This window comes from Phasianus colchicus, chromosome 3 (genome assembly GCF_987193195.1).
Source record: "Phasianus colchicus chromosome 3, bPhaCol1.hap1.1, whole genome shotgun sequence".
Lineage (NCBI taxonomy): Eukaryota > Metazoa > Chordata > Aves > Galliformes > Phasianidae > Phasianus > Phasianus colchicus.
The window spans coordinates 86523204-86645099 of record NC_143438.1 but is presented as its reverse complement, the minus strand read 5'-3'; the positions used below and the strand labels follow the sequence as shown (position 1 = coordinate 86645099).

At 37.0% G+C, this 121896-nt stretch overlaps 2 protein-coding genes across 9 annotated transcripts; one reads left to right on the top strand and one right to left on the bottom strand.

Annotated features, from left to right (window-relative positions):
• The first annotated feature begins 202 nt into the window (after positions 1 to 202).
• OC90 (otoconin 90) lies at positions 203 to 20349 on the top strand. Its single transcript, XM_031590887.2, has 14 exons — positions 203 to 248; positions 4223 to 4291; positions 4504 to 4563; positions 4798 to 4972; positions 8937 to 9049; positions 10284 to 10412; positions 12104 to 12145; positions 12943 to 12999; positions 14430 to 14480; positions 16629 to 16778; positions 17157 to 17255; positions 18095 to 18269; positions 19315 to 19421; positions 19886 to 20349. Exons 1-14 carry the CDS (start codon positions 203 to 205, stop codon positions 20185 to 20187), a joined length of 1575 nt encoding a protein of 524 aa, XP_031446747.2. The 3' UTR covers positions 20188 to 20349.
• Positions 20350 to 23302: 2953 nt separating this feature from the next.
• EFR3A (EFR3 homolog A) lies at positions 23303 to 93600 on the bottom strand. 8 transcript variants are annotated; one of them, XM_090138004.1, is made up of 25 exons: positions 93276 to 93600; positions 87990 to 88039; positions 82285 to 82374; positions 72460 to 72536; positions 71066 to 71193; positions 70312 to 70462; positions 62647 to 62768; positions 59462 to 59611; positions 54867 to 55001; positions 52422 to 52500; positions 50985 to 51120; positions 49442 to 49606; positions 47675 to 47789; positions 45859 to 45910; positions 43032 to 43204; positions 42506 to 42581; positions 39497 to 39658; positions 38209 to 38340; positions 37647 to 37714; positions 36130 to 36257; positions 30856 to 30944; positions 29469 to 29517; positions 28344 to 28447; positions 27691 to 27740; positions 23303 to 24499 (listed from the first exon to the last, which is right to left on the bottom strand). In XM_090138004.1, the coding sequence occupies exons 3-25, from the start codon at positions 82295 to 82297 to the stop codon at positions 24304 to 24306; spliced, it is 2550 nt and encodes an 849-aa protein (XP_089994130.1). In that variant the 5' UTR covers positions 82298 to 82374; positions 87990 to 88039; positions 93276 to 93600; the 3' UTR covers positions 23303 to 24303. The 8 variants fall into 8 exon arrangements, with proteins under 8 accessions (XP_089994130.1, XP_089994132.1, XP_089994131.1 ...); XM_090138006.1 differs by lacking the exon at positions 82285 to 82374 and adding an exon at positions 90182 to 90229 and having other exon boundaries at positions 87990 to 88041; positions 93276 to 93361; XM_031591236.2 differs by having other exon boundaries at positions 24404 to 26312; positions 93276 to 93406.
• Positions 93601 to 121896: the final 28296 nt, after the last annotated feature.

Here is a 121896-nt window from a genome sequence, read left to right as displayed (position 1 = left end):
TTTTTGATGCATTGTGTGCACTTACAAGAGAAGAAACTGTGTTGCATTAAGCACATATATGGTCAGGCTAGAAAAGGATTTTCTAACTTAATGGCGTCCTACACTCAGATTAAAGAAATAACATTCTGCCTAATATTTTACCCAACTCACCAGGCACACCAGTCTGCTCTGTGAATTTTTCTTGCATTTGGTCAAATAAAAAATGATTGGAATTCTTCTGATGTCTATGTTCATGGTGTTGCACAGTGGTAAGTCACCATTAATTTTTATGATTATTTTGCATTTCTGACAAATACTGTTTTAAGTAGATGCGTTTGGAAATATAACTCTAGAAAAGCACACTTACCCCTTCCAACTTTGTTGTTCAGCACTCAAATGTACCAAAATAATTAATTATGGAGCAGTTATAGAACATTTTTTTTTTTCCTCAGGACATATAGTGAAGGAAGAAACATTTAGTGGGGCTAATAAATATAAACAAAAAAAAAGCATCTTAAATTGTGCTTAGATTTGGTCATCACCTGAGCCCTTTAGATTCCCAAAAATTGCAAAAATATATATTCTACTCATGAAAGAAGTGTATTATATAAATTCTCCACACCATTAAGTGGGTTCTTGTGTTCAGCAAAAGTTTTCTTTGAATTTTTAGTTAGATTTTTTTTTTTTTTCCTGCATGTAACTATTTACATTTAGTTGTCCTATGATGAATGAGCTTTCAATGATCCAGTGACAGGGACAGGCAACATTTCAGATTTCCCTACACTGTGTGTAGAAGTCATAATGAGTAACGATGTGCCATTGAAGAGAAGTATTTTTAGAGCATTCTTGGTTGTTCCATGAGGTTATTTTTGAAGTGAAAAGAAAGTCGAACACCTTGGCACACACAGAATTCTGCACTGACCTACTCCATACCATTTCATCTCTTATAAAGAATCACATGCATTGCAAGTCAGTAAATAGTCTAATACAAGATACATTTGAAAATTATATTAATGAAACTGAGCATTAAATCTCCTAGCATATGGACAGAAATCAGTAGGGATATCAGAATATTCCCACTTCATTGAGAGGGAATGCCAAAGCAACAATATATATTGATAAATAACCAGTATACTCAGAAATATCTGTACACTCAGAGATTTTTTTTGACATAGCAAAGACATTTTCTCCCAAAGCCTTTTGGCTATGCCACAGTTTATTATTATTTTTCTCCATCTGAGCACAGTCAAAGTATAAAGGTTTGAAATGCTGCCCTAGGCCAGCTGGGGCTTCGGGAAGCATTACTGATTTAGACTTATGTGGGATCCACTTTGCTCATCTCTACTTTGAGACTGAAACAAACACTAGAGCACAAACAACTATCTACATGAGGAGTGAAAGGGATTTCCCTTGAAGATATCAAATAGGTTGGATTTGCTCTGACATTTCCTAAGACAATCAATGTTTGTGCTCCCCAGATATTATGACTGCATTCATGCCCTATATAATGGCATTTTAATTAGACATGACTGCAAAAACAATCAGAGACATGGTGATTTTTTTTGTGAGCCTTGTTGGGATAACACTTCTGAAAAGCATTCTCAGCATAGCAACATCATAGACACAGCCCTTGCATCTAAATAATGAAAAAATTCTGTGGGTAAGGCATACAGCTGGAAATCCCAAGGGCTGATGTACCAACAAGTCTCCTCAGGACACATGCCAAGGAATTTAGCAGGTTGTAGAGAAAGGTGAGTGAAGCCAACTCTCTCTGGGTGTTCTGCAATTTAAAAGGCTGATTTTTGTAGCACAGTCTTTCACTGACTATGCAGGGAATGAGGCAGGAACATTAGCCCCAGAAGGTGTGATAGAAAAATAATAAGAAAGAATGATTGATTCAGAAAGTATTTTCTTACTGTCTCTACATCAAAATTTAAATAAATTAAGCAATCTTGTTAGTAAATATTGGTTCGTTGATGTTGACTCTCTGACAACTAGAAATACCATTTTTAGCAATGAAAGGGTTAGAAAAAGCTAAATGTTTTTCGAACAGCTGACCCTATGGTAGAGATGTTTCTTAAGAGGGGCTTCAGATATTTGTGTGTAATTGGGTTTGTGCAAATTAAGTTTGCAAAGAATTACATGCAAATGAAGGGTACTAGAAGAATCACATCTCCCAGCATCTCTGTAACATGACTTTATAAACTCTTTTCTCTGTTTCATTCAAGTTGATAGAATTTTCATGCTTTCCAAAGCTTTGTTAAAAGGCCTAATGATCAATAGATAGACACTCTGAGGCATGGAAGTGTGCAGCATTTCAAAATCTAGCTCTACACACACTCAGTGGAACATGGCTTAAGGATAAGATGTTTGACACAGTAGAGGAAATACAGCTTTTAAGTCAAAAAACAAGGGGAAGCTTTTCTTTATTAAGCATGACTTAATGCATATATAAATATACAGTATTAAATGCTATTCATTTGCTCAGCACAACATTATTCTTCTTGAGTTTGAACTCCTTTTGGCTGTCAAGCTTTCAATAGACTTGTTTGAGTTCTGTGATGCCAGGAGACCTTTTCTATTCTGAGGAAAACAGTGTCTTCCTCTCTGTCTCTTCCATTTTGTTGGAACGAGGGACATTTTTTGCTGGTTTGCTTTTCATCTGAAAGATTTTAATTGGGGCAAAGACATTCAGGGAGACCATAACAGTAAGGGGAAGAACCTTTTCCTACCTCCAACAATCCCATTCTTACATTCTGCCACCAAACTTGATAAATGTATTGCTGGAGGCATAGTGACTATGTCCAAGGATACTTTGCTCATTCCAAAATAGTTGTGATAAACTCCTGAGAAGGTCCTGTAATAAAATCTGAGAAAAATCTTCCCAAATTCTTTGCTAAGTATCACATTAAGTGTTACATCTAAAATATTCAGTACTCATCTTCCCTCTCCTACTGCTCTGTTTATTGCAGAAAAGTCAACAGATTAGCAAGATAACTGTCAACTCTTCCCCAGAGTCTTTTGCAGAAAATGCCTGTTATTCTGAGAGATAAGCTGTGCCATGATTTCAAATTTACTTGTTTTCTTCAATCTTTCGATCCTTGAGGCAGCAAAAACCCTTGACAATATCTGTAATAAAAAGTCTAGTTGAAATAAATTGAAAATAACATATTTTCCCCTAAAAATGTGTAGAAGATACGAAGAAAGAAAATATGCAGGGTGGACAAGAACAAGTACTAAATCAAGATATGACAAACAGAAAAAAAAAAAAAAGTGTGGAAATGGTGAAGTGGCACCGTCGAAGGGGAAAAAAAAATGCTAACTTCAGGACAAAAATAGGCATAGGAAGAGAGCATAGGCAATGAGGACTCAGCTAAACAAAACTGAGGCTTCAGCTCTTACGATCATGGCTGACTTTTCTATGTTTAGCAAACATCATTTTGGGAGGATAGATTATCAGCCCAACCTGTTGACTAACTCAAAAGCAAAGGTTTGAAAAAGGTGGAAGTGAAACTAAGCTGTAAATCCTGATGTGTCATGTTGGAACAGCAAAGGGAAACGTATCTAATACAGAAACTATCTCACTATCTATAGAGTAACATTCTGGGAGATGCATTTAATGCTACAGAGAAGAGAAATCAGCTGCTGACCTCTCCATAACGGAGTTGTGAATCAAACTGACCCCTATTCACCAAACCTCGAGGGCTTCCCCTGAATTTGAATGCTGTGGTCACAGCTGGAAGGAGTTGTGTATGGATGTGTACAGAGAAAATGACAGAGGAACTGAAGAGGTTGGCTTTCAGGGGGACAGCAAGCAGTTGCAGAGAGGTTTGCACAAATGTCTTGTCTTCCAACAACTGAAAAGCAAAGGGCTACAGAGTAGAAAAGAACATCTAGGGTGGTGCAAGTTATTTTTGACAGCAGTTTTACATGATTCTAATAATTTATCCCACTGTATGGTTTAATTCAGAAGAGCAAAGGAATATGAGGATTAATATATCCTCACTAGCAGTTAAACAGAGACTCATTATTAAGTTGAAGTCAATAAGACTTATCAGAATATTTCTGGATGTAAATTTCTGGGTGTGGATGGAACTAAGTAAGTGTTTCATTGCTTTGCTAAATCAGCTTGCTAATGTAGGAAGGTATTCAATATGCATGCAGTGTATGCATTGTAATGAAGTATATGTTATTTTGTTTTCAATTTTAAAATCTCTTTTCTTCTCAAATCTGTTTGCTGAAGTAGGTGGCCAAGAATTGGAGCCACCAGCATTTCTGCCAGAGCTTCTTAACACACCTGAAAGAATCTTGAGTAAGAACGCTTTAAGCTTTACTTTCTATGATATAGCAATGCAGTGTTGAATGACTCACACTCCAAAACATTGCAAGGAAGCATGCAGTTAGTAAATATCGTGTAATTCTCATCACCAAGCATTTTGACAACAGAAGCAAGACAAGCAACAGTCTGGGAGCCATTCTTGTCACATACTTCTTAAAAAAAATATTTTTGTTCTGTTCATCTAGACAATGCCACGTTCCTCAATGGAGTCTTTCAAAATGTGGAAAGCGTTGCATTATTTTTTGGTAAGTATGTGCTTCACTTGTATTTCAGCCACGGAATGTGCTTTTATACAGACTGAAATGGAACAGGAATTGTTGAGACTGCTCTCAAAGACTGCTATAATCCTAAATACTGTTTAGGGCTGAGTTCAGTGCCTTTGTGTTACTGTGCTGCCTGGTTTAGGCTTTGCTTTCACACTCGCATCACCCACGTGTGACCCATGCTTGGCTGACCTTTGCTCACTGTTCTCTTTGCAGACTGTCTGGGTTCTCACTTCACCTGGCTACAGTCCATCTTCACAAACTTCCCTGCATTGCTCAACTTTGTGAACAAAATGAAGTGTGTCAGTGGCTTTTGTCCCAGAGATTTTGAAGACTATGGCTGCTCTTGTAGGTTTGAAATGGAAGGACTCCCTGTGGATGAAGCTGATGAGTAAGTCTTTTCCATGTGATTATCCATGACATGGTTTAGTGGGCATAGTGGTGATGAGCTGATGGTTGGACTAGATGATCTTAGTGATCTTCTCCAACATTTATGATTCTACTCTATGATCTCCTGTCTGCCTCAGCAGGCTGGCAGTGCCTTAATGCTCTGATGACCTGAAGCATAACACTTGCCTGTATGATTTAAGGGCAATTCTACAACTATAGAAGATTCATTTAGAGGGCAAGTCCCTCATCAGTCAGCTCTGTCTAATCATCACTCACTTGCAACCCAAATGTCTGATATGGCCTACAAAATATCTCCATCTATAGTTTGTTCACCTTACCCTATGTTGAGCTAATGAGTGTAGTCTTTTTGTTGGGCTGCTACCCAGCACCAGTCATCACCCTTACAGCAAGTACTGGAAAGAGATGAAGTTGAAATGGTTATAACCTACAGTGTGTGATCATCTAGTGGTTTGTTTTTTTCCCATGACTTAGAGTCTCCCACACCTGCATGTGATTCCAACAGTGCAACCCTGGTAGCACAGCTTAACCTGGTTGTGAAGAATGATCAGTAATGCAATAGAGTAAGTAAATGCCATTCTCATCTCCTTGGCATTGCTTACCAGAGGTCTCTAAATTCTAAATGGAATTCATGAACAAAACCTCATTCGTTTTTATTTGTTCTGGGAAACTATCTCAGCCCAAAATTTTACTCCTGTGCTAAAAGTTTGAGGGTCTGTTAGTAAGATAGACAGGAGAATGTCAATCCGAGCTTCTCCATGGATTTACAGCCTTATCAAATGCTAGTACTGGGAATCTGAGTAATACACCAGCAAGATAGGCACATAGTGGATGCTAATGGAAATGATGGCTGATTTAGGCATCAAAAGAATCAGGCTACATCTAAGTATGACTTCTAGTGGTGGTTATAGAGTTAAGTAAATCTTACCCTGAATATCTACATACATGCTGGAGATGATACACTGGAGCATCTGGGTACAGAGGAGAGCAGTATAGGTCAATGGCTCTTCCCAATACCATGCACTGGGAACAGAACTATCTAACCTGGGTTTCAGAGAGATACTGCTCCAGATTCTGACTGGGCTAGTAAAAAAAAAAAAGAATTAGCAGCAAGACAGGGCAAGCAAATGGCTATTCATGCTATTCACATTTGCCAGTAAGAGATGGGAAAAGAAGTTCAAAGGCAATCAAGACATACCACATGTCAAAATTAGGTAAAAAAAAATACTTTCCAACAAAGCAATGAGAGAATTCTTTGAATGAAGGCAGAAATGGCTCAAAAGGGGCTGATGCCTAAAGCTAGATAGAAGTTAATCCATCCACTTTCCAGTATAGAATGCCTAAGAAAATAGAGATCTACTGCTGGAAAAAAGCCATGGAACTTCTCATGAGAGGTTTTCTGAATAAACATAATGACATTCTGAAATGAGAGCTCTAGGCAGTTGAGTACACTGATACTCAAAGAGCTGAGCATCTGGGCTTTTGCTTCACTCATCTTCATTTTAATGCAGGGCAGCACAAACACAGAAAGACCACAGAGTCCCATAGTGAGGCTTCCCTACGAGAATGGCAACATCACTGGAATTTTCAGTAAATGTTGACTGATTGCTTTGCCAGCGACACAGATATCCTCTTCGTTAAACAGAACATCCAAAAAGGAGGCTACTACACGCCTTTCTGAGAGATGGTTCCCACAGTGTCGCATTTTTTTCCCCACTAAATTCCATTCTTAGAAACTAGTTTTGCAAATCTTGGATTTGATACTGCAATTGCCATTCAATGAAAAGGGATTAACATCTCATTATAGGTATTTCTTTAGGAGATTAGATTTTGCCCACAAATCAATCTTTTCTTGATTTCCCAAAGTATCTAACTTGCATATCCACATTAAGAGTCTGTTCTGCCTTCTTGATCCATTGGGAGAGAGAAACATATTTAGTGTACAATTCATGTCTTACAATGCCCTGACTGCAAAGGGGGCATTATTTTCTGATTAAGTTGCCGTAAGAGTTGAGTGACAATGATGCTCTAATAAAAAAAAGGAACTTTACATCACTTGTATCAGATTAATTTTCCAACTGGAAGAGTTTCCAGGTGCTCGGAGTGAAATAAACCTCAGGCATTATTGAAATGGGACTTGACATCTTTCATCAGTAACACATTTAAAATTGTTTTCTGATAGTTACAAACTTCAGCCTCACCTTTGGGAGAAGCACTGGTGGCACTGAGAAACCATCAAGGCCTGTCTCTTGGATGCTTTTTTTTCCCACCTTTGTTTGGTACCCTTTTGCAGTCACCTCAACCAAGTTACAACAGGGAGCAAGACCACAAACAGATACTGAAATACAAGAAAATAGGCTTTGAGATATCATCAGAATATGAATTTCTTGGATTTTTATTTTTTTTTTTCCAATGTTTCCTGGGAAATCAAACACACAAAGAGAAACTTAAAAGGAAAGCCACCTTTGCCTCTCTATCTAAAAAGAAGGAGGCCCAGCTATCAGTTGTCCACCTCCTGTAGCATCTTCCCACACTCAAACACTGCCTGTGGGGATGATGCTATTTATGAGCTCTTATCTGCTGCTTGCAGCCTGAGCAAACCTCATCACTGATGTCTTTCGCTGAGTCAGAAGTTCAATCGTGGTTAGACCTTGGACTTCTTCCTTAATTGTTAGGAAAATTAAATATTTCAGCAATCAACTACTAACGCATTAAGTGATTAAATATTAAATACTTGCTAAATTTAGGAAGTGAGAAAGTGACCGCATAGCCTAGGAGTGAGCCTGCAGTGCATATGCAGGACTGTGGCTGATGTATAAAATATTTTTATTACATCCTTAACAAAAAATCCTCCAGCCAGCTCCTCACATCATGAGTCACAAGTTAACCCGTTCTGGCAGCACACTGTTTGTCGGATGGTAATGTTTTCTTTGCATTTGACAGAGACAAGACTGCTATCAGTGCAATAACAGACCCATGTTGTGAGTCCATTTTACCGACATGACAATGTTTCAATCTAAATCTAACAGCAAACTCTTGCTTAATTTATGTGACAGTTTTACACAAGGTAAATGGTGATTGAATGTCCCACTGGTGTTTCATTTACACCTGCCAATGCACAGAGATGCCGCTACAATACAGAAACAGACAACTTGCTCAAAAGAAGAGACAATTGATGAATATGTTACTTCATTTGAATTTTCATTGCTGCTGACATCTGAAGCAGCCATGCAGATGTTTGGGGTTTGCACGACAACAGGACAATGCAAGGTTTCTAACTGCCTCAGTAGTGTTGCGGTACAAGATAACTACTTTACTCAGGCTTGAGAAACATGTTATGTCTCCTTTCCATGGCTAAAAGGTTTATTTTAATTCTGATTACTGCACTGAGGAGAAAGAACAAGTATCATTTACTATGATTCTGTGATTCTATGGTAACACCGCTTATATTTATAGAGTCCCAGTGAGACACAGTGGTTCACAAGATACTGCAGAAATGTTTACCCTCCAAGAGTGCTGGGTGCAGCACAGTTCAACAGAGTTGTATTGAGACAGTTTATATCAGAGCCGAATCTAAGAACTGATCTGTGGGGCTTTGTTTGGCAGTGATGTCTGGGTGATGTTCAGGCACTGGCAGTGCATTTCTTATTGAAATTGCCTGTAAGGTCCTTGTCCCTCAGGTTCTGCAACAGGGGTGGAATGCGAACATGATCTCCCATGACTTTGAAGACCTGCTCCCACTGAGCTTTGCATCCAGGTGTAATTATTCCATCAGACTGATTCAGAGAAAAGCATACTCAGCCTTTCTTTTGTCTGTGGACTACACAAGGACCCTTTTTCTCCTTTGGCACCTTTTGCATTCTTATATAGGAATGAGCATTGCAGTCTGATCTTGAATGGAAAGGAAGACATATTGTCTGAACTTTGTGCTATTTCATGCTTTAAAGATGCTGTTTTCAGCACCGCAAATGCTACGAGGAAGCAATGGAAATGGAATGCACATGGGACCCATCAAAAATTTCTACAGATGTCACCTGCTCTGCGGAAAACCTGACCTGTGGTAAGATTAACCTGTCACAAGAACAGAATTCTGGAATTCTTAGTGGCCTACCTACCAAAAGTCATATATAAGTTAAGGAGAAACCACCTTCACATGTGGATTCTTGAGGAATTAAGTATAGTTAGAAACTTGTCTGGGCTCCTCTAACAGGCAGCCTCCTGATGAGGTTTCCAGACTTCTGTGACTTTGGAGGAGTCAGGACTCAGGACCACTGAGTAGTGCTTGAGATATCTCCATGTATTGGGAATGGAGATAGTGCTGGGCAATTACTTGAAAAGTAATGTACTTTCTGAAGCTTCAAGGCTTAATTTTCACATAATTTGAGGTATTCCATTCTGTGTTCGCAGGATCCCGTACATTCAGATAGAACTGCATCATTAGCAGGCAGAGACCTTGCTGTTGTAACAGGAGTTTGGCGAGTGTGGACTGCCCTCAATCAATTTTAATGTCACTTTTCACCCAGTGTTGGCTCCCAGGAAATACTGTTTTCGAGAACATAACTTGGGGTTGCCAGCAAAGAAGAGCAGCATCTCCAAACCCTCCAAACCAAGAACTTCATAGCTTGATTTAGTACAGGACTGACGCAATTTCCACTTCTTGTTTCAAATAGAAACCAGTTTTGCTTTCCGAGTCAGTCTATAAAGATTCAAGCACATCTGAACACAAATAGTGTTTCTTTAGCTCTTTCCATACTTAATCAGAAAATGTCTTGTTCAAACCAAAATGAGGAAAACAAAACGGATATTGAATGTTGAAAATGGAAAAACCGTGTAAGAGCTCTGAAAGATCAATATTTTTGAAATCTCTGAAAGGTAAAAGGATTTGAAGTGGGAAAACAGTATTTTTGTAGAGAAACGCATTCCCTTTATAAAATGCAAAACACATCCTCTGTGAAAGACTTGGCTTGTGGACTGTGACTTCCTGGGGATAGGTGGAATATTTTACACTCAGTATCAGATGGAGTAAGTTTTCCATGGAAAAATCAGATGCAGCAAAGCTCTACTCTGAGCTTCTCACTGCTCTGTAGAAAGAACCATGCTCTAGCAGCCCACTGCCAGCTCTGTCAAATTACAAACTCTGTGGGACTACAAAACTGGAATGAATTTAACCTGAAGAATCACAGTTTAAGCATGCATGCACTAATGAAGACATAAACCTTACAGGGAGGAAAAGTGAAGGAGGGGAAAAAAGATATTTCAATAGCATCTTGTTTGGATTTTTGTTTAATTTGCAGAAAATGGGGATCCGTGTGAACAGTTCCTCTGCACCTGCGACAAAGATGCCATTGAGTGTTTTCGGAATGCTCATATTAACTCTTCCCTGAATGGTCTGGATGTCTCCTCCTGTCCATCTCTGGTTACAGGTAACAATCCAGATCAGACTGACTGCCCCTCCTGCCAGGTTTTCTTTTGGCATTGAGTCTGACCTAAGGTGAATGGAGCAGTAGCTGAGTAGTTTCCTGCACTAAACCTGGCAGTATGTCCTATTCTCCACTTACTCCTATTCAAATGAAAACCAAGAGAGAAGAAGGCAGGCTAATTGCTGTCCTGGAGCATGGCCAGGAGAAGTTACCAAGCTGGTGAGGAGCTGGAGCACCTGCTGAAAGAGCTGTGTCACTGTTCTCCTCTACTTTGTGGAGTTGTGCAGATGTGAAGGAGCCAGCCTCCGCTTGGAGGGGCATGGGGACAGGACAAAGGGCAAGAGATGTAGATGCAACAGGGAAAGTCCAGTTAGACATGGGGATTTATTTGTTTGTTTGTTTTTCAGGAGGCATCTGAATGACTGGGTGCTGCTTAGGGTAATTAGCGACCTACTGAGGTCACTCACAGTGTGCTCTGGTGGCCAAGAAGGCCAATGGTGTCTTGGAGTGTATTAAAAAGTGTGTGGCCAGCAGGTTGAGGGAGGTGATCCTCCCCCTCTACTCTGCCTTGGTGAGGCCACATCTGGTGTACTGTGTCCATTTCTGGGCTCCTCAGTTTAAAACTGGCGGAGAACAGAGAAAGACCTCAGAGATGATAAGGGGTCTGGAGCATTAATCTTATGAGTCTGGCTGAGAGACCTGGGTCTGTTCATCCTGGAGAAGAGGAGGCTGAAAGGGGATCTTATCAACACTCGTATATATCTAAAAGATAAAATGGATGAGGCCTTTTCAGTGGTGCCCATTGACAGGACAAGGGGCAATGGGCACAGAGCATTGGCACAGGCTGCCCAGAGAGGTGCTGGAATCTCCTTCTCTGGGGATATTCAGAAGCTGCCTGGACACTTTCCTGTGCAGCATGCCCTAGGGAACATCCTGTAGTAGAGGGTTGGACTAAATGACTTTAAGAGGTCCTTTCCAGCCTCTAAAATTCTCTTGTTTCTATTACTCAAACTCCAAAGCTGGGTCAGATGTGAAAAAGCACTGCTAGTTTTTCTGATCCCTTCACTTATATCGGCACACCTCAGTGCTAAGAACAGATACATGAATTCAGGGCTCTGCATGTGTATATCCTTCCATAAAGAGGCCAAGGGAGAAGAAATTGCCTCAGCAAAATTTGTGTCAGTGCCAGCAAAATGTTTTGTGTAAGCCAGTAATCTTTCACTGGGATCAGGTGGTTCTAATATAGAGTATGGCAGCTCTACACATTACAAATAAAAGGAAAATTGTTATGTGCTACCAGGAAAATCACGCTGTTTTTACCTCAGCTGATAAAGAGAGACTCACTGAATACCTCCACCAAATTAGGCTCCTGGTCATATTTATTACAGGAAAATTTAAATCCTTTGAATGAATCATTTTTATTTGTCATTTGCTCATGTAGTTACATTTCTGTGTAGCTGTTCTGTCCAGTTCGGGCTTTAGAAAAAAAAAAGCAAAAAACATAACAAGGATGTCAGATAAATTTCTAGGAAAAGTAATTTGGCAGATGCTTTATTACAGAGAAAATTTGAATATTTTCCTAAATGTTCCTTGATAGGAATAAATGGAATGAACTCCTGATTTGCTGTACTATTGTTTAAATGTTGACTTCAGTCTACAGACTTCACTGTGTAAGAGAGTTTTCTCCTTTTCAGAAACAACCAGCAAGAGAGAGCTGACAACACTCCACACAGGGGGTATGTCCTTACCTCTGTGATTTTTTGACTGAAATATATTGAATCAAGAAGAATGTCTGCATTGAGAAAAATAATATGAGCATTTTGGAAGATATGAATTCCTTTTTTTTTTTTTTTTTTTTAGAAGCAAAGGCAATTTTTAGCAAGATATCAAAATATGAAAGGAAGAGAAAGAACTAATAAACCAAAGCACTGCTTTTGTGATCAGCCATTACTGAGAAGCTCAGGATAATTTCAGCCAAATGACTCATTTTTCAAAGAAGGAATTCAACAGAGAACCTGAATCTCATTTAGAAATAATGCCAGAAGAAACATACTGAAAGAATTTAAAAAATATTTTCTGATCAGTCCATTGCTATTTGCATGGACATTTTGAGCTCAGCTTCAGCAAAGTGCCTAGACTGAAACATCTGAGTTTTACCTCTCAACGTTAATTCTTATCCTTAAGGGATACTTACAGAACGCTTATTGTTGATCAGTTTTCTAGTTTAGATTGAAACAGTGATAGAGACTGAGGGATTTTTATTAATTACAGTGTACATTGCTGAGTAGGATTTGGTATTTGTGGTAAATAAGAGCTAAGGAAGTATTCTAATACTTAAGTTAACTACCTATAATTAGGTTAATATTTACTACATTTTATTATATTTATATAAAAACCCAATGAAAAGTACAATAGTGATAATATTTGGAGATAAGTTTTGTTCTTCTGGTCTGGCCATGTTATACCAAGCTCCTGTCTACGAGCATCCTAAGCCATGACTCTCTTTGGAGCAAAAATGCTTTTCTTTTTGCAGAGTTCTTTCATCGTGGGATTGAGAAAACAGAGGCTGTGACAGCATCTGTGGAAGAAGGTTTGTAACTCGCAGTGTAAGAAGCGCTGTTTTCAGCTCCCAAAAGCTGGAAGAATAAAGTACAAGAACAAGCTGTTTGCTTACAGCCCTTCTAAGAAAACTGCTGTAAGAGTAGATATATTTTGGTGACACAATTCAAGACCAAATGAGAATGTGCTTCAACCTGTGTGCTCCACGTGCTTAACCACTGTTTACTCAAAATTTCCCAAGGGCTGAGACTGAGAACTCTAGAACAAAACCTGTTTTCACCAAAATAGACCTTTTGGGAAATAGAAGTGGTGGCTGGGGGGTCTGGCAGAGACCACACCCTCAGCCCATTGAACATTTGTTGCTTTCAAAGAGACATTTAATTATTTGAGATGAAGCTGTAGTTATGTGCAGTATTTACATACCTGTATTAATCTTTTACATCCCCCAAAACAATCACTCATGCCTTCTGAACAGGAACAGTTTATTATAATGCTCAAAATATTGCCTGTGGATAAAAGTCAGTATATGAAATTTTAGAAAGATGAAATTGCAACATGGATAACATATCTATATAAACTGTAAAGGTGGTGGAGTTATCGTCCCTGAAGAAGTTCAAGAAATGTGTAGATGTGGCACTGAGGGATGTGGTTTAGTGGGCGTGGTGGTGATGGGTCGATGGTTGGACCAGATGATCCTTGTGGTCTTTTCCAACCTTAATGATTCCATGACTGTGATTCCATAAAATATTTGGAGAACCACTTCAATTGAATTATTTGTCTCCCCATTTATACCCCAAGAGCTTCACCACTGGCTGCTGTGAGAACATATTAAGCCAAATCATGACACTACTACGATATTCATTTGACAGCAAAAAAAATTCTTTCTTATATCACACCATCCTAATGCACAAAAAGATGCAGAGATGAATTTTGAGATCATCTGATTGCTCTGTTAATGAAAATGCTTCTGATAAATGAACATCAGTGCATGAAGTAAAGCAATAAATTAGAGATTAAGGAAGGATTCAGTTGGTAGCTGCCCATTCATTTTTTACTTTCAAACACAATGTGTTTGTAAGGAATATGGCATCTGTTCTGTGTGCAATAGTGAGATTTTACACCTAGTTCTCTTCACTGTAGTCTGTCAAATGGACAGACTATTTATGTTGCTTCTTTATAGCACCTCATCTGAATGTAGTAATGAGGTTATTTTTTGAGCATCACTGTCTGTAACTATTAATGTTGTGCACAGAAAATCAGGAAAATCTCCATACATGGGTCTTTCCTCCTCTGCTAAGAAGCTATTCTCTTGGCTTTGAGTTAAATGACTGAGAGGATTTGGAGTTGGTCTTGATGATCCTTATGGGTCCCTTCCAACTTGGGGTATTCTACGAGTCTGTAACTTCTCATGAGAGTCTGTGCTGCCAACTTGTCTGAGTTTACATTTTCTGTCTTCAACAGTGATTTCCTCTGAGCCTGGTGAGATGGCCCTGGGGACTTCTAGTGCTAGAGGTAAGAGCCCAGATGTACTTTTGCTGGTGAATCAGACTCTCCTGACTCTGGGTGATAGCAGATTTTAGCTTATTAAGCTTTATTGCTGGGATTTCTGGGTAATACCTGCAGTTCTGCTGACCTGCACATCTTTGAGCAACCACTTTGTTTCTCCTAATTACTGTCTATATAAAGCAAGGCTAATAGCGATGTTTGGTGAAGCCTTATAATGCTCTCCATAAAAGCCACTCCAGACATGCACTGCAGAAATGCAGAAAATACTTCACTACCACGATGCTCTGCTTTCTGTCCAGCTGTCACAAGGGACCACCGAGGTATGACTTGGTCTTCTCCCATTCCGTCGGTGAAAGGTCAGTGGTTCTGGGCTTTTCCTAAAAGCATCCTTTTCTAAAAGCATCACAGTTAAGAATCTGTGCACGGTGAGGACTGGGCTGCTGTGGAATTGGAGCTAGATAGGAGTCAGATCACAGATATTATTTGAGGATGATTTGCTATCCATTGCCTTCAGCCACTTATTTTGCACGCCTCATGCAAGTATGTGAGAAAACCTCTTCCCATCAGATTTTCTGATATGATGGTTGATCCTTTAAATTACATTCATAGGATTTGCTGCCAGAAGGGCAGCAATTTTTATTTTACCTCCTTCTTTAATATACAGAATTTCATGGAACTCTTTCCCAGACTAAAAGTTATTTCACAGTTTTACCATTACCATTTCTATGAGAACATTCACATCAGTAGCTACAGCTAAAAGCAGGTGGAGTGCCATAGCAGACTTGAAATTACCAATGACTCCTTTATGTGAAAATGATCATTCATGAAGAATTAAATGCACAAAAAAATGTCAAGTGACTCTGAATACGGAGAGAAGGAAGGAGCCATTTTTTTACTCAGATCACACTGTCTGGGTAACATCCATGTCTCCCACCTCAATCCAGAAATAAGGCATTGCTATAACGAGCCCTGCTCAGAAATCTTGTCCTCCACTAACTTGAATGTATCAGAAAATGTGTGTGTTGTGTTGTGTTGGAGGTCCATGGCTGCTAGAAGATTATCTGTGATATCTGTTCTTAGCAAACTGCAGAATATTCCAAACTCCAGTTATATTATCTGCACCTGGTAGGAATCACTTTCATTTCAATACATCACTGCCAAACAAAGTGACATAAAACATGCACCTTGCTGAGCTGTGAGACTGGCGTGCTGCTATTCATCCCTTCCTGCAGCCTTTCATGATCCTCCTTCTGTTTTTAGCAATGCTTTCATTCTTTTTATCCATTCTCTTATGCTAAGACAGATTATTTCCAATGTATGCCAAAAACAGAACTTCAGAGGGTTGAACTTAATGAATTTGAGTGGAATCCAGTTAATTAGTTCAGACCAGAAATTTGAAAGGATAGGCTCTCAAAACATGGAAAGTATGCTCACAGTCCCTTTGAAAATGAAGTATTTTATTCCTTAAATGCAATATCCTTTGCACTGATATTTAGAAAAAAAATGAAGCCATTTGAAAATACTGTTTTCATTTTCAAGTTAGCTTATATGAAAAGAGAAAGGTAAAAAAAAAAAAAAAAAAAAAGATAAGCAATATGCAAATTCCTCAAACATTCCCAGCCAATGTTCAATGTTGTGGCTGTAAAGAAGTAAATCCTGCAGTTGCCCAGCTCTGCATCATTCAAGCAATATCCCTACTGTTGCTGTTATTTTTGGAACCCTTTTGTAAACTGACACTGCGTTTTTTAGCAGTTTACTCAGATGATGACATCTCATCTTATCCTTCTTATTCTTCCTTTCTCGGTATGGCCAACTAATCAGCACCCAGCCTTATTTTTAGTACCTGACACAGCTTTGTACCTCGGTATGTGACATATAAATTTAAGGACAAACAAACAAAACGAGCAAAACACCTACCAGTTACATTGGTTGTATTTAACTAGCTCCATTTTCTTCTAAAAGACAAGAGATGTGAACAAATGACCAGTGCGGATGCTTTTTGGCTTTCCTAATCCTCATCTTGAATGGCTTTTCTCTATGACCATCGATTCACAGCAGTTCTGCCCCCGGATATTACTCTGACCTACTATCTGAAATGAAAATCTTGATGCTTACTGCTCCATATCTTCCGCTTTCCTCTTTCTGCTGATTCAGAGGAGGACAGATTTAGAGGAGCTGAGGTCCCAGCAGGAGAGATATCCACCTCTCCAGGCTCCTTCCAGGCAGATATTAACTCGGCGGAAGTCAGAATTATCCCCACTGAGTTTATTCCTGCGGACACATCTGCAAAGACAAAAGAGAAAGGCAAGTACAGCCTGCACTAACTCCACTGTATTTTGTAGTGCTCCCTCTTGCTGTTCGTGGCTGTTGGGATCCAGTGTTTCTCACCAACATGCAGAACAGCACCATTTCCTCCCTAAATCTGGTTAGATTGTGCAGGATGCAGAGTGTTCAGTACCAGCAGTGGCAGTTCATTTTCAAACATTGCCTAGGGAAGTTTAATTTACTACTAATGAACCTAATGAACAGTCTTCCAATCGTTACTTAAACAGATGTTGGAAGACTGCAAGAAGATTGGTTTGGGTTCAGAGTATGCCCTTTGGGACACATTACTGATAGAGTTTATCCTATGTTTGCAAGTCTAATCTTTACAAGTCTGATATGTGCATGTGTAATATCCAGAGGCAATTCCTACAAGAGGTGGCCTAGGCAAGCCTTCTCCCAGACCAGCTCTGGAGCTGTCACTGTCTGCTAGAGGACCCAATGGACCTGCAGAAAAAGGTAATTTTTAAAAAATTTTCTAGTGATATGTAATTAGTGAAGTACTGGAACAGGTTGCCCATGGAGGTGGTAGATATCCCCATCCCTGGAGACACTCAAGGTCAGGCTGGAAAGGGCTCTGAGCAACCTGCTCTAGCTGCAGGCGTCCCTGCTCAGTGCAGCGGGGTTGGACTAGAGGACTTCTAAAGGTCTCTTCCAAGTCAAACATTCTATGCTTTTATGATTTCATGAAAACTTCAACTTTCGAGTCTGAGGGAGTGACAGACAGGACTCCAGAATATTTCCTCTGAGGAAAGCAGAACTGTTACTGATTGGTCTGTCAAAGCGGCCAAGCTTTATTAGAACTATTTTGTGAATAAACCATGAATAAATCATGTAGAGGCCTTAGTCTGAGCACAATTTACTGCTAGGTGGAAGATATATCAAATTAAACATTTGAAAGTTTGTAAAAAACTTTTTGTTGTTTCACAATTAATCATTGTCCAGTGTGGAAGAACAAGAGGTTAGGGCAGTATTTTCTGAGTTAGCTAAGAGAGAAGCTACTGACTTCCTTTTTCTTATCTCAGTTGGGTTTGAATATTCTTGAAAAAAATATTTAAATATGAAAGATTACAGGGCGTTGCAAAGTACTGTCTGCAATCCTATTTGACTTGCAGTTTAGATCTTTGTAGGGATTTCTCTCTTTATTCAGTATCTTCTCCCACTTCTCTTGCTGTCTTCCTTAGTGCTGTTATAAAAGTCATAGATCAGTGACTGGGGCAACAACTTAGAAATAATGAGTGTCTTCAACCGTTGAGAACATGGTATGTCAAACAGTTGTGGTTCTTTTTACTTTACAGTATGCGAACGATTAACATTTTTACAAGAGAGAGGAAATGGAAGAGAGAAGAGAGAGCTGCCTCAGCTGGGAGAAATGTTGTTCTGTTTAACTGAGAGATGTCCAGAGGAGTTTGAATCTTACGGTTGCTACTGTGGCCAGGAAGGAAGAGGGCATCCTGCTGATGCTCTGGACAGGTATGGACTCTTCTATAATCTGCCATTAGTTGTAGGCATTAAGGAGTGCCCATGGACCAGCCAAGATCGGAGTTTGCTTCTTGGTTGTACTTAATGATTTTAAGGGTCTTTTCCAACCAAAAGTATTTCATGATTCTATGGAATTTGTAGTCAGACCATGCTCAGTATAATCCAATTAATTATATTAAATGTGAAATACTCAAATGTCACTAAACACGGTCTGTTCTTGCAAGAGTGTTTTGGAGAGGACTTTTAAAATAAGAAAGAAGCCAGTAGAGTAGAAAAAAATGCATATCAAAAGGGATGAGGATTAGGGTTGCAGTGAATCTTGGCCAAGAGGTGGTTTGGAAGGTGGTTTATAAAAAGAAGAGTACTAACTTTTGTGTCAAACTGTCATTCAGAAGGAGTCCATATAGTGTTGCATAGAGTGCAACTGAGACCTGCAACTGTGGGCCATCAGGGCACGGCTGGTAAAGAGGTGGCGGGGCATGCTTACCCAGAGCGAGCAGAGAATTCACCCAAACCAAGGAAATCTTCCCTAAAAGCATTTCGTTTTCAAACAAAATCGTTCATTGAGTGGAAAACGTTACAGCTGGAGCCATATCAAGTCCAAGCACGGCTCTGAGTGCACAGCACACAGAATTTTCCTGCACTTTTACACAAGTAAGACTGCCCGTGCATGATAAAAATAGACATTGAAGCTAGTCAGTGCACTCGGTAATGATGTGTGGTTTTCAGATTCTCAGCCAACAATATCTGAACACCTCAAAATACTGCTAAAGGAGGGTTTGTTCACAGATCTTAAACGAACAAGACTGCATCTTTAAGCAGACAGTACCAAAGGAATTAGGAAGGGGACTGCGAAAGTAAATACAGGTGTTTTTTTTGCTGTTTTTAACTTTATGGAAAAGATTTTTCCATGAAATAAAAACAATATTTTCAGTTGTAATAGATACTGAAAAAAAAAATGGATAAAATAAATTGTGAATACTGTGTGATGTAGGAAAATGAAACACTTTTCAGTTACCCCTGTTCTTTATTTTAGGTGCTGCTTCTCTCATCACTGCTGTGTGGAACAAGTTAAGAAACTTGGATGTCCTGCAGAAAGAAGTTCACAGTCTGAAGTTGTATGCTTTGATCATACTCCAAAATGTAGGTTTGAGTTAGAGACTCATCTTTTGACAACAGCGTATGAAATTATTACAAGCTGAATACAACCATGCCTATAGCAGGCTACAGAATGGAGACAGAATTTGATTACAAAATGCCATCAATGGCTACTCCAAAACTGGGTTTTTGTCCTAGCTGAGATCAAGGTTATTACATCACTGCACTTGATGTGATCAGGTCAGGATAAGAATTGCATTCTGACATTTTTGACAGGAGACAAAGAACAGCTGTTGTTTTTATTTGCACAAATCCACCTAACACCAGCCACAGCTCCAGGGACTCAACACCTTGGCAGCAGGCGTATTTAAGTGATTAAAGGTGAATTTGGAAGCTAAAATTCAAGGAAAAATTGGTAATTTTAGTCAAGATCTCATGTACCGCTAACAAATTACACACTGACTAGCTGTAACTGCTTTTAAATATTCATTTTAAAATTTCTCTTTAAGGTATTGGTTGGAGCTTGTGTGAAAAACTCCTATGTGCTTGTGACCAGACAGCAGCCGAGTGCATGGCCTCTGCTTTCTTCAACGAAAGCCTTAAGTTTCCACATGCTCAAGTGTGCCAAGAGGAGAAAGCCTCGTGCCGAGGTGGCCCTTATGAAAGGCCTTCAGTCAGCACAGAACCAGGGGCCGGGACCTCCAGCTCTGAGGAGAGCAGCGAGGAGGAAGGTTCCCCACGGAGAAGAGCGCGGAGAGAGACGCGCCGTCCTCCTGGGAAGCCCAGGAGCTGGCAGCACGGAGGCAGATAAGTCAGCCATGGCCACCTGTGTGAGAAATGGCACCGGGAATTTCACAGCCAGCCTCGTGTACCTTACTCCTTTTTGTCACTCTGCCTTACTTTTCCCAGCGATAGACTAGATATTGAATGTTAAGATGCATAACTTCCTTTCATAGAGGAGTTGTCACTGCAGACCGCCTATGTAGGCCAGCTATTACTTGAAATAACTGACAGCATTCTGCACAACTTCATTTGATTTCTGATCAAAATTCTGATTTTTGTTCTGATCAAAGATTGATTTTTGTTAATCGTGTAATTGGTTCAGACCAGATCTTGCTGATGGTGACTGCATATTACAGCTTTTTAATTAAATCAATCTGCAATTACTCCAACTCCTTTTGCACATTCTTTCTTTATAGAGCAAAGCAGGAAACACCCAGAAGAAAAGCTACAGTTGTTACATGGAAATGTGTTCCTTCTTCCCTAACTGAAAGTTTCAGCACACAGTTTCTGCTGGTCAGACAGGTCAGGGCAGAAAAAAAGAGTATTTCGTGTCCCAGAGCTGTGTATTATGCAGTTATCTCCAGCTCTCAGAGATTTAAGGATTATAGAATCATAGAATTGTTTGAGCTGGAAAGGATCCTTAAAGGTCACCTGGTCCAACTCCCCTGCACTGAACAGGGACGCCTACAGCTAGAGCAGGTTGCTTAGCGCCCTGTCCAGCCTCACCTTGAAAATCTCCGGGGATGTGGCATCCATCACCTTTCTGGGATCAACTAAAATTAATGCACAGTACCTAATACAGAGCTACAATAACGTTGGGATATTTTTCTTCCCCTTATTCCTGCTTTCAACTACAAGTTTTGCTTCAAGGACTTTCTTGGCCAAATTCACCCCTCAAAATATTCACCAGTTATCAGACAACAGCAGTATAAAGGGACACATGCATTTTTTTTTACTTCGTAGTAAAAAGTAGGTGTTAATTTAGACACTGCTTTGATCATAACATTGCCACAAGGACTAAAATAGTTAAAATTTAACCATATCAACAAAGTTAGGAAACCACTGAATAAAAACAACCAGGTTCAAAATCATAGCAGCCTTATTACTTGGATATGAAAGACTTACACAATGGTATTATCAAGGTTTCCCACTGGATTTCAGCTGCATAACACGACAGTGCTGAGAGTTGCACAACTCTGTGTCTGCAACGTACACTTAAGATGAAATTGAACAAAAAAAAATTAACTCCAGTGTCAAAGTTGACAAAATTTACAAAACGTTCTTAAGAAATTCAAGCGAGGGGAGTTTTAGATTAGATATGAAGAGGATTTTTCACTGAGAGGGCAGTGAAGCTGGGCACAGGCTGCTGAGAGAGGTTGTGGATGCCCCATCGCTGGAAGCATTCAAGACCAGTTTGGATGGGGCCCTCTGCAGTCTGATCTGGTGGGAGGCAGCCCGGACAGGGGGTTGGGGCTGGCTGGGCTCTGAGGTCCCTTCCAACCCAAGCCATTTTATGATTCTATGAAATCATGTTTGATTGTTTGATCCCACGCACCCAGAAACAAATCAATTATTTATTTGAGAACCAAATTGAACTTGCATCACTTTGTCCTGGAATTAGGGAGGCTTCTGAAAGTTCTTACACTTAATGCTTCAGTCTTCTCAACATAAACAGACTTTATTAATGGAAAATACATGCAAGAGCAAAGAGAAAATTCTATAAAACATTTCTATGGAGATTAAAAGCTTCCCAAATTTCCTCCCTTTACAACCTCCCCATTGAACAAAAAATGTCCACTAACATTTCTTTGAACAAAAAGCATTGCTATAAACTGTCCTACTGATTTGGCTGTTCCTAGAAGTCTAAATTTCTTGTTTATAATCCTGCTTTAAAGATTTTAACTTTGTCATAAAAGTATTCATTACAGATTCATGACTGCAACCTAATGCTGGATAGAGAAGTGCTACCTATGACCTCCATTTCATGAAGTACTTAACTGGATCATTTAACTTGGATGCAATGCAAGCTGACACAATGGCAACAGCAAATTAAAACATAAAGGAATGTTCTTTGACATTAACACAATTAGAAGTAATCAGCACATTAAACCTGTGGTTTGTGATATTCCCCCCTCAGGACATTTCAGGGCAAAATGTACAAAGGATGAAAGCAGTGCTCATCCATTGCCCAGTGCTGAGGATGTAATTTGAGTTAAGCTGATACTGTTACTCATTCCACAGCTGGAACTGTTCAGGTATCAACCTGTTATTATAGTGATAGGAGACTACTCTGTACTTTACAGCAGTTAGAAATAAAAATGATAATGAAAAAGATCAGATAGCTAATTAGTTGAAGAAAATACGGCCTTTAAACAAGTGAATGAAGTGCACCACTGCTTAATAAAAGCACAGCTCATCTCTCTGATTAATGAAAGCAGTGCTGCTGCTTTGAAGCTTGCATTTAAAATACACTCTTAAAAGAAAAAAACACAAAAATTGTTTCTGCTAATTATTAGAAGATAGTACTACAATCACGGTAATGCATCAACACAAGCATATATTTGCTCAGAAAAGCCTATATTCATTCACATACTCTAATTTCAGATATAAAAATGGATCATTTGAGTCACAGAATGGCTTTGGCAGGAAGGGACTTTAAAGATCATTGAGCTCCAATCCCCCTGTTGTGGGCATGGTTACCAGCTACTAGATCAGGCTGCTCAGGGTCCCATTCAACCTGCCCACTAAGCTGCATTCATTCTCAGATATGAGCAATAAAATAAATAATAAAAAAAGGATTAACAGAACAAAATGAGGGAGAAATCTATTGCAGCTTTTTTTTTTTTTCTCCTTCCTTCTAATTGCTAGTCTAGGAGTATTTCCTACTTCATTAGATACTGATCTATTTATTTCAATTTTCTAGCTTTTTTTCTTTTAATTTTATTGTTACTTCCTCAAATTTTGGTGGACTTCACCACAGTAGTTGTTCAACAGTAACTAAAAGTATTGGTTTAATAATGCTGCAATGCTTTATGTTTGCAAGAAAAAGGTGCATAAAATAAGGTTTAACTTAAATGTCAAAAAGTCACTAACATTTTAATTGAAAACACTAAAAATCACATGACACCTTAGAGAAGGTTTATTTTAAATTCTGATTTTATTGCTTAAATATAGATTGCACAGTGTGTTCTTACATTTATTGAACTGGTTCATTACATACAGTACAGAATACATGACCATCAGAACAAAAGACAAAATAGCCATACTCTGATTTTGGACAACAGGCTATTTCTGTCTTTTGAAACATACAGGGATTGTATTTACTTCAAAAGTGACCTGCTACCAAAAAATCCTAAAAATGACATAATGGGAAAGGAAACACAAAGCAAAAGCTGGAATACGTTTAAACAGCTGGATACAAGTGTATAAACATTGTGACAGCACTGGATGTATTGCAGATAACAGAGCCAGTATGCATATGGAGCTTTAAAGTTCTGCAGCTTGTCTTAAGAACTTAAAGACATGAAACAAGCAATTTTAAACTGTAAAACAGTATCCTTAATTCACTTGGTTTCATTCATTATCTTCATATTACAACAATTACAAAACAATACATTTTACAGTGACTCATATTCCAGCTGTCAAAAATGGCCAATGTGAACCAACTACCAACTCAGAGACTTGCTGCATTTCCAGATAGTAAGAAACTGAATATCGTGTGAACACAGTGTTAAAAGCTCTTCAAACCCTTCACAACACCTGCACAACACTTGCATTTCCCACAGAAAGCTAGTTGGAACTTCAAAAACATGGAAACCTACAGGATCCCATAAATGAAAAATACCATAAACAGAATAGAAAATGAACTGCTGAATTTACTTTTCACATGCAGCATTCATGCAACAGAATTCAGTCACTGAAACAATCCTGTATTTACAGCACAGTCTGCATACTGCAAGAGTGCAAACAGAAGTACATTCTTTATTTCATATTCTTTAGACTCCTTATTTTCTTTTTTGTACAAAAGTGCACAGTGTTATCCTTAAAAAAATGACAGAGTGGATAAGTGTTTTACATTTTATCCATAGGTTAGATTTACTCTTTAAAAAATTACACTCTTTATATAGGCCAAAAAACTACTGACTTACATTTTAAAAAAACCCAACAAAACAAACAAGGAAAACCAAAAAGTGAAACTATAAGCTATAGTGGTAACGAAGTCTATTATGTAGACTGTGGTCTGATCAGGCTGATAAGCTGCAGCAGTAAAAATCACAACGGAATGCTGTAGATAAGGGGCTGTTTCGTCATCCACTAACAGCTGTGATTTCACTGTTAAACTGAAAAGAAGGTCTCAATTACCTTTTGAGTTTTGTGAATGCTTTCTGAAATTCTCAGCATGTTATCTCATAGGTTTAAGTAGCTGAAATTTCTCTCATGTTGTGTGCCATCGGGTTTTTAAAAGTAGCCTAGTGGAATACATGCTGTAGTTCAGTTCAAATAACTAACAGTCTGTTTTACAGTGGGTTTGTAAATGTCCCAAAGTTAGCAATTTAGTACCCTGCCCATCAGAGAGCAACCATTTGGCTCTTAGAATTATGCAATCACAGATTAATTCTGATTGGGACTTTTGAATGTCATCTCCACATGCCCCTACTCAAAGCAGGGTAACTGAAGTTAATCACTTTGTTCATGGCCTGTGTTCACTGTTTATATATACTGCAGGCTACCTTAAGTGTCTTGCATTTAATACAGACATTTTTGTGCTGGTTCAGATTCAGATAGACCAAGGGACTTCAACTTTACAATTCATGGCAACAACTATAGTTGTTTTGTTTTGCCTGCAGAATTTAGTGAGTCAAAAACAGCCTTGACAGTTATCAACAAAAGCTGAGGGATCTACTGGATTGGTTTTACTTTATTTTCATTTCAATAGTACACTCAGATACATAAACCTATGAAAGTAGCACATTTTCCTTATTTCTACAAAGATTTGCAAAATGAAACAAAAATGAACAAACATACACATCTCTAAAAAATGCTTTTGCTTTAAAACACATTTAATAAACTCTTGGTCTTTAAATGGTTTCACTCAGCTTTCTTTCAACTTCTAAAACATCACTAAAAAGCTGTAATAAACGACAGAGAAATACCTCAGAATATAATTGTAATCTCTGCATTTATGACTTAAAATGCCCTCAGTTTATTTTCTCCTATACTAAATATACTTCTCATGTATTTATACTAAAGCAGACAGAGTAAAATAGTACTGCATTTTTAAAAGTACAGTCTGTAAACTATACACTTTAAGATGTGAAAAATATTGCACAATTCAGTGTTTCAAGAGATTTCTCCTGTCTTTATGCAAAGCAGTAATTTTCACAGCAAGAAACACAGCATATATACTAGTTGTATATATCTAAAAGCATATTGTATGATGCATCAGAAATACTTAACAAGTGTCCATTCATCCATTTACCATACTTGAACACATGTAAGGTATTGTGTTTTGTTGTTCTGCTTTTTTTCTCCATATATTACAAAAAGGACAAGTTAATCAACTGCAACAGCAGGAACAAAAGGGAGTTAGGCCAGCACTCCACTGTTACATATAATATGATTTTCTTTCAATATATGACTCAGGCAGAAAAGAAAAAAATAAGGAAAAAGCATCTATCAGGTCCCTCAATTAAAAAGAATTAACATATTAAAGCAACTTACAAATTAAAGGAATTTACAGAAAGACTAACTGATAGAGTAATTGAATTAATATATGTGAAAAAACAAGTTTTATATATGACACTTACGTGTACGTACTCATACATGAAAATGAAAAATGTGATAAATGAAAACCTAACTTCAAAAGGAAAACCAGACTTACAAAAACTGAACAGATTCAAGATTTTGGCTAAAGTAATCTGGTTTTGGCTTGTGTTCATCACTATTTTAAAATTAGCTAGAAAGAAAAACAATAAAATTTGAGAACTCATCTTGTTCTTTCTATTGTACTCTACTCTAAATAATGTCCAGCAGACTTCAGAAGACACTTAATACACACAAAGATCTGGAAACTTCATCTCATAGACTGGAACAGATTGGTAATGAGCATGTCCAGCAGTAATCGTCATCGTTCCTGAGGGGCTAGGTGGAGGTCTGTGTAAGAAGAATGATCATTATCACTTATAATAATACTGATAGCATTTTTTTTTAACCTAATAGTTGAGAGAAAAGTCAACTACTGTTTTGTTCTCCTTCACAGCCAGTGTTTTATCCTGATCCTGTCTTAAATTTTTTATCAAGGTTCTTTTCTAAATCAACAAATCACTGATTTGTTATAGCATTATGAAAAGTACACCTTGGTGTACTCATAGACAGTCGGCTGAATATGAGCCAGCAGTGTGCCCAGGTGGCCAAGAAGGCCAATGGCATCCACAGCACAAGAATGCTGTGATGAGGAGGACTAGGAAAGTAATCCTGCCCCTGTACTCAGCATTGGTGAGGCCTCACCTCGAGTACTGTGTTCAGTTTTGGGCATCTCAGTACAGAAAGGACATGGAGGTGCTGGAGCAGGTCCAGAGAAGGGCAACAAGGCTTGTGAAGGGCTTGGAGAATATGGCCTACGAGGAGAGACTGAAGGAACTGGGGATGTTCAGTCTGGGAAAAAGGAGGCAAAGGGAGACCTTACTGCTCTCTTCCAATAGCTGAAGGGTGCTTACAGTGAGAGCGGGGTTAGTCTCTTCTCACTGGTAACAGCTGACAGGATGAGAGGAAATGGCCTTAAGTTGTGCCAGGGTAAGCTTAGGTTGGATGTCAGGAAACACTTCTTTATAGAAAGGCTTGTTAAGTGCTGCAATAGGCTCCCCAGGGAGGTGGTTGAGTCACCATCCCTGGATGTGTTTAAAAACCGTTTGGATGTGGTGCTCAGGGACATGATTTAGTGAAGGGTTGTTAGTTAGGGTAGTATGGTTAGGTCATAGTTGGACTTGATGATTTTTAAGGTCTTTTCCAACCTGAGCGATTCTATGAAAATGCATTTTATTACTTATATTATTTACACTGCACAACAGATGTGCAAGAACTCGCAATAACACTGTTCTGTATGATTTTTGTACTATTTTGGTTGTTCAATTTCTAAATTTCTCAAACAGATTGGGAAGAAAGCACTGGGAAGATAATCATATTCCTTGATATTACTGATATACATATAAATAAAAACACAAACATTTTTAACTTTTAAAATGTAACATCATAACATAAATGCTCTTAACATCTCCACAACATGGGCCAGTTATGCTCTTTTTGATAAAACTCTTGAAAAATTCAAATGAACAATTAAAAATTGGCAGAGTTAGAAGAGTTTCTTGGTGTTCTTCACTACATAAAGGACTCAATAACAAGAATATCAAAGTAACTTTCAGTTATTTTCTGCCTATTACACATGTTTAGAACACTATGACATTACTGCTTGAAAGTAGTCACAATTGCTTTAAAACTCAGTTTTAATTCACAATATTCTTGCATGAAGTCTTACCGAATAGTGAGTTCCAGTATCTGGGCAAGTCTATCATGAAGCAAGTTTGCCTGGAAAAAAAAAAAAAAAAAAAAAAAAAATTAATTACCGAATCTTGAGTAGAGTGAAAATGAACATGTCAGGCTACACATTGTATTGCACATTTGTACCCGGCAAATCTAGGAAGCACTTCCTGTTTAATTTCCCACTGCTGCAGGGATTTTGAGCCTTGAAGAGGCACGTGAAATTAGGTGAGCCTACCTTAAAGCACAAGGCAAACTCTGTTGTTGAAGGTAGAAGTTACACATTTAATTATAAAAAAAAATATATCACGAGGTAAACACTGTTCTGCTTATCCCAGAAGGAAATAAGGATGGATAAAGAATCCAGATTTCAAAGATAGTAAAGATAACATTAAGCTCAAGAGTGAATAAGATTTCCATTCCTTTTAAAATAGTGTAGAAGCAACAAAAAACACATTTTAAATAACTGGAACTTCCCAGTACAGATAATTGATATTACAGAGACAATAGCTGAAGACAAACAGCTGAATACTATACTTCAATAGCAACAGCAGCAGAAACATAGAAACACAGAGCACCCTTAGCCAGCACACCTCTATTAATGCTTGTCCTAGCATCTTCAATAGCACATAACATATTTCAGAAACTTACTTTGGTTTCACATTGTGCTGCGATTTCTTCAAATGGTGCTTTTTGGAACTTCTCAATCACAAGACGCCTTTTTTCTTTTTCCTGTTCTTCGAGTCCATTGTTATCTTTAAAAAAAAAAATGAAAAAAATAAAGGCAAGTGTAATTTTGTCCATCAAGTATGAGCGATTTGAACCTCTAAGCGTTTTGTCTTCTTTTACACTGTATTTCTAACTTTCAAACATGCACTGGAAAAGCAAACAAGCAGCCACATCCAAGCACATTGTCACTGCTTCTAAAGCAAAATGCTGATACAATTTCAGGGAACTCATTTGAGGATGCCAGTTTTACCCTTTCTTACTATGTGCTTTAACCACCAGCCAAGGCTTCCTATTGTTTCATCATCTGCTCTCAAGACTCCACTTCTGCACTGCACTGCACTGCATTCAAGTCTCTTCCTTCAAGAGAAGAGGGCAATATCTGCCCTCCCAGCATCATGCAGACAGCTGGGAAGGATTTATTTTTAAACAGAATTTGGAATGCAGGCCAAGTGAACCTACAAGCAGCTGGAACTTTTCAGCATCTAACAAATTTATGTACTTCAGCAATTGGTTAGTTTTGGAAAACTATCAGACTGAATTATTGTTTAAAATGATACTTTATCTATTGTTTAAAATGTCAACGTTCAATCCACACTTTTGACAGAAGTTTGGTAGGCTGGACTGTATTAGTAACTACTCAAACAGTTCTATTATTTCTTAACTCTATGAGTTCTACTAGCTGAGTGTTCTTGACATCTGCAATCGTATCTTACAGTCCATTTCCTGAATGCACTGAAAACTTTGAAAATCTCACAACTGAAAAATCTCATTATTTCTAGCTAGGCCTGAAAGGGCAAATCCCATAGAAAAGCAAATGCAGTTTGCATACAGTTTCACTCAGTCACATGAGTTTCAAATAATGAATTCAAAATTATCAAGATCTTATTTCAGAAATTTAGAAATAAATGGCTGAAACTTTAAATCAGCTGACTTGCTGATAAAAACAAATGTAATATTTTAATTATGCCATTCAGACAACAAATTTTCTCTAGTAATTCCACAGTAACTCATAACTACACTATTAAATATAATTGTGATAAATCTTACCAATTGCTTTCTTCAAAGCTTCAAAGGTGATTTCTTCTGTATTATCAATCTAAAGACAAAGGTTAAAAAAAAAAAAAAAATCCCTTAAACCTCATGCAGCACAAACTTCTAAAAGCTATGGAACAGGACAAGCACTGAAGGACAAAAGATCCACATTATTTTTTCACCATATAAAGTTACTAATGGTTTTACCTGGTGTTTCTATAGCAAATAGACCTCTAATTCTCTATTGCTAGTGTTATTTTTCTACGTTCAGAACTGATGCTTGCCAACTTTGCCTACAAATATTGGAAAAACAAAAGCTGACCAGTTTTGTTCTCATTACTACCCTGTTTTTATTCACAAACAACAGATTAAAATAATCACTCAGGCTGAAGTTTTCAAGAATCTTTCCCAAGAATGACTGAGAAAAATTTTGGTGAATAAAAAAAGCTTTGGAAAAGGACTTGAATTTTGGTAGAACTCTTCTTTGGGCCAGGAATAGCCTGTGGTGTTTCTATACTGATATCTCAGAGATGACTCTTAGGCTGCTCTTGAGAATAACAAAAACTGCTTCCTGAAATTAGTTGAACAATGTGATGCTAAAATAAGAGTTGGTAGTTAATTTGGTCATTTACCAACATGAATATCCACTTGTTTTCTAATTCATTAGTAATTGCTTGGGACTAAGATATTACCAAAGATGCACAAACATCCAGAGAGTTCCAGCCTACATATCTTTGTGTTTTGCTTCTTTACACATGCTCCTGTATGAGAAAGTCTTTCTTAGAGTGAAAACACTGTGGCAGTATCAGGAGAAAATGCTTGGACAAGAGACCAGTGCACAGCTGAATATGACACAGTTTCTCAGCTCATACTACATTACTACCATTCCAAACTATGCGTAAGTAGGCAGCACTCCTTTCTTATAAATATTTTAATATAATTTAAGATGAACGATCTGTATGATATCAAAAAGTTACTTCACTCAGCTCTAATAATTGCAGTAATCTTGCTTAAATTTCAGAATGTTTTGCTTGTTTCTCATCTTATATCTTTTTTCTATATCTTTATTAAAGCAGTATACGAAGAAAAGAACACAATAGGTAATCCGAAAAGAAGCTGTCCCTGGTCATTGTGGAGGAGTTGGACAACATGACCTTTAAAGGTGCCTTCCAATTCAAAGAATTTTATGACACTGAGATATTTTCATAGAACATCAGAATGTTTGACAACACGCTTCTGTACTTGCAGTGAAAATAAGTAAATAAATAAATAAAAAGAAAACAAATCATTTAACATCGCTAAAATTATCAAACTTTAGAATTTCTGATAAAACATAATTTGGAGGTTGTTCCTCCCTCCAGCATCAAATATGGTTCCTTAACATATCTTGTCATTATCATACCTTATCCTCTGTGCTGTTGCCAGGTAGAATATCCACCTGAATGGATACTGTGTCCACAATGCTTTTCCTCCTGGAGAGTCTGTCCTCATCTAGAAAAAAAACCCCAAAACAAACACTCTAAATCAATGCATAACAACTGAAAGACAAATAATCAAGTTTCTACACATCGGATGCAGTTTTGTTTCTATATGCTATTTAATAACCCTAGACCATCATCTTTATCATTTGCATTACTGTGAAAAAAGATCAGTTTCCTGTTTAATTATTCAGTCAGAACAGGAAGAAAAATAACCTCTTAATTGTACCTTTTCCCTCCCAATCTAAATCCTGCGAATTTTCTCTTGAAAGTCCACAACTTAAAAACAAATACAAACCAAAAACAGTAAAAAAAGAGATCTTATTCAACTGCATAATAAATAGCATAACACACGATGATACACTATACTGCTGCAGAGACACTTATAAAGCCAATAAAAGCCTTTTTTTCTTGGCTGTGAAAACTAAATGTTAAGGTTTTAAGGTATTCTGAAATGGAAAAGGGTTTATTGGAGGATGGCTCACTAACAGAGACAATAAACATTTCTCAATGGAAATGAAAAACAAACCTTCCTTCTTTTTGTTGCTACAATTATCATATTCAGCAAGTCTAAAATTCATTTGGTGAAAAAAAAAAATTCTCTGCTTTTTAATTTCTAGAAACATTCAGTAAGTCACTCTGATAATTTTTTAAAGCAACTGCAGATCAACTACGCAGATACTAAAAGGAACATAATTTCATTAACGTGGAAGATTATGATCAAGTGATCCATCATTACATAGATTTCCCTTTTCTGACTTCATTCCTGAAGCCTGACATGAAGTAATCATTTCTCACTTTTGACACATTAACGTAAGACAAGAAGAAACAAATATAGATTTAAAGACATGCCACGAGGAACCTCTGACTAATGAAGACACGAATAACCTGACTTTCATGCACATCATTTACAAAACCACAAATTGCTATGTCACATTTTAGATTTCAGCTGAGATGATGACATTGGGAAGTGGCCCTTTTTATTTTCATTGTAGAGTCAGAAGCGCCTACATGTGCTTGATACTAAGATGAGGATAAGGAGAATAGCAGTAATATGCTCCCTCCAGATGGCAACTTATTTTGGTTCTTTGTTTAAATCACTGTGCAAAACACTTCTGCAATGCAAATATTGAGTATGATCAGATTTCAGTCCAGCAGAGCTGAATGTCCTTGGCTTTTATAAATCAAGTTTCTGAAAAGTTATATGAATGAAATGTCATTTTAAGAACAAGAGGCAGTGAATGAACAAGCTTAATGAAACACACCTGAGTTCTAGCTATCTTTGCCAGGTTCTAAGAGGCACTGATTAAGTAAAGCAGTATTCTGAAGGACTTAATTTTTAATCCCTGATGGCTAAACTGGTACACATCTGCATACACAGAGAGGAAAGCATCTCAAACCATGACAGTTAAACGCAAGACTGAGGTACATTTTGGCTGCCATCTTGCTGCCCTCTCTTGTAACTGACATGCAAACATCAGAGTGCACCTTTTTTGTGATGATTTTGGATAGAATTCATCTTTTACAGATGCCTAACTATTTTTGTCTAGCAAGTGTTCATTCTGTTCTAACATGAAGGTATTACGTGGGCAAAAAAATTTATAATTTGCAATGTTTCTGTTAGGTTTTAATGATGTGAGATTAATCTCCACACATAAAAGATACTAGGGACAAAATAGCAGACCCCAAGAACCCCTTGGGCTAGAGGTGACACTCACCCAGAGGGGTGAAGGAAGGGCTCTGAGGTCACGTCATTGACAAAGTAGGAAGTCACTGCTTGGGACATGAAGCACAATGTGAGATGCTGGTGAAAAGGATCTTAGGACTGCACAAAACTTTGTGGGATTTCTATGGCAAGAACCAAGGGCGGGGAGAAAGAGGACTGAGATAGTGTGGGGAGGAACAAGCATGAGAAAACAGAGGAAAAAGGGGATAAGGTCATCAATCTCATGTATACAGGATGTTGTTCCACATGCACATCTGGCCATACTGAGCCTTATCAGCGCAATCTGTTCTGTCTTCCCACTCCATTGCTAACTCCTCCTGGTTGAACAACACTCTTCTCTTTGTATAGGTGTACTTCGAGGTCTGAGTACAGCAAGTGGAATGAGGGCACACAACATCAGTGCGTAACCACAAGGGAACATCAAGCCAGGCAGCTCAATATTGACCTCCGTAAGCAAATGCAAGTATGTCTCTTTGTCTTGATGGACAGGCATCTGGAGGAATTGCCTACCAGAGGGACCAAGAGGTCCAGGCCAACTGCTATACACACTATGGAGCCTAGGGATTAGTGGAAATCAGTATGTGTGTTGTTGGGCACAAAGGAGATCTGCACCAGCAGCTGGACTGGGCCTTTAGACACTGGGGCACACATCCAGATGCCAGTTACTGGGGAGACTGGGAAGCAGGATCCAATGGTGGCTGGACAGTGTCTAAGCCCAGTTACTGGAGAGATCCACACAGGATCACAGAACCAAACTTTGGAAAAGACCTCTAAGATCATGTAGTCCAAACATCAACCCACCCCTGCCTTGCTCACTAAATCATGTCCTCAGGGCCCTATCTAAGCATTTATTGACTCTACCACCACCCTGGGCAGGTGCTGTTGCATCCTAAGCAATTGGCCTAAAAAATACGTTTCCCTCAAGATGCAATTTGATGTAATTTACAGTTGTATGATGTTCAAGAAATAGACTACATTTCAACTTTATAGATACTAATTTGGTAAGAATTTGAGAGGAAAAAAAATGACTTCACCTGGAGATTCATTTATGTTTGCAGAGGAACACAAAAGGACAAAATGTTTACAGGAATCAAGTTTTCAGGATAAACAAAGTGCTAAAATCCCTATCCATCATCCTTTTCACTGAACTGATTAAGACATCTCATTTTCTCACAGACCGCTGTCTAAAATGACAGCATTATGCTAGGAATGAAACAAATCTTCCTAGTTAAGTGTTAAGTCCCTTTCCACATGCCCAGCAGAAGTGTAGTAGAATGCCTGCATGAGGAATATAAACAAACTGTGCACCTAGAGACAGAATTTACTTTTTATTTCTCATTTACAAAACAGAATCTACCCTACGCTCAACTCCTGTGTTTACAATTCAACATACTACTGGGAAAGACTAAAAATACTGAAGCATAAAAATATGTGGTGAAATCTCCATTTAACTTGATATTGTTCAAGTAGAAATTAAATTGAATTAAAAAGAATTTCTTACAAATTGAAATAAATAACTGAATGAAAGTGGTTAAGTTAGCAACGCATTCACTCACCCTTGTATTTCATTAGAAAATACCCTCAGCTTTATAATAATCTATCACAGAAAGAATCCTCATCATTCTGTGAGCTGCTGACACTTTCTTTCAACTTTCAACTAAGTTCACTCAAAGAGGTAATTGGCACTACCACAAAAATGACACCTATGGCCTACCACAAGTTAAGGGAAAGAAAATTGGCAGCTACCATAATTTAGAGTTCTAAATTGAAAAATAACACAAAAGGCAAACCTTGCAGCTTCACATAGGCATACTAGGAAGGATATAAGCAAAAAAACCCAGAAGGACACACTAAATGCTAAGCAATTTCTGGCCTATTTGTCTAAAAGCCTTCTAGAAGCATTTTTTTCTTTTGACAGGGCACATCCTATCAGTGCACACCACAGCTAGCAGGAGAGCAGGATGACCTACTACTCATTTTTACCTTTTGACTTGTGTCTGCATTTGTGATATTTTCTGCCTAGTGAAAATAGAACTTAATTAATATATATACGCATATGGAGAAAAATAGTTAAGCGTGCATTTAAACACTGGCTTTCCCTCCCACCAAACAAAGAAGAGAGTATGTCTTTCAAACTGATAAGAAAGTCAAAAAGTTATGTATTTCGAACTGATAAGAAAAACTGACAGAAAAGCAGTGAGAGGATTTTATCTCTGTACGTTATTAAACATAACATCATTAAAATTTACCACTAAGCATGACCTTTTTCTCATTGCTCAAAAAGCTGTTAAGCGGGTGTTTCTTCCACCTGAGCTCACTTAACCTTGTTGGTGTTAGAACTGTCAACGTTGTTGTTCCTGTGTAAGAATGTATTTTAGGAAGGTTCCAAGAAAACTCTAGGAAAGTCATTTAGACACAAATGCATCTCATGTTATAGAAGAGGCTTAACACAATTTTCCCATCAGGCCATCTATCTTTCTCATTCCATTCTCAGTCAAAAGACAGTAAAAATTTGAAAACATAACATGTCATTATTTGTTACAAACTTTTCTGCAGATAATAAAATATAATGTTAACTGTTGTTTGGATGCCAGGAGAAATGATCTATCAAATAAAGCAACATTTCTCTTTTTTAGGAAAAAAAAAAATCCAGTTTGCTCACAGCAAGACCACAGTCGTTCTCATTCCCTCCCTAGCTATCCAAAAAGTTTAATCAAGTGTGTCATTGTCTTTGAACACAACTGAACCATTCTGCAGGCGTGACAGACAGGATATTCACTCTCCGTATGTACTCTTTACTTTCAATGTAAGGTACAATATAGAGGAATCACAATTTCTTGCTAGGAACTTTGATTTTGCAAAAAGTTTATGCTTCAGACTGATAAGTCCCACAGTCCCATTACAGTAACAAGTAGTTATATAAAGCAAAAAAGACCATGTATTGTTAGTAAAAAATAATAAAAAAAACACCCTCTTAAAACAATTTCTGTACATTTCTTAACAGGATGTTGAAAAATATCAAGAACAGAAAGCCAAGAATGTCACATACTATATAGTCATTAGCACAATATTTATATATAATGGGTAGGTAGTATGAACTTCCACCAATTTTCCTTGGGCATACTTCGTTTTAATCATATTTCCTGACACTACGTTAGCAATGGAGACAAACATAACATTTTTATTAATGTTTATTAAATTAACAACTGCTCATTCTTTATAAAGATGTGAAGCAGGCTCAAGAACTTTGTGCCTCACCTCCTGAATTTAAGGAAAAAAATCATGAAAAGGACAAAAAGTGAGAACATCACAGCAATAACAGAGCTGTTCATCAGAAAGAAAGAATCTTCAAAAATTGTACTGATTAAACTTCGTTGTCAAACAGTCACACTACATTTCATTGGATGTGCTGACAGACAACACCTTAAGAAAGCATTATCAATAACCAGTACTTAGCAATTTTACAACTTACCTGTTACCTGGGGTACATATGGAACGGACAATCTTTCCACACTGTATCCACTGCCGCCTAATGATTCTGCAATCTTGTTTGTCAAGAAAAATAAATTTTTTTCATGCTTCTCTAATGATTTTGGGAGGCTGTTAAAATATACATTTGAAGTTATTATCAAGCTATACACCTAGTTATTATCTCTGTTATCTAATAAAGATTGGGTAATCGAGTAAACTATTACACTGTAGGCAAGCAACCAAAAAACGGCCAATAGTGATGATGTGATAGAAAGAAAACGTAATCAGTTATATATGAATTGACATAATCTCTGGAGTAAGTACAAAATACAACTCTGCAATATTTTAAATTACTTAACACTTCTGGGTTATCTGAAATACATTTCTCAACTACTCCTCAACATCTCGAGAGAGTATGGCCTCTGGTAAATATAGAAACCTCAGTAAATAAATGGAGATTATTTATCATTTGTCAGCAACGTGCCCTCTGCCACAAAGAAGGCAAATGGTATCCTGGGTTGCAATAAGAGGCTATAGCAATGCCAAAAGGTTGCAGGAGGTGATACTTCCCCTCGACTAAGAGCCACACCTGGAGTACCATGTCCAGTGCTGGGTTCCCCAGTAAAAAAGAGACTGGAGAGCTTTGGAGGAAAAACAACAGCAACAACAAGAATCATCAAATAGCTTGGGTTAGAAGGGACTTCAAAGACCATCCAGTTCTAGCCTCCTTAAATCAAATTGCCCAGGGCCCCATTCAACGTGCCGTGAATTTGCAGGGATGGGGAATTCATGACTTCTTTGGGCAGCAACCTGTTCCAGTGCCTCACCAGCCTTCCAGTAAAACATATCCACCTAATATCTAGTCTAAATCTCCCCTCTTTTTGTTTAAGATCATTATTCCACTGACTGGAGCTCCCCTCCTATGAGAAACAGTGGAGAGAGCCGAAACTCTTCAGCCTGGAAAAGGCACAGGGAGGAAAGTGTATGAATAACTGAAGGGAGGGTGCAAAGACAGCAGAGCCAGACTCTTTTCAGTGGTACCCAGTGCAAGGAAAAGAGGCAATGGGCATAAACTGAAACACAGAACGAACATTTATTTACCGTGAGAGTGACCAAGCATGGACACAGGCTACCCAGAGAGGTTGAGTATCTCCAAGCAAGGATAAAATCAAACTTGGAGGTGGTCTTCGGCAGAGTTCAGTAGCTGGTACTGCCTGAATGGGACTAGATGATCTGCAGAGATCCCTTCCAACTTTACCCATTCTGTGATTCTGGAAATGCATTTTGCTGTGTTGACCCTTACACCATATTACGCAGACAAAAGTATATCTGACTACAATTTAAAAAGTGTCAAAAAATCCAATTCCTTTTATATAGCCCTCTAATGCTTGGTTTTCTTCTGTCTACCCAGTACACTACTTAACCTCTTACTGTTTACATTCACAAGACACTTCAATGATGTGCAGCAGTAAAAGAGAAATTATACTGTTCATCAATTACTATTCTATATCTACTTACTTGCATTTGTCCTTGAAAATGGTTTCTGGCAGAAAATATGATGCTTCCAGACTTCTAGTTTCAATGACCTGAAAAAAGAAAAGGCAAACAGCATGGAGTATTTTCAATACCTATTGCACTCAATGACTAGAATGCCTTAAAGAAATATACTCTAGCAGATTGTCAGTCCTTCATTAATATGTATCTCATAAAAAACAAGCCCTTCACAGTTTCTTTTAGCCAGAGAAAGATACCGTGGCGCCCACTCTTTTAAATAAAAATTCTGGTTTTCATGGTCTTGCTTATGTCAAAACTGTTTATCAAAGCCAGTAAGGCTATGAAGTCTTACATCAGACATGATTTAGACCTTTATCTATGGTAACACGCACAAAATAAAACTAGTATAGGAGAGAATAATTTTTTGCATAAGAGCCAGCAAACAAAGCAGATGATAACAAGGAGATAGAGACAAGAAACAACAATGGCAGACATAAATACAAGAAGTCAAGAATGCAAGCAATTACTTAAAATAATTTATTTACTCATTATGTATACTATACCAAATGATTGATTACTTAATTACCTTGCTGACATGCTGACAGAAGGCAGGGACTGCAATCATCTGACTCAGAAAGTTTAGATACGCTGCAACCAATGCCATGACACCACAACGATTGAACATTGGTAGATTATCCTCATTGATGATGGCAACATCCTGAAATATAAAGGACAGCAATTATATTCTCCAAAGTTGACACGTTGTCTCAAACATCCAGAAGTCAGCAGTAGTAGTAATTATCATACATCAGCTAACATTACTATGTGATATGACGTGGAATTTAATATCTTTCCCCTTACCCTAGTCTTTCAGCTCACTCCGAGTTAGGTAAACATTATTCTGAAACAGAAGAGTTTGTAGGATGCAACTCCTCTGAAAATTAAATCAACTCAACTTTCTCAAAAAGAGTCTATAAGGTAGTAGCTAGTAGCCTTTCTGCCTTAACAATTTCCACTTGTGGATCAGGAAAATTATGAACAGTACTTTAAAAATTACTCTTCTGAGTCACAGATACAATATCATAAAGGGAATTACCTAATGCTTATTAGCATTGCTATTATTTTTTAGATTGTATTATTTCTTCTCTAGTAAAACTCCTAACAAGATTTTCATCAAGTGAGGATATGGTTCAGTGATAAATTTTAAAATTAAGGCTGCACTCTGCATTTCAGAAGTTTCAGAATGTGGACACACATAAGAAAACAAGGCTAGTCACAGACAGTGAACTGAGAACACAGTACAAAATCTTGTAAAAATTTTCTTGGCACATACTAGCAATTTTTTTTTTTTTTTTTTTTTTGAATGCTCTAATTATAGCACAGATGAAGTCACTAAGATTCAGTTTCACTGAAGACTGAATAACATAAGAGAAATGTTAAAGAATAAAGCTTCTCAAGACTGATGTAATTTTAGCATAGTAAGATTAAATAACCTGATTTGACAAAAGATCAAGCAGTCAACCAAAGGCTTTATTCCAGGGCAAGGACTCTCAAAAAATTTAACATGGAACACTGAAGCAAGATCAGAGCTTGCAAACATAACTTATCAATTTGTTAAACTACTGGTCATTTTAGGGAATGTTTCAATAGACGCATGCATCTGCTCAATTGGATAAGGAGAACACGTTGTAGAAGTTTTTAAACAAATCAGATCAGCTGAAGCTTCAACTGTTTATACATTGAGTATATTAGCTTAAAGGACTGAATTACTTGATTTCCAATTTAAATATCAATATACAAACAAAAGTATTCACATCTGACTTCACAAATATGAACTATTAACCAATGAACTCAACACTGATTCAGACTCATACCTGAAGAGCAATAGCTAATCGAATAAGATCAATAACCACTTCTTCATTAGCTAATTCAATTGTAATAAGAGCTAGAGATGTATAGAGCAGCTCAAAGTTCTTTTGGACATTGTCTTCTTCTTTACAGCCTAAGTAGATGTGTCTGTATAACTGCTGACCGTGCTGCAAAAGATAAGAAAGAAAAAAAATGAGTATTAAAATTCCAGAATAATTTAGGTTAGAAAGGGTAAATGTACTGTAGCCCAATTCCTGACTCAAAGTTTAACTCTGATTTTTAGATCAATTTGGATGGAGATTTAGCAAAAAATAAAAAATTAGAAAAAGGATATCTCAAAATATACACACATACACAAACAAGTACATGAAGATCACTAGGAAGTACATGAAGATCTACTACAAAGATAATGGCTTCATTCTAAACTGCACATGAATATTGCACTGTCAGACACTGACATAAATTTCATACTGAAGTATTCAGTATTCAGTAAGATATTGCCCATTTATGAAAAGGAGAAAATAAAAATTAGATGTTGAAACATTCATGTAATTGAGGAGCTTCAAGGATTATCTCTTGTGTAGACATCAAATTTGCGCATTAAGAAAGTCTTCCTGAGTAGCAAAGAAATAACATTTTTTTTCTAGGAGGCAGTTAGAAGATGGACAAGGCTTACATACCACTGCACATATGGAGATCTAGTGAAGAACATAGGTTATCTAATGAAAGACCCTCAAATTCAAAAGCAATTTTAGTGTCCTCCTAATGCTGTACTTAACCAAATTTTGGTAATAAAACAGTTATTTCAACACACAAACACACACACACAAACAAATACAGACACGAAGATAAAGAAGCAGGCTTTATATACAAGACACTACTAAGTACCACACCAGTATTCTTAATCTGTAGAGGATACAGGTTTATAACAGGTGACATACATAATTTTCACCATCTCTCAAAGTACTAGTTCAGCTTCAGAAGTAGGAGGGCAATTGATTTTTAATATATGCTCTTCAAGTATTCACTTGAATACTGAAGATTTTCAAAGTCTTTTTTATACTGCTAAAATCGAATTTATAGGTTCTCAAATATAAAGGTCTAACAGTGGTACGTGTTCAATTCAAAAAGGAAAAAAACAGAGCTATTATCAGAACATAAGAGCTATTATGAAATAAGCACAACAAAGGTTGGCTCTATCATGGATATGGTATATTTGGAAAATAGAAGTAATGAAATAATTCACTTCACAGTAAAGAAATGCATTATATGACAACAAATTCATTTTGTGGATTTTATAGTACATACAGAGTATTTCTAAAAGATTACAAAAATGCCCTAAGTTCAACAGTTCCCTCATTATGAGGATGGCTATCACCAGCATTCTTAAATGGCAGGAGGAAAAAAAAAGTCTCCTGGCTTTGAGAAGGTGGACAGAGATGAAAATAATTTGGTGTCCATGTCTAGATTAATTCCACCTAATTTTAAGTACTGAAATTCCTAAGTGTTATACACAATTCCCTTAGGATCTCCACATGGTCATTCAGAAGGTAACAGACTTTTAGAGAACGTTAACTAACACTCAACATCAAAAACTTCATTTGACAATAAAAGATTTCTTTCTAGTAAAATAAGTGCATCTTCTAATTCAGTTAAAAGGAATCAAAAACAAGGCAACATAGGTTAGCTGTGAAACATGAATGTATTCTCTTAGACAGCTGACAGCGATAAACATTTCTACCGATCGTTTCCACTCACTTCAGGAAGTTGTGTTTTTGTTTGCAAATATCACACAACTGTAGGGGTTGGAAGAGACCTCTAGAGATTATCAAGTCCAATTCCTCTGCTAAAGTATAAAGCACGTTCCATACAGTAAGTTGCACAGGTAGGCATTCAGATGGGTCTTGAATATCTCCAGAAAAGGAGACTCCACAAACTCTGGGAAGTCTGTCCTAGTGCTCTGTCAATCCAACAGTTAAGTTCTTCCTTGTGCTAGTATGGAACTTTCTGTGTTTCAGTTTCTGTCCACTGCCCTTTGTTCTGTTGCTGAATTTATAAATAAGCTCACACAGATAAGCTATAGTCCGTAATAACAGAGCACACGAATAATTGTACACATTCTTTCCATGTGGAAAGTAGGGAGATTTGAGTAAAGAGGTGAATTCAACACACATAAGCATCATCTAAAAACCAGTCTGTCTTAAGAACCCAGATCACTCAGAAGTAAACATGCTGTAAAAATGTATCTTGTAAGGAGGTTCAATATTTCTTCAAAGTTAACTTTAGACATAAGACAAAAGACATTGTACCAAGGCTTCTAAATATTTTTTTTTTAATTAAAGAAATCTGAAAACATAATGAAATCATATAAAGGAAAAACTACAATTGTTGAGTTTACATCTCAACACACATATCTCAATATCTAGCTTTTTACTAAAAATTTAGGATCAGTACAAAACAATCACATTGAGGATAAATGAAATGCTGCACAAGGGATCTTTTTAACTATAGAGAAATCACAGAATCACAGAATCATGGAATGGCTTGGGTTGGAAGGGACCCCAAGGATCATCAAGTTCCAGCCCTCCCCCAGGAGGCAGGGCCACCAGCCTCCACATTTAACACTAGACCAGCCCCAGGGACGGGACATCCACAACCGCTCTGGGCATCCTGCTCCAGCACCTCACCACTCTCACAGTAAACAACTTCCCCCTGACATCCAACCTAAATCTTCCCTCCTTCAACTGAAAACCATTTTCCCTTGTCCTGCCCTTTCAAAGAGTTGAAATGATTTCAGAAGGTTTAGATATATACTTGTCTAATTTCACATATGCAAGGATCTTCACCTAAGAGTTAAATGAAAATTTTATTCCATGGAACCATCTCCCAAGTACCTACAACACTGAACACTGAAGACACTGTCATGTAAATTAAAATCACTGATCTGGATACTGAAAGATACTGGTTCAGTTATTTTACTACAGATGGAAAAGTTAACTTTTTCATTCTATTACCTTTTTCATGAAGCTCACGTCTTGCCTTGAAATTTTGTCTCGTTTTATCTTTAAATCAGAAACATCTGGTATTATTCTACAAAGGAAACCAAGATAATGCTTCACAAAAAAGTTGAAAGGGGAAGACAGCAAAACATATATGAACTATTCAAACACATTTGGAAGCAATTTCCATTTTAGGCCAACAAGTTCAAATTTCAGTTGAAGAAGCTGAACTACAAACACAATTATAAATACCATAGATTTTGTTACCTCTATATAAAATACCAAATTCTGTACCCCAAAAGGAGGTAAACAGTTACAAAATCAGTTAAAACTAAAGATACTGGAATGGTCATTTAATGTATCATGCACTGAGTCCCACCTGTTAAACTCCTTCCATCAATAAACGATACAGAGCAGTGGACACTTATCAAAACAATACGTTAGCATTTAATATTTGGAAAAATATTTAAAACAAGCAATGCTCATCATTCAGATACTAAACTAGAATTGAAATTAGGCCAAGGAAAACATAAAGAATTACCGTATCCCTCTGAGTTTTGCTCTGTTGTCATGCCGATCAATGAGATTATGCAGTATTTCCAAGACCAGCTGCCTTAGCTCGGAGTCCTCCATAAGTGAAGGTGACAGTAATGGGTCCAGAAATGGGGCAGGAAGCGCATTAGTTATCGTCATTGCTTTGTATCCTGAAGTCACCTGTTCACAGTTGAACATTAATGTGCACTGTGAGAATAACTAACAGCTGTCACTAATGTTTCAGCAGGGTTTGCCTGACCTCTGAAAAGTGGATTCAGTTGGAAGTATGGTATCAGTTTTGAAAGTTCCTAGCATCACTATGTATTTCAAAGGATTTTAATAGTAATGTGTAAATGAACGCTCTAATCTGTTTTAAAGTAGTATTTCCCAACTCTACCAACACTTACAAAAGGAAAAATACAGGTACTATTATTAAATTTATAAAAAATAACCATCTAGTGAGAAGTTGCATTGGACAAAATGAAGAAAGTAAGAATTTTAGCAGAGACTTATCCATTTCAAGCTGTGAGATGCTCATATATGGTAGCTGGTATAGTCATGTGAAGGGAAAAACAAAAGAGTGAAGAGAGCACATGTGAAAGATGCACGCACATCTTAAACTAAAACAAGATTCAGAAACTGCAAAGCATAAGCTGTTGAGAGAATGAGGGGTACAAACTAATCAAAAGCTGTATCATTAAAAGCAATCATATGTTTAAGACTTTGCATGATAATTTTATCTTCATTATTTTTATTCTATAGCAGCACAGTTTTTATTCGTAGGCAAGCGCTATTCCTATCACATAGTAAGTAGGTAGGAATTTGGTTTGCAAAGGAGCATGAAGACATTGTCAATGCCACAGAAAAGAATCTAATCAATCTTTTTTAAAATGGGAAATTACTAATTTTACAGACAGCAATACTGTGAATAAAAGTGAACATAATGTAGTGACAGTTTCGAATTGCCTACACAACTTTTTCTGCCTGTGTTCATTCATGTTAGTAAGTTATAAAGTACTCTTTCCTACTGAACATATGATTACACTGTGCTCAGTTCAGAACACATCACAGGCAAGATTTCAGTAACTTCTAGTTACTTAAGACGTGTGCAGTTCACAACATATATATACCTAAGTAAAAGCTTTGCTCTGAACACAAATTCCTTCCTACATTTTTTTACAATATTTATCAATGTCTGAGTAATTCAGTAAGTATCAAAACATTCACTTCCATATCTCTGTGCAGTGATGGGATTTAATTTTTGTATCCTATAAGAATATTTGAAACAGAATTCGACATTGAAAGTATTCAATACCTTCTATATGCAAAATCTGGATCTCCCATAGCCAACCTATAGGCTATGTGACAACCCAAACAACTGCCTACGTTCCACACCAACGTGAATGGACGTTGTTAAAGACAAGGGAGATAAATATTGTCAGGAATAGCTTAGGCAGAGCACATTCTATCTTAAATAAAGACAGCCTGCAAGATGACCCCATGAAGTTCTTTCTTGTCTTATTTGTAATTGCAACAGTGACTGTTCAGCTCTTCTGCAAGCCAGAATCTAGGATTTCCTATTCTGATCTGCAAACAGCATTTTAAGCGATTTGCCTAACAACACAAATTTCACAGCAATGCAGGCATAGAAACTCCTTTTCCAGGAAGGCATTCTTCTGCTTTAGCAATGAAATTGTTCTTCATGTATTTCACCTATTTTAGTCATTAAACAGTTTTCAGCTTCTGCAGAAGCCAAGATTCTACAAGCAAAAGCCTCTTATACTACCTACTTCTGAATCTTACTAGCATGACGTACCTTGTTTTTACTGAATAAACCAAGATAATTGTGGCATTTATATTACGAAGACAAAATAAGGCTGTGTAAGCAAATTATTTTGTTATATTACTGGTATTTATGAGTTTTTTTGCAAGCAGCATAATACATTTTAACATCATTCCCAAGATACAGAGTGCCAGTATTAGTCAAAACCAGCATTTGGGGAGGTACTGATAATTACATTCTAAATGTAGTTCCTCAGACTGACTTTTTGAAAAATAAGTTAAAAGAACTAAATCTCTAAGATAATTCTGCCTAACACCAGGGTCAGAATTTAGCACTGCTTAGCTCTACACGAATTAAATAAAAACACTGATGTATGCTGTTCATCGCTGATGATGCAAAAAGAACTAGCAGCTGAAATCCTGTAATTGCATCAATAATAGCTGCAGAAACGTGCTTTGCAACTACAAGTAAGTTGTCTCTTTAAGCTAGGAAGTGTTTTATATTATCTTAGTACTTCATAAAACACTTCAAAGGTGACATTGACAATTTTCAGAAAAATTCGTAGAAGCTTTACATTTGAAAAACATAACTGTGATCAAATAATTATATACAGGTAACTTGAAATACACCAGGAAAGAAAAGACAACAGTGCCTGTGACTCTAACACCTTGGAGATCTGCATCCATTCTCACACTTCAAATATTATTAGCAATTCTACAAATTATAGCCTAATGCAATGGATGAAAGTGATTTCACTGTGATGTTGCTACCACTGATATCTAAACCAATCAACTCAACCTACTCTCTCTTCTTTTTGAAACTGCAGATCTAACTGTAACTGATATTCACTAATGTGCTCTACGAGATGGAGGCATATTCACTTATCTACTTGGAACCTAAGTTGGGGAAATGTCTCAATTTTACTGAGTAGATCTATTTAATACAAACACACATCAAATTGCATAAAACTAATTGAAGTATTTCTATGCATAAATGCACACATAAAACAAGATATTGCATGCTTATAATATACCAAATAAAGAAGGCTTACCATAAGTAAAGACCTCAATAACATGATTTGAATTCTTCTAGTTCCCAAATCCCTACGATTGGAAAAAAGTGGAAAATTAATATCTTAGCATGTCTTCAAAATATTACACATCACCTGCAACATTATTTTTAGTAACTGAATATTGCAGTATTGGAAGGGATGCAGGATGACCACAAGCAAGGAGCAATTGCACCTTATTTGGAGATAGTAAGCGTTGTTGAAAAGGACATGTATACCAAAGTTTAAAGAAATAAGCACATACAACTGAAAAAGCAGTAAATGATAAATGTGATGCAAATCTTCACATTCCATTTTAAAATCTCCTTGTACATGAAATGTTCAACAGGTGTATGCTTGACTTCATTTTCATAGGAATTGATGCTCTGAATGACTTCTGAATTGAAATGTAATTGAGGCCATTACCAAACCAGAACAATTTTCCTCTAAAACTTAGACACTGAAAAAAGTAATCTGCAAAATCCTCAAGAGAAACTCAAAGAATTCACATATTTTTCAGATCACAGCAAGCCACAAATAACATTACTTAGCCTGTTCTTCATCTCTTCTGCTCTTCCACCTGTTGGTGCTAAAAGAAGTTAAATACCTAACAGTACATAGCCACATTGTGTTTTGCTTGCAAGATCTTACAAAATGAAAGTGTAGTTGGAGTATGTTGCTTTTCAAAGGCAGTCATTCAGTGAAGATCTACTTTCTTGCTGTGCAAAATCCCTTGTCCACCAATGGAAAGAGCAAGTCTCTTTACAAGTAAAAACTTGGCCCCTACATAACATTGGAAAATTCCACCTTCACTGGCTGTAACATTAGCTATACACTGCAGTTATTGTAATGTCTTGTGTAGCGGAGACCAAACTTTCAGTAAAATATTTCAAGATTGTAACAGCAGTCACAAACCTTCCTGCAGTAGACATACACACATCATACTAACATACTACTCAGTCCCACATTTATAAAGAATCCCATCAAAGAAAATTGTTAAGTTTAAAACCAAACATCTCTCCTCCTGCAACTAACAATGCAAGTACAAAACTCTAAATGTCTCCATATTTCAAATGCCTTCTTAATAAGTGTAAGTTGCCTGAAACAAATAGATTTCAGATTTCTATCTTTTATAGGACACTACTGCCCATGCCACAGGGACACAGTATAAAAATCCACCAAGAAGTCAAGAGAACAACTGCAACTTCCTATCCAAACTGTTGAGGAGGAGGAAAAAACGAGCAAGGGGTAAGTGGTTTGAAAGTATCCTTGCATGCTTTGAAAGAATAGGAGCAACCATTTCAGTTACCTTCCTCATACTGAGCAAAAGCAGCCTTTAAACATTATGACTAAAAAAAAAGTATTAATAGCATGGCAGTCATTTAATTATAGGTTTAACCAGGAGCCTGCCCACTTATAGATTTTTCCTATTTTTTAATTAAAAAAAAAAGCAAAATCTAAAACAAAACAAATTTCTGCAATTTATTAATTTGAAAACAGCTTATACAGAATGCAAAAAAGCAAAAACTGTGCAAATTACACTGCTACTTTAAGTAACAGTCATAGTTCAACTTCCCTCACTCAGAAAAAACCTTTTAGAAGTTATGTAATTAACAGACGAGTAAGAAGTTAGTTTCAGAAATATCTGTAGAGATACGGAGTGCAGAAATGTTTTATTGTGAAACACAGAGCAATCCAATTAATATTTTCTATTAGTGATATACTTGAAACTGAGTTCATGCTGTTGATGTTATGCCTTTTTTCTGTACAGCATTTAATACAGCTCCTACTGAGACTTTGGGTAGGAATTCGTACTAACCCAAGGTGACTTGTATCCAGTGACTGTGAAGTTGCTCCAAAAACAGGTACTTTTCCCATAATGAACATCATAATTTCTGATCTCTGGTAATCTGGTAGATTGCTTCCAAAAAATCCTAAATAAAAACACAACGAAAGCACAAAGGGAAGGAGAAATACAACCTTATTAGCCTACAACCTTATTAGGAATATGTTTGCAAGGTCAAAACAGACAAACAAAATGTTTATTCTATTTGGACATATCTTTTTAAATAAACTGATTTGTTTTAGGGCATGACATTCATGAGTTCATTTCTGCTTAATGGCACACTGAGTCTCTTCATGACAACTTTTCTCTTTGAACCCCAATACTTTCTAATTTTACCCTCTTAAACATAAAATTGAAAGTTAAATATGTGAAATCTCTTACTTGTAATTATTGAGGAACTGTGTTTCTTCTGGAATAGTGTCACTGTTTTTGTCTCTTTATGTGTCACTACTTTACTAACAAATCTTAGAGGTATACAACTATTTTATGACTATTCCTTTGCTTAGAGATTACTGCTGTGCAGTAATGTGAAAGTAACTTTCATAGAATTAAAAAGACGTGAAGTTTTACTGTCAGAAATTAATGGTCAGAAATAGTTTATTACATATCAACTATTGCTCCAGAAAGCTTCACAGAATAAGCAAAAACACAGACTAGTAAGGAGAACTAAAGCTACTTAAAGAGGTGAATGTAAAGAAGCATCATAAATTCACAATATATATATTTATGTATTTATACATGTCTAATACAGTAAATTTATATGCATATGCTTATCACTACAATACAGAGAAAAATATCAAAAAAATTAAATGGGGGAGAGAGTTTGGCTACTATAATAAAATAATTTACAGAAATAGTTGCTATGATTTTAAGTATTGCATATAAAAGATTTCCAATCCAAAAGATTGCATATAAATAGATTTCCAACCTAATCTATTTTAGGCATCTGACATGGTCCCACACCTTATTCTTATCTAAACACTGGAGATATATGGATTTAAAAGTTCTGTTATTAGGTAGATGAAAAATTGGTTGGATTGGATGGCTGTAGCCAGAAGGTTGTTGTCAATGGCTCTATGTCTAGAGCCACTGGTGGAGGCGCTGGAAGAGGTTGCCCAGGGAGGTTGTGGATGCCCCATCTCTGGAGGCATTCAAGACCAAGCTGGATGAGATCCTGAACAGCGTGATATAGTGATTGGGAAGGGGAGTACAAACTAGAGGATCTTTAAGGTCGCCTCCAGTCTAAGCCATTCTACCATAAGGAGTCTTTCACAAAGGTGCTATAGTTAAATTATGGTACTACAACTGGCCACTGGGTGTCACTGTTGCTGCTACGTTTAAATGCTGGTTTCTATGAGTTTTCAAGTGATACCTTTGAAAACACATTACTGTACACAGCTTCCTATATTATTTTCATGAAATTACTAACAATGATGCTGTATCAAAGGTATGGAATGATGTCTATGTTTCAAGGAATATACAAAACCAATAGACTTATTGCAAGTTCACAAGCATTTTAATTTTCATTGTGCTTACTGGATATCTGCTCAGTCAACAATTAAAAGAACAGTCTTTCAGAAGCCAGATGTGCAAACTAAGCCTGTGATTTAGACAGGAGTATCGTAGAAATACTACTCACCATTATTCTTTTTCAATTCAAGCTCTGTTTTTGTACCATTTCATTGAGAAAAGGGTTGGGAGAGGGATTCTAACTGAGTCTTTGCTACTGTAATTACTCACCAATTGTTTGAATAATAGCATTCTGGACAATTCTCTCATCACTCTCCTTGGAACTTGTGCTGAACGTTGCACTTCCTGCTGAGCTGCGCCTATCACCCAACTCAAAGTCAACACTGATACGCAAGTGCTTCAATAAGGTGTTAAAAACCTCCAGAACTGTTGGACCTGGAAACAACACAGAAATGACAGAACTTGTCAAGGGAAAGATACCTTAAGGAAAGGAAAACTAGCCCTTTCCAATCCTTTTAAGAAGAAATCAGGTTTAGGTGAAAAGAACAAGTAAAATTCAATGTTTGAAGTAGACAGCCTATGTAGAAATAAACTTTCACAGCATGCCTATACCCTGATATTGTGGAAATTTAGAATCAGAAAATGGAATCAGGTATGAATATGCACCAGCACGCTGTACTGGGTCCAGCTGGGATGGAGTTAACTCTCCTGCATAGCAGTCTGGGTGGTGCTGTGCTTTGGATTTTTAACTCAAAGTGTTGCTAATACAATGTGGGTAAACACCTCCCTGCAGATGGGAAGTAATTAATAAAACCATTTTCTTTGTGCTTGTAGTTTTTGCTTTACTGAAGAAACAGTTTTTATCTTGATTCATTGGACTTCTCACCTGCCTTCTATTTTCTCCATGTCCTTGGAGAAAAGTGAAGAAGTGGCTGAGGAGGTGCTTAACTGTTGGACAGAGTCTACCTTCCACACGAGTTTTATATAAAAAAAATATGAGTGGTTGCTGAAATCCAGTCAGTAACAGGTTAAACTGCAAGCACTTGTCCCTGAATTTCAGTTTTTCCAAATCCTGCTATTAAAATCCAGTTCCATGCATTGGATCAAATAATGAGGCATTTTCACAATATGATAAAAGGTTTCACAGTCTACTCTTGCAGCTAAATCAGTCTTATATAAACAACAGTCTTACATAAACAGATAGGCTCAGACACAAACTCATGATGCAAAGCAGTAATGTTTCAACAAGAACATCAATGCCAAGAAAAAGAATGGTAGATTAAGTGTGCACATATATGTGTGCCTGTACAACTTAAAAACAACTCTTATTTTAGGGAAATACACTACCTTACATTACATAATCCACCCTATTTCAGCAGCTTCAAAGCTAGTAAGGTAAATTTCCGAAAGATCACTCTACTCTCGACTCCTATATTACTTACTAGTCCTCTCACAGCAGCTGTATTACAAAGCAACAGTTCTCTTGACTTTTTGTAGTCACACAGTTCTCCCAGACTTCACGATTTCTAATCAATAAGAAATTCCTATCTTTCACAAGGCCATACAAATAAACCTAAGGTTTTTTAAGCAAAAGATGACACATTTATAAATCGTCAAATGACAAAGTAAGTATATTTGATTAATCGTAAAGGAGTAGGAGATAAAATGTATGTATACATATATACACATACACACTTACACAAAGCTGCCTTAAAATAAATCCTTTCCTTCAGTTCTGAATATGAAGGAAAAACAAAACACCATCTCTCATATCTATCCTCTGACCTGATGCCATTACTTTAGTAAAACTTACCTATTGATCCTTTAGCTGCTATTGCAACTGCTTCCAAAAGAACCTGAATAATGCCAGCGCGAACTCGTGGTGAATCTTTTTTGCAGGCATCAAGGTGTCCAAGAATTTCTTGTATTACATGATGAGAATATTGTGCCTAGTAAAAAAAAGGAAATATCAGCTTCACCTGTGACTTTAATAAGAATATATTTATATACCACCCAGTTATAGTCACAATTAAGTTCCCATTTTACAACATTCTTATTTTTTCATTTTTTAATTACAATCAATTCATGAGTAAATATGGATTTTAAATAACTATGACAGATGAAACCAACGGGTCCACCCAACTCAGTACACAGAAGTTCACAGTTTCAAAATACTTTGGAACATCTACAAGAACAGGACGAGAGAAAATGTGCTGCACAGGGAGGTGGTGGAGTCACCGACCCTAGAGGTGTTCAAGGAACGTTTGCATGTTGTGTTGAGTGACATGGTTTAGTGAGAACTATTGATGATACGTGGATGGTTGGACTGGGTGATCCTGTGGGTCTTTTCCACCCTTGGTGATTCCATGATTCTATGAAATGGCCTCAAGTCATGCCAGGGGAGATTCAGGCTAGATGTTAGGAAATACTACTGCTCTGAAAGACTGTTCAGGCACTGGAATGGGCTGCCAGGGAGGTGGTGGAGTCACCAAACCTGGAGGTGTTCAAGGAACATTTAGATGTTGTGTTGAGGGACATGGTTTAGTGAGAACTATTGGCGATTGCTGGACAGTTGGACTGGATGATTTTATAGGTCTTTTCCAACACTGGTGGTTCTATGACTGTATGTATGATATGGTACTTAAACCAGCTAATTGCAGTTCAAGGATTTCAGCTGGTCTTACAGAAAAGCATAATTGATAAAAACACTGAGAATAGTCAGCATTATTCTACAAAGTTGGAATTTTCTAACTTTAACTTTTGGTTGTCATATCCAAGAAACAGACTTTGGTCACTTGGCAACAAACGAGAAGTTGTCCATTTGAAAATAAATAAATGCAGCACTACTTCGTCAGAAGTTTGTTTCTTGGGTTGCAAAATCAGTACAGCTGCATTTGCATGGAGATCTAACTAACCTGAGAGATTTCTTTATCAAGCACAGTATCAGAGCAGTACAGCTATCCTGTTCCTTGATCTGTAGCCCGCTGAGCAATCAACCATTTGAGAACCCCATAAAAACCTTCTTCTTCAGCAAGTTCTCATTCATTGAAAATACATCTCAAGTAACCTCTTATCATGAAGAAAATTAGGTCATTGCTTAAAAAGTTTAAGATTAAGGAATTGCAGAAATGGACTTTCTAGATTTACTGACATAATCTACTGTCTAGTATTATAATGGTGAAGTAAGCATTTAACTGTTTTGTGTGCTCAGCACGTGTATGTAAGGAAAACAAACCTTGAAAATACCTACCTGTATAGAATACATGATGATTTTGAAGCAAGAAACAGCAAATTCATTGGGATCCCATAGCTTATGATGGTCTAAATGCCTGTGAATAAGAAATAAAGGATTTGAAATCATGATATTCCACACGATTGTAGTGGTTTAATGCTAACAGGCAGCTAAGCATCACATATCAGCTCTCTCACTCCCCTTCTTCAAAAGCACAGGGGGTGAAAATACAAAGTTCGTGGGTTGAGATAAGGACAGAGATTGTTCTTAAACAAACAACAACTTTCTTAGAAAAGTTCAATTTAAGCAATGTTTCTAAATACATATCTTAGTTACAGCATCACTTTTGGTTTGAACTTTCCCAAAGAACATAGTGATACTTAAAGATGCCTAAAGATACTTAAAGATACTTAAAGAATAGCAAATGTGAAAGCATACAAATGAAAATAGTCAGCACTCAGAACACAAGAGAACTGACAGGATGCTTCAACTTATTTTATACAGAATCTGGAAGTTTCAATTAATTCATTGGCCAACTTCTACCAAGCTAGTGATCCAGAAGAGCACAGGTCTATTTCAAGGTTCATTAAACCAGCTGGCTCAAATCAATGCTCTTGTGCTCTAGGTTACCTTCCAGTCTATTGGTGAGCGGGAAGATGACAGCCTAAGTTAATGTTTATGTAATAGCTGAATGGACAACATATTTGTTGGGCAAGAATTTTCCTTCTAAAAAAACCCACATATTATATTCAGATGGGTAATATATTTTACTTGCCATAATGCAGGCAGTATATTCAATGCAGTTTTATGATTTTGTAAAACACAGTAAACTATATTTTCAGCACAGTACATTTCATTTTGTTAAAATCATGTCAAGTCCTGTTTCATTTCCTTCCCCATCCATCACAGTTCTTTGAATACAGAACATCCAAGTAAGATTTCAAAGCATTTTAACACTGGAGTAACAAAAGTCATAAACCGTCTTCAATTAAGATCGGAAGCATGTAATAAATGTGCACTACTAGGTTTCTCAAATTAAAAGCAAAAGCAGAACCACTGGTGCAAATTACTAATTTATGGATTAAGAGACACTGACAGACCCTGAACTCATCCACATTAACAGTAACTAATGAAAGAAATCCTTATAGTCTAAAATGAAAAGATGATAGTGATGTTTAGAAAGCAGATCTGAAACTCGTATAGGCATACACAACAAAATCTCATACATCATGCTTGCTGAGTGAATAGCAAACATCATTCTTTTGACATTACTCAAAATGCTTGCACAGATAATTTGTCACAAGAATGGCATTTAATGTAATGAATAGGGTATAACTTGTTATACTTGGGAAGATGCTTGTTTTCAGTGGATTTCTGTATGTCTCTGGATCTGTCTAATCTATTCAACATTGCAAATTCATGCTAAAATTCTGATAACTGGCAATTTGTGCATCAGATTTGCACAACGGATGCACACAGTAGGTTAGTAGCATGGTGCTTCACATTTAATCCCTTTGGGCAAATAACAACTGGTTGCAAAAGCTTCCTCATTAAGGAAATGATCTCCCCAGTTTCCTTTTTGAATTCCTGTTTGTGCTTAATAGTAGTAACTCGAAAAAGGCTTTCAGTAGCTTAAAAGTCTTTCAGTGTATGAATCAAATCACAATCTGTAGCAAGAATTAGAGCATCTAAAAGTAGGTATTTCCTTAAAAGGTAGGTATCTTGAAAATCTACAAGGAGCAGGCAGCTCTCCTCATCACCAAGATGTACTACTGTACTTACAGCTTCCTGTGAAGATTTTCCAGAGTGAATGTCTAATTTGAAGACACTAACAGAGGTGAAAGATGCAGTTCTATGTTATACCAACATTTGTGTTTTCTGTTTCCTTACTTTTTTTTTTTATTATGAACAAAAAAGAAAACACAGGCTACGCCTGGAACAATTCCAAGAACAAAACTGAAAAAATGCTTAACAGTTAATATCAGCAATAATGTGTAGACACATTTGTCCATCTGCGATTCTCTGGTATCTAAGCTGTTAAAAACATTCTTCACAGAATATCAGAATGGGTCTTGGAAGAAAACTGCAAGAAGGTAGAAGTCTGAACACAGTACTCTTTTGTATAACTTGGTTCATCTCTTCGCTGACTGCAGCTATTATCAGTACCTTGAACAGCTTCCCATTCAAGAGAAAGGACAGCTGTAGCAACAACCCATCCTAACCATTATGCTATGCTTCTAAAGAACAACAAAATAGGACTTGCACTTCTCCTTATGTAATTAGTTTCAAGTTAAGAGAGAGACAAGGAGGAGGTGAATTTAAAAAAAAAAAAAAAAGTAATTTTTGAAGAAGTTTTAATAACTTAGCCAAATCCTAAATGCTGAAAAGAAGGAAAGAATTGAAGGTAAGGATGAAATAAAAAAAAATCTCTTAAGTAAGATCTTCCACAAGTTTCCAACTTACGCAAAAACAGGTCTGACAGCATTATTCATATTTCCATAGGTTGCTCTTCCTAACAGTTCTCTGAAACAGTTCTCAGCCAACAAAGCAGGATTTTCCTCTTTCTCTCCTCCTGTAGGAGAGGACGGAGGGCCAGTTCTGTTGAAATAAGACAAAACAACATTCAAGTTACTACTGAATAACATTTACCTTCCATACTGTGTATGCAATTGGTTTTACAATATTCATTACAACACTTGTTCACTGTCAGTCTGCTGATCGAGGCAAGAATTGTATATCAAATACACATCAAAACAAAACTCTAAAGAGTCAAATATTTTATCTTATATGAGAACTGCACAGATCCTTCATATATTTACTCAGCACTGTGCACTGTAATAGTAAATACATATGAAGATAAAAATAAGAAGTGGGGATATGACTTATTCCCCACTGCGTTTGATCAACTATTGCCTCCTACAAAAAATGGAACAGAGGTCATGAAATCATAAGGAGTTGTGCAGAACCTTAGTTATTTTGTTCAGACTGATGATCTCATTCACCTATCCACTACTGAATCCATACTGTGGGTGTTAAATAAAACTCTAATATTTCTGCAGAAACAGATGGCTAGCAAGTTACAAAAAAATAAATACATTTCAAACTAATTAGAAAATTGTCACCCACACAGTTATCTGTAACCAGATAATGTAGAAGTAAGGGGACAATGAATTAGAAGTTGACTAATGACCACAGCTGGTTCCCTATTCCCCAGTGCTGGCCAAGGTCTGCAGGGCCCCTGTGGGCAGAGGCCAGGGCTGCCCCATGCCAGATACAGCTCCTTCCAGCATTACAGTGTACTAATATTATTAATGCTACGTTTATTTTGATTATATAGAAATGTATTGTTGACAGCAAAGAATGATAAAAAATTCTTGATATTATGGGAGGGAAAGAAAAGCTATGAGTAGGAAGAGCTCCCCAAACCACATCTGTCATTTCTTCAGTCACTGCAGTCTCTCCCAATGAATTAAAATCAGCAAATATCAACAGTATTTTATATGTAAATTTTAAGTTATGACTCAGTGAATACTGCAGTGCAAAAGTTTGTTTGTTTTGGATTATTAACAGGTTTTTTGAAGTTCAAATACTGTCATTTGCAATTATTTTTTTTCCCTTTGTAACTGAGAATCAGGTTGACTGTTTATATCAATGTGGTACAGGGACAGTAAAAATTGAAGAGAGAATTACAGACACAAGAGGCAAAACCAGGGAAACCATGGTCTATTTTGGACAAACTAAAGCCAGCCAGGGCCTAAATTCTTCAAGTGGATTTTGAAGCCTATCCTCACGCTGCAAAACCTGAAGTCCTGGCACCATACAAAAACTGAACACTGACACCATAAGCAGTGAATGGTTAAACCTTTCTGGAAGAGCATCTAGTCTGCCATATTCCATTTTTGATGCATGCTTTTAATTATTTTTATTTTTGTTTCTTGTTTCTTTGCCCATCCAACTGCCCTTTTCAAAACACAGAACTTGAACTACTTAAACAAATTAAAGCCAACTAAAAGCTATTCTGAGTTCAAGCACTTCACACATCATACCATTAAGAAGTTAATGACATTTCATCTAAATTAAGCAGTTGAGAAAAGAGAGGTTTAGAAAAAAGAAAACAATTCCCACTAAGGTGCAGTATTACTTCTCAAGATATACTGTACCTATAGGTAGAAAGTGTTTTTTGCATTCTCCACAAAACACATGTTAAAAACAGAAGTGAGCATTCATTCACCTACATTAAAAATTATCCATCAATTCAGTTGGAGATTTAAAAGTGCAGAAATCAATATGCTAAATTCTTTATAGTTCTGTTTTGCAGTGCAAGGTTGTATATTAAATGTTTAAAACAACATTCATTAAGCATTAGGTATCAACATATATAGTGTTAAATCTTCAGCATAGTAAAATCACAGCTTTACAGCACTGAAAGAGGTTGAATACAGAAATGCCACAAGTCAAATGAGCTCATAATATCTGTGTACTCTACAGATACTCTAATAGGAAAAATCTAGTATTTCAAGATTACTGCGATTTAAGAGACACGATATAAAAACCTTGCAGCTTCTGCTAACATCAGATTTTCAAAAAGCCCTAAGTGTTGTTAACTTGTTGGATTTTGATAGTAATAAAGTCCCAGGCACCCTGGTAAGTAATGAGAAATAGTTTTATAAAAGCACAACGATTAGAATACTAGTAACCTGCAGCTTTATCCAGCTGCTGAGCACCTTGATTGCCTCTTTATTTCCTACTCTGATAAAGTCATACAGTCATCCTCCTCAGAGCAAAGATACAAATGACTGTGTAGGAGAATCATTCCCTATTAATGTTATGACACAGACTTACTAGAAAACAGTTTTACAGAGAGTGGGATGGGGTAAGGGAACAAGGTGAAGAACACACACAGTTGATATACCTGGAAGAATTCTACTCAAAACATAATAAAAGTAAGTTATAAACTGAGAAGCACTGCTTGGATTCTTGCTTAGAAGAGGTTACAGGAAAAAACTGCAGAAGTTATATGAACATTATGGATATATTTAGTCTCTAAGAAGTATTAGTACCTATTTGCTTTAAATAAGTTTGACACTTCCAATTTTACAGTAATCTTGAACGATAATTTACAAAATAACTGAAAATAACCTTTAAATTTTCTATTTGATACATACCTTCCTCACTTGTTCTGAATCTTCTAGAAAATCTTTAAAGGGAGGGGAGAATCTCTTGGGTTTATAATATACTGAAAGTATGCACAACAATTGTAGCACAGTACAAGTTAAAAAAAAACACATTAGTTTTTATATGTTATGCAGGCACATTTATTTGAGTCACCTACTCAGACACTTGGAAGAAATGAGCCACAATTTAAAAAAAAAAGTGTAAATTTTCAATCCTCAACTCCAAAAACTGTATCTTCTGATTTGTATTCAGTAGTTAAGCTCTGAAGGTTACACAAACAAAAATTATGCTGCTCTTTAAGGTAAAGCTTACATACGTTTGCCTCAACTTTGCCACAGTTATTTTCTATGGACTTCAGATAGGAGTATTTTCTAGAATTTCTGCTTCCTTACAATGCTTTCATTTCATTTGCCAAAACAGAATGTTTCTTACTCCTACTCTTCAAGAAGACTCCATTTGTTCTCCGCAAAATACAAAGTTTCATATAAAACAAAACAGGACATTCTCTATCATCATTTAAGGCCAGAATATCAACAATTTATAAATATTGTTTTCAGCTTTTCTATCATACGTGCATCATAAGGCCCCTATTTGCCTCATGGAAATTCATGAGTCTTTTCTTCTACTGAATGTGCATTGCAGGAAAAGGTTTGAAGAAGCCAGTTCAGATATTTAGTTAACAGTTGCTTTATGACAGATTTGTTTTTCTGCCACCAACGCTGCATTGCTCAACAAATGATAAAAAATGAGTCCTGTAGCACATATAAACTGATCTGCTTTATGCAGTCGATCCAAATCCTACTTCAGTCAGTAGTTAACTTGGCTGCATAAAGGTAAATATATGCTTCGGGGCACTGTAAGGGGTAATTAAGGAAAGAACATCTGGAAACCCTGTGAGAGCAAGCAAAGGCTAAAACATTCTCAAAGAGCAGTTTCAGAAACCTTTGGCTCTCATTCAGATGTCTCCTCAGATTTAAAATCCAAGTGGATATTTCTGTGTGTACTTGGTGAGCTGCTAGTGATATGCAGTAAATACATAAAGCATGCATAGATAGACAACAAATAATTTAGTTTGAAAATTTACTTAATAGAAGAGCCAGGTACTAATAGTTAGGAATAAAAGAAGTAAAGCTGAGGTATGAAAAGAAAAAAAGAAAAAACTGAACAATTGTGAAAGCTGAGTGTCACACAAAAGCATAAAAAGCATGTTGTCACTGGATGCCTGCTGAGCCTACCAGGCAAGTTTTGAAGCAACTAGGGCTGCATGTGATGCAAACACTTAAGTTTTTTCACACAGCTGAAGTAGGTTTTCATAAGTGTAAGTTTCACAGTGCTATCAATAATCATTTTCTACAACCTGCATAGTATTAAGACATGAATATATACATGGACCAAAAAAAAAGTGAGATTTCTATTATAAGGTAAATGGCATATCCTCAACGTTAGTAATTGCATAGATCTTTTCTAAATACGTCCAGGAGCTATTAAGGGCAGAAAGAGTAGAATTTTTCTCTCTTTTCTTTAAGAACTGCTGCAGACAGGACAGGGAACTGCTCCAATGACTAAGCGGAAATGGAACCCTCAACTTTTAACAAATATAACTAGTGAAATCTGAGTTACCTACAAACTTGTGCTTAGCAATCACTGCATCTGAGATATTACAAAAACAGAATTAGAATTAAAGAGTAAACATGGATATACAACTTCTTGAACAGTGAACAAGTGAAATGCAGGTGGTCAAAAAGACAAAAATATTATCAGCAGGTAGGTAAAGCTGTTCTGTTTCAAGAACACTTGGCTAATAAACTACTGATTTCCACCAGTAAGAAAAAGATCAGTATCATAAAAAACTAAAACTTACTAGTGATTAGGAATAAAAATACCTGTCAACATCCTCTATCTTCTGCATATTAAACAGTAATGATGGTACTATTTTATCCATGTGCTGAGGCTCCCATATAGTTGCTCTAAGTTCATCATTAACTGCTTTACGAACCACTCCCTGAATACCTCTGATTCCAGCAATTCGGATCCTAAGGAAAGAAGAAATGGAATTATGAAATAGGAGAAACACAGCACTTTGCAGCATGGCTGTCTATGTATTATGCAGCAGCAATTATGTAGTGTGGAATTTCATCAGGTTCTCAAAAACAGTAATTTGGAAATTACTAGGTAAAACCTTGATAAACTCTATGGAGTTTAGTATCCATCAGTGGCAAACTTAACCTACTCCATTGTAGAAAAAACATATGAAACTAGCACAGCTCAGCTGGTGGAACAGCTATCACAATAACACAATTAAGTCTTTAAAAACTGTAGTTAAGACTGTGGATTAACAGTAAGTCTTTCAAGATTTGTGGAAGATGAACAAGATGAAAAGCACAGAGAAAATACTTCTGTCAAATTAAGCCCGACACACCAAAGGAGCCACTGCTTTTGTTCCAAAACTCTTTTAGCTAAATTAATTGCAGCTGATAAACAACAAAAGAAAATTTAATACCAGTTTTACAAAAGACTTAGTCAAGCTGTTAGACACTTTCATTATTTTTAATAAAAAGAACATGTACAAGGAAATGTACAGCAACTCAGTGATGTTTTATTTTCCAGATATCAAGTTATAAACACCTAACAATGCAGCCCTCTCTTTTAAAACTATTTCTGAACAAAGCTACATGTGTTCAAACAGGATCCAGTAGCAGTTATCTAGTCATTTTAGACTTGTAAATACAACTTTAATAACATTTGTATATAAACCTAAGAATGAGAGGGATACACAAACAATGATCAAAGCACTTTCTGATCCTCTAGTAGAACTACAGTGCAGTTTCCAGATATTAAGTCTTTAATATTAAGAATCTAAGACTGCCATTTAAGACAAGAAATTTCCAAAATCCCATCACTGAAAGATTTTTCACAGGCAATTGTTGTCACCTACAAATAACTTGGATATGAATTTAGTGTTTAAAATCAAGCAACACTTTTTCTCAGAATCTGATTTTTAACTATTAACTCTTCAAGACAAATTTTGCTAATACACTGGCTTTTCAGTAGAATTCCTGCTGAAAGGGAAATGTCACTTATGAGACGAGATTCGCTCTCAGGCTCAGAAATCTCCATTATTTGACCATAAATGTAGATTTTATTCAAACACCCATTCACATTCAAGTCAGTAAGTTCAGTGGAACCTTAAGCTACGCAGGCAAACTGCAGCAACACATGTCCATTTTAGGATAAGCTGAATTATGCTCTAGGCTCTATCAAATGCACTAGCTACTTGTAATATCTGCATTTAGAATTGTTATCTGGAACCAAGGGTCATCTGCTACCCCTGTACTTACAGCAAATTTGATATGACAGCTCCAAGACTGATTTTTTCTCAAAGGAAGAAGACTTGTTTTAAATTTCTGTTTCACAGGAAATGCATTCAAACTGTCTATGAAGATGTGAAGGAGTTATATTGCTACAGATTTGGTTATTCTAAGTAAAAACTCTTTCACTCTCACCGTATGTATATATTTCTGTGTATTAGAGCATTAGTAGCACTAACTTCATGTTCCTTCTGTTGTACAGGAGGTCTAGAAAAAGATGATGTAGGGTTTGATGGCTTGCAGCATCGAATTTAACCCATAAAGGAAAGGTTAATAAGGTATTACAGCATTTCAATCAAGGGTGTGTGTGTGTCCTATGTCACTAGGATGAAATTCCTCCCTAAAGGGTGCATCGACATTGCAAACTGAAACACAGGTAACAATATAGACTGATAATGTGCAAATCTGAACACTTAACACTTATCTTACTCCAATAATAACCACTCCTTTGACATATGTTACTCTGGGGTATCCTTCTGGGAGGCAGATAACACCTGACATAAATCAGAGTTACACTCTCAATGCATCCCGTGCTCTGGATCATTACTGAAATTACCTCTTTTATGAAGGGAAATGAAGGTAGAAGAAATACTAAAAAAAAAAAAAAATCTCAAGCTGTGCTCCATATGTTAACCTGTTACAGAATGTTTTATGTTAAGTACCTTAATATTTTTTTTCCTTACACTAAATCTTAAAAAAAAAAAAAATAAAAAATTACAAAGAACTCATTAAAGCATTTATGAATATAGTACTTTGTAACCATCATCATCAGGTAAATAAACACACTGAAAGAAATATATTGTTATACAGTAACTGCACGATACACCAGCTTCACTAGCAACACCTGCTTCAGAATCACAGAAATGTTTGTGTTGGACCTTAAACATCGTCTAGCTCCAACACCTCCTGCCATGGGCAGGGTTGCCACCCACTTGGTCAGGTTGCTCAAAGTCACATCCAGCCTGGCCTTGAATGGCCAGGTGAGGAGCACATACAGCTGTTCTGGGCAATCTGTTCCACTGCTTCATCATCCTAATTGAAAGAAATACTTGCTTACACCTAACCTAAACCTGCACTTTTCTATTTTGAAACTTTTGTCCTTTGTCCTGTCACTACACTCCCTGATTAAGTATATGGACTTATCATAGCTGGTTGAATAATTTAATGCATGGAAATAAACGAGTACAAGAGTGATGAAAATTATAGAGTTAAATACTGATGAACGATTCACATAAAGAAAAAAACCACGAGGGGGAGCTAAAGTTAAAAACATTGTGGTGCTTACATAATGTTGAAAAATTTAATATGAATTCACAAAGGCATTTCAGTTTCATACAGTATCATATGACAGACATCCAGTAAAATTCAATTTTGAAGAATAATTCTCGAATAACAGACTCAAAATATGCTTTTCTATTCATGTAAGTAGCCCCACTGATTTCTCAAATGAGTTATGTAACTTGCACACATTGAAAGTAGTAAGTGCTGACCTTCTGGAGAGAATCCATGCAATTCAGCAGTCATCAATAAGTTAAAATTTCACCTGAATATTCCATGAGTTCAATCTAAGATTTTCAATATTTGCTACCACTTAAGAAGTCAATTTCATTTTTTCCCCCCATGGAATGAATGATTCCACCAAATACAGTACTAAAAACTTTACAGACAATTCTTTGCAATACATAAGGAATGGCACTTACTCCGTTTGTGTTTCTGGATCATGGTCACACGAATGACACATGGCACTGAACCGAGACACAAAGAAGTCATAGCGTCTGTGATATGAAGGTGTGTCTTCTTCAATGTTGGCAAATTTGACAAACTGGAAAATGAAATATATTAAAAGTAGCTTTTGATACCAAGCAATACTAAGCTTCATTTAAGAATAATATGAAACAGCACATTAAAATAAAATCCAGATTTTTAAATGATATCACAATGTCTAAACATCTAACTTCGTAGAAGAAAATCAAACTGAGAGGTTTTCTTTTTAAAGAATTTCCACCAGAACTTTATTTAGATTATTTAGATCATTACTAAATGATGAAACTGAATCAAATTATGTATTACACAATATGGAAACATCTCAATAGCAAATGTCTTTAAGTCATGCAATCTAAGAAATCCTATGGTAGACTGCCACTGACTGGCAAAGCAGCAACAGAATTCAAAGGAAGGAAACCTGAATGAATTCTGTCCATTTTGCTTATTTTTACAAATGGTAAAAAAAAAAAAAGAAAAAAAAAAGAAGTGGAGCAATCATGAAACTGTAACCCAGACAACCCAAGCACCATTCATCTTAACCTTCACTCACAAAGGACACAAAAAATATTCAGATTTGCAAGCATCTATGAACTAAAAAAGGGATAAGTAACAATCAATGCAGATTAGTCAACTAGAAATCAGATCAACTCAGCCTAAATTATCCTTATGACAAGGAAACAGATTTTGTGAACCCAGATGAACTGACAATTGTCGCACCTTAACTTCAGTGATGTTGACCAAAAAAATCCCACCACTCTCAAAGAAGCTAGAAAAATGATGTCGAAAGAACACTTTCCATATGAAAGATGAAAAAGGTTTAAAAAATACCAACACTTGTAAATCATCAAATTGCAATACGATACTGAGTGAGTTTCTGAAGGGGCCTTTCTGAAATTAGGCAATATTTCAGTTTTACTAGAGGCTTAGATAATAGAGTGCCACATTATGGCCAAACTGGAACTGGGACCTGAACAAAAGACACAATTTAGGAATGAGAAATGAAAAATACCATTTTAAGGCAGCTGTGCAAATACATGTCAGACACAGCTGAATGCAGATAAGAAACAGAGGGTTATCATAAATTGCACATTCAACAAAATTTGATGCTTTTATACTGTCATGATAAAGAAAACAATGTATTGTGATATGTATTATTTTGTGAGATCTATGAAGAAAGTTCTGCCATCTAATTGGTATTAATAAACCCACTGATGAAGTAATGCATCCATTTTAAGCATCACTGCTGAAGATACTGATTAAGTGATACTGTCCTTCAATTATCCTACAGACGAACAAGTTGTGTGTAAAAAAAAAAAAACAAGTTAAAAAGACTGAAAGATATTAAATTATCTATTCTAGAGCTGCCAAAAACAATACTAGTCTTCCAGTATATAGAACAGACAGCTGTGAAAAGAAAAGCAATAGTATGTTTTATTTGTTCAGTGGTAGTAAGAAATGCAATAGCGAGCTTACAGTGCAGCAAAAGGTACTTGAGCTAAACATTAAATAAACCACCTAAGTGAACAGACTGCCTGAAGGCACTGTGGATTCTCTATCACTGAAAATTTTAGAATGGACTACACAGAGAAGAAAAAAAGGGCAAGGAAAAGTTGTCAGGTCTACACAGTGCTGATGCTGCCTCATGAAGCAGAGTGATGTCATATTAAGATAACTCCACTTTTTACTCCACAATCATTCTTACCAATTGCTAAACAAAAGTTGAGACATTTATTGTCAATCTACAAAGCTGCATATATTTTTATTATCAGTTTATAACATACTTAAAGATCAGCCCAAATTTGGTATGATCTACACTATACTGATTTATGGAGGTTCTGAGATAGCTGAAAGACAAACCTGTATATTCCTGAAAAAAATACACCACTTTCTACTCTGTAATATTTTTTCTGCTTTACCTAGGACAGTCATCCACTGCAACCACACTATCAGTTCACCTTCAGAAATTTTCTAAAACTGTAATCCCATTCATTATTGAAAAAGGTGCAAAATTGTCTAATACCTGTTCATTTTATATAACTTTCTGTAGTGAAAAGCTTGTATAGTCAGGTGGTAAGAGAGTGAAAAAAAAATAACAAAATGGCAAAACAAGAACAACAAAAACAATCCAAAAGAACTATATATTCTGCTGCCACAGTTGAGAATTCAGTCCTTGAATAGCAATCATACTGTTTTCTCAATATGGAGAGGTATAAAAAAAACATCTTTTCCCTCCCAATGGACACTGGAAAATGTTTTACTGTCTTATTTATTTCTCACGAGTTTGTTTCACAGACTGTTAATTACAAAACAAGCACACATTCTGAAGGGTGTTTTTTGTTTCTTTTCTTTTTTTTTTTTTTTTGAAAGAAAAAACCTAATTAATCCTTAAGTTCAGGGGGAAAAAAAGAGTAATACGATCTTAAGCGTTTTTCAAACATTCAAGCATTTAGGTTTACAACTGATTCACACAGCAAACTTCTATAAATGCATGAGCAGAATAATACACCATAGACGTGGTCATGAGATTATTAATTTTTCTAGCATCCAGGATCAGCAGTAATGATCTAAAATATGTGAGGACTTCTTTGATTAAGACAATCTTGCAACATGAAGACTTTAAATAACTATAACAAAATTTGCTAGGAGGAAGAACTCCTCTTGCACTAAGAAATTCTTTTATCAAAATAAAGAATTGAGACCATGAAAACATCAGCAACTCTCTGGACATTTCTCCTAACTCACAGTGTAGTTTTGCCCAGGGATGCAAGCACTCAGCTCTCAAAATGATGTCCACAGTTAGATATCCAGAAAGAGAGAATGATTTCCTCCAAGATATCATAATTTCATCCACCAAACATAAAGCACTTCCAAGTGATATCGAGGCTTAGCATTCAGATGACTGAATGTTCAGGTCGCAGGAAATCTAACTGTCATAAGACTGCTCCGAGTTGCACTGTCATGAACAAGTTTCCACAGTACAGATTAGTCTATACTTCCTACTTGCTTGGAAGTGATGTTTTTAACATGTTATAGCTGTTAAACTTACAACATCTGACTCCTAAGCTTCTGAGATGTTTTCAAACATAACACAAACACAAAAACTGTTTAACTTTAAAAAGGCGATTTTTTAAATGAAATTTCAAGCAGTTGCCTAGGATATATTTAAAGCACTTTTTTTTTTTTAATTTTGTTTTAATATATATAGATGTAAACATGTCTGTCAACCATAGTAAGTGCTTGCAATAACATACTGACATTTTATGGAAGCTTTGCCAGTACAAACATTACACAATACAGAAGGTACAAAAAGGCATTTACATTGGTAATATCTATTTCCATTAATTTTGAAATCAATAAAATTCAAGCAGTATAAAACCTTACAAATCTACCACTAAGGCAGGAACATGTTTTTCAGAAAATGCTTATCCAGGATTGAGTCAAGAAAGTTGAATCATATTGCCAGGGAGAAACAGATTGTGTAAGTCCTATGAGTAAATCATGCAAGTTCTGAAATTAAACTCCCAAAGACATAATTACTTATGTATAATTATGCTGTCTTATCACTCTGAGGTAGCGAATACTTCATATCTGTAGAAAAATCAGATGTAGGGACAGAAGTTTTGATACCCTCTGGATGTCTTTAAGGAAGGTCTGTTTTTTCTGCAGCAGTTCAAGAAGAATCAAGATATTTAAATTAAGTTACATTAAAGTGACTATCTGTAAAATGCGTAGGCTGGATCTGAGCAGTATTTTCTGATATTTGAGCTTCCAACTTCTATCTTTGATAGCCTGCATTTTTCTCATGTTTCATTTGAAGGGGGGGGATGATGATACAGATAGTTATAGAAAAAGCTACTATATTATGTGGAAACTATCACATAGGAATAACAAGAAGTGTGTGAACATATACGGGCATTTCAGTAAACAATTATAAAAAAACAAATATTTCAAGGTTCAAACACCAGATTCATACAGCCTTAGAATTCCAGAATGGTTGAGAACAGCAGAGACCTCTGAGTCCATCTAGTCCTTGTTGGAGCAGAGACACCCAGAGCACAGGGCCCAAGGCCGTGTCCAGCTGCCTTCTAGATATTTCTGAAGAAGATGAGAAGGAGACTCCACAGCCTCTCTGGGAAAGCTGTGCCAGTGCTCAGCTATCTGCACAACACAGAAATGTTTCTTGGTGTTCAGAAGGAACCTCCTGTGCTCTAGTTTGTGTGCAGCACTGGGTACCATTAACTTCATAAATGTACTACATCTAGCTTTTCCTTAACACCTCCAAGGATGGTAACTCAACCACCTCCCTGGGCAGCCCACTCCAGTGCCTTAACAGCTTTCCGAGAAGAATTTTTTCCTAATATCCAACCTGAACCTCCCCAGTTGCAACTTGAAGCCGTTCCCTTTAGTCCTATTGATAGTTACATTGGCTTGCCATAGCCTCCTTTCAGGGAGTTTGGAGATGCTTATTCCTGGTTAAGAAGAGCAGGCAAAATGAATTAACTCTAATAGTATAACAACTATGGATCTAACAACACATTTAATTATTTGTACAAAGGCAGATATAGATATTCTACATAATTTTTTAAGCCAATTTACAGAATTTCAGTAACAAGAGAGAAATTAAGCACTCCAGTAAATTTCCAAATAATAAACATACTGCAATCAGCTTTCAGATTCTATATTACTCAAGCAAAGGAAGTCTCAGTTTTTCTTACCACATTTTTTTCAGTTTCCCCACCAGCATATGCTGTCTTAGCACATGGTTAATAAAAATATCTACCATGATAGAAACAGACTTTCTGTACTTTATAGATACTGCCAATTTGAAACCTCTTCTACTTCAAAAATGAAAAAATAATACAGTTCAACACTACAGTCCACTATTCAATTCCATCTGTTCTCAAATATCTGTGTAAGTAGATTTACAGTTAGTTATTAAAAAATTTCTAGTAAGAACTAAACATAATTTACAAATGCAATGTAAAAAATTAGAAAATAATTCACTAACCTAAAGAGCAGGCACAAGAAATACATAAATAAAAAATAAAAACAATTGTTTTTCCAGAACAGTAATCTTCAGCTTTGATTTTTAAATGTAAATAAACAATAATAATTTAAAAAATAATAGTTTTAAAAGTCAAAGAGCTGAATAAAAACTCTGTGGGCTTTTTAGGTAAGACATAGGATCGCTGAAGTTGGAAGGGATCTCTAAGATCATCTAGTCCAACCATCAGTCCATCACCACCATGCCCCTAAACCACATCCCCATAACTCATCAGTGAGGTACACACAGAGTCCTGGTGTGATGAGCAGTTTATCACACAGAGGAGTGGAAAAGACAGCTAAGGATCCCTCCATGGAGCACCAAATAGAAAAATTTCTGCCTCCAAGAACATAAGATTTACAAGTTAAAAAAAAACCTTGAAGGCACCATCAGCAGCTTTCAGTGCTTTCCAAGACTTCAAACTTCAAGAAGTAATTCAGTAAATAAGTCTGTTTTTGTTGTTGTTGTTGTTGTTTTGTTTTAATTTGAAGCAAAGTGTGTTTGGGAGGCTGAGAAAAAAAAAAATCTAACAATTAAGACAGCTGAATATTACTCGAAAGTCATAACTGCCTTTGTATTCCTGTGAAGCTTTGGAAGTCAGCTTTGGAATGGAAAATAATTATCAAATTCTTAAAAAGATATGGAATATGATTGTGATTATAAGCAGAAGCTAGTGTGAAAATCATTTTCAACAACAACAACCAAAAATACAGAAATTTTCCCTAATACTGACTTTTCCCCAATTTATGTTTTACTCATAGCTATTCCAGACAGCACCAGTTTCCTCTTCAAAGTGGTACAACAGAATAATTGAAGCACATAAAGGATAATTCAGTTATACTTCACCATCTATATTTTATTTGGGAGGAAAAAAAAAGCTTTAAAAGGATAAATGGGATGATAAACCTTCTCCATGCGTGACATCAAATTTATTTAAGATCACAGTAGGCCAATGTCCTCAGTGAAAGACAATTTCATTGCCAATATAGAGTTTTCTTGTCTAGAGTTACCACAAATTGACTTTTCTCTCTATTGACTATATTGGGCATCTAGAGAAATTAGCATAACAGACCAAAACTAGCCTTTGGAATACTGTTGAAGATCCATATATTCACTCTCCTAACAGAATTTAACATCTCAGTTTTTGTTACCAAGTTTCAAGATAGTAAAACAAGAAGTATTTCCTAATTTAGGAAATCTATTGATCCATTCTGCTCATAAAATGCCTCATTAGGAACAGACAGCGATATCAAACAGATGACCGTAATGTGAACTTCTGATCAATATTCATTTGGAAGTGGTGCTTGCCTTGCATACCAAAGTGGAGGTTTACAGTAACTGTTTATCACTGAAGATTTTAAACAACTGGAAAGTGACATAGGTCTGCCATTTGGCAACTGTGAAAATAAGTTCCAAAGCTGTAATTCCATAAGGGATCATGCCAAGCACTGCTTTTACAATTGAAAAAAAAAATCAGAGTAGTAGAGCTCAAAGATATTAAAGAAAATACATATAGAGAAACACAGAATAGTTTGAGTTAAAAGGGTCCTTATGGCAGAGACACCTTCCCACCAGATCAGGTTTGTCAGGCTCAAGATCCCATCCAACCTAGCCCTGAACAATTCCAGGGATGGGGCATCCACAGCTTCTCAGGGCAACAGGTTCCTTTAAGTAAAGCTTTTCTTTGATCTAGTTCTACCTTCTTTAAAACTGTTAGCTCTTGTCCTGTCTCTAAAATCCCCAATAAAGCGTTAACTCTGTCACTGGAGATGGACTCTTTTATCATATATGTATTATATATTATACACATTCATATATAAGCGTATATATTTAAACACATTTCCCATCAGTAAAACTGTCCTGGCAGTCTGAGGTACAAGGGGAAGCTCCTCCCCCTTGTCACAGCAAGAATCCTTTGTGTTCAAATCTAAGAGGAAATTCTATACCAGAGTCATATCACTCTAACAGACCTTCTTGCCTCCCTGAAGTACAACTTCATTTAATTCCGTGAGCTAGGAATCATGCCCACAAGAAAGTCCAACAGTTTTACAGAATCCACAAAGAACATTCCTCACAGCTAACAACAACCACCTACATTAAATGCAAGGTCTTTTTTTTCTGCAGCAGTTCAAGAAGAATCAAGATGCATTATATTTAAATCTAAGTTACATTAGATTACATGAAAAAGGAACTTATTTCCTCTTTCTCATATCACTTCTCTTATTGCCGAAAGGAATAAAACATTGCCTTATCTACACAATGTCTTTAGGAGGTCTGTCAAAGATTCAAAATAAGAATCCACAAAACAGCTTTCCTATTCCTTCCAGAGGTTATTTCTGCAGAGGATGAGTCCAACCATCTCAAAAGAGCTTGAGACTAAAAGGAAACAGGTTTTTCTGCCTCCAGCTGGTAATGTTCTATGCCCAAACAGCATATCTCACCACACACAGAACCTTCTCAGTTCATATTAGCTGACAGATATTTTTCTGAAACTATTTTGCCTTAAGAAATAAGCAAAAACTTAGTTTGATTTAAGTTAGCATCCAAATTTACTCACAGAATTAGTTCCAAGAACTTGCAGTTTTGGTTCTCCTGATTCCAGAAGCTTGGCCACCATATGAAGAAAGCTTTCCACGAATGGCTTTATGCTTTGAGAATGGCAAGCCATTAGAAGTTGGTCCAATGCCTCCATGGCAATTAAAACATATCTGAAAATTAATTGTGGAGAAACTAACATAAATGCATGCGCAACATTTATCATTAAGTCTTCACTACAAAAAAAATTAGAAAAGAAAGGGTGAAGGTACATCCTTCACAGGATCTAAAGAAGAAATTGTTTTCTATATTATGTCAAACAGGATTTTTCAACAGAATAAATACAGTGTTCTATTTAGAACATTTTGTTTTCAATTATTGACCCCAGCTTTCTACTCTACATTTTCCCCAATCCAAATCCCACTGAAGGAAAGCCATCAAATTATCCACAATTCTGCACAGTGAGAGTACATTCAAATTAAATGAAAAAGAAAATGAGTAAAATTAATTATCCTAACAAGTTGCCATTTTTCCATTCTACAAAGTTATAAAAATATCTTTTGACATCACTTACACCAAAGACAATGGCCTCTGATGGATACTGCTCTTCTCTTCCAATTCTTGCATTCAATATTTTTGCACACTGTTTCCATATTACTTATAATTTTCTCCTTTTTCTGACTACATCTTACCTTCTCAACTCATCAACTTCGTTTTGACCCTACGTGCAGCTACCTGTTAGCATCTATTTTTAGTGTTGTGACTTACTTCCTTACCCATAGCGATGTCTCACAACATCTCGGCTCAGTCTCTCTGCCAGGTAAGCACCAATTCGATCCAGCTTTTCTGGTGCAGAAACAGCATAGAAGGTCAGCTTCTCCATGTCAGCTTTAACAAGTCCATCCTAAGAACAGATACACAAAGTAAAAAATAAAAATAATTAAATCTACAGAAATTATGAAGCTTTTAAATGCTTTCATTTTGGCTACTCAAAGATCTGACTCAGATTACAAAATATGTAACTTTCAAGCAAAACAGCCAAAAGCTTTAGCTACAAAAACCAGTAACTTCAAAAATTATGTTATGTAAAAACAAGATTTTATTTTAAACCTTTCATTTCTTCAGTGTCATGTCTTGGACAAGGCTGAAATACAAGGTACCTGAAAGCTAATCATTAAAACAAGATCAGGCAGAGATTAATATATTAGTTCCAATGGGAATTGTGATATGGACATCCTCATTTTTATTTTCCTGTAAGTTCTCCAAACATTATCTTTTTCAAATAAATAACTGAAGTGTTAAACATGATCAGTAGCAGTTAAGTACATTTTATCAATCAAGTCTTCTAATATTTTAGAAAAGCCCTGTAATTCAGTGAAACACCATGGACCAGCTTGTAGACGTTCACGGACAGCTGTAAATCTACAACTGTAGGCACCTGGAGTGTCTCTATATTTGCATCAAGTCAGGAGATTGCAATGAAGCTATAAAACCATATGATTCCATGTTTTCAGTGCTTACTATACACATAAATCATTTTATTTAAAGCCATTAGCGTACATAGATGCAGTAACTAGCACTCATTACCAATACATTTTAATGAAAGCCCATGTACTCTGCAAATAATAAACCAAACATTATACAAATCCTGACTGCTCTGCTCATGTTTTCTATGATAAAAAATACAAAATATTTTAAAAAATGTAGCACCATAAACAAACTCTCCATTACACTGCACAATCATGATTATGTACAAATCAAAGCAATATTAACTGTTAAGACAGAAATCATTTCAACAGAGAATTCTGAGATAATTCAGATGAAGTGTTTACGTCTGCAAACAAAACAAGTGTTCACGGTTCTAAGTTGTTAATGGAGTCAAATGCTACTTCTATGACAGACTACCAAGTTTAATTAAATCTCCATTTAGTTGAGGAAAACATACTTATTTTTTTCTTTTCAGTACGCACTACCCTGCTCTGATAAGGGAGTTAGTCAACTATTTAAAGAGCTTCCCCTCCAAATGAATTTTCTACTAATCTCTGTCAAAGATATGAAGCATTACAGAAGAATTTACTGTGAAATGTGAAAATAAAAATAAATACTAAAGTGTTAGCTACAAAAAAAACAAACTTCTCAATAACCCTTACAATTTTAAGTCATCACTCACTTTTGGATCTTCAGGAAATATGTTATCTACCAGACGCTTGTAACGAGGTCGTAAAGCAGCACAGCAACAGCACACTCCTGCAGAGAGATGTAGCCAACAGAATTTAGAACAAAATTTTAGGAACTCTGGTGATTTCACCTGAAGTGAGCAGAAAAAAAAAAAAAAAAAGATAGTGAATTCAGTTGCTTGCTACTTCCAGCACTTAAGTAAAATTAAGGTAGTTGAAAAAGACTGATAAATCATATAAGCAAAACTGTTATAAAGCAATAAGTGCAAAAATATGCAAACATTCTGAATATTTGAAATGCATCTGCCATCAAGCCATTCCTAAAAATACGTTAAAAGATCAAGGAATTTCAAAATTTAGCAGTACAAAAACCAAGACTACTTTCACTTGCTCCTTTATGTTCATTCTAAATGACCATTTCAAAACCTAACTAAACACACCTTCTATTTACTCCACTAAGAAGTCAATGAAATCTTCACTGTATTTTAGAGGGAATCATATAAATTGATATAAACACAATCAACAAAAGATGCTCTACTTCCATTATTTCACTGTTTTCCTTTGCATGAGAAAAAAAGACAGTTGCCTGGAGTGGCACAAAGTATTCTTTTGACCTTATTTCTACTCTCCTACTGATACCGTATTCATACATCAACAATCATACCTATAAATGTAGCTTGTAATTCTACTAGTTTAAAATGATACTGTAGTACGACGGAGACTTATGAAGTAAGCATCTCTCTCTTTTTTTTTTCCCCTAAAATTCAGGGCTACTAATACCTTGGAATAATTCCAGTTTCTATTAAAAACAGCATCTAAAGTGAAAAAAATTTCAACACACACACATACAGAAAAAGCTTCTAGATATTTGTCCCATTCATTTTTCAAATGACAATTTATTCCCAAGGAATGTAAGCGTTTCAGCAAATTGGATTTAAAATGTTTCAGTAGAAACATCAGACTAATTCACTGGTCAGGTCTTAGACCAACATTAAAGCAGCTCTGATGAACAAAAACCACCGAGCTGGAACAAGTCCAATAATATACTGATTAATTATATGCCAAGTTTGCATGAAGATCACACCTAGTCTTTCATATCGTGCTGCCTACAGCATTCAGTGAAGCGAGGTATCTTAAAAACGTCTCACAAAAAGCTAGCCACTTTGTACCCACAAATTATTTGCTAAAAATAGTAAAATCTACAAAAGATTAATCACGTTCAACTCAAAATAATAATTGAATAAAGGTTACCTTTGGGATAACATTGTTGTTTACAATTTATCTTCAAAATTATTAGACTGCTAAGAACTGTTACACAAACTTACCAGGATCTGCATTTCTTTACTTAAGAAATCACAGCTGTTTTGCACCATACTTAATAAAAACACCTGGGAAGTTCAGGACTAAGCCTTCCTCTGCTGTACTCTTTTATTACAAGGCTCTGCATGAGTAGATATTTACCTTCTATTCAAACTGCTTTATGATGTTACCATTTTCTAGACAGAAGCCCGAATTCTACTAAGAGTCTGACAACTTCATTCTTCCTATTTATTTATTTGGAAACAATTACAATAGATAGATCTTTGCTTTTGAAACCAGACTTTGACTCTAAGTTCTTTTTGCTAGTCTTTCCACTCAGGTCATGAATGAGTGTATAATCAGTAAGATAAATGCAAATTAGGACCTCAAAAAGCCATAAAAACAAAACATATTCAAACAGTAAAGAACTGTAACACTGAGCATTTATTTGTGAAGCACTACTTTGTTACTACTGCCAAGTTCTTTGAGCAACTACTTCTATTGACTACTGCTTTCATGCTTTCTGTTCTGCTTCACAGAAGGTAAATTTCCCAGGTAAAAAATGAGTTTGATCATTCTTTGTTAAAGCAAAATATTGATACAATAACAGTAGCATTGTTCTACGGTTATCTCAAGTACAGTAATAACAGAAGATATCATACAATATTAAACTTAAGACAGAGGTCAATAAATACTTTTAGAATTAGTTTCTCCCTCTTCATATGACCAGATAAGAATATTCTTGCAACAAACTAAGTCTGAAAACAATATTTTAGAGCTATGGTAGCCACATAAATTGAGCATAAAACCCTGGATACAGACTCTCAACTGAGAAGGGTGAGATATCAGATAACACCATACAAGATCATTCTCACAGGCTAACCAGATGGTTTCGGTTAAATGAAACCCAACAGTGTTCTATTACTGATCTTCTAATGAAAGGTATACAGTCAATTTTGAGATCAGAAAAGGCCTACAATAAGTGTATAGCATCAGATTTGAAAAACTTCTTGGATTTTCAGTAGTATTTTTACATTGTTATCTATTTAATTACAGAACAGTTTGCAGGAAAAAACACTTCAAAGCATTCACTATCATTAAAATTCATTCATTTTTATTTCTTTATTTTAAATCACATTAACATAATTTTCTAAGTTAAACAGAACATTCAAGTATTAGAAAGCTAGAGCTAATCTACCGAAGTTTTCAGCCTTAAAGGGTTTTCTGAGTGAAGAAATTTGAACAGAACACTACAAAAAAAACTTCTCAAAAGAAGGCAGGAAAACAAAAAGAAAACACAAAACAAACAGCCAAGACAATTAATAGTCATGAGACAGGCTTTGCTGAAAAATTATTTATTGTTGCTTAGAGTTTTGATATAAACAGGAAACATATGAAATAGATTTTAAAAAATCACAGGAAAAAGAAAGAATTAAAAAATACAACGGAATAATCATGTCTTAATAATACATGTTAACAGCACACTGAAATTAAACAAACAAACAAAATCCCAAAACATTTCACTACCTAACCCAGGAAAGAAGAACACTATTAAATGGGGTGAAGCCACTGAAAAACGATTATTTATTTCTTCAATGTCAATTTAACCAAGATAAACCCGATCCAAGTAAAACAGATTCACTTCAGACAAGTAAGCTGTTCTGCAGTTCTGCACAATGCAGTCACTAAGCTGGGTAAAAGGAACATATTCCAATTTGAGCTGGTTTGTCACCCAAACTCCAGTGATAATTTCCTTTTGGTGCCAGGCATAATTTGCACTTTATGATCTACCATTTTTATGACATTTAATACAAATAAATACGAAGGTTAACATCAAATCTACAGAGAAGCTTACACTATTATAAGATAGCCAATGTGAAAGTTTTAAACAGCACACAGACACATACACACACACAGACACATACATTTAAATCTCAACAACAATGGGATTTTCCGAGTTAAAAAATGCATGTTATCTACTGCTCAAAGAATCCCATAGCCCACATTTCATATGTTAAAGCAGCAGCTGCACATATTTACCAACTGCAAGGATACTGCTTTTTACAAGCATTTATTCTATGTAACACCAATAGTAAGAAATAGTCCACTTAATCATAAAATGATTGTTTCACCTACCCAAACACATACACGGTCTTGGTTCAAAAGCAGAATTATAATCATAGGCTTTTTCTTGCTCAATAGTTGGAACTTGAACATACTGCCTCATCCTGGATATGATTTCACTCCCCGGTACTCTGTCCTTGTTCAGAAAGTTGCTCTCTCACACTAGCACAGAAGCAGTTACTTCACGAGAGGGCTCTGTGATACTGTAAGCTTATCTGACTAGTTCTGTGACATTTACATAAAGACAACAAACACGTGAAAAACCTCAGTATCAAATTCTGTTAACAAAGCCAAGCATAAAATAAACCAAAAAGAACAAAAAGTATACTGTCAATGTAGGATTCACATCTCACCAAATAAAACTGAATAAAGACACTTCAGCCCCCTGGAACATGTGGTTTTCTCACTTACATGACAACATAGAAAAACATCAGTGTATTTTTTAAAAAAACATCTAGTCATTTGGTTGCCACAACCAAATTTATCACTGAAGACTGATATGTATTTGGCAAAACACCTTGCTTATCTTGCTGAATAATGGCAAAAAAAATAACGCATAAGACAGACTGCTAACTATAAAGGCATTTTAAACAGAAAGATTTAAATGTAAAGTGGTTCTTTAATTTTAAATAGGTTGGGAAAATTAACATTCTCTCTGATAATACTTGAAAATGTAAGCACGGATTACAGAACTTTAATCCTTAACATCCTTGCTCACAAAGGGTATGGTACATCAGGGAGAAACTCCATTCTAAGGTAAGCAGCTTTCAAGTTACCTTACAGCTTCCCATTATTTTCAATCATCTCATTTGTTTTATTTTCTGCTTTGCAATCACTTGCATAACACAAATAAATTTTAGTTATTTTCTTACATTTGAGATGATGAATGTACACAAAAATAAATTTGCTTCAACTATCCAGAGGAAAGTGCATAAACTAACACTGACCGCTACACCAGCCCTACCTGGCTGGGTGTGAACTGGTAGCATCAGTCAATCTAATTCAGAGCTGAAACTATTTTCAAGGGCATTCCACTTCTGGTACTAAAAACAGATCAAATACTTTGGAAGAGCAAAATTATTCTGGCCCTATAAGGAAGTTAATTAGAAATATTCTTCAACCTGCTATAAAAAGAACAAAAGCTCTAAGGAGGTGCTTATCAGCCAGCGCAGTGTCCCTCTCATGCTCCAGGGGAAAACAGAGGACTCATCATGTAAATCACCTCTTATTCTCCATTTCTTACTTCAGCACCATTTGCCTTCTACTCAGCTGGTCCCTATCCTCTCCCCACTGAGAAGCTGCAAATAAAACATCCAGCATACAGATCCAATTTCCCCCTCAAGAATGCAATAGTCATCTTGATATCAGCTACTCACCCCCACGACAGCAAAATCTCAAGACAACTGCAAATGTGAAAAATTCCATCCAATACGTACATTTGACCACTGTACATTTAATATTTTGGTGCTTAATTAAATTGAAACAAACAAACAAAACCTCATATTCTCCCTTACAGTAAATTTGTACAGCTAAGTCTGGTTTTATATGACTTCAAGATCAGTGCTTTTATACTTGGATCAACATGGAAAGATGCACAAATAAGTAAAAGCATGCAAAAATAATCTATTACAACAAGAGATGACAATGCACATCAAGCACCTTGTAAGAAACAGATAAAGAAAAAAAAAAATCTAGTTAAATAAAGCTTACCACTAAGCTTCTTCAACAACGCACTCTTTTCAGAACCATTAGCAATTAAAAGAAATCCCCAGAGAAGATATTATCTTTGGGATGGTGCCTTTTTTTAAAGACTTCTAATCCATTAAAAGAAAGTTTTCCATTACAGCAAGTTCTCTGGTTACATTCTTTCTCACAAGTTCCACTGCCTACAGTGTTTCCATACAGTCTCTTCTTTCTCCCACCTTTGTTGTTTTCATATGGGAACTTTATTTTACTTGCTCATTTCTGTTCTCTTCAATACCGCCTCCTCTTTTCCTACTCTGAGATACCATGAGAGTTCCCTATTTTTAAAACATTATTATTATCTAAAATTAATCTAGTTCCAGTGAGAGAAGCTCTATGACTTATTACGCATTTTGCTTCTTGTCCTTACTTGTATTTCTACTGGCAATAACCAGGTCATTTATTTCTTATCACTAAAACAATAAAACAATCCCAAATTTTATTACTCCTACTCCAGGAAAGGCATCTGGAAATACACATCTGCATAAATCTCCTTGACTCTTTCCCATTATAGCTAATACTGATAATATGTTTGTTAACATTGTGGACAAGTACAATTTTCACTCCTGCTTTCAGAGTTTGCAGTCAGGAAATGAGTTTTGGTTGATAATACCTCTTCTTTTTCCTCCTTTATAAGTTTATGTCATATAAATACTGATTTTATAGCAGCGTTTCATAAATCAGGACAAAAAAGGGGACGCAGGCTAAGTACTGTAGTAAAGGTGTAGGGTTAGGAAAAGAGAGCTCACAATACCTTGTGCAGCCTCTGAAGCACACGAATATGCATTATTTCTCCCTCCAGACAAGCATAGAGCAGAGTCATCATAAATATTGACAAAATACCTGCTGCACTTAAGGGCCACATCCATTAGCACACTGAGCCAGAAGGATATCCTTTTAAAATTTAAATTTGATGGTAGCATATCTACTATTTAATTCAGAATAAAGAAAGTAAAGGATTGACATAATCATAGCAGCTTCCTCATGCTCTCACCAACTCCCACCAATCCTACTCTTTCTCTCCCTCCCTGACTGCCTGGCTCCTCCAGTGATTTGTAGCTGTAGCAGAACAGTACCTTCCAGCACAGTGGTGACCCTGGCAGAGAATTTCCCAGTATCAGATGATCTGCCCTGTTCAGCCTGGCTTCACCCTCACTCAAACTTTTCTCTAACTCAGCAGAAAAAAATACAAAAAACAATATTTTTATATTACACTCCTTTACAGGATGCACTGATGAGAGGCTAGAATATTTGCACCTTACCAGCATCACTCAGTTCCCACACTGCTGGGAGTGGGGAGTAACCTGAAAGAGCATTTTGCAGGCAAAATGTTACTGGCCTGAAACAGAAAGACACTACAGCAGCCTTGGTTAAAAGGCTGAAGGACAAGCAGCAACATGACCAAAGGCAGGCAACAAGAAGTCCCTGAGATGTGCAAGTGGCAAAACTATTCCAAGAACGTTACTGCTTCCCTCTGGTAAACTTCTAGCAATACCTCAAGATAGTCATGATTAGTGAACTACAGGTAAAAATATTTATCTATATACCTGGCTAAACACATCAACAAGCATTTATGCCTGATACCTAAGACAAGACTAAAAAGCCCTACCAAGATGCTCAAACTGGTCACCTTTTCTTCCTACTCCCAGCTCCAGGTAGCCAAATAGACAGCCAACTCTCTTCCCATTGCACGTCCTCATAGATTTACTCTCATTTAAGTACACTCAGCTGTAAACTTCAGTACATAAACAGAAATTTGACAAACACTTCCTTATTAAAATAGAACTTTCTTCATATCAGTATCTAAATAAGAGATTACAAAAATTATATATTTTCTCTCACTGTACATAAAAAAGCAGCATAAGAACATACCATGGCACCCATATTGAGAAAACTCAATGTTGCAATAGTTCTGAGGCACACAGATAGGGTCCAAAATGTACTAAGACATCTCCTCCTGTTAAGCAGCACATTTAAATCGCATGGAGTTTACTGAAAAATCAAATGCTAAACAAAATACTGCAATGTTACTTGGAAAACAGTCACAGAAGACACACAAGTTTAAGTACAACCTCTTGGCTGAGCTGAACCGATTTGCACTAAGTACCCTGACTGAGTCTATCTCTACCTATTCAATGTCCTCAGGAAGCATTAACAAAACATGATACACTGATTTGGACACACAAATGTATTTGCAGAATTATTTGGGGCTAGAAAAGTTTAAGTCTTTTCATAAATTATTAAGAATAGATCTCCAGACCTGCCTGTACACAACTTCTTCCCTGAAGACAGTCTGATTACAGTTCATTCTATCCCCACTAAAGATCAGCTTATTGCTAAACCAAGCAAATAGAAGCTCATCTAACAACTTTTCAATATTAACAGTTGTTAATTCACACGTGAAGGATAGAAATTACATCAAAGAAAACCTTCTGGTTTAATTTGAATTATTAACAATCTCAAGGATATTTTATCTTCTCCATTAGTTCTACAATGTGCACCAGTTTCAATCCATATGTTCCAGAATAACCAGAATAAAATAGTGCAGCTGCTACTAGAGTCTGAATGATTATCTCTTTCTCACAACAGCAAATGCAATGGTAAAAATGCAATCTTGAAGGCTCTGTCCAGAACTATGTATCCCAGCTAACTAAAAAGGAGGCCACCTTTCTGTAATTTCAGCAATGGGGTACTTAAGGAATGTAAAGTAAACAACAAATGTTCTGCAAATCTTCAGTACCTAAAGGCTATGTCCCTTTGCCATCACCGCTCTGATCCCACTAAACTGCTCACTCTAGAAGACAGTTTTATAGTTATATAGAGAGAAGTAGATATATGTACATGTACACGTTGTTAACCATCTAGTCTCAAATGCCTTAGATGTAAAAACCAGACTTCTGCCAAACAAAACAAACAAACAAAAAATTCCTCTTGAATTTGAAACAACTCTACACAACTCTGCAAATAATTAAATTGCATGAACATGAATTAGACTATTGTGTTGTTGATACAGATTTTTTAAAAAGATTTTGAATTTGATAAATTAACAAAAATTGCAGTTTAAATCTTAACTCTTTTTCATATATATATATATTTTTTCCTATTATTTGGGTAAGCTATTTCTGTTATTTTTATAGTTAGGATAGTTAGGACAAGACAAATAGAAAAATGGTCTGGAATTGATCTGACCCACGCTGACATATTCCCACCTGCTTTATCATTTTTGCAAAATGCTCAGAACTGAAACTGCTGGGAACTCTTACCCTGCAAGCATGGAGATGAAAGTGCTCTAGTGCTAAATTAAATTTTATTATGGGGAAAAAATTCACTAGACTTTTCACAACCCAAATACTTACTGTACTTACTACATTTAAAATAACAGATAGAGGAAGCTTTCCACTGTGTTCAGACACAACATTTCTCCTAATTTTTCTTCTTTATAATTCTGATATAATTTTATTTTTGTTTAAGTCATTGAACTTAAAAAGAGACAAAAAATGTATTTGAAATCAAATCTTTATCTTTTATAAAGATATATAAAATCCCCAATAATTGGGGAAGATTAACTTATTAACTTTTACTGTCATTAATTTAGTTTAGAAGAAAAATTCAGTACTTCAAAAAAGCCAAAGTTCTTAAACACAAAACAGGAGCACTTCAGTAACACTCGTTTCATCTGGCACATGTAAATCATGAAAGGGTCAGCAGTTCAACATCCAGGAAACATTCTTCTTGAGAACTAAGAGCAGACACATCAGAATACTCCAATATTCATTCTACACAAATACATATTTAAAGAAAAAAAAGCCAAGTATTTCAATAATAGATTTAACTAAATTGCTTTTTATACCTTATTTGTAGACAATCTGTGAATTCCCTAATTTCAAGATGTCTTGGTAATCTTAAGATTCTTAAATATATTTTTGTAAAACAATAGTATTGTAACTGCTTTAGATTTTGAAATGTAAAAAATTATGACATAAACCTTTTGGAAAATCACATATCAACCTCTACACTGGTATCAAAAGGTTTATAAACTTTCAGTCAGCAGTATTAACTGTCACAGGTTGTTTCCTTGAATACATCAGCTATGAAGAAACAGAATTTGCTAAGATATTTCACCAGCACAAACTCAAAGTATGGAATTAAGCAGAACTTTGATTGTTCAGCTAAGCACCTCCAAATACCAAAATTCAGAGCTGTTCCCCTTTGGACACAATCATCAGCCAAAATCTACAACTTACTAGATGAGGTAAAGTCTCATTCACCTACTTACCCCCAGCTTTCTACTCAATCCTGTCTAACTGCTGTATGAATTAATCTTGAATGACATCATTTTCTAGAAATGAAATAGCATTCCTTGAAAGCCAAGATTTATGTACACAGTTAACTTCTGTCTTCAGGAATTCATCAGTTATTTGATTTTCTCAGAACCACTGGGGATCCTTGTGACATAGCAGACAGAAAAAATAGCTCATACGCCATATAAAGGGCAGGCCAAAACATTTTTAGAAGCAGTTTACTCTGGTCTTTCCACCGATGCATGCATTTAATCACATACTGGTAAGTTTAATCCCTCCCCAAATCAATTTTTCTTTGTCATGCATAAAAAATAGGACACTTGCATGCATAAACAGCATGAGACTTCTTACCCTTTCGTCCCATGATTGAGAAATCAATAGCAAATAATGCTGCACATGAAGGTTAATCGACTCATAGAAAAACTGCTTGCAAAGCAATTTCTGTAAATAATAACGACAGCAACATATTAATAAAACTTGGAAAAAACCCTATTAGGCTACATTTTAACATTTGATAGGCGTAGTTTAAAAACACATGAAGACTTTAATCTGTACAGAATCAAGTTCTGCTCTAAACCATTTGATTGTTCAACAGTAATAAGCCCAGACTGCATACACAAAACTAACAACTAAGGAAATGCACTTTCTAGCTTTTGACAAGCAGTATGTTGGACAAAACGTATTCATTTCTTGGCTATATTGAAGAATGTTCTAAAACTAATGGAAGGCCATAAAGGGAGAAACGATGTCACTAGATATTATCTGCAAGGTGTTGGCACAAATGGTTTTCTCTTTCTATGGAGTATACAATTCTCCTACCCCAAGTGGGTAAAGAATGACACATACACAGAGAGAACGAACAGAAACCAACAAAATGAATATTTACTCAGAATTAAGAGATCTTAAAGAAACTCATGTAGATTCATTAATAAATACGAAGGCAGACACCCTAACAGCTCCAAAGTCACATATGATACCAAAAGTGAATAAAAGCAGATCTACAAAATACATTTTTTCTTGTTGTAAGTTACCAGATTTTCCTTTCTTAATGAAAAGATACATTGAGATTAGTTTTATTTTCACCATAGGAAAGACAACGATCTAAAAATCAAGCCAAGCCACCGGTGTGCTATTAACACTGTGCTGACTGACAGCAGGGCACAGGGACAGCAGTGCTGTGCAGTGCTGGCTCAAGTGATGGCTAACACTGTATGCATGTTGATACACTGGCTAAACACAGGGCTCTGAACAGCAAAGGACACATAGCTGTGCCTTCTGTTTTGATAAAGGAACTTGAAAACAGGATCATAGAATTCAGCCTGGAGAAAAGAAGGCTGTGGGGTGACCTCACTGCAGCATTTCAATGCCTAAAGGGAGCCTACAAAGAGGAGGGGAATCAACTCTTTGAAAGGGTAGATAACTGCAGGACAAGAGGAAATGGTTTTAAATTGAGGGAGGGGAGATTTAGGTTGGATGTCAGGGGGAAATTCTTTACAGAGAGAGTGGTGAGCTGCTGGAACAGGCTGCCCAGGGAGGTTGTGGATGCCCTGTCTCTGGAAGTGTTCAAGGCCAGATTGGATGGGGCCCTGGGCAGCCTGGTCTAGCATTAAATGGGGAGGTTGGTGGCCCTGCATGTGGCAGGGGGGTTAGAGATTCTTGATCCTTGAGGTCCCTTCCAATCCTGGCCATTCTGTGATTCTGTGAATTGGAAGGGTTGAAAGGGACCTCAAGAGATGAAGTCATAGAAACACAGGATAACAGAATCCTCAGAGTTGGAAGGGATCCAAGCCATCTGGTCCAACCCCCCTGCAATGAACAGGGATACCTACAACCAGATCAGGTTGCACAGAGCCCCATCCAGCCTGAACGACTCCAGGGATGGAGCATCCATAACCTGTTTGGGGAACCAGTGCCTGACCACTCTTACTGTAAAATACTTTTTCCTTATTTCCAACCTAAAACCATAGCTTGGGGCTCCAAGACTACAGAAATAAATAAATAAATAAATAAATAAATAAATAATCATTTAAGAAAAATATTTAAGATTAAATGTTTTGTTACTTACAAATTAATAATACTGTACTTTTTTGTGAGGGGGTGCTCCAAAAGTAATGCCTCCTGTTTTATTATGCTGGCCTGTAACAGTAGAGGTTAAAGCCTCTCATCAGTATTCCATTACATTTTGTTGTCATGTTACAGATGGCAGCAGAGGGGCAGTCTGACAAAATAGCATCTGGCATGGAAGTGCATATGAAACAAAGGTGTGTCACTGAACTACACGAAGAAAAGACTGCACCCAATGACATTCACCAATGCTTGCTGAATGTAACTGAAGACAAAACAGTGAATATATGCACAGGGAAGTTGTGGGTGATGCATTTTAGCTGTGGTGACAATGGCTCACCTTTGCTATGGTGCAGATGGGTAAGTGCAGCATGCAGGCTCTGGTTCAGCACTAGTGAAATTGGACAGCTAATGGTGCTGACTATGTTGGAAAACAGCGTTTTGTAGTTGAGAATTTGCTTTATCAAATAGTGTTATTGTGCTCTTTCCATCTGTTGTCGTTTGTATGGAAATAGGAGGTATCACTTTTGGAACTGCACACACATATAAAGTACAAGACAATTTCTATTCACTAAACAAACAACCTAGGCAAGCCAAAAGGTTGGACGCCCTTGTTTTAGAGAGTCATAATGTAACTATTTTAACACTATTCTATGTAGTCAACAACACTTCTGGAAAACAAATAGAAACTCTACTGCATACAAAATTAATTAAAGCAACAGCAAAAAAATCCATTTCATTAAGTGGAAGGTTCCATTTTGGATTTTAAAGTGTCAAACAACCAAAAAAAAAAAACCCAAACAAACCAACAGTGCATTATCCTATGAAATATCTATACAAACAGAAGTAGAAATACATCTTCAACCACCATAAGGGTATTTTAGAACTTTACTTCACAGAGAAATAAACCTTTCCTTCTCATTAGTCATGTCATTAATACAGAATAAACCTAGAACTGCCAGAGAACTAAGTTCTCCTAAGTCGTGGAGGAAAGAAACTCAAAATGAAAATAGTTAATGCCTCTTAAAATGAGTTCAGAAGATTAATGTGAGTCAAGAATTTACTTGTATTTTAAGTATTCAAGTGTATTTTAAAAGAAAATTTCCTTTTTTTTTTTTTTTTTTTTTAATAAGAGTTATAAAGCAACTTTGACCAAGATAGCAAGATCAAAGAAAGAAAAAAAAAAAATGGAAAAAGACAATCACTCCATTAAATTGTTCTGTTTTATACTTCTGTACTGGTGACTTCTTTAGTCTCTGCAATGCACCTCAACTATGCACCAGCTATCTCTACAAAGATGACAGTAAAAAGCCATAAGGTATTCTGACAATTGAGGAAACAAATTTTTACACAGCTGAAGGTGAAGCAACACTGAGCGTCTTACTCAGTATATTCTGAAAAGTGTTCTGAAGTTACCCAAATGATGACTTCACCATAGTCAGGAACAGGCCAGATTATAGATGGTTTTCTCCATAACTAATACATGCAACTCCAAAATCAACTCATCTCTTTCAATGGCAAATAGTGTAGGGAATGTCTGCATTAATAAACTTCTCAGTATTATTAATACAACAGCAGTATACAAGGTAATCACATTATTATTTTTACTTCTTTGTTCTCTGAATTTGCATGTCAGTAAAGCAGTCATAAAATGATCTGCTAATCATGAGCCAGAATCAGGATAACATAACATATACTATTAACAAAGTCTTGAGAATTAAGGATATAATTTAAGTATAAGAAAACAAGACTAAGTTACCTAAAAGAAACCTCGTTAGCTAGCAAACTGCTGTTTGAACCATCTGATTAAGTGTGAATATTTGGAACATAATGCCCAAAACCACAAGTCTTAATTAAATGTTTTCACAGAAGATTTAGCTATGCTTTCTTCCTTAACAGAAGGACTCACATCTTTCATTTCAAATGCAGTCAAAAACACCAAAACCAGCTTTGTTCCATACCACATTAAATGAAATTATCTGCATAAGTTATTGAGCAAGGAAATTGAAGCTGCATATTTGATGACCGAAAACTTATTTTATTCAGATAGCCTTGATGGGAGAAGGCAGTAAGCTATTTATACTCCATTTTTAAACAAAAGAACTAATTGACATTTTAATCCAAGCTAAATCGGTTAACAAAATTGCTGTGGTTCAAATCAACTTGCTCTCACTGTACTATAATATCAGTGAGATATTGAGAAACCTTATTTACTTTCCCATATTTCATAACTTGCATTTCAACTTGGGATGAAGGCAACAAGTTTGTAGCATTAATGCCCATGCATTTGCACAAGTTATAGCTACAAAAAAAAAAAAAAAAAAAAAGAAACATTTTGGCAATTTTTTTTAATCACTGTTGCAGCAATTTCATCACACTATAGCACTACAAACCGTGCATCAATATAAAGGCCGTGCCATTTCTAGTAACAGCCAGCAATTCTACATCTAAAGATTAACAGTTAATATTGGGGGAAATAGAATTTACAGTAACTTCAGAATGACTTTTTCAAGTATCTCTAGCAAAAGTTAAAATCCCCCAAAAGATTTAATACTGCCCAAAGACCGAAACCGTGGCTTTTCTTGACTTTCCATACCACCACTTCCACACCTACACATTCCTTAACTACACCGAATAAAAGGGTAGAAAAAATACTGCAAGGCATCAATATAGACTCATGCAAACAAGCAGGACAATACTGGAAAAGATGTCATGATGATCTGAGAACTAAATTTCAAAGTTAACTCTACAGTAGAAACCTGTTTTACCTCAGTATGCTCTGGAAAGAAATTGGAGGAATCTATTTAGAAACCTAAATCAGTGGACAAAGTCATCCCTTACACATTCAGAAAGCTGAAGTCTTGGAGGCTGCACATTGCTGAAAGGTACCTCTATAAACAAAATAATGCTTGCTTCCATTAGAATCCAATCTCTCTTCATTGCTACAATTTTGCAAATATTAATAAAGTACTGTCATTTCATAAGAACTATAATATGCATGAATGTTACAGTAACAACTTCTTAATAATTCATTCAACAAAGAATAGTCTAACCTAAACAGAAATAAATGGCTGCGTAGTTCTGAACTCACTACAGAAAAATTGCTTTGATCTCATTCAAGTTCTACCGGACTCTGCAGTTATCTACGTGCATCAGGGAAAATAATGTTAATAATGACTCTCATGTAGGTTAAAAAAAAAAAAAAAAAAAAAGCCTTTTAATTTACCAGCTTAATTATTAAAGAAAACAAAACAAACAAATACAGCAAAACACCTTCCCAGCAAAAATTAATATCATGGTAGAGGCCTTAATAGTATCAAAACTACAATTAAAGGCAGCAATAGTTCATGATGTTATGTTATGTTAACTCATGAAAAGTTAGACCACAGCACAGTCTGAACATACATATTTGCCACTATTTTGTTACATCAGCTCACAAATATGTAAAGGCAGAATTTCAACTACTTACCACAAAATCAAAGTAACTCAAAATACTTATAATGAAGTATTTTACTTGACAGTGATTCTATCAGTACTGCATATCAAACATTACCATTACGTACAGATACTTTCAGATCAGACATTCAGAGATGTGACCATGGATCACTACAATTACTTTAAAGTATTTTTAAACAACCACTAATCACACCTTATAACAAATATAAGGTCACCCCAAAAAACAGTCCTCAAATGATTCCCCATGAAATGAAACACTTGCTAAACTCATTACAAGCATGTAATTAAAGTGCACTCAATACATTTTAAATCATTAAACTCAATGTTAAACTGTGAGCATCTCTTAAAAATATATGCTGAGATCTACACAGACTGCAAAATATCAAGATCTTAAGCACTTTAAAAATAACAGCAAGTATCATTTGTTGACCTCCCCCCCCCTTAAATTTGGTTACAATTTTTAGTTCCCAAAGAAAATACACATCCATAAAAACCTCTAAATAATATCTTCAAGTATTTAAGGTAACAATACTTACTAGCAGGCATTGTTAATCGGTAATCTGTCTTCTATTTTGCAAGGTATAAGCTATAAAGAAAACAAAAATGTAATTCAAAACAATAATTTTGGACAATTTACATCCAAATATATGTAGAAACTTATCAAGAATGAGAGAAGTAACATTCTTTAGCTCCAACACCACACAGACTGTTACCACAGAAACCCAGATATTCACTCTATCTGACAAGAATAATATGTATGTTTTTCCTATTCTTGAAATTCCATCACCCTGTTCTTACATTTGATGTCTGATTAAATGTCTTCTTTGCATCTATTGAGATGACCTTCCTCACTGCCACTGTTTATGGTGCTGAACATCCATAAAGGTACTTCCACTTCAAATGTAAGTCACAGCACAGGAGATGTGAAAGGTTTCTGTTCTACACAAAGGAAACGATGCTAAACATTCATGTGGATTTTCTGTAACATTTTTCTCAGTATTAAGAAAATAGATTCTAGATGAGAGAGCAAACAATTATAAACAGAAGATGCTTAATATATTTTTTATGCAATTAGATATTTTTATGCCATTAAATCAAACTTGAAGCAACCCATTTTAGGGATAAACATAGCCTAACCTACTGTTTAAATATTGAAGTGCAAATTATTTGGCATTTTTCTATATAAAACCAGCACATGTGGATTTTTGTAACAACTAAATGCAAAGAGCCCTGCAAATACACCTCTTCACAAATAGAAAAAATCTCAGATAAACACTATGTTGCTGCTTTCAAAAATAAGAAATGAAAAAAACAATATTCAACTAATATATTAACAATAATTGTTATATATGTATATATAAAATGCAGATTATTTTTCCAAGAACTAACAATATGAGAATGAACATTCAATTTGGTCAGAAGTATGTTTAAATGACACCAAACCAAGAGTCAGAAATAGCATAATTTGATATGAGGAAATTTCTTTTTAAGGCAGTTGTTCAAACAGAACATTTTTGGTTTCACTTTAAAATAGTTAACTGGATTTTTAATTACATTATGATTTGTAACAGGACCAAAATCCAAAATGAAGCTACAACTTCTATGCACAAAACGCAGGCCACAGCTTCCTAAATACAGTGTTGAATCACAGGCAGATTAGGCCTAAGGCAAATTTTTGCCCACAGATGCTGATTTCTCCTGAAACAAATGCAATAGAACAGCACTAACTAAAATAAGAAGCTTCTCACGGTGACCCTGCTTTGCTGTTTGCCACTGGAATAAATTCTAAGCATGAAGAGAAGGGAAAAGTAGTCCAGTATTTGATGAGCAAGAACTCAACAACTAAAAAAAAAAATAAAGCCAACCATGATAAGGCAGTCATAATTTAGTTTAGAAGTGACATCTGAAAAAGAAGACTAGAAGTTGTTTTCCTAATGATAATAGTAAATCTAAACACAATTCTAACTGAAGTACAACTTCTCTAAACCTACACTAAAAAGCAGATCAACATTTGTGCGACAGGTTAGAGTCACTTTTCTTAACACAAACTTTCAGTTTCATTTATAACCTTTTTAAAACAACTTGGCAAGGGTGAAGAAACCCACTGATTCATCAGATTCCAGACGCACTAACATAGGAATAAAAACACGCTTTGTTGTACTTATTGTTTCTCATCACTCTCTCCCTCACGTGTGCATCTTCTGTCTTTACTTCAAGGATGCAAAATTCAAGGATAGTTTAGAAGTTGAAACTATGTTTTATTATCCCAAGTTTCCATAGATGGCACTAAAAGCCAAACAGAAGAACAGACATATTTTTCTTGTTCAGCTTTAAAAGAAAAAAAAGCAACCGCAGTAGACATCTAAAATGGAAAGATATCATGGCCCATACTCCACTATGTCAGATTATCACAGCAATTTAAGAGTACATGACTCTACTTAGTGAGGAAAAAAAATTTATTCAAAACTCTGGACCAAATCTGATTTCATAAGGATTGTCTTTTTAAAAAAAAAAAAAAACAAAAAAGATTATATGTACAAGTGCTGGATGATGGGAAAAAAATGTATTAACAGCAGAATTATTATCTCAGTCCAATACAATCAGATCTGTATTTCCAAAAATGTATATACCCCTAAGCTGAAGAAATTAATATATTAAGGTGTTGTATTTTCTTTCTGTAGCTACACCATTATGTAACTCTGTTATGTAACAATATAAATAATTAACTTAATTTGAGTATTCAAAATGAGATTGTAAACTGGGCACCCATCCATTCCTGCAAATTAAGACAAAGGAGAGCACAGGTTTAAGCTTCTCTCGCAGTCAGATGGTGTAGGCTGGTGAGCAGGCATGAGCTGAAAATGCTATAATGCACAGTGCATTAAGTTCTGACATTGCTTTTTTCCCCACTCACATTTTCTACCTGAAAAATTGATCAAAACAGCTAGTTTTGTCAATAAGTAATTAGCCAAAGAGATGCAAGATTAACAAGTCCCATGCTTACTCTTAAATATCAACAGTTTGGCTCCAAAATGCAGTTTTCAGAAAAAAATGCAGATTAAAATGGATCCTTCCCCCCTTTCTCAAAGGCCAGTTTAACCCAATATCCATTTCAGTGTCAAAACTGAAAGCACCACTCCTATGCCTCTGTACACGCACTGCCAGCTGAGTTAAAAATCCATCAAATAAATATTTCTCCTCTATTCCACGTAAGGAACACATGATTTGCTTTTACATAAAAAGAAAAACCTTCAAAGGTGTTTAAAAATTGCACAATGATTTTACAAGTGTTCCTTCGTTACAGAATTAGGCTAGACAATTAAAAACCACTGACATCAATGGTGCCTTTAACCCATACTTTTTACAGCTTAGATCTCTTAATTGAAAGTGCAGTTCACTTTCATAATAGCTGAAGTTAAATTGATGAGTCTGAATATGCCAATGCCTCCTTCCACATACATTTCACACAAAAATTTTCAATTCTTTTCTCCTGCATAAGTTTGCTTCAGAAGTAGAGAGAAGATGATGTTCCTCACTAACTGCCCACGTTTCCTTAAGATGATGCCAGACTTAAAGCAATCATCTTCAAACAAATATTAAACTGAAGCTATACAACCATTTTTGTTAGCTTTTTCCTGAATCGGAAATGTGTGTGAGCCTTTTCAGATATCAAGGCATTACAATTCAGTTCAGGAAAATTTTACCCCCTTCTTCCCTTTTTTATAGTAATAATTATTATTAAGAGCATTGATACACTGACTTTTCTGGAAAGATGGCTTAATACTGAAGTTGCTCAAGAATACATTTCAAATTATTTTGTGTATATTATAAAAGTTTCAGAAATCAGGCCATACATGCCTTGTCAAAGCCTTGGCCATTCCTCTGGTTTTATACTACCTACTCAATTTGCAAAGCAAACATAGAATGATAGAACATCTGATGTAGCTTTACAAACACAAACTGGCTAACTTGATTTTGATATGGGAGTTAAAACTCATTTTGATATGGGACTTTCCTACAAATTCTCCAACAGAGAAAGGAGGTACCGTAATCCAACCCAGGCTTTTTTATTCCTAATATCTCAGCTCAAAGTACTATGGGATACCTCCCTAACCGCATTAAGCTTAAAGGAAGAAATGGTAATATAATTAGTTCTCAGTAACAGGATTTGTGAACCTGCACCTCAATTATCTTAAGCATGGCTCCATGCAGTGCACTTACTGGCAAGCGCTGCAGTCTGGTAAATTCACCCGGTAATGACTGTCCACAAAAGCGCACATCATCTGCCAGACAGTGCTGGCAGAAAAACTCACAGCAACACCAAAGCATATAAGAACTTTAAAGTAAAGTGTGAAGCTATTTAAGAATGTTCACTGTATAGTCCTATTGGACAGTCTCATTGTGTTCAATTAATATTTATAATAGAAAACTTCAGGTTGGAAGGGACCTTCAAGCTCACCCAATTTCACTCCTGCTGTGGGCAGGGTTGCTACTTAACAGACCAGTCTGCCCAGAGCCCATCCAATGTGGCACTGAGTGCCTCCAAGGATGGGGCATCCACAGTGAGATACTGCTGTGTTAAAGGCCATTTCATAGATTCATACAATTGTCTGAGTTGGAAGAGACCTTTGAAGGTCATCTAATCCAACTTTCCTGCAATAAACAGGGGCAGCTACAGCTAGATCAGGTTGCTCAGAGACTTACACAGCCTAACCTTGAATATCTGCAAGTACAAGGACTTCAGCACATCTCTGGGCAGCCTGTTCTACAACTGTCCCTAACAAAGAGTCTGCCCCCTTCTTTATTACAATCCTCCTTTGGATACTGAAAGGCTGCTATCTGGTATCCCCAGAGCATTCTCTTCCCCAGCACAAACAGCCCCAGCTCTCAGCCTGACCTCATAGGGGAGGTGGTTCCCAACAGATCCGTGTCTCTCCTGTGCAGAGGACTCACAGAATGGCCGAGGTTGGAAGGGACCTCAAGGATCACGAATCTCCAACCCACCTGCCACATGCAGGGCCACCAACCTCCACATTTAATGCTAGACCAGGCTGCCCAGAACCACATCCAATCTGGCCTTGAATACCTCCAGAGACAGGGCATCCACAACCTCCCTGGGCACACTGTTCCAGCACCTCACCACTCTCTGTAAAGAACTTGACTCCACACATCTGTTGTTACCAACCTGCCTGAACTGCTCACCAGGAGGGAATGCTATCCAGATAAGGAAGGCAGGAGGTGGGATCCCTCCCTATGGAAAGGCTCATTGACTGCAAAAAAATAAAATCTCTCCCTGTCTGAATGCAACTCCTGTCAGTGGGAAGGAAAGGGATCTCTACAAAGAAAGCTTTACATCTTAGCCAGGAAAACAGACCACCACGGAGAGAGGCACCAAGTACCTATGGAGAAAGCCACCCAGGAAACAAGTCGAACCCACAGTCTTCCTCCAGTGCTTGCAAACTGATAACGGGGACCTGAGCACTGCTAGCAAGGCTCTGGATGCGGGCAGTATCACGGAAGGCCTCCTGCCTTCCTGTGCCATGCAGGCACCACTCCGGCAGAGCCCTCCAGGGCCCTCCTGGGGCGCTCCAGGGACAGCAGCACGACTCTCTCGGAGGACGTCCCGCGGCTCTCCGCTCACCTTCCCTTTCTCTTCCTTTTTCCCCAATCCCTCACCCCGCCGCAGCCCCTCAGCTTCTGCCCGCCCCGCGCGACCTCCTCGTTCCCAAGCGGGACAACAGGAGAAAAAAAAAGAAAAGAAAAAGACGGTCGCGAAGACAGAAACAAAGAACAGAACCGCTTCCCGATCACCCCGCGCTCACCTCAGCCACCGCTCCGACTCAGTTCAGCGGCCGCCATTTTCTCCCCACCCCCTGTCGTCCTGCCGCCTGCCCCGCAGCGCACGCCGGGACCTGTAGTTCTAATGGGGCCGCGCTGCGTCACGGACGTGCTGAGTAACTGCAAAGGAAACCAACGTAAAGCTGCTGTGGATCCGAGGCAGCGATAGTTCTTAATGCGTTCTCCTTGAAACCAGCTTCGAAGTCAGACGTATTCGATGCCTGGTTTTCTAAACGGGCAAGGAGAAATATTAAATACTTGCTTTCTGTTGCTTACAAAGGAAGTGCCAGTCTATAGGGTTGGGTTGGTGAGCCTAAGGTACTCTAAGCTGATAGCTAAACTATTAGTAAAAATATGCGTGTTTCACTGATTTCTGTGAAACCGCTGATTTCTGTGTGTGATTTCTGATTCTCGCTGATTTCTGTGTGTGTACCATGATCACGTCACGGTACAGCTAGTGAAGAACCAACGTTTAATCTGCTTGAATCTCGTTTCCTTCATTTCACCAATTATAGAAGCAGTATCAGTGTTTCTGACTCGTGCTAATTGAAAATAACCACTAAAAATGCCAGACAGGGAGATGAGATGTCACAGAATCACAGAATGACAGAATTGCCAGGGTTGGAAGGGACCTCAAGGATCATGAATCTCCAACCCCCCTGCCACACGCAGGGCCACCAACCATTCCACCTAATGCTAGACCAGACTGCCCAGGGCCCCATCCAATCTGGCCTTGAACACCTCCAGGGACGGGGCATCCACAACCTCTCTGGGCAGCCTGTTCCAGCACCTCACCACTCTCTCTGTAAAGAATTTCCCCCTGACGTCCAACCTAAATCTCCCTTCCCTCAGCTTAAAACCATTTCCCCTTGTCCTGCTGTCACTCACCCTTTCAAAAAGCTGATTTCCCTCCTGTTTGTAGGCTCACATGTCCCCACGCTTCATGGTTTTTAGCAGTATCCAAGCCATTTGCAGATTTGGGGAAAATGACAAAAACTGTCACAATATGTGGGGGAAACCAAGGGAGTTGTTAGAAGAATCCTTTTTATTTGCATGATCTCTGAAATACAGGTTGTGGTTCTGACCTGAATACGATAAATATGATGAGAAAAAGTGAAGGGTCTGTTTTCTATGGGATGTAGGTGGAGTTGCTGCCTATAAAAGACAGCCTTTGGGCTTAGAGTGCAATTTATGAATTTTTCAGCCAACGATGGGCAACTCTAAGTTACTCCATACAGCAGCATTTGTCCTTTGTCTATTAGTTTTGCTAATGATAAGAACTTTCCTAGTCTTCTCTGAAATGCAGAAGAGATATCCCACAGATATCAAATATCAAATTTGTCAGATGTGCCTCCAAGTTCAGAAATAATTCTTCCAACAATCAGCTACAGGCAGCCTGCTCTCTTTATTGGAATGTTTTGTTCAGGATATTTCTGCCTCATTTTTCTATTAGCTGTGCATAAGGGAGTGCAAGTTCCAACATACTTGTCATGCCACAGGTATCAGGAAAATGCTGGCAAATAGTGCACCTCCTAGTCCTTGGTAATTGTCTGAATAAGAAAGGCATCAAGCCTGGCTGGTGCCCATTCAGCCACTACACACAATTTTAAGTAAAGCTTAGAGTGACATGTCCTCATTACTCTATTTTTCTTTTGTTTTAAAAAACACTATCACAGTTTAAAACCACAGTTTCAGTTGTCAGACAGTACAACTTCCATGCCTGTGATATCTGTTTTTCTTTGAGGGTTTTTAAAATGTTTTCTTCTTGCATTACAAACATCTTATGAATATCAAATAGACTTGTAAAGCCCAAAACATAAAATAGATTCAGTGTTGGGATTGTAGTTTGTTTGAAGAGATACAATATATTTTAAAGCAATCCTCTTTTATGACATTATTTTATAAACCATATAGTAACTAATGCTCAATAAAAGTCATTAAAGCCCTTAGCCTAATTGTAGTGCTGCTGTATAAAACAACTGTTTTCCTAATTCAATTTCAAAATAGAGGAAACAGCTGTGGTCTATGAATATGTATGTGTCGATCTCTGTGAGTTTCCTTATGTATTATGTTGTGAATAGCAAATTTAATTGTACAGTACATGAATTTGTCATTTCAGTGAGGACTTCAGAAGAGTATCCCACCACCTTTCTCTCCAGCAAGTTTTCTATTCACTGTCAATGAAAGACAGACCTCTTCCTTTGATCACATCTAGAGCGACAAACTACTCAATAGACAGTTTAATTAAGTGCATGTGAAATTTCCATACAGCTTATTTTAGTCAAACCATTCAGTATTACTTTTATTCATCCCAAACCCATTTAAGTGTACTGATCAATATTACTCCCAACATCTCCTAAATCTTCTGGAGCTACAGTTCATATATGTGTTGATCCACAGATTCATAAAATTCTGTGTCCCAAGTGACCTGCCAATTTTTATTTTTTTTAATTGGTAATGATAACATATGCATAACTCTTAAAATATGTAAAGTATTAGACAGAAACATTCAGTTCCGTGACCAACAACACGGAGATGTGATTTGTGCTAGTAATTTGGCATTAGCAGTTCCACATTTGCTAATTAGATTTCTTATACATGTAAACGTACAATAAAAGTGTTCAGTGTCTGGAACAAGCAGCAAAAAGTACCTTATTATGTAGCAAATGGAGGTACAAAAGGGTAAAAGGAATGATTAGTTAGTGTTAGACAGTCTGGGAGTATGAGCTCTTTCCAAGGTTTTTTAAAGGAAAAGATAAAAAATATCAACTGAATTAATGTGCACCAGGAGCAGTCTAAGGTAGGGATTGCAAAATGTTACGCTGCTTTTCTACCTAAAGATATTTACATTTAAAATATTTAGTTTTACATAGTTTTATGTAAACAGAAAAATAAGAGATAAGAAAATATGCAATATACATCAAAAACAAACAAATAAATGCTGAGTTGGTGAATGATGTATATAGCTGCTCACCACTACATTGTATAAAAGCTTTATGGTAATTCATTTTGGATTTCAGTAGTAAGAAGCAGTAGTTTTATTGGAATGACTGCCTGACTTGCTCAACTACCCATAAAAAAAAAACATTCACAGGCATTTCATTTGACTATTTTTTTATTTTTATAATTAGTTGCCAGTTGAATTTTTATTTTGCAGTGTATTTTTTCAACCACATATATAAATATGGTTCATTCTATAAATGGTGGCAAATACAATATTTTATGAGCAGCCAAATGTAGTTGATAAGAGAGATTTCTATCAAGACTAGTTCTAGTGCAGAGGTCAGATCCTCAGGCCCTGTGTTAAGAAATTTGCTCTTGTCATAGTTCATTTTGGCAGAAGGCAGAGTGGATGCAAACCGACCATACTAACCAGCCCTGAAAGCAGAAAGTTCATGCCAATTCAGCCCTGCAAACCACCCAGTAGCTCATGTTAGATTTTTTTTTTCCCCAGTCTCTTCTTGAGCAAGGCTTCTCAGTGACAGCTCTGCTCACTAGGAAGACAGCTGTCAGAAGGACAGTAAAAATAGATTGGAATGATTATGTTTTTTTCAAGATTCTCAGAAAGTGCTGAGCAGCAGTGTCGGAAAAGTTGGTGTCTTGCAGATGTCTTGGAGCAAAAATATTCAGATCACCTCCAAAATTCCCAAATTCTTTTAAAATTATGTTCATATGTACCTGAAAAGAAATTCTACCTAAGAATGAAAGGTGATGAAATTACAGAGATGCTTTTGTATCATATATAACATATGTATTTGATGACCAGTAATAGTTTATAATATAAATAATGCAGATTCTTTTTTTTTTTTTTTAAGTTATTTAAGTCCTGAAGTTGAAGAGAATTTACAAGAAGTTTATTCAGACATTAAAAGAGATGTTCTGACTACAAAGGATTACATGTTTTTAATTACAGAATCAGTTTCATTACATTGAAAAGGACCAAAATGATCATCAAGTTTCAACCCCCCTGCTACATGCAGGGTCGCCAACCACCAGACCAGGCTGCCCAGAGCCACATCCAGCCTGGCCTTGAATGCCTCCACAACTTCCTTAGGCAACCTGTGCCAGTGTGTCAGCACCCTCTTTGTAAAAAATTTTGTCCTAATATCTAACCTAAACCTCCCCTCTCTCATTTCCCTTTGTCCTGTCACTATCCACCCTTATAAACAGCTGTTCCCCCTCCTGTTTATATGCTCCCTTCAAGTACTGGAAAGCCACAATGAAGTCTCCCCAGAGCCTTCCCTTCTGCAAGCTAAACAAGCCCAGTTCTTTCAACCTTTCCTCACAGGAGAGGTGCTCCACCCTCTGATCATCTTAGTGGCCCTCCTCTTGGCCACTCGTAATGGCCCTTAATGGAGTCTTTGCCATAATAACATTTTTATAGATTAGAGCAATTCTGATAGAATTTATTTTTAGGACTGGTGTTGTAAATGGTTTTATATTACTATATTTAAATGAGGTCTGTGTTGTTAAAATTTAATTTGCTTGTCTGACTGAGGGCAGGAGGCCAATGGAGTACAAAACCTTCTCCAACACTGAATAGGTAGCAATGTGATGTACTGAATATTCTATGTGAAACTCAGAGTTTCTGTAAAGAGAGCTGACTAGATGTAAGATTCCCAGTTGATCTACATTACATTTTTTCCCACTCCAAATCAGTGCCATTTTATATTAGTCAAGTTCATAATCCATTTCTCAGCGCTGATTTACCTTGGTATATTCTGTGTATCTTCAACCGAAGCCTTCTTTTCCCTCTACTGTGTAATAAGAGACTAATGTCAAGATTTTTCATTACCATCACATCCAAAAATAGAATCTAATTATTCTTTTCCATTTCCAGGCTCAACTGAATTTTTGAGAATCGAGTAAAACCCTATATAAAAACATGAATTTGCTTCAGGTTTTCTGCAACTAATACTTACTCTGTTTCATTTCAAGCACCGATAACAAATAATGCACATTAAATTCCATGCAATTTATTTTTGTTTATTTTAATTTGGATTCTAAGGCTTATGCAATCGCACTGTCTTATCAGTTCCCAGTAATGTCTCCTCCTGTCTGCCAGGAATAGACACTAAGACTCAGGAATCCCATCCACTCTCTGTTGTTAGCTGATCTTTTTAAGTACTGGAAATACTGGGAGTAGAGCTATCTAAGAAGTGACTTGGATCAACTCAAATAATTTCATTTCTTTTAAAAAATAATTTCCTGCCCTTCTCACTTCAGTTAAATCCAAAAATTGTGCTCAGCTGGTTTATAATATTTTATCCCTTCCTATCTTTTTAGTTCAATTCTGAAGTCATACTATACAACACAAAATCATCAATACATTTCATTTAGAAAGTATCTATATAGACACAGCATTTTTTTCATTTTTTCCACTCATAACTACTTTACATATATGTCAGATTTGCATTTTTCTTCAGATCTGTAATGTAGAAAATAATAAATAAATTGCTGAGCTCTATATTTAAGAAATGCCAGGAGGTGGCGTGAGCCGACTTATTTTACTCCTTCAGACTCAGGTGCTCAGTTTTGCACTGCGTTTGATCACATATTATTGCTTCCACTTGCACCTCTGCCCCATTTTATGTACATAGCAACTATGAGAAACTATTCTCTAATTTGTTTGATCATCGCTGTTCAAGATGTGTACTGATTAAGTGTTTGTAACTACTTATTCTTTTAAAACTTCATTTTTATGTGGACTCTTGCCAAAGAACTCGCTGGTACTTGTCTGTGTTCACAAAATGGAATGTATTAATTTGTTTTACATGGCACCTTTTTGAGATGAATAGGGATTACACTATCTCATTTGAATAGAAGCATCATTAAGGTTTGGGGTACAGAATTTGAGATGCAGAAATCTTGACTTTTCTGGTGAATTTATGTAGGTGGTCAGTTGCTACTGCTATTCAAAATGATTGCTGCCAATGCCTACCCACTCATTCTAACATCTCTGTTATCTCCTGCTCTTCTGTGTCCTAGGAATAAAGTTTGTATTTTCCTCTGTTACTCCCACCACAGTAGTGTGTGTGAAGAGGAATGAATGCTGCTACTTTTTTACTGAAAAAAATGTGAATAAACATAAGCTAAGAGAATCATAGGAGATCGTGGGAGGGGAGAGTAGAAGGTGGAGACCAAGACCCCATGTCCTTCTTTATCTAAGAGTCCTCCAGAGTTGTGCTGACACCACTTAGTATCCCTTCCCAAAAGTTCTGCAATTATCAATCAGTATCCCTCATCTCTCACCAAAATTCTCCCCAAATTCACTTGTTTGCCTCAGCCATAGGATCTTCCCAGCTCATTGCTTGCATTTTCCCATGTTTTTCTCCAGTCATTTCCTACCTGCTTTCCTCTTACCCAGCTACCATTTACATTTAGACTGAATTTCGCCCTGTCTGAACAGTTGAATAAAAGCCACTACATTCAAACAGAATGCTAATGAGTGTACTCACACCTTTTTTCCTCTTTTTCTTTCTTCTCTTTCCTTTCCTCTCCTCTCCCCTTCTCTCTTCTCCTCTCCCATTTCCCCGTTCCCTACCCCTTCCCCTTCCTTTCCCTTCTCCCTCATCAATTTTTTGGGGAGTTTCCCATTTAATTGTGCCAATATTTCAAGTTCACAAATAGACTACTGTGCTAAGATGTTTCTTTTCTGAGTTTATGTTGGAAGCAGCAGCCTGGGAAGGGGTCATACCCTCAGTGTGACATCTGTAACTATCAAAATCTGAGACAAGTTTCGGATTTTCTCTAAAGTGTGCCAGCTGGTCTTGTGTGCTTACAACTCAGTTCTGTAAACGTTATATTTGTCATGGAAAAGAATTCACACGAGGTTTCACACTGAAGATATAACATTGCGTAGAGCCAAAACTGACCAAAGAGGTGGTAGCCAGTAAGGTCAGCATTTCCAAGGCTAGGTGACTGCTGTTAGTGAACTAGCCTGATGCTATCTGTCATTCCTAACATTTTTCTTTAGGCACTGGAGTTTGCTTTTTGACCCTAAGTAATCCAGAAATTGTACGACTGAGTGCCATGTCCTGCCATATGATTTGTAATCCCATGAACCCTGGCCCTACTCAACACGAACTGGTGGAATCTAAAATTCTTCTGAGTTTTCCAAGTTAATCTGGATGCTTAATGAGAGACTGAAGGATTAACAATATATTTAAGTACACAAGCTGACTTAAACAAACAAACAAACAAACAAACAAACAAACAAACAGAAAATGCAATGCACACAGAGTGTAAAAATGCAGCTTTTTGACATTGCTGGCTTTTGAAGTTACTCCAAGAAGTAGAATTCAGAGAATCACTGACAGGGTCAATTTCTGACATCACCTTGCCTCTTCAGTTGAAATAAGTGAGATTGCATTCATGTGGATGAGTAACATTAAGCTCAGTGTGTTTCATCCACATTAGCTGTTGTAGAAAAATTATTAGTTGCTTGACCATTCTGTCCTTTTTCTTGGTATAATTTTGGCAGACAAACAAATACAGCATTTAGGACTGTTTAGTATGCCTAAGAAAAGTCTTTACAGTTTCAAATGCAACAGAATCTATAACCCTCTTCAACCTACACTGTCTTTTCTGAATAGGTGATTTTTGAATATAAACAAGCATTTCTAAATTGCTTATATATTTCAATTGTTTCTGTTTGCATTCTGATTGTTCTACAGAAAGTGCGAAAGATAGATTTTCTAGCCTGCAGAAAAAAAAAAATCATTTTCATTGAAGTAATGACTTATTGTTTCTTAGAAATAAAACGTTTATTTTACAATACTTAAGATGGTTTCCGCAAGGAGGAATGAAGATATATATATATACACACACACATATATATATTCAAATACAGACTTAGATCTATATGTAATACCTTGAATTTTCAGAGAAAAGGAACCAAGTGAAAATCTCTTTTCTCAAACAAGTCCTAGAAGCAGTATATGCTGCTGTAACTATTGCAGTATTATGTAGTTTTCTTACATTTAATTTATGGAAGGATAACTGGGTTATTCTAATAGCAGTCATCTATTTCCTTTCACTAAAATGCTTTTATTGTTTAGGTAATTGGGTACAATTGGCTGACAAAAATGATAACTAGTGGGCAAATTTACAGTGTACTGTATTTATACTGCAGATGTGCAGGTTTTTTTATGTATCATTAAAATGTGTTCCAAAACAAAAAGGACTTTAATAACAAACATACAGTGTGGCAAAAGTCTCTGTGAAGAAAAATGCAGATCATCTGGAGTCAAAGCTTCTTCATTAGGATATTATTAAAATCTTTGCAACAACATGAGGCGGCTTGTTTAAAATACTTTGGTGGCATCAGGAGTAGGATTCTAATCAGCCATATATTCATTCCCTTGGTGACTGTCTATAATACGGTCAAAGTGAGATGAATTTACATCCATGCATCCACAGGATAAGTGGCATTCCTCAGGGATCAGTGCTGGGACTGGTGTTATTTAACGTCTTTGTAGCTGACATGGACAGTGGGATTGAGTGCACTCACAGCATGTTTACAGACACCAAGCTTAGTGATGCAGCTGACTTGCTAGAGGGAAGGGATGCTATTCAGAAGGACCAGTAAGGCCGAGTGCAAAGTCCTGTACCTGGGTAGGGGCAATCCCAAACACAGATACAAGTTGGACAGAAAATGGCTCTGAGGAGAAGGATTTAGGCGTGTTGGTTGATGAAAGACTCAGTATGAGCCAGCAGTATGTGCTTGCAGCCCAGAATGCCAATTGTATTCTGGATTGCAATCAAGAGAAGTGTGACCAGCAGGTTGAGGGAGGTGATTCTGCCCCTCCGCTCTGCTTTTGGGTAGACCCTGCCTGGAGTACTGTGTCCAATTCTGGGAATCTCAACAGAAGAAGGACATCAAAGTGCTGGAGTACGTGTAGAGGAGGGCCATGAAGGTGAGCAGAGAGCTGGAGCACCTCGCCTATGAGAACAGGCCTGAGAGCCTGGAGAAGGCTCCATGGGAACCTTATAGTAGTCTTCAAGTATATGAAGGGGGCCTACAGAAAAGCTGGGGAAGGACTTTTTATAAAGGCATGTAACAACAGGACAAGGGGAAGCAGTTTTGAACTGGAAGAGGGTAGATTTAGCCTAGATATTAGGAAAAAGTTCTTTGCTGTGAGGGTGGTGAGATGCTGGAACAGATTGCCTGGGGAGGTTGTGGATGCCCCCTCCCTGGAAGCATTCAAGGCCAGGCTGTGTGGGGCTTTGAGCAATCTGGTCTTGTGGGAGGTGACCCTGCCTATAGCAAGGGGTTGAAATTAGATGATCTTAATGGTCCTTTACAACTCAAACCATTCTATGATTCTGTGATTTTTCATTTATTTTCCTTTTGTAAATATTAATCATGTCTTGGCTGTAAGGAGAACTTTCTGATTCTCCTCTTTCCCTTCCTCCTTCTCTTTCCTGTTTATCAGGATAGCTTCTCCAGAATATGTGATGACATCCATTCTACAGTTGGAAAATAATACCATGATATTTTGCATCAATGTGATTAATCAGAGCTGACAGCAGTGTCTCCTGATAGTTTTTCAAAAAAGAAAATCTGATTTCACAAGGAATAAGGCTTAGCAGAACAGAAGTTCTGTCTTGTACTCGTCTGGCTTTTCATGTTATGCTCAACAGATCTTGTTGTCTGTATTCTAGCTTAAAAGGAGGAAATTGCTAATACTACAATTTGCATTGCTTATGGTAAGGAAAAAAAAAGAGAGACAGAAAAAGAAAGAAGAAATCAGTCATTTAAAACAAACCACATGTGTACTGGAGAGAAACTCAAGGCTTGAATAAAAAATACTTTGTCATGATATAATGCAGATCTGTTTTGGTTGTTTTATAATCATATTCAGAAGTCTTTCAAATAAATCAGCCCAGGTTTAGTCTCTACAAGAGCAGGATGAAGTGATTGCCACTTGCCATAGTTGATCTAGATAGCTCTCCAGATCTACAATAAAAGCAGTTATGGTTTCGGCCAACTTTTTTTTTTTTTTTTTTTTTTTAATTTTAAAAATAAGATGTTTAATTACAAGATTCAAAGCAAATTATGTAAAATGTTTTCCAATATAAAATACAAAATATAAGCTCGTCCTGCATTTATTCCTACTACATTTAGACAATTTTTTGTAGTTGATGTAATGACTCAGTAACTTTCACATTACATCTGTTTACTGGTGGTTCAGAAGATACTTCAGTATTTCCTGTGTGCTCTGTACATTCTCTCAAAGTGTAGGTAAAAATCATTTCTTTCACATAATCAAAGCCATCCTAAAGGAAAGACATTGCCTCCTTATTTGACCTTTTTGGAGGAACAGGTTTGTACATCCTCTTTTCCCTCCCAGCTACAGTAATGTACCAGGACATAATGCTCCCTGCTTCATCAGTCTCATTCCAGAATCATAGAATTGCTCAGATTGGAAAAGACCTTAAAGATCATCGAGTCCAACCACAACCTAACTGTTCTACCCTAACAACCATCCGCTAAATCATGTCCCTGAGCACCACATCCAAACTTGACTTGCAACAGATAATTTTTTTCCTCTCTTCCTTTTCTTAAGCAAAAAGAAGAATGAAAGTAATTGAAGTAACAGGGTTCTTTTTTTAATAGTTTTTGTTGTTGTTTTCCCCAGGAATTCTGATAGTGACATGAAACAACTTTGCTTACAAGACAGAGTAAAGACAGGCAATAACCTAAATTTGAAGCAAGTTAAAATTGAGAAAAAAAGAATAGTTTGATGGACTTCATCCATAATTTTTCCAAAGGAGGCTGAGCAACTAAAGTACTCCATCTGTAGATTATCTTTAGCCTCTCAGTCTTATGCTTGAGACTTCAAAATAGCTCTCCAAAGCAGGTGGAAATGATTGGTTTTCATGCTTTCTTCATATGAGATTGCTTTTATTCTCCCATAGCATACATTAGGAATGGGTTTATGTGATTGGATGTTGAGGTAAACAAACAAAACAAATTCAAGGATTTTTATAAAGTAGGTTATTTGTCTATCTTTTTCCAATTTGTTCATATGGGAGAGGTGAGCCACTAAGAACAGATGGGGGTTGCAGTTGTATGATGTTGTGGCACAGAGAAGGGAAAAGGGACGGCGTAAGAGTTGGAAGAGAACTTCAGGGCTTGTAATTTCTCTCTGCTTCTCTTTCTCGTTTTCATTGCAGCTTCTGTACTTCCTCCCAGGTATGTTCCTGGTTGGGATGGCTCCCTGGGAAGTTAACCTACTTACATTGCTGTCCCATGCCTTGCTGAGGAAACCCAACACCTGAAGAGTCACACTGTTTTGTTGATGTGATAGTTGATTTCTTATGTGGCAATCGGTCTGGTAAGGAAAGAATTGAGTCCAGGAACTGAGTCTACTATATTGAGACTTCATACAGCTCAAAAAAACCCATCAATTACACAGCTTTTCCCCTAACATATGAAGTCTGCTCAAGGCTCAAGCTTGAAAGATGCATTGACAAACCATATGAACCATTAAGTTGGAAAACTTTACTAAGGTCATCTGGTCCAGTCATCCACCTACCAGCAATATTACCCACTAAGCCATGTCCCTGAGTACTACATCTAGCCTTTCCTTAAACATGTCCAGGGATGGTGACTCCACCACTTCCCTGGGCAGCCTGTTCCAATGCATTACCATTCTCTGAGAAGAAATTTTTCCTAATATCCAACCTGAACCTCTCCTGGTGCAACTTGAGGCCATTCCCCCTGTCACTAGTTTCCTGGGAGAAGAGGCTGACCCTCACTTTGCCACAGCAAATTGCTAGCAACTTCCCTGTACTCTTCCTGAACTGCAAAATGCCATATCTATATTACAGAATTGTATGCTTATAAAATAAATTGCTATAAAACTGTTAGTATATCTGCTCAAGTGAATAAAGCATTTGAATATGTATGATGAGCTGTTCACAATTCATCATTTATGAGATTCTAACATGCATTTCAATGTTATATGAAGTTTTCTGACCCTTTGAGGAGATCCCCATACTCCTCAACCTGAAGTGAGTATTCAAGTAAAATAAAGCTGAGGTGAGAAGCACCTTTATCTCCATGAACATGCTTCAGTCTCCAGGGTCACAGTACTTCTTCTAGCTCTCAGAAACTCCCATTTGAAGGGAGTAAGAGAAGTACAGGAAGGGATGGACAGGGGACCATGTCTACAAGCTCTGAGGCATATTTAGAACTGGGAGACAAAATGCAAGAAAGAATCATCAGTCTTTGAATATTTGTGTTTCACAGACTGAAATCCCCTGTGTTTTATCCACTGGGAAGAAGACTAAAGTTAGAAAAATGATTAGTGGGCAACATTAGCCCCCTCCCTGACACAGATTTTGCTTTTGATAGGACTGACTCATTCTTTTCTTTCTTTAGTGAGACAGTATCTCACTAGAATAACAATGTCCCTAGTCATTACTGAAATTCAAAATATAATTCAGTTATAAATATTGCTATTAATTTCAAAATTTCTAGGGATAGACTGAGACACTGATGCCTAATTCCTACTATACCTTACAAACATATCTTACACAGATTGCAAAAAATCTATTTATATATTCCGCAGTTCTGATTAATAAATATATCAGCAAAAAATAAAGTTCAGACCAGATAGGTTTCTTGCAAGTTTACCTTTCTTTTCAACTTTTTGGCTAACTGAAAATATGATTTGTGTTAATTACTCATCACAAAATCTTTCTCCATGAGCAGGGAGTAGGGAGTCTGCCTCTGCCTTTGCACTTCCATGTGCTTAGGAGTAAGACACTTCATCTTCTGTTATCCTATTTCCCATCTCTGAAACAGCATCTATTTCATCCTCAACAATATACTATTTCATCCTCCATAAAGAACATTTGCTTCCACTGGTGAAAAGCACTTGTACTGAAGCAAGGTGTTCTTACAAACTCAGAATGCAGTAGTCTGCCCCATTTCTCTTCCTGCTTCTCCCAGACTGAGAGAGAAGCTTAATTTTTTTTAAGATTTAAGCAATAATAACAGGCATAGAATTTTTCTTCTTTCCTTTTGGATGTTTGAGACTGTCTCATGTGTCTTATGTCAAATTTTTATTCATGACAGCCAGTTAGAGACCTAGTTACTGACTGCTCGTGGCAGGAGGCATTACTAGATACGGAACTTGCCAAAAGGAAACTAATGAACAAGATGGTTTCCTCACCCCACTTCTTAATCTGATATTGAGAATGAAGTTAAATTTCACAACAGTGTATGAAGTTAAACAGACTAGACTCCAGATGGACTGCTGACTTGACACATGCCTGATTTGGTTTCATAACAATTATTTTCAGATCAGATCGGTCTCCTGAAGTATGTGCATACAACATTTTTCTTCTGTGTCTGCTTTAAGGTTAGTGTCTGCTTGGGACATTTATAGATGAGATTATGATTTCATCAGTATACTATTTCAAAAAGTACTTTAACTGGTTTATGAAAGTATTCCATTAAAGGCAAAGTGAAATAGAAAGAATTGCAGGGTGTAATCTGTGCTATGAAATATGTTTTCTGTACTTTGTAACGTGCTTGGCTTCACAATACGTGCTGTTTCCGGGAAATTGAGTTGTTTCTCTATGTTAATCTCATGTGAATTGTCACAGTTAATACACAGATTAACATAGAAACACAGTACCGTAATGCTCTTTTAAAGAAATCGGTGTGTTAATACTAACAATTATGTTGAGCATGGATAGCAGTTGCTTCTCAGCCCCTTTCTAACCAGCACTGAGCATCAGACAAAACAAACCTCAAGTCTTAACACAGAGCACCACCTCTCGATGGGATGGCTTTCTGCACAGGGCTGGCTGCAGAGCTGACTCGGTGCCCATGAGAAAATCTCCGACAACCACTGTCTGTTTTATATGAAATTTTGCCAAAGGCCAGGTCTCTTTTAGCAGGAAAGGTTAACAGGTATCATCACAGACTGACTGGCACACTTTGAGGCTTTGTACTGCTCTCACACACTTTCAAATTTGGGAGAGTCAGTTTGGATATCAGTAAAACTTTCTTCACCAGAGGGTGGTGAGCATGAAAAAGGCTCCCAAAGGCAGTGGGCATGGCCCCAAGCTGCAAAAGCTCAAGGAGTGTCTGGACAACGCTCTCAGAGATAGGTCTGATTATTGGGAGGAGCCAGGAGTTGGACTTGCTGATCCTGATGGGTCCCTTCCAATGTGGGATATTCTCTTTAAAGGAAAACAAATAATAACAAGTAAGTATCTGTAAGTGATCAGAATTTTTCCGATTGATTTACATTTTTTTTTTTTTACTTTTTTTGATAAAGAAATAAGAGTTCAGAACCAATGTGGACTGATGGTTATGCTAATCAACCTGCAGGCTAACTAGTTCCTCATAGTAACATTATTATTCTGAAAAGTCCCAGCAGTACTGTGAGCACTTTTAGAGTACTGAATTCTGTGGTGACTTTCATTTAAGGAACAGAGTAAAAGAGTATGCTCCTTCAGTACGGAGGCTGCCATGGGGAAGATGTAAATGCATGCTTTCAGTCAGCATGAAATTTATGGTATGATCAGAATTTTATTCCATTACCAAAATGTATGACACTGCAGGAGTTCAAAGTTCTTTGCATGTTATCCATCACATTAAAGTCTTGTGCAAATAATATTATAAAATGCCAGAGGCTGACTTATCCTTTAAATGGCCTGAGTGTCCAACGTTTTGGCTTGCCTGGGCCACATTGAGTGAAGATGAATTGTCTTGAGCCTCATATAAAATATATAATAAAATTAATTTAGATAAGTTAAATATATATATATTAAAATATTTTTATTAAAACATAAAAAAAAAGAGCAAGAAAGACATAAAACTAAAGGATTGGATTTGTGTGCTTTAAAGAACAGAAGTGGTTTGGAATATATGTACCAAACCTTTGGTCATTTTCTGAGGAAAGTAAATCAGTTTATCATTTTTATTTTGTAGACTATTAAAAAATATGATGGCTAATTAGAACACCACCAAAAAAGTAGCTTCATTATGCATAGTACTGAAATGCACAACAATGCTTTATAAACAGGACCCAGAAATGAAAAGACACATTAAATTGATAACCTCAAACTTGAAAGTTTACAAAAAGTGCATATAAATAATAAATCTCAAAGAAGATATAAAAAATTAGAAATAACTTGAATCTTGTGAATATGTTCAAGCAAAACTCCCACAGAAACATGAAGCTTTCCTATGGAAGAAGACCTCAGGGCTTAGAAGATGGGATCAGCTGAAGGAAGAATGTGTGTTTTGTTAAAAATGATCTGATCTGAAAAACCGTTTCTTGAATTGAAGCAGTAGTTTAATCCTTCCTAATATATGTGATTATTTTCCGATTCTGTTTTTTTCCACATTATCCTTTGAAGCAAATACAAGAACAGTGATTTCCAAAGGAAGATGATAGCATATGAGCTTGCTATTTTTACTTCTGTGTATTGGCTTGATTCTTTTAAAATGGATCCATGCCTATAACTCTAACTATAATCTTTATTTTGTTTACATAAAGCAAAGACATTGGCTAGAAGCAAGAACTGCTTAGTGACTTTTATTCTGCTGCCCAGCTGAAGGGAATAGAGAAATGCACGGCTGTTCAAAGGAGATGTGCTAAAGCAGTGCTCCCTGTGAATGCTTTGCTGGCCAGTTAACTGCAGACAGCTTATGTGCTTGAGAGAAAATAAAGACCCCTACTACGCATCCACCTCTAGCTATTCTTCCTTTCTGCTCTGGTCCATGCTCTAGTGCACACTTAAATGATAGCCATTCCCCATTTTCCCAGAATAGCACCAGCAAGCCTACCAGAAGGAAAAAGCCAGTAAAAGGAAGAAAGCCTCAAGTACTGAAATTAGCAGAAACTGGGGACTGTAAGATTTACAGTGCTTCCTACCCATAGCAGCCTGCAACTGGGCTTGAAACAGAGAAATCTATGTCAACAACTGTTACATGACATTCACACAAACTGCTAAAGTCTTCAGCTCTACTTGCATCCCTTGCTACTGCTGTCTATCATCCTTCGGAGAAGCAACATCCTGGAACAAATCATTCACTAGTAAACCCTGCAATGAATGTATGAATGCATTAAATAAAATCATTCTCAAGCATACATAGGACTGTATTAGTAGAAATTATCATAGTGTCATAGAATCGTTAAGGCTGGAAAAGACCTCTAAAATCATCTGGTCCAACATCCACCTACCACCAATGTTGCCCACGAAGCCATGTCCCTAAGTACTGCATCTAGCTTTTCCTTAACACCTCCAAGGATGGTAATTCAACCACCTCCCTGGGCAGCCTGTTCCAGTGCCTCACCACTCTTTCTGAGAAGAAATTTTTCCTAATATCCAACCTGAACCTCTTCAACATAACTTGAAGCTATTCCCTCTATATTACCGCTGTTATCTGGGAGAAGAGGCCAACCCTCACCTCACTACACCTGCTTTCAGGGAATTATAGAGAGTGATACAGTCTCCCCTGAGCCTCTTTTTCTCCAGAATGAACAAACCCAGTTCCCTCAGCTGCTTGCCATAAAACTTGTGCTCCAGACTTGTCACAGTTTTGTTGCCCTTCACACATTAGGTTCTTGACATCTTTCTTGAACTGAGGGGACCAAAACTGAACACAGTACTCGAAGTGCAGCCTCACCAGAGCTGAGTACAGGGGGACGATCACCTCCCTGCTTCTGCTGGTTGCACTATTTCAGATACAAGCCAGGATGCCATTAGCCTTCTTGGCTACCTTGGCATAATGCTGGCTCATGTTCAGCCAAGCACTGACCAACATCCTCAGATCCGCTCCAATACCGACCCCTAGGGAACACCACTCTTGACTTGTCATCAGCTGGATTTTTGAATTGTTATTGCTTTTTATTGTGCTATGCACACTTGTTGCTTACGCAGATATATTTCTGATTCTGGCTAGTTATTGCAGAGCTCCACGCTCACCTTTACTGACCATTTGATAAGATGAGACAGAAGATGGAGTGTAATTGATGTGCAACAAGTTCATCTCCAGATGTGCACATGGGAGAAACCATTCTTACTCATTCCCACAACCACAGTTTAATCAGTCTCTTGTGCCTCTTGTTTTCCTCTTGGACCCTTTTCAGTGTGCTTTCTGTTTGTTTGCCTTGGGAGCAGATGAACACATGCTCAGTGACTTCAGAAATCCCCAGATCTAAATTACGAAAGGCAGAAACAATTGTATGTACAAAAGAATATGAGTAAATTTCAGTTTCAGAAAAAAATAAATAAATAAAAAAAAAATAAAATCATGAGCATCTTTAAAGAGGAATATTGAAATAATTTCCATTTATTGGTTTAATATAAGAATCTAAATGGTCTTAAGTATCAGTAGAAAAGCCACCTAGTTATTGTCTCGCAAAGCATGCTGCTCTTAGGTTTTGCTTAAGTTTTTAGAAAACCTGTAAAGAACATTGTGTTTGGAAATGCAGAATAAATTGAATTGTATAGAGTGTCAGCAGTCAGGCAAAATGAAACTTTCAGGGAGGCACAATAGCAGTGAACATAATGGTATTTAAATTACTGGGCCATAAAGCATGGAACTATCAACAAGTGAACAAAAAACATAACCTACAAAGAAAATCCCAGAGCAAAGTACAGTTATTTCATCCCATTAAGAGATTCAACTTCTTTTCTCATTTTTGAAACAGATGGTTTGACAAGATTGGCAATGCTCAGCAGCGTGAACATAATCTAACTCATTCAAACAGGAGCTGAAAATAACAAAATGTAACTCAGCATGGAAAAAGATTCAAGCTAACACATGCTTCAGTAAAGAAATTCAAAACAAAGAGGTGCAAACAGTTAGAAACCTAGAAAGCAAGTGTGTTAAAGGAGGTCAGGAAAAGAGTGGCAAATAAATGATGTCCATTTCAGCAAGAGAGGGAAATTTGTTATGCAGATTTTAATTATCCAAACTAATATGCTGGAGATGTTGAAACTTGCACTTCTACCATCAGATAATAGATCAGTGATTACATAGCTTTTAATAATCAGAAGTCACTGGAGCCTGAGTTTCCACGCCTTTTCTGAAATTTTCCATACCTCACTGAACTTCTTCACAGCAGAAATGAGACATAGTGGTTTATGGTTCAGGAAATTGATAAATCTTGAATGCATTGCAGGTTGCTCTTTCTCCTGAGCCTCGCAGGGAGGGACGACTGAATCAGTACCACAGTGCCACCTTCTGAACCATGTGCACCAAATGCTACATCTCATGTATCTCATAGAATAATGCAAAATCAAGATCCTGATACCAAGTTGCTACAGTTTTTCGTGAAAACTTGTTCTCTGAAGTCAATTCAGAAATGCTGGTAAATACTTCATAGTGCTTCATGAAAGGTTTGGAAAGAATCCTTACTTCTGTTCCTCTTCCAGCTACTTTGTAAACAGTTAACTCTAGTACTTCCCTTGCTTCTTCCTGTAATGTGTGTCATGTCTTATTTGATCAATGCAAAATATTTATAATGAAGACTGAACAAAAGGGAACTTCTACAAATTTCTTCTCATTTCACCAAATAATGACACCTCTTCTAGTACAGAAAGAAATTACACTACAGCCACAATATGAAATTCTGTGGGTTTTTCTTTTCCTTACGGAGTGGTTAGATATCTTGCTCTGGGCATCTCCAGTTTTGGCTAGCAAAATTACAAATGAATGAACAAACGGCAGGTTGGTCATAATGAGTTTCTGTATGGGTTATCAGCTTGTTCCATTAGAGTTCCTACAGAGGACATGGAAACACATGGTTCATTCAAAGAATCATAGAATCATTGACAGGCTTGAGTTTTTTACCCTTGTATAAAATGATTTCCCTCATGTTTATAAACTCCCTTTAAATACTGGAAAGCCACAACGTGGTCTCCTCCCAGCCTTCTCTTTTCCAGGCTGATCAAGCCCAGTTCCTGTAGCCTGTCTTCCTAGGAAAGGCTCTCCAGCCCTTGGATCATCTTTGTAGCCCTCCTCTGGAACCCCTCCAAAAGCTCAACACCTTTCCTGTGTTGGGAGCCCCAGACTTGGATGCAGTATTCCAGATGAGGTCTCACAAGGACAGCATAGAAGAGGACAATCACCTCCTTCACCCTGCTGCCCACCCCTCTTCTAATGCAACCCAAGATACCACTGGCTTTCTCGGCTGCAAACACACACTGCTGGTTCATGTTAAGTTTTTCATTAACCAGGATCCCTAAGCCTTTCTCAGCAGGGCTACTCCCTAGGAGTTCTCCCAGTTTGTATACATATCTGGGATTACCTTGACCCAAGTGCAAAATCTCATTAGGTTCACAAGGGCCCATCAGCTTAGTACCTCAGCCTTCTCCTTACCTGTTGTATCCAGTTCTCCTTTCTCAATTAGCAGAGGAGGTATGCTCTCTTTGGCCTGTCTCTTCTGATCTCTGTACCTGTACAATCCCTTCCGTTGTTTCTGACATCCCTCACCAAATTCTATCTGTGCCTTGGCTTTCCTAATACTATCTGCAAATCCAGACAGCATCCCTGTATTCTCTCCAGAGAATGGCCTGGAGAAATCCCCTGCCATAAGTAATTACTGTGGTATCTCCTGGTAGTGTAGATTGTGATGTCATTTTATTTCCTTTTCCTCCTCAGTCCTTCTTAACATTGCCATAATGTTGCTCTCCTGCACATCTTTTCCTGCCTGCTTGGCTTTTAAAACCATTTGAAGACCCATCAGTATGTGTGCTCACCTTGAAGAAATCACACAACTCAAAAAAATTATTTTGTAATAACTTCATTAAATTTTCAATGTTCATTGTATGAGGAGGTTGATATTTAGATCAGACACACTATAACCAAGGACAAAATGAAGAAAAGGTGCTTAAGCCAAGCAGCCTTAGCCCTTGGGCACTGTTAGATTGGTTCTGAACTTGTAATTTTGTTTGTTTTGAAATAAAGATTCTAAAGAAGCATGATAAAGAATCTGAAATGAAATTACTTTGCTCTGTCATTCAAAATACAAGAACAACTGTAAGTTTCCGGGGCCAGGTTTTTATTTTACGTTAATACAGCAGTTATCAAGGAAAAGTTTTGTACTGGGTTTATAAAACATTACTTACGTGAGCAACAGTTTATGATATTTCCTGTAACATATCTGAAGTTCGGAATTAAATGCAGCCTTTAACAAAAGCGTCTTTTTCTGACTTGATTATAAGTCATTACAGTGACTCATTAAAATATATTGTTTCTGAAAACTCCCTAAGGCTCTGAAAGAAAGAAATGTCATACAAGCACATCATCATCAGTAAGGCACTGCTTTGCAATTAATATGACTTCTATAACACAGCTTTTTTTTTTCTTGACAGTGTGCCCTGCACTTTATTTTTTTAGAGCGTTACAGACAGCTTTGAAATGTTGGAAATCACTCTGGGTATGTACAAAGCAGAATGGTCAAGGGGATACATCCTTTCATTGCCTCTCAGAATGTAAATTCTGCATGTCTATACACCTAGGTGTTGAAGTTCACAATGAGACTTTGTGTATACAAATGGAAGAAGCTGTGTGCAAACCCTCATGTTGATTTTAGCATAGCTATAGCATATGTGAGAGAGTGTCAGACTGCGCAGATCCTTGCTGGGATTATCCTTCAGCACTATATGCAGTAGCTGGCCTATGCTGAGGGGAAGAGCCTGGGCAAAGGAATCAGAAGGGTGTCATGATGTAAGCAGTAGCAATACACAGTGGAGAGGAATATTGTGTTTGGTTTTTCTCAGAACCTCGGGGAACTTCAGTCCAGCTGTATCCCACTCAGCAAAAGCCCTTCCACCATCCTAAGAAAGATGGAGCCTTTCTTTCTCTCCTGGTAATGCGTTTCAATAATCATTACACTGATGGGCATAGATCTAAGTCAGTGTCCTGACCAGTCATGAGATGTATTTCATGTACTGCAAAGTGCAGAAAGGTCCAACAGATATCCTGCTAAATGAGAATACTGAGTAATTAGTACAGCCAGAGTGTTTGGCTGACAAATCCAAAACTGTTTAAATCCCTCTATCATGCAGATTATTTTATTAAGGAAAAAGACATGATTTTGGTAAATCCAAATCGACTTGTTTTCAAAGCCTATTTATTCAGCTAACAAACTGCAGTATCAGATGGAAAATGAATCAAGGGTGAATCCAATAGTCAGTGATGGGAACTGGACCTCCAGGTGCTCTGAAGAGCCCTCTGGGAATGCATCTGTGCTGAGCCCAGGGAGATCAACCTGCCAATACAGGGTTCAAGTAGGCAGGTTGTAATAATGCACATCGCCTTCCATTGGCTGCAGGTCAATGCTGTGGGACCGGGATCCCCAGGGACCTAACCACACCTCTAACCAGGGAAATACACATTGCTTTGCTCAGGCACACATAATCTCTCTCTTTAACATCTGAGCAGTCTGAAGCACTGCTAGCACTGTTGCTTCTTTGCTCACAGAGAGAATCTTGCTCCTGACAGGTATGCTTGGCTGACTAAGAAATCAGTTGTTTGAATTCTTTACCTCTGCTGCTTAGAAATACTGTGTGTTACAACGTCATCACCAAGCAGTGATGCAGTACCTTCAGAACACATCATGTTTTTGGGATTTCACATCACCGTGGTTGCCTGCCTGCTTCCTCCCTCCTCCTCCTCCTTCTCCTTTTGTCTCACTCTTCAACGCTCTTTCTTTTCCTCCTTTCCCTTATGAAGGGCTAAATGTTACCCCTCCAATTCCTTTTAAACTAAAGGGAGGTATTGCATCTCCCAGTGCCATTTAGTTCTTTGCCTCTAATCTAACCAAAATACACCCTAGGAGGCTTTTATCATGCTCTGGAGATCTTTATGTGACTCTAGAGACTAATAGTGAGTTTTCAGCTCTCAGTTATATGCTGTGAAAACAGAGTTGAATAACCCAGGAGAACAAGAAATAAAAAGTCTAATGAAAGAGAGAAGTGGAAAATAAAATGTGATGGATCCATGAACCAGGGAAGTACAAAAGGCTTTTCCAGATTGCAGAAGTTGTAGAGGAGAAAACTTCTCCCTCTAAAAGATAAAATGCTGTGTGAAGAAGAGTCACTGAGGTTAGGAGAAGTATTCCTCCTGTCTTAGTTACTGCACTCAGATGAAATACTTTTACCTGATGGTTGCCATGTTAAGATGGAGGAACCCAGCTGCTGACCTGCTGTTCTGATCTTGCTCACCCATCTGACCCAGTCTGGCTATTTAGGCAGCAAGAGCTGCCCTAACCCCCGAGTACATTCCGTCATGTCTGGGGGTGTCCCTGCACAGAGCGTGTCACAAGCTGCTCCGGCCCCTGCTGCCCAGAGAGAGGGGAACAAGGAGCAGCTGTCTGCTGCTGGAGCCATGTCTGTCTGCATTGGCTGGTGCTGTCACATCGTGACAGGGAAAAAAGAAGTACACCCTCCCCCCCCAGAATCTGCCCTCCAAAATAAAATATTTGACCTACTTTTTCAAGCTGTAGAGCTAAATTAAATGAATTATCCGTAACGAAAACAGCAATGAGTAAAAAGTCTTCCCAGCCAAAAAGAGCAGCTCTGGTAATTCCCTTTCAGTGCTCTGCTGTTCAGTAAAATGTCTGATTTTAATTCTATTTCCTTAACAATTTAATAAAAGGACACAGCCCCAGGTAATTACTCTGCTGCTGGCAGTAAAGCTGGAAGCATTTGAGCCTCCTGTGCCTGTGAAGGGTTTACTTGCTGGTTCATGGGGGACTGCACAGAAATTGCTTTACTAGCATTTATTCATTGGTTTGGAATATGTGGATGATCAGCAAGTGTTTTTCTGCCATCAGTCAGGAGCTGTGCTTTAACTGAATTATTCAGATAAGATACCCAAATTCTCCTCTAGATTTCCCATAAGCAAAAGCTAAAATGGTGAATGCTGCTTTCAGATTGGAATGTGATGTTTCATGGGACTGAACCTGAGAGACCTTGCAATGCACATTCCCCAGTCAGCCCCACATCTGGGGAGCAGCTCCAGCTGCTCTCTGAATTTAGGAATTAAAAAGCCAAATCCATTTACTCAAGTCCTCCCAAGCAAAGCAATTTGAACTTCAATTTCTTATAGCATCTTTTGGCTGATTTATGCTATGATTAATTTTTTTTCTTGTTGATGATGCATAATGCATGTAATATCTGATGAAGTAAGATCACAGTAAAATCTAAAAATAGAGCCATTCAAGTACCCTTAAAAGAAAACCTGACATGAATACCAGCTCTCACATCAATGAAACTGAGCTGCAAAGGCACACATCTCTTATTCACACTTCAGGCAGAATTTAAAGCATGGACAAATCTCTGTCATCCACATTCGTAACATCCAGACCTCAGAGTGCATTTAATTTACTATAATTTAATGAGACAACAAGACTGCGAATGTGTATGCTGAGCTCCTCCGTACAGCACAAGTTGATAGTTTTGCCCATTTTACCCTCTCCAGTTAATTTGTTGCTGTTGGCTCTTTTGCCTACCCCCAGGCAGACCAATGGGTGCCATCATAATCAAGGATGTTTTCCCCCTTCTCTAATAAAAGAGTGAAACAACTCAACCTTATCAACATCAACAGATGAAAGGATCTTTCTTTCATTCAAACAAAGAAGCTGAGATTTAAGGCTGACTCCTACAACCTGCTTACTGGTGCTTTATGAGGAGGATCAGCTGCCTTCTTGATTCATTGCAGGGCCAGATCTTGTTGCTGTGCCCTCTTCCATTTGAATGGGTGCTTCTAATTTTGGGAACATCATTCAGCCTCTCCCCGGATGTCAGGGAGGGTAATAAGTGAATGTTTGGTTAGCCAGGCAGAGCTGCAAACAGGTTTTAATCTGTGTATTCACTGAGGGAATGCATCTGTATGAGTAAGATAGAGGTATCCAGAACATGATATAAAATCCAGTCATGTTCAGGCAGCATATCATAGAATCATGAATAGAATGGGTTGGGTTGGAAGAGACCTTAAAGATCATCCAGTTCAAACCCCCTGCAAAGGCAGGGCTGCCATGCACCAGATCAGGCTGCCCAGGGCCCTTTCAGCCTGCCCTTGAATGTCTCCAGGGATAGGACATATTGCTTCAGTTCTGCTAGAAGACAGACAGAATTTACATACCTTGAAATTACAAAGATCCTGAATGTTATAATGAGAGATTCTTCCACTTTAGGCTCTGAAAAATGCAATAGAGGTTGCAGAAAACCAAAATGTAAAAGAGAAATGGCTATTGTTTGGAAAGTGAAGGGTGATGGAAAAAGTGATCTGACTTCAGGACTTCCCCCCTTCATCATAAGTGTTCCTCAAAGCTTTTCCCATGTCTGTTTTAGTGCCTGCCTCCATGTTGGCACTGCTCTTCTCTTCTCTGGAATTAACCCCACAGAATGAAGCTTTCCTTCTGAAGGATGCCTTCGCAATTTATTATTTTAGTTTTGGTATGACAGTATCTTCTGTTAGCACATGCAAATCGACAATGTGCTTTGTTTCTGAACACAGCACTTATAAACAGATCTGTCTGCAGAGAACATGGAGTTGACCTTGCAAACACAGCTACTGTTGTGGTATCGGCTTGCTCTGTAGTGAAGGGATTTATTTGTTTTACCTCTGTCTCTCAGCAGCAGAATGCTCTGACAGAATATCAATGCAATGGGTTAATTCTCAGGCACTTCCAGACAGCCTTCCCCTGAAATCAAGATTTCATCATTTTGAGACTGAGAGAAAAGCAGTTTTCGCTTTCCCTCCTGCAGTATGCAGGGTCTCTAGCTGGATCACCTGGGGCACATTTTCAGTGTTTAAGTAAGCTTTCCTTGCTTCACAGAAGAAAAGATTCAGGCTTTCATTAAGTGTACATAGAACAATTAGCCCCTTATCAGCGATGACTTTAATTATTTCATTTGCAATTGCTAGTTCTAGTCTGTTTATTTTGAATAACACAGCCACAGTAGTTAATGATGCAGCACAACCAGAGAAATCAGCAGTGAGATAGACGTGCTTGCAAGCAAAGGTATGTGCAAACCTCTCTGCATGCCATGCTAGATTCTTACCTTTTGATGCCGATCAAATATGGGCTACAGCATCTCCATATTCAAAATTATTAAAAAAGATATTTAATACATACAGATTTGCCCCCCTCTAAGGTTACTGACTGTACCAGCCTGTTATTTAACAGCATGTGACAGAATCGCTGCTTTCGCTCAAATTGTGCAGATCTGTACTTTCAGAGCTGAAAGCTCCAGGTTTATTCCTAGATAATGGCAGTAGCACTCACGGCTGTATTGTTTACACAGAAACAAGATTAAAAGTTTTGACAGAGAATGATACTTTAGGTAGATTGTTTCTGTTTTCATTAAGCAGTGGGAAGCAGTGATGCCATAACGAAGAGCATAACATGGTTAGATCCATCTTTGATACACCCAGAAGTGACAAGGTAATTTTACCAAGGGTCAGAATATTCTCGACCCATTCCTATCTAATGAGCTGGTGATCCATCTACCCATCACATCAGGTATTTTCACACTATAAAATTTTGAAAGTTACTTGAAATTCATACAAGAAAACTTCATCCTGATAATTCTTTTTAAATTATTAAAATCAGTAGGAAATATAAATCCAGCAGCCAGAGTATCATTTATTTTTTCTGTGAGTGTGACAGTCTAAACACTGTGCTACTGAGACTGCAGTAGGCTGAGTTACTTGTTGGCTTTGTTTGAGATTTATTAAAGTCAAATGTAAGCCCTTCTCTGTCTACACACACAGAAAACAAACCTGCCAAAACAAACAAATGAAAAAAAAAAACCAACAAAATATATCCTCCCCTCCATCTACATTCTTAAACATTGCAGAAAAAGTCTTAAATTTAGGCCAGCCAAGACAGGAATATATATTATCTATTTGAATAATAAGTAGTTCTGGCTCCTGAAATGTTAATAGAAATATGAATCCCTCTGGTAGTATATAAAATTTTCAATCGTTTTAGAAGTAAAACTTCTGAGTATGTTTACTGAAAATCTGTTATTGTTGAAGTAAAAGGGTATTTTATTCACAGAAACACACGCTGCAGACTTATTTTTCTATTTAGACTCTAAGTACACCTATTTACAAAGGTTTAAGGTGAAACTGCACTTCTTCCCCAATCCCTTCTCCTGCTCTAAGAAAATGACTTTTCAAAACATTTTTTTTTTTTTTTTTTTTTAAGACTGTATCTATTTCAAGAAAGATGGCATTTCCATTTCCATTCAGTTCTATGAGACCAGTTCTGCAGCAGTCCTCAGGGATACGACAGCCTACAGATTATTCTTAAACTCATCCAATGCAGGATACTTCCCTGTGCTCTGAATATGTTTTCCTGTTTCTCCTTTTCTTAATTCCTTGGAGAAATGTTTGCTTTATTATGAGATAGATTGAGACAGTTTTTCAATTTCTAAAATATTCACGGAATGAAAAACAATATGAATCTATTTGGATTTTACAGATTAAATACTGAGCTTCTGAGGTCAGCCAGAATTTTGATATACTTCCAATGTACATCCTATAGCTCAATAACATAGTGGCAGATGTATAACTTACGGTCTAGCTCCATTCAAAGAGTTAAGCTTGAGATCCAGCTTCATTCCACATTAAAAAAAATCTTAGTCATGAATTCACCCAAAATTTTGACTATCTAACAAAAAAGTAAGGCATCGTTTCTGTTAAAAGGCCAAATATTTGGATTATTTTAGATGCACCTGCAGTGCAGATCCTGCTGCCAGCCATCCCCCAGAGGAGGGCAATGTCCTCTTTGACTCCTGTTTGTGGCTCAGGGAAGCACCTGTGTGTGGTTACACAGTGCCAGGTGCTTCAGAGCTGCCCTAAACAGTGCCAACAGCGCAGATCGAGGGTCTCTGTAGGCATCCTGGTTCTGACACAATGCTTAGCCCAGTATTTATGAAACAAAAAGGCAATCAGATGTGGCAAAGAGTATCAAATTATGTTCATTATGAGCAGGGTGATAAACTCACAGTTTTTCAGCTTGCACTTTAGCTTTGCAGGGTGCTCAGCACAAGCAAGGCTCACACTGGAGGGCAGAATTCTGCCGCTGCTGCATCAACGAAGCCTCCCTTGGTCTGGGAGCTGAGAAATCAAGAAAGACACAGTGCATTGCTTCAGTACTATATTTACAGCTGTTACATAATCTTAAAAGTTGCTTATGATATAATGAAGAAACCCAGCAGGTTGCCACCTTAAATAATACTTCATGTGTGCACTAAAATGAGTTCCCCTTCCCCATTCAGGTTGTTACAGTCCTGGGACTCAGGCAGTCTTCATTTTGCTGTATTTACAGTATAATAAATTTTGCTGCATTATGGAGCAAAATTATTTTCTAAATAATGCTGCAGATTGGATTATATCTCAACAGCAGAACCAAAAATCAACAGATGTATCAGATATATTTAAACTAATTACCAACACATCACAGCAGAAACAGACACATGGCGCATGGATTCATTTTCCTGTACCAACCATCTGATCCGTGCCTATGATCATTAATTTAGCACATGCTGAATTGTATTTTCAAATACATCTGAGAAAAAATCGACATGTTTTTCAGTTTTCACATTGCAGTCATTCTGTTGTGGACACCTTTCATTAGCCCTTCATAGCCATCAACACCGATTACAAATTAAACATGTAATTGCCCAGTTCTGCAGATGTTGAAATGATTACATGGTGGTTGCTTATTGGCAGCAATTGCTGAATATCTGGACCGAAATTTTCCAGCTGCTACAAACTGAAGACGAAACTGAAGTATGGAATAGGTGGGAGAGTGAAGGGTGAGTGGGTGGAGGGATAGAGCACATCCACGCCAATGGATTTGGTGAGTGGTAGCTAATGAGCTGTCAGCTGTCAGTTAAAAACTGTGCTGGACCTTCATCTTACAATGTGGTTTTGAGCAAATATAACAACTCCTAAACAGCATGAAAAGGAGCGACTAAAGTATGAACAAGTGTACCAGCATGAGCCGTGTCCTTCACGTTAGCAAGATGGCTCTCACGAATCAAGTTACTTGCATTAAGAAGACACTTCAGTTTTCACCCTTTGTTAGAAAGCAAAATTGTCTCTCTTTCATGCACATAAACTGCATCTTTATACAGTTATTCACTATCCTTGCAGAGGAGGTGCCTGAGTCATACAGCTTTTTTATTTCATTAGCAGCAGTATTACTACAATAAGTGATATTAAATCTACCTGAAGAAGGGCACAAATATTTGAAACACTAGCATCATCAAGAAAGGTAGGATGCCTGTTGTAACCTAGTGCCTGCTTTACATTCTGAGAAACGAGACTGGGTAGCTGTTCCTGAGGGAGAGGCTGAGATATATAGCAGTTAGTAGTGAGCAGGACAGATGGACCATTCTGGCTATAGTAGGTGCCATCCTCTTTCTAAAGGCTTTCTAAATGTGGTTCTTCAGTAAAATCCTGCTCCTTTTTACCTTTCTGTCTTTTGCCAGCAATCAGCCTCTGAGACGAGTTTTCAGAATGGAACAAAATACTGCAGAGACTAATGAGATTTTCTAAAGGTTTATAATGCACCTGTAGACAGTGGAATAATAGAC

Coding starts and splice junctions, on each gene's coding strand:
- OC90 (XM_031590887.2), top strand. CDS start 203: ATGATTGGAATTCTTCTGATGTCTATGTTCATGGTGTTGCACAGTG. Junction 249..4,222: donor GTTCATGGTGTTGCACAGTG/GTAAGTCACCAT, acceptor TGTTTGCTGAAG/TAGGTGGCCAAGAATTGGAG. Junction 10,413..12,103: donor CTGTCCATCTCTGGTTACAG/GTAACAATCCAG, acceptor TCTCCTTTTCAG/AAACAACCAGCAAGAGAGAG.
- EFR3A (XM_090138003.1), bottom strand. CDS start 75,992: ATGAGGCAGTATGTTCAAGTTCCAACTATTGAGCAAGAAAAAGCCTAT. Junction 55,002..59,461: donor AAGATAGAGGATGTTGACAG/GTATTTTTATTC, acceptor TTATTTCAACAG/AACTGGCCCTCCGTCCTCTC. Junction 47,790..49,441: donor TGCTATTATTCAAACAATTG/GTGAGTAATTAC, acceptor GTTTTTATTTAG/GATTTTTTGGAAGCAATCTA.